The sequence below is a fragment of the Cyprinus carpio genome, chromosome A13, assembly GCF_018340385.1.
Source record: "Cyprinus carpio isolate SPL01 chromosome A13, ASM1834038v1, whole genome shotgun sequence".
Taxonomy (NCBI): domain Eukaryota; kingdom Metazoa; phylum Chordata; class Actinopteri; order Cypriniformes; family Cyprinidae; genus Cyprinus; species Cyprinus carpio.
Genome location: NC_056584.1, coordinates 6,209,297 through 6,353,475, shown reverse-complemented (window position 1 = coordinate 6,353,475; position 144,179 = coordinate 6,209,297). Strand labels below are relative to the sequence as shown.

The 144,179-nt window shown below is 37.5% G+C and overlaps 1 protein-coding gene across 7 annotated transcripts; it reads left to right on the top strand.

Moving 5' to 3' along the window:
- The first annotated feature begins 47,940 nt into the window (after window positions 1-47,940).
- On the top strand, window positions 47,941-142,749 carry LOC109100471 (protein quaking-like). 7 transcript variants are annotated; one of them, XM_042768481.1, is made up of 8 exons: window positions 47,941-48,639; window positions 74,464-74,606; window positions 93,063-93,179; window positions 105,930-106,073; window positions 130,629-130,716; window positions 131,223-131,498; window positions 131,740-131,971; window positions 135,202-137,557. In XM_042768481.1, exons 1-7 carry the CDS (start codon window positions 48,498-48,500, stop codon window positions 131,928-131,930), a joined length of 1,101 nt encoding a protein of 366 aa, XP_042624415.1. In that variant the 5' UTR covers window positions 47,941-48,497; the 3' UTR covers window positions 131,931-131,971; window positions 135,202-137,557. The 7 variants fall into 7 exon arrangements, with proteins under 7 accessions (XP_042624415.1, XP_042624418.1, XP_042624414.1 ...); XM_042768484.1 differs by lacking the exons at window positions 131,740-131,971; window positions 135,202-137,557 and adding exons at window positions 137,995-138,072; window positions 142,257-142,749 and having other exon boundaries at window positions 47,942-48,639; window positions 131,199-131,498; XM_042768480.1 differs by having other exon boundaries at window positions 47,942-48,639; window positions 131,199-131,498.
- The last annotated feature ends 1,430 nt before the right edge of the window (window positions 142,750-144,179 follow it).

The window sequence follows — 144,179 nt, the reverse complement described above, 5'->3', positions numbered from 1 at the left end:
AGACGTACCTGGCAATAATTCTATGGCACAGTCATAGGGACGATGCGGAGGGAGAGAAGCAGCCCGAGACTTACTGAACACTTCCTTCAGGTCCTGATACTCCGTAGGCACGTTTGACAAATCCACTGCTTTCTCCTGAAACGCAGAAACAGAAACAGACGATCAGGCAGACACAAGACAGGACTCATGACATTCACTACTCCATTCCACCACTGATCCTTGCTGCCAGTCAATCCTTGGGTTGTGCTTGATGAGCCAGGGGTGCCCTAAAACAACGGGTGCGAGGGGAGAGTCCAGGATGTAGAATGACGTGATCTCCGTGTGGTTGCCAGATACGATGTGTGTAATGGGTCCAGTGGTGAATGAAACGTTAGGTAATGCTTGTCCCTTAAGGGCGTGAACAGCAATGGTGCGGGTGAGAGGTAACAGGGGAACGTGGATCTTGTGTGCAAACGTATAGTCCATAAAGTTACCTTCAGCCCCGGAGTCCACGAGTGCCCGACAGAGGTGAGTGTTGGCTTACCACCTTAGCCTTACCGGGAGGAGTGTTGATGTTGATGAGGTCTTCTCAGCGGAGATCCCACCCGACAGTAGCCCCAGATTTACTGCCGGGCTCGCCCTTTTACCGGGCAGTCGTACGAGAAATGGCCTGCAGTCCCACAGTACAGGCAAAGGCCCTGGGACCTCCGACTCTCCTTCTCCTCCTGGGAAAGCCGAGCTCGCCTGACCTGCATGGGCTCGGGATCGTAGACGGGGCTTACCGCATTCGCGCCGCTTGATCGCCTGGTCTCTGCTGCTCCAGAGAATTGAGTGGGTACCTTCAGTCGTTCGATTCGCGAAGAGTCGGGAATCCACGCGAAGTGCCAGTTCAATCAAACCATTGAGTGTAGTAGGTAAATCCAGCGCGTAGATTTTTCTCAGGACGCGGTCAGCCAGCCCATGCAGGAACATATCCCACTGCGCTTCCTCGTTCCACTGACACTCGGCCGCCAAAGTCCGGAACTCGATAGAGTAATCTGATACCGATCTTCCGCCTTGTTTGAGGTCCGCGAGGGTCCGTGCCGCTTCTCTTCCCGCGACCGCGCGGTCAAACACTCTTCTCATCTCGGCGGCGAGTGTCTGAAACGAGGCACAGCATGGATCTTGGTTTTCCCACACCACCGTTCCCCACAGCGCTGCCCTCCCAGTCAGTAGCGTGAGCGCAAATGCCACCTTACTCTGTTCCGTGGCAAAAGTCCTGGGCTGCAGAGAGAAGTGCATAGAACAACGTGTCAGGAATGCTCTGCAATAGTTCGGCTCACCATTGTATGATTCAGGAACCGACTGGGAGACGCTCGGTGGTGGTACGGGGGGAACGGCCGGTGTGGGCAGCGCAGTGGGAGCTCGTAGATGTTGCATTTGCTGGGTGAGCTCGGACACCTGCACCACAAGAGCTTGAATAGCCCGACCCGACTCCGTCATGTTCCTCTCCTGTGCATCCATCCGTGAAATGCTTGACCTGATGAATTCCTCCAAAGCCGAAGAGGATCCGCTTGCTGCTTCCATCATTTGGTCAGATCGTTCTGTCATGACACGAGAGGCGGAAGCAATGATGCAAGTGTTCTTTATTTAGGGAAACAAACACAACGTAGTAATGGAGCTCGGGTGGGCTGGTGATGCAGGGACTAGGTGGTCAGCGTGCTGGTGAAGACAGGTGATGGTGGATTTCCAGACAAGACGAACGTCACAGGACACCGAACAGGAACTAGACTCAGGAACAGAACTGGAACGGATCACGACGACACAACCTGTGGACATCCAAACAACGATCTGACAAAGAGATGAGAGTGCGGTGAGTCCTTATAGTCTGAGTGAATTGGCAACAGCTGGTGCAGTGAATGAGATCAGCTGGCAGCTGATCAGCCGAATGAGCAGACACGCCCACTCACACACTCATTCACGCACAGAGCAACAATACACGGGACACGAAGAAACCAGTGAATTCATGAACCGTGACAGTTTTTTTATGGAATGTTATTTATTATAACTTATTTATCTTTTTTTTTTTTTTTTTTTTCAATCAAAAATATTAACCTCTTAACTATCACCCATCCCCTCTGTGGGACGCCTAAGTTTACTTCACTTTTTTGACAATTAAATCCTAATCTCATCATGACAGACTATATATCATTGGAAAGGTCTAAGACTCCTAAATAGATATTTTTTTATATGTCATAATTTATGACAAGAGTGCACCTCAAAAATCTACATCATAATAACAGGAGTTTTGACCTTTGTTAAAAAAATGTTGTCTTCATTGCCATTTTCTCTATCACACTTTAGAAATTACAAGTATATATCAATTGAAAACTTAAAATCTCAAAATTCATCCTTTGAAAACCATTTTAAAATCAGACAAATTCAGAGTTTACAGGAGACAGATGTGAGAGACCCAGAATCTCCTGAGCTTAGGAAGAGCAACCACTGAACATTTTTTCTTCTGGGCTCAGGCGTTGCATTAAAACACTCACACAGCAGTGTAAACCAGTAAAAAGATGTTAAAATCTGTTGAAACGTCATCACAGTCTGTGCCCAGACAGCAAGCAGTTTCGGCCCAGATCCGGCCCACATCTGGCCCGCATGGATTTCACACGGGCCAGATGTGGGCCGGATCCAGGCCGAAACTGCTTGCTGTCTGGGTGAAGACTTCATTTGATGGGGATTTTTCAGTGATTCTTTCTACAGGTTATTTTCATTGTTATACCAGTAGGTGGCATTAGTGACTTTAGGGGTGAATCATTTGATTCGTTAATCGTTAACTGAAATGATCAACAACAACACTGATTCACTCAGGATCAAAACACTTCTGTTGTGTTTGCTTTGACTGTTTGAAATAATTTTCATTGGAGGTTCAGCTAGCAATAGTGTGTCTAAAATGTAAGTTACTTAAATAATTATGTATTGATCTGTATAAACACTAATCACAATCGTACTATGACCTTGATTACAGCGTTATTGCTATTTCGACCAACAGCACGATTGCAAGTATGATACTGAGAATGAAAAGACAGTGAAGTGATATGAGAGACATGAAAGTAGCACACTACGTAAAAAGTTTGTTTTGAACAATGACCAGTTAGTGCAATTATACAAATATAACAGAACACCACAACAGATGAGCTCCAGAAGTAAAAACTCAATAGGGAAAGAGATTTTTAACAAATGGATAAACTTTTAAAGACAGAGCTGTTGTGAATGCCGAGGTTGTTGATCAATTGTATATGCTTTTTTTGAACCCATATGTTCACATTAATTTAACCTTTAACGAGAAATGAATAGGAAAAGTAGTTCTGGAACAAGCACTGTCGAAAATGTGGGCGGGCACTAATGCACTCTACTGACCATTCCAAATCCAGAGAGTGCTGTAATATATAAGCTTATTGCTTTATTTTTTCAGATAGTTTGACTGAATACAGAATGCTTATCGAGGTGCTGATAGTATCCCGGTCAACATCCTCCAAACCCTCCTCTGCCCTAAATCTCTTCCCTTCTTCATTCCCTTTCTCCACCTACCTCATATATCTCTATGACAGCGCTTTATGACTGTCCTGAATGAGGTAACTTTTTTCCTGAGCTCATTCTATCTCAGAGATGCTGTCAGCGGTGACACGCTTTAACTGTAATGTCCGTGGAGGCCCATAGCAGGCACGCACCATCCATTCATCCCTATTTACCCTGTCTGTCCGCGTCTTCTCGTTTTCTCATTCACGTCCAAGCTGCAGCCGGAGAGGAAGAGTTTATGCATGTTTCCCTGTGCTCAGATTCCTCACAGATTGGTGTTGATCGATCGCTGAGTCCTCAAACTGGCACGACCAACTCACTCTGACAGCCACTTGCACCGAGATCAGAATTCCAGTCCTATTAATAGCCACTGACAGGAGCAGGATGGAGTTGCTGCTATCTGAATCACCATTTTTGTTGTTGGTTCGTTTTTATGCAATTCTTTTGTTTTGAATATGCATGACAAGCTTCACAGCTCAGTATAGTTTCAATGTAGAAACATAAGTACAACTTTTTTTTTCATACACAAAAATAAGCATTATCGACAGAAGGCCTGACAACTGAAGTGATGAATCAGATGCACATTGAAAATGTGCAAATATGGAAATTGTAAGTGCTGGATTTGATGATTACAGTTGCTACTGAGAAATGGGACAATGATCGTTGAATATCGGTTTGTTGAATTCATTTAATTGAAATTGCTTTCTGATCCCTCTCGTCTGAACACCCCTGTGTTTTTGGTGTATTTGAAAAATGAGCTTTACATGAAAAGTAATGGCTAAGCAATTACAGAAATTTTATTTATTATGCTGTTCAATTTGTTGTCTTGTTTAGCATTATGTAATCCATTTAAACAACTTGGTACCAGAAGTAACATATAAAATTGTTCATGCTTAAATAATTAAAATTTTAAATGCTACCAGTAAATCAATATTGTACTTTCCATTTTCTATAAAAATGTAGTGTATGTGTGGTAGAACCACATTTTGCATACAAACTACTGTACATATGAATACTCATGAGATCACCTTGTATCTGCTGGTGTCAATGTTGGACACTGTTTGTCTTATGTCACAAAATGGAGTGATTTACAAAGCATTTGATGTAATATTTTGTATTACTTTCTGTTTTTATTTTTGTTCTGTCAATTATTTTATCATCAAATTTTTTGGAGGAGACATTGTGTCCCTAGCCACTTCGAACAAAACACCCTAGCCATTGAGGCATGCTCACTGTATGGTGTCAAGGCTGTAGAAATTGCTAGATTGTTTGGTGTATCAGAGATGATGTTTTGATGCCAAGGGATGGTCGGTAATGATGTGGAACTCTGAGCTCCAACATTTTTTAAAAGCCTCGATATAGTGTTCATGCCATGGAATAGATTTTTATAAATAAAGATATTACGAAAAAATATCAAACCACTACAGCACTACAGTTACTGTACGTCCCTCTTCCTTTCTAAAGCTCCACTCATGACTGACATTTGTATTTGATTCATCTTGAGTCATTGGTTTGAGTTATCTTTTTTATTTATTTTTTTTATCACTACGGAGGCCTACTTTTGCCTAGTTGAATTTTTGACCTGCAATGTTTTTACTTCAGCCCATTTCGACAGAAAAATCAACACGGAAAGTGACCAACCGCAGTTCAGTTTGTTTTCACGTGCCGTTTGAAGGCCAGATGTGACCCCTTTGAAGGCCAAGTCCGCTGGTGGCATGCTTTCATGACCCCTCACATCTGTGTGTTTAGTACAGTGGGAAAGTATTGTGTGACATTCTATGGCCTTCATTTAATTGAGTTGAGTTGAACTGCGATATTTGTGAGGTGCTGCACACACTGTGCTCTGGCAAGATAACAAGTGATGTGGTCCCTTAGAAGAGGTTCTGAGAAAGTTACAAAATATCAAAAACATGGTTATTTTTCTGGATCAGTGATTGTTATATTTACTATGACCAGCACATACGGTAAATATACCCTTTGTAGTTGCTTATTAATGCAAACATGTTGCAAAAATAATGTGGTGGTTTTGAATGATTACCATATTCTTATACTGAGGTATTTTAATAGGTGCTCCAAAGTTCTTTGGAAATTATCATTATATAGAGTTGTTTAGGTTGTAATTAGATAGCATATAGAAAACCCATGGCAAATTATCCTTCCACACTGACCTAGAAACTGACTTCATGTCCACACAACTGTATTACTGTACTATTAAATTAATACTATGGTACTTTTTTACATTGGCCATATTTATACTTACTAGATTGCTGCAGGATAACCTTTTTGTTTGTTTGAAAGTTTGCAACCTAATATGTTATACAGCAGGCAGAAGTGGTTTAAAAATAAAGCATAAATGAATTCCGACTGATAAAAACTGATAAAAAAAGATTCAGACACAGTCAGAAACAGTCAGACACTTTGTGTCTTTGATTAATATTGATGATGTCAGAAGATTTGCTGCACAACAAGGAACAACAACAGTCCGTCTCAATAGAATAGTCTCAGTGCATGGATGAATGTCACACCTGAGGTATTCAGGCACTCATGACAAGATGTGAAAGCTCCTCTCAGCCTTGTTTAAATGTCTACTGACCTCCACTCAAATTGATGTACATCTTAGAATCTTTCATCAAACCAGCAGTATTTTCCTCGGGAGGAGCAGAAATTCCCTCTCTTTCCCCATTCAATTGGTTTGTCATATCCTGGCCTTATGTTCTTGACTGAAAAGCCTTTCATTGTCTGGAATTCTAAGGGTTGTTCAGATTATAATTACCCAACACTTCAGCCGAGTCAAATGAAGAGGGTGAGGGAGGTTAATGGGGTCTTATCAGTAATATGATCTCTAAATCTCAAACCCAGATTGCTACAAAAGCAGGCTGTACTCATCACTTACAGGTTTGGATGGTTTCAGCTATCATAGAAAATGAATTGTAAAGACTTTAGACTTAAATATGGTCGCTCCACTAATTCACCGTCTCAGGAGGTTCTGTCTTTGGTTCTGAGTTTTTCACTCATGGCATGGTTTGCTTGTAGCTTGCATTGGTCCTGATTTACCTAACATTTGTTTGTTTAAAAAAGGTGCATTCTTAAAAGCACAGTCAACACATGCTGATCATCTAGCATTATCAAAAAATTAACATTACATTAGTGCAAAATAGTATGTCTTTTCATTACGTTAGTGCAAATGGATTGAATAGAACTTGGAAAGTGATTTCTTCTCAAACCTTAAAAGTGGTTTCAGAAATGGTAAACAAGTGAGCAGTGTAATATGACTGCAAAGTGGTTAATAATCTGATATGAGCTGTGTACCATACTGCTATTGTGCAAGAATGGATAATGGATTGTCCTGCTATTTCGATCTTTTCAGCATTGATATTTGACTTTAAGTTGTCTCATTTTCCAGAGTTTTCTTTTTCGCACATCTAGATACAACAGCAGTAATAATAATAATAATAATAGCCTCAGCGCACCGCGGAGGAAACATGTAACTAGGGGGTCTGCCCACTGACTGGTCACTGAGAGGGGCATGGTAGGCCGCAATGGCCGCCACGTAGACCTTCAGAGTGGAGTGGGTCAACCCTTTGGAGAATCGGGCCTTCAGGAACTCCAGCACTGTACTAACCGTGCAGCTAACTGGGTCAAGCTGGTGGTCTCCGCACCAAGCAGTGGAAAGTTTCCACTTCAAGGCATACAGTTTCCACATTGAGGGAGCTTTTGATTGGAAGATGGTCTCAACAACCTCAGTTAAGAGACCGGAAGCTATGAGCTGTGCCCCCTCAGGTGCCACACCCAGCACTTCCATAGTTCCGGGTGGGGGTGAAACATCGCACCCTCTGCCTGTGAGAGGAGATCCCTCCTGACAGGAATCTCCCATGGAGAGCTGTCAAGGAGAAAAATCAGGTCCGAGAACCATACTCGGCCTGGCCAGAACTGGGATACAAGCAGCAGACGGACTCCATCATCTGAGTCGTAAACAGGTCCACCTGAGCCTGGCCAAAAACTCTCCATATCCGCTTCACCACCTCAGGGTGAAGTCTCGATTCCGTGGGCCTCGGAACTGCACTCAGCGAGAGGAGTTTGCCCTGGGACCAATCAAGGATCTGGTGGGGCTGCCTGTAAAGGGGGTGTCAACGTAATGTAATGTAATAGACCACCACTGTGTTGTCGGTGCGCACCAACACATGGTGATTTCTTAGGTCCAGGAGGAAGTGTTTCAGAGCTCGAAACATGGCCAGCATCTCCAGGCAGTTGATGTGCCATGTGAGATGGTGACTACTCCACAGACTGGGGGCAGGTTGGCCACTCATGACCGCACCCCAGCCAGTGAGGGATGCATCCATCGCTAGCGTTACATGGCGACAAGGATCTCCCAGCAGCGGGCCCTGATACAAGAACCAAGGTTTCCTCCACATGTCCAAGGCATGTGGGCATCGCCGCATGACCTTGATCATGCCAAGCGAGTTTACCCTCAGGGAGAACCCCTTGGTCTTGAGCCACCACTGTAGGGGTCTCATGTACAGCAGGCCAAAAGGGATCACGTTGGATGCAGCTGCCATCAGACCCAGCAGTCTCTGAAACTGCTTGACAGTGAGTGACCAGCCTTCTCTCACTATGGCGTTATTTTTTAGTCAAAAGTTATGAGCGTGTAAGACATGCTCACAAGCACATTATGTTATTTCACACGCGCAAAAATGAACCTTCAGCTGGCATGATAAAAGTACTCGCCCACAAATTCAACAACCGAGAGGTGTACATGTAGCTGCGAGCGAGCGCCTGGCATACATCTTGCAGCCGACAAGAAAACATTTGTTTATTAATAAATAATTAAAATGTCTTCCTGCTCGTGGAGTGCTGTTTTGCTCACACAGTGGATTTCTGCTCGCTCAGCTGATTTCTGCTCCCTCGAGTCTACATGACTTTTGACAATTTGGGGGCGGAAACCAAGGAGGGCACTGACCCTCTTATGATTGGTCACTTTCACACAGGGACATCCTTGTACCTTGATTGACAGCTCTCATTACAGGAAGCATGGAGTTGGGTTAAGTTACCACCGAAGAAGAGTGGGAATGAATTAGAATGAGTTTTCTAATATACATAAAATGTCTCTGCACGTATAAAATGCTGCGCAGATCAGTTAAATCAATTTCCATCGATGTATATATTTGCGAACGATGAAGCCTACGTTTTGTTAAGTAGGTGTCACCGCCATTCCGTCCACTGTGTGTTTTGCGTGAATTATATTTGAGGCTAATCTGCTTCCATAACTGTGCAGTGTTTACTGAATGACTGAACTCCGTCAGATACTTTGACTCCGTGCTTCCTGTAATGAGAGCTGTCAATCAAGGTACAAGGATGTTCCTGTGTAAAAGTGACCAATCATAAGAGGGTCAGTGCCCTCCTTGGTTTCCGCCCCCAAATTGTCAAAAGTCATGTAGACTCGAGGGAGCAGAAATCAGCCGAGCGAGCAGAAATCCACTGCGCGAGCAAAACAGCACTCCGCGAGCAGGATTCCACTGTACAAGCAGAGTTAACATATGAGAGTATGCCAGGCGCTCGCTCGCAGCTACATGTACACCTCTCGGTTGTTGAATTTGTGCGCGAGTACTTTTATCATGCCAGCTAAAGGTTCATTTTTGCGTGTGTGAAATAACATAATGTGCTCGTGAGCATGTCTTACACGCTCATAACTTTTGACTAAAAAATAACGCCATATCTCACTCTCGCAACTGCAGTGAAGATCGACTCGATCCGAGCAGGGGACAACCGTGTCTGCATCGTGGTCAAATGCCACACCACGCCTAGATAAGTGGTGCTCTGTACTGAAGAAAGCACACTTTTCTTAACCCCAGCTCTCTCATGTGGGTGAGAATGACATCTCTATGTCCAACCACCATCTGCTCTGAATGAGCTAAAATCAAACAATCGTCGATATAGTTCAGTATGCGGATGCCCGGGTGTCGCAGCGGAGCTAGAGCTGCATCCACACACTTTGTGAAAATGCGGGGTGAGAGTGCAAGGCGGAAGGGAAAAACCCAATATCGGTATGCTTTGCCCCCAAAAGCAAACCTCAGGAACTTCCTGTGAGTTGGAAGTATGGATACATGGAAGTATGAGTCTATTAGATCAATCGTGAAAAAACAGTCCTTGGACCTGATCTGAGACAAGACCTGTTTGAGTGTGAGCATCCTGAACTTCAGTTGCATGACTGAGCGGTTCAACTGACACAGATATAAAATGGGACACAATCCTCCATCCTTTTTTTGAACTATGAAGTACCGGCTGTAGAACCTGGACTCTCTTTTGTGAGGAGGGACCACCTCGATGGCCTTCTTCCTGTTCCATAACCAGAGCCTGCTCGGAGCCCACCAGTGTGGGAATAACCCCGTTGAAACGAGGCGGTGGAGAATCGAACTGGATTCTGTAGCCTCTCTTACAGTGTGCAGGACCCACTGAGACACATTTGGCAGTAGTTTCCACACTGCCAAATAGTCTACTAAGGGAATCAGTCTCTCGAGACGGTGTAACGGTGGACTGGCAGGGGACGGCCAAACCAGCTGCTTTAAAGACCTCCGCGGAGGTGGCGAGCCTCTTAGCACTGCTATGTTTCCAGGCGGTGACTGAGAGTGGCGCTCAGGGTAGGCAGACCGATCTCCTGAGGGCACTGAGGCGAGACTGACACCATGTAATGCGGTGTAACACACTCTACCCCAGAGGGGCCTGCCCTCATAAGTCCTGGGCCAGTGGCATCAGGATTTCTTGGTCGAGGACCTCTTAGTCTTAAGTACGTTCCGCAGATCCGGCTTAGACTCTGAGGCCCCAGACCCCTGACCCATGAGGCTACGCTCTTTTTTTGTGCATCCCTGTATGAGGAGCTGGTACTCAGAGGGGGCTGCTCCCACCCGGCAGCCCCCAGAGCTAGAGAGGGGCAAGGAAGGAACCGCTGGAATGTCGCCACCTGTTTACGAGCCTCCGGGTACCTGTCGACGACAGAATTGACGGCATCGGCAAACAGGCCAGAAGGTGCAAGTGGGGCATCCATGAGGCAGACCCTGTCCTTCTCTTTCATATCTGACAGGGTCAGCCACAAATGCCTCTCTGCCGCCACCATCACTACCATAGACCTGCCGATGGCACAGGCAGTCCTCTTTGGTGGTGCGGAGAGACAAATCAGCGGTCCTCCTGAGCTCAGTAATATCCTCAGATTTTACCTGCTCACTCTCATCTAGCTCTTTTTAAGCAAGTCGGCTTGGTATGCCTGTAACACCACCATGGTGTACAGATACGCACCAGCCTGACCTGCTGCCGAGTACACCTTGCCCACCAGCGCTGATGTGGTACACAGTGGCTTGGAGGGCAATGCTGGAGCCTTTAAAGATGATGCAACGCCGGGAGACAGATAGCTTGCGAGCGTCTGTTCTTCCCGGGACATCATCTTATAACCGCGCTCGCTCATCCCCACCACATTGCCATAGTAATCAGAAGTGGGGATGAAGAGGTGGGCCAAGAAAGGTCTTCCCCATGACCTCGACACCTCGGTGTAGAGGTTAGGGAAAAAAGGAAGGCTCCTACACAGAGGTGGCGGCTTAGTATGCAGAAAACGCTCGACTATTTTATTCTTCTGCGGTTCAGCCTTTTTCTCAGTGGGTCCTTTTGACATGATTTCTGTGACAAACAACACTAAATAAGACCCACAAACAGATATCAGACTGACAGCGCTGGCTGAATAACAGAAAGTGGATGCTGGTTTCACCGCACGTGCTTTTAAGCTTCCTGGTCGCTACGTCATCCCGCCCATGACGTCTCGCCCATCCATTGGACGTGATTCAGAGCCGGTCATGCTGAAGGCATTCCCAAAGTGTTGTCCGACGTAGCTCGAGTTCCTGAAGAGGAACATACAAACAAATAATAAAAAAATAATAATAATTTACGGACCAAATTACATATACTGTAAATCAGTAGAATGAAATCCTTCCAATTGATCAATCTGAACATAGATTTTACATGAATGTTTAATAAAGTAATCGGGTTAAAGTGCATGTTTAAATATCATAAGCTTCAAATTGGATTGAATCTTTTTACATGCGCACACTGCACAGATAAACAGAGTTTCCAGCTGTTTTCATGAACTAACCATCCTCCTTTTCTTTGTTTTAAAAAGCAGACTTAATATTTATCTATTTTGGGTCCTAATTAGGAGACGACGAGCACATGAAGCTTTGTGCATTTATGCTTATATTAATCAAGCAGCAAAAACACCCAATTCCTGTGCCCAAAACAAGACGTCTGCAGATGAGAATCCGGAGCAAGCACTTGTGGGACAACGTTGTCCTGCACCACTTCACAGACAATGAGTGGAAAAATAATTTTAGACTGACACAACAATCATTTATTATATTAAACAAAAATAACATTAGCTCGTTTGGTGCATCGTACTGTACATCATTACACCATTTCTATGTCAATGCACATGCGCCAAACTTTTCAGTTTTGGTTTTCTATCTGATCAAGTGTGTGTAATTTCGAATGGCTTAGAAAAGGTTCATCCCACTCATGTAGCATTTCTAATCAGACTGGACTTTTAAACTGATTGTAATCAGACTACAATGCTCCATGTAAATACACCTTATGTTCAAGAGCAGGGACAGTGTCAATACAAAGAAAAGGTTTCATTTTCATTGTGTTATTTGTTGACCAAATAGCAGTTATTATTTTGATTTCTTGTTGGCTTTAAGATGGTCAGTTTGTTCATTAAAAGAGGACTGAGTAGGGCTACAGCACTTAGCTATAATCACTGTAGCAAAAATATTTTAGAACATAACTGTGTATAGTGATGTTTTTGTTTCTTCGGTATTCAAAGGAAAGTTTTTAACCATTGGTTTGGCTTCTTTACTTGGCAGCTCTATACTTGTTCAAATGAGACTCTATAGAGAAGGGAGCCTGGCTTTTGCTTGACCTCCATATGAGATATCAGCAGTGTCCAAAACCTCTAATCTCCTCTGACATCCCTTTCAGAGAGAGATACAGCTTAATAACCACCCAGGCTAAAATTATAAAGCCTCCTTTATGTTCCCTTGAATTTCTTTATCTTGAGAAAGAATCTGAGAGGGAGGACGCTGGAGTGAGATTGTGCTGTGCTTGTACTTTTGCATGACAATGTCCACTCATTGATCCTAGCGTGTCCTGACATTCATGTCCAGCAAGAAGTGAGTCAAGCTGAATGACTGAAGTGCCAGTTAAAAGGTCAGAGGTCACTTTCACTCTCTCCAGACTTCATTTATGATGGGAGATTATGTGCTGGTTAGTAACATGTTCTCCTGTCTGTGAGTCTCTTGTGTCAGCTGTCCACCCCTCAGACTGTCCCTTTCTGACAAGCTCTTTAAGGAATCTGCTAGCAGGAATTCTGCTGGAAATCATGATTCAGAGGAATAATACTTCCACGGACAATCCAGTGTTGACCTGGTAACCAGTAGCAACCATGTCAGTGAGGCAATTCATTTTCACTTCAAGGAATAGTTAACTTTGTCATTTTGCATTTTTTTCTTTCTTCTATGAAAATAAAAGATTTCAGTATGCGTCTTCCATAAAGCTATGCTATGACTTCAAAAGACTTGGAATATAGTGCATGAGTAGTTTGAGCAACTTATGACACTTTTGTGGTTTGTTTTTGTAGTAAAATCACAATTCACTTTTGTTGTAAGTAAAAGAGCAGCTCTGAGGCATTGTGCCTCATTTCGCTTTTAGTAAAAATAAGATGAATTCCTTAATTCTGTCATCTTCATCACTGTCCATCATTATGGTTATCAAACTAGTTCCTGCTCATTAAAAACGTGCCATAAATCATAGGAATCACTCAGATCACTCAATCTTCTGGTGTAATGTCAATTCCCTAGTGATGTGTGCCAGACTTCTCCAATCATTTCACCCACATAAACTCCACATATTTCTTACAATCAACTACAAGCTCACAATCAGATCTGCCTCTATCCAATCAACAATCAAAAACCATGTCCCCACCTGACATTGTATTTGTTTTCAGTCATCTGTTTCATTGGCTACATGTACATTGCGACTTTAAACTTCTTGTTTACTTCCAAATCCAAGTATTTTAGAACTAACATTATTGATAATCAAATGTTTGAATCTGCACTTGTTTCACTGAGTGTTAGTGGTTCAACGGTATATTATATACAGTATAAAGAGAAATATTATTGATTCAGAGCTTATGTTGTACAACAAAGTGCAAGCCCGATCTCGGATGCTAAGCAAAATTTGGCTTGGTTAGTACTTGGACAGGAGACCTGGGGAATACCACATGCTGTAAGCTTAAGGCCATCAGTCCAGGGTGTTTCCCTTCCTTTGGACCGAGATGACTGGATAGGATCCAGCATCCCTACAACCCTACATAGGACAAATGATTTGGAGAATAGATGTATGGTTTCATTAAGACAATTGCACAAGATTCGGTGTGAAAAATTGTACATTTAGCCAGACTCATACAAGCATGCATTTGCAAAATTAATCAGCACATACTGAGTATTACATATTTGCATGAGTGTGTAATATTTAAGGCTCAAGCCCACATGGAATCTGGGCACACAAAACTCGGTATAAACCTCTGGTGATTTACTTGCCTATTGTTTCACCCTTGCTTTCTCATTTGTTAAATATTTGGGCTAACTTGATTCTGATCATGGCTTAACAAACTTTACCATGTACTTAGTTTTATCCCTGTCAAATAATTAATCACTATAAATAAAATATTAAAAATATCAGCTGATTCTGTTTGGAAATACTTAGTTTTATCCTGGTGTTTGATTGGCTTGTTTACCTATGTAGTGTTGGTGAATACAGCCTGGTGGGGTGAACCCTCGTCCTTTAAAATCCAGAATAGAGTATCATCATTACGTAAGAAGCACCACAGACCTGTCATTTATCTGCCCTGTAGGGGGTTAATTACATATCTGCACTCTTCTGAGTAAGCAAAGTCAAAAGTCACATGCATATACAATATGCACATCTAAAAACAACATTTTGCATCGGCAGCAAAATGAAAGGAGAATGCGGATGCAAAATGCTTAAAACAGCTCAGTTGAGGGATTGTTTTTATTTTTTAATTTTTTTTTTTTTTTACAAAAACCACTATAGCTGTTTATGCTATCTCAATAAAAAAAAAAAAAAATGTTGCAGAGTGCTATAATCAAAACACCCACCAGCTCCACGAGTACGGAATAATGCAGGCAGGTCTTCTGAGACACTTATTCAAACCAATCTCCAAAGTTATCCAACAAAACAAAGCCATTAGTGCTAATTAAAACCATTCAAAAGTATGGCTCTACCCTTTCCAATTAACAGAGAAAAGAGGCAAAGTCACTCTTTTGAGACTGAGCTAATTCTACTTGAGTGCTTAAACTTTAGCTCTGGTAAGCCACCACTTGGAAAAGTGGCCGTCATGATAAAGTTATTCACTGGAGGAGAGGCAACGACGGGAAGGCCCTTCATTAAGCAGCACAGGGCTAAAGAGGCCCGTTAGCGGCTAACGATCAGAGGGGAGGGGGCAGGGCTCATCAACTAAATGAGAGAGCTGTGAGTGACCCACGGTTTAAAGATGTGGCCCTGATCTGCCCTTGAACCCTGAACTCAAACTATAGAAATGCTCTGATTTTCACGTATGTCAGAGGAAATCTGCTTCAGCTAGTGACACTAATCTCTTTCACAATCTAGCCTAACAATCAAGATGTGTCAAAAACCTCTGTGTCTTCTAATGATGGAACTTTCAAAACGAAGAAACACAAAGGCCACACTGATTGTTTCAAAAGCATGCAGTTATATCAGCTCAGTGTAAAGTATCTTAAAACTTTATATCATATTCTGTTCATCCTAGATTTATATCACTTACAAAGTGTAAATCATGTGCACTACAGCAGGTTAGCACTGGAGATTAAAACGCAAAGCACCTAATAAACATTTAATTTAAATGAGAGAGAAGCATGATAACGTTTCTACGCATCAGAGGAAAGCAATTAGACTTGCAGTGGTTGCTCCTACAATGTCAATCAGAACGTGTCTGCCTGAACCAATAATCTACATTAGAGTAATGCAATGTTGTTCCCCAATTGTGATTCCTATGTATACACATTTACTTGACTATATAGTCAAATAAAAAGTCTATATATGAAATAAAATTGCTCTAGATAAACACATTTAGCCACAAAATGACGGTGGACCCCGCATTGGTTTTGAATAGTTTCATTTTTACTAAAAATAATAATTTGCTTATGAAAATTCTATTAAGCAATGTTCCTATTTTAATAGTTAAGTTAATGAAAGTTAATTGATTTTCTGAGGTAATCAACAGCACACCACATATGCTGACAGTAGACCTAATCTGAACTCTAAACATTTCTGAATTATGAAGCAAACTTCTTTTCAAGTATGCTGAAGTATACTAATGTATACTTTAATAATGCAATATAATATATAGTATAATATAATCATGGTAACACAACACAATTTTGCTCATAACCTGAATCTAAAGTATTCTCAAGGTGCCAGAAAAGAAAGGAGATAAGGTTTGAAAATTATAGCTAGTGTATAGAGTTTAGCTGTAAATAAGATATGAAATATTAAGTTATTTAAGTATTTGTAAGAAAAATCTTGCTTGCAGTATTGCACTTGCAGTTAGGAAATCTATGGGGCACAGGATTTACCAGAAAAACGTCACATAGAGAAAACTTCAACAACAATAATTATTACTGTAATACATATTCAGACAAGGGATAATTTAACACTTTTTTATGCTCATATAATGTAACTATACAGCAAGAACAATCAGAGCTAAGGCTACGTCCACAGGAAGCCAGAGCTTTCCCTATCCGATCTTTTTTTTTCCTCGTCTCAAGAAATATCTGCGTCCCCACGAAACCACAAAACTGACACAAAACGATGTAGTATACATGCCAGAACAGCATGTAGCGCTGTAATTCTACCACAGAGATACACTAAAAACGGAGAAGAAGACTTGGACTATGCGCATAAACCTTGCGCGCGGTACACAAACGAACATGGAACAATACATTTATTAATCTGTGTTAATGTTAGTTAATAAAGGGACAATCATTCAGTGTTTGTTCATGTTTTTGTTGCTGTTACGTGACGTAGCGGTGTCTGACTAGGGGCAAGATGTGGGCTGATGACGTCATCGTTTCAGAAAATATATGGATTCGCTGTCCACATGAAAACGCAAGGGCGTCGTTTTCAAATTTATACACTCTGGAACCCGATTTCAAAAAAATATCGGTTTCACTCTCCCAAAATGCCAGACCCGTGTGGACAAAACACCAATAGGATACAAAATGTATGCATATACAGCGAAACGTGTCTCCGTGTGGACGGGGCCTAAGTAATTAACAATCTAAGCTCCATATTTCAGTTTTTTATCCCTCTAAAGTACTTTGCCCCATAGACCTCCATTACTGTAAATGTTTTCTTGGTTGATCATCGGTTTAGGATTGGCTGGCTTTGCTGATGCGCGCTCAACCATCAGAAGAGATAAAGCTATTGAGTTGTTTGAAGTGCTCAACTGTCCTCAGTTCTGTTCCCTCTATGGTAACTATAGGTAGAGGGGCTCTGGAGCCAGGAGTAGGCTGGAATAAGACCTCGGTTTTGCTAAGACTGATGGTGAGTCCAAAGAGATGTGCGGCTTCTACAAATCTATCAACTATGACTTGGAGATCAGACTCTGAGTGCACCATCATCACCAAAAAGTGCATAGCCTTTAACATCCCTCTCTGCCTGTTTTTAATTCTCAAATAGAGTGTTTCTGAGCTGTGAAAACAAGTATATAATCCTATTTAATTTCCATGCATCACCAGATATTAACGACATTAGATGTGGAACTTTAATCATCTCAGTAATAAAAATCTGATGAGTTTGTTTGGTTAATTTAGAGCAAAACTGCTCATTTGAGGAGGACATCAAAATGCTGATGATACATTTTTATGAGCTAGTTTCTAAGTGTCTATTCTGGGGTCACAGCTACAGTAAGTTTGGTGAGCATACGGATAAGAACAACCAAGGCTCACTGAAAATACGTGCATGTGGGAACATTTCTGCCACACCAATATGTAGCTTATTGCATGTTTCACACAATTTCAAAGTGAAATGTCCAGTGAGTGGTGCTAAAACACGTGTTCAATATGTACTGTGGCCATGTTTTTATTACGTTGGTACAGGCAAATATCACAGCTTTTGTATCATGTTGCTTCAGGCATGTATTTTGCAGTTGTTCAGAATTCAAATGTACGGTGAGTATTGCCAAAAGTTAATGCTCTATATCATGTTGGAAAATAACATACCCTCTACACCATTCCCAACCCTAAACATAACCGATAATCTTAACGAATGCAAAAGTGATATAAAAACATGCGGGTTTGAGCTGTTTTGTTTAACCATAGTTTCATGTGATACGTACCAGAGCACTTCACCTCACAAGTGCAATGTCATATCGCTTGAGCTACCTAGCAAAACTACTGAATTAGAAAACCCATACATATGAATATGGATATGTAATGCTTACTTTCAAAAGTGTCAGTTTTCAAATCTTGCAGCATGTTAAAATTATTTTGAAATCATAATATAATATTATGCGAAAGTTAAGTTTTCTTAATCCAAATGCTGGCTCTGTAAACTTTGTGTGGAAAGGAATAAAAGTTGTTGGAGGTTTACTGTCTCTAGTGTTCATTTCAACTTGAAACCTCAGTGATTCGTATGTATAGGTATGATTTTTGAGTTCTGCATAAATGTAGGTAGAGGCGCGAGTTTCCAGTGAGTCTGGGAAGGATAAGAATCAATCTCAAACATTCAGGAACATTTGAGGACTGTCAAGTCGAATTTGACAGGTTTATGTGTGGTGTGGCAATGTTATAGACAAATATTGCATGAAAGAAACAGCCTTTGTAAAGTTTTGCTAAATCAGGTCTACAAAAAATATGACATTTGTCAATGCAATCAATAAGTAGATTTCTTCTTGTGCAGCTTTTCATAGATCATATCGTGGTGGCGTTCTGCCCTCTTGCGCCTTCACCCTTTTCTATTAACAGCCATCTGTTCCCCATTACCGTTTGTGACAAGGGCGCTGGGACCTTGTGGGACTCACTACTGAAATCCATGTGTAAACCGCACGTTGAAGATGAGGTGCGATATTCACAGCTGGTAAATATAGACCACACGCAAACATACGACCACACACCTGTAATTATAGCAGCGCTCATGCATGTGAATATTCTTAGCGTGTTAATCAACCTTTATGCCATCTACTGCCATCACCAAACTTATGCATATCACATATATGATCAAGTAAATAAGATTCCACCAGGTTCTGCAATGACCTTGATCCACAGCTGAAAGCCCAGAATTATCCACGTGCGGCAAATGTGTGGGAAAATGGTTAGCCACCTGAAATATTAGCTTGCAGATGGTTTTATAAATACGATGTGCTAATGAAGACATAAGTGGTGAGTTTATATATTCTCCTTTCTTCTTAACTTCCTCAGTTTGTGGACAAAAACATCATTATTCTTCTGTAATCCACACTTGTTGGAATAATTATTCTGTCACTTCTTTTGTTTTTGTGCAACACAATGTGACACAATGTTTCTTTCATTCATCTTGCATGCAAACTCATGTTTATCTGTTTTGTGTGAGTGATGTAGATTAAATGAGAGTCAATATTCACAAGACCAAATGAATCAAATGTTTCAAAGACTGTTTTAGATTTAGCTTTGCATGTATCTGTCCCTTGAGTCTGTCCGCTCCTCATTAGTAAAAACCGAACAGGAAACCGAACAGGGGCTATTAAATCTTCATTACATGGTTCTAGATGCCATTTGAATAGCCATAACTAAAACTGATTTGATTTGTGTATTTTTTCTGCTGAAATACTTTCTTTTAATACAGTTTATACAATAACCATAACGACATGTAGAACATTTTAGATCTTTCACTTCTTGAAAATACATACAAATCTATATAGCGTGTCCTTCAAATGGACCACCTGGAAAAAGGAAGCAAGGAAGGCCAAAAACAACCTGGAGGAGGTCTGTAGAATCTGAGCTGAAAGAACTACACCTCTCATGGGATGAAGTACAACATGCTGCCAATGATAAAATGAGATGGAAGCAGATTGTCTCGGCCTCATGTTCCGTAGGGAACTAGGAGACATAAAGAAGAAGAAGATTACTCCACCACTTTTATGACGACATCATTAATGACAGATTGACTGGTGTACAACAAAGTTACTATGGTTTTGGGAAACAGATGTGACTATCTAGTCTGTTTTCCCAATGATGCAGTATACTACAGCGGTTAAGCAGCAAGTTATGTTGCTGTTTGAGAAACATAATCTTGACACTTTTCAATTGCAATATTTCAACCATCCCAACAATGCTTGTTAGGTGATACCTCAACAATATCCAATACAATAGAACACACCACTCCACTACTCTTGTCTCTAGCTATTGCCAAGAAAACAATTCTCATTCTCTGGAAAAATAAAACCCAAATCTCTGTTGCACAATGGACTCCACTTTTAAAAGAACACATAACCAATGAAAAATAAACCACTATAGCTTTGAACGCGACTCAACCGATCAGAATCAAGGACCAGAACTATCCGTTTTATAATGAACCTTAAAAATATATATATATATATAAATAAATAAATAAATACACACTTCACAGTATTTTAAAGGTGCAGTATGTAATATTGACAGCTAGAGGTTGAAATGGGTACTACAGTCCCCTCCTTCTCAGACTTGACGATCACATGGGGACAAGCAACAGGCATGAGCGCAATTGACAATGGAAAGCAATGAGCCTTACACTGTAAGTTGATTGTTGATTTATTCGTGTTTTAATGTGCTTCTGTCCATGGAGCTTTTTAGATGGATGCCAAGGCTTTTTAGGTCGGGTAGAATCTGCAAATGTCTTTCACCAACTGGAAACGTGAAGTGTCAAAAGACTATTGGGTAAATTAGCAGTGAGCTAAATCACATAGACCACAACAAAGTAAAAAAAAAAAAATTCATACATCACTATTAAATAAGTTCTTACAGTTCATTCTTGGATCAATTAAAGTAATAATGTGATATTATTTAAAATGCTAACTACTTGAAATTGCTCTTTAAATTGTTCTTGTTTTGTGACTTTTAGTCCATGTCTGTCAACACTGAGGTCATATACTTCTCTATATGCTATGCTTACAATTGACATATGTGACCTTTAGCAGATATACACATTTAAAATTTATAGTGTTTCTCCTCTGGGAAAAAATGGACCACAAATGACTGGTAAAAAAATACTCATGACTCATTTTGCATGCAGGGGTATATACAAATTTTTCAAATAAAATGCTGTCTGGAATGAAAATGCCTCTTCACCTTAATACCTCCCGCAACAAGCTAACAATAGCAAGCAGCAAACCTGAGTTTGCCAAGCTGTGATGTAAGGCTACTGGTTATTAAAAAAAGGGATAAAAGTACACAACCTTTGAAATGTCCCAGCCCACAGTTCTGTCTCAATAGAAAATGCCAAAACTGAAAATAAAATTGTGTTCTCCGACACGGCACCTTTGAAGCAAAATATCATTTGAGACAAAAATCTGATTTGCTTTACTGGTGAGAATTGTCTACCTCTGCTCCTGCCAGGCATTTATGAGGTGTTGACCTGCTTTTCTGTGAAGTCTGTAAGACTTATGTTCAATCAACAGAGCGGGACATTGACTAAACAGAAAAAGATTCTTCATATGTGGAACATAGCACAGGGAGACTGCACAAGCCCTTTGTAGGTGTTTGCTTGAGGACAGTTAACGGGGAAATATAATCTCGTAGAGATCAGGCATAGCCTCAGTCCTGTGGGACGGCACTGGAGGGTGATGATGACAGGTGACACAGCACGCTACACCTGGGTGACAGTGGATGACAACTTCTATTCTTAGCAGGCAGTCGCTGACTGCATACAAGTGTTACTGACTACATTATTTTGTCACTATGTGCGGAGATTGAGGTTTGATTTGTTACCTGTTGTTTAGGACTCGTGTGTGTGTGTGTGTGTGTGTGTGTGTGTGTGTGTGTCTGCCTACATACTCTTGCATGTTTGTTTGTGTGCGTTTATGCTTATGTGAATGTGTGGATAATGAGTTTTCAGAAATAGATTGTCTTTTGGGAGGAGCCACCTGTTTGAAGTGAAATTTGAAAGAAAAGCTGCCTTGAACTCTATGATCAGTATTGTCTAGCACAGTCAGGGTTTTCCCAGGAGTATGTTACTGTGGGAGGTTTTCATCTGCACATTTCTTCTCATTTTGCAAATCTCTGAGGTGTACTAGTCTAGGAACAGACGAGATGTGAATTGCACTATATCTTAAGGGCTCTTCAAGATATGGTTTCAAAAATTCTGACCTAAAACATACTCTACACAAGTACATTAATGTTAATGTTAGTAGCTATGTGAACTTAATTTCATGTGCTGTAATGTTCCACAAAGAGTCAAAAACAATTATAACAGGACGTTATATCGGATGATAGTGTAAAGCTGAATACACATCTGGTTTAATGGCATGCATAACTCTGTCACCTCTTTTTTCCCAGACCTAATAATTCATTAAAAGAATAGCATTTCTTTAGCAAAAAAAAAAAAAAAAACTCATATGCATGTTTGTTTGTTTGTTTTTAGTTGGTTGGTTGGTTGGTTCAATGGTTGGAATAAATATAAATAAGCACTTAAGTAAAATATATTTAATACAATAAATAAATTACAAAAATATATATTTCATAAATATTTTATATATAACATTGCTTGTAAAAATATGATTCGTTATATATTTATATAAAATTCTAAAAAACACAACTTTTTACATATAAATTTAATATTATTATTATTATTATTATTATTAAATGATAACAATGATAAAGATGTGCACTAAGGTGTGAAGAAAATATGGTATTACTTGGCTACATCAGATTAAATTTTAAGCCATTAATTTAAAACTTATCTTGAAAAAGTTCTTAAAAAAAAAACCTTCATGATTTGCCACATTGTGTTTTAAACTTGATTGATTGATTGATTGATTGATTGATTGATTGATTGATTGATTGATTGATTGATTGATTGATTGATTTGTGTGTGTTCAGATGTGTGCAGCACATTTTATGGAGGACGGATGAGGACTGTTTCCTGAACCAGTAGCCTACAATGCGTCTGTGACACAAAAGCTGTTTCTATAAAGTTGGGCAATTAAACTTTTCAAGGACAGTCTGGCGCTTCTGACTCACAGCCTGTAAGTACATTTTTTATATTTAAATAATTTGCCAATGATTATTCAAACACGAGTTCTGAGCAGTGTAAAGTAAGCATTCTGTTTGTTGTTTCTCAGATCTCAAATACAGACATGGTTTTATGTTTACGCAGCGCGATACACAACGCAACATGTAAAAACACAGTATAAGTCATTATAATCAGTAATTATGTCCCCACTGGATGCAACAAATGCCTCGGTTGTAATGGGTTTTATTGTTTTTTTCTCGTCTAGTGATGTCCAGATCGCGAATGAATCTGTCTATTTAACCGAATCTTCGATTCACCAGTTCACCAAATCAAACTGAATCGTTTGAAACGGTTTGCGTCTCCAGTATGCACTAATCCACAAATTACTTAAATTGTTCGGTTTATAAACTTGCCTGACACTCCCTCTGATGTGAAATAAACCAATATCCTGAGTTATTCAGTTACTCCTAACAGTACATTGACTGAAATGCTAAAAGAGAACCGATGATGAGATGTGCATGAGCAGAGCAGCTGAACGATCCCTGCGTCTTAATGTTCATACTATCCATCCTAAATAGTATGTGAGGTTAGAATAAGTGTGTCCCAAAGCATAGTATGTTGAAAACCGTATGGAAAAAGTCTCCGGATGGTCTACTATTTCAGGCTGATTTTTGAAATGTGGATCTTTGCACACTCTAATGGCTAAAATTGGCCACAATACACTGAGCTTTTACGAAGGATTCGGTCCAGAACTACAAACACAATAAAAATGCATTAGAAAAAACTACAAACATGGCGGATGTGCGCGATCGACGGTTAGGTAGTGAGATTTACAACAAGGGTTTGAGTTACTAATAATCAACATTTAACCTGGTAAAAAATATTTATTTATTGTTATCTGTGTTATATTTCATCTGTAACTGCAATGTGAACTTTTATAAACATCCATTTGGTCATTAACTTTTAAATGCATCATTATGCAGAATATGAGCAGAGTTCTCCGCATGAAAGACCCGGAACTGGCAGATCAACGAGCTACTTCTTTTCTCTCCAGTACAGTAGGAAGTTAAATTAAATGAAATGTGGAGGATGTTAACTGTGACAAGATGACTGACAGGCCAGTTTACAGTGACAGTGTAATAGGTGTGAAAGAGTGGTCCTTTAAAGACGCAATTGTATGACATTATAGTGTGTACCAAAGCTTGCCTACTCTTTTACTACTCTTCTACTACACACTCAAAAGTGTGTACTTTTTCTTCACCAAAAGAGTAGATACTTTGAGAATGTATAAGTAGCCACATTGAGACACAAGGATGAGTCTCGTCCTGCTGGGACACATGGCATCAGAGTATGTTATGGGGCATAACATTTCTGTCACACGCTTGAGGCTTTGTAAAAAATCAACGCATTTCAGAAAGGCGGGGCATAGAGGAGACACAATAATGTACATTATATGGAAAATAATGTGTTTTTGAACCTTAAACCACATAAACACATTGCATTACACCAAATACACAACATATTGTTCTTTTTAACAACGTCATATGACCCCTTTAATCAGAAAGCTGTTGTTCGGTAAATGGTTGTCAGGCACCTCCATTAGCCATTGAGGAGCCTGACTGCCGTCAACACTGCAAATTGGCATGCTCCACTCCTACAATGAGGGGAAAACATCAAAACTGATTCTGAATCATTCATTTATCACCCTTTTGTAAATGAACATCCATACACTCATCTCTAGGTATTTAAATATCATCTCCATAGCGTGTCGCTGGGCTAGCATGTGGAATCGCTGTGCTAATTAGCTTTGACGGGCAGAGCCGGTAGTCTGTTCAGAACCAAACAATGCTCTGTTATTGGAAGCCATCCCTCGGAGTCTGTGTATATCTGCATCATAATAGCTCGCAGGTTTATGACAGTATAATTCCTACAGTGATTCAAAGCAAATGAATAAAGCTGAGTTGACTCATAGCAACGCCTATCTGAAATGGTTTACTTCTGAAAAGCTAAACATAAAATAACAACAAATTAAAAATCTTAATTAATAATTTTAATTCAAATTACTAATCTAAAATACAAAACCATAAATATGAAGTAATTATGACAGTTTTGTAAAAATTCAAATGCATCCATCATTCACTGACTGTTCAGATAGCAACTGTGTCAAGATGATCTTCATTGGTCAGTATTAGCCTATAAAAATTCCCATGGACTGGGGGTTACCCTTTTTTGGACATGCTAAGACTTCCTTGGTCAGCAAGGTTCACTAGAAAGACACCATTCTGGTAGTATATCACCAAACCAATGCTGACCAGCCTGAAACAGAATGGGAATTTGTGTTGGCAAGTCTGCGGTTTTTCCGTGGAATTGAACTACTTTTACACTGTTGCTGTGTTTTTTCTTAGTCCGTGGGTTAAAGCGATCTTTATTTTGGAGAAGTGAAAAATCATGTAAAAATGTGATTGGGCAAACCTGCGGTTAGTTTTGAATAGCAGTTTGGCTGGATTTTTTTTGCAGACCTAGAAAACCTATCAGTATGTCTACCCTAGGTTGTTTCACCAGGTGCATAGTGTAAATACAGATAACGCATATGAGTCACTTTTACAAGATCTAAGCTGGTCGTCAGAAAAAAAAAAAAACGCATATAGTCAACAGATTGGAATTGGTCATTGAGGACTGCAGTGTAAATGTGGCCAATAAGTCCCCAACAGGGCCATCAGTTTACTCGGGCTATTCACACCTGGCTCGCCTTGACAAGGGCGCACCTGCTCCAACTCTGCATTGACAGCATGCATCCATGGACAACAGGCCACAAATAGCCACTTCACTCCCAGCATTTCACCCACCCATGGATTCATGAGCCAAGTAAGGTCATCCAAAGTATCAGCCCAACAATGTCTCAACCTTGAGGAACAATAGCCCGTCAAGTGAGTGACATTATACATTTACTGTCTTGTGTGGAGTGGGTTTAAAAGACATGAATAACCATTTAACATGTTGTGAATTGTGTAGCAATAAAACACCTTTTTATAAAGCAAAAAGTGTTTGTCCTTGAAAGGAAAAAATCTTATTTTGTGTTAGTCTGGAGTCTTTTTATCACAGTCCTTGCTAACACATAAAGCCCTGTGTAAATCAGCAGAGACAGCCGTGTCAGGGAGGGTCAACATCAAAAAACAAGATTGCTAGTTCAAATCCTGGTTTAGCACCACCGTCCATCAGAGTAGCTCACTCAGAAGTGAAAATTCTGTCATCATTTACTCACTCATGGTGCTGAGATCATGTCATTTGCAATCCATTTTACTTCCATAGTCTGACGTATTTCTGAGTGAAACAGGATATTTAATAAAACAAATTTAATGATGTTATCCAACAGGAATTGGTTTGACCATAAAAGTAGGAGTTACATACCAGAATGAACAATGTACATACCAGAATGTTTTATTTAGTGATGGCTAAATAAAACAGTTAATCGAAAATATCCTCCCTGCTGAAATCACATATGAGTTTATGGTCACACTTTAGAATAGGGAGCACAAAACAAAAATTAACTAAAACATAAAATAATTAAAACTCAGAATGTGATGCAAACCTGCAATAATTAAAAAAGAGATTAAGTATTCCTCAAAATGAATAAAAACAGCAAAACTCAACACAGAATGTGATGCAAACCTGCAATAATTTAATGTTAAAAAACACAAATATCCTTTATGTATTTAATCCCATATTGTTAACCATTGTCTTTGTTGCTGACCTTCAATGATCCAATTCAACCATACTAATAAGCAAAAAATTACTCTAGATAAACATTTGTGCTTCTTTTTTTATTGCTGAAGTGTGTTGAACTTTCTTCTTTTGTGTTATATTGCACAGACGTGAATTTACTTTCTCTCCAGCCTGAGACTTATTAATTTAGCTTTTTGTGTGAAAGGGCTTTTACTTTTACCAAAAAAATAGAACTTTTTATATTAAAGGGGTCATATGATGCTGCTACAAAGAACATTATTTTGTGTATTTGGTGTAATGAAATGTGTTTATGTGGTTTAAGGTAAAAAAAAAAAAAAAAACTTATTTTCCACATACTGTACATTATTGTTTTTCCTCTATGCCCCGCCTTCTGAAACGATTTTCACAAGGCTCATCTCTCTGAAAAGCGAGGTGTGCTGTGATTGGCCAGCTATCCAGCACGTTGTGATTGGCCGAATGCCTCAAGCGTGTGACGGAAATGTTACGCCTCTTAACATATTGTGATGCCTTGTCCGGCCAAAGCGACGAGACATAAACATAAAACCCATTAAAACGTGATATAAACATGATTTCTAGTCATGTCTTCTTTTGGAAGGCCAAACAAAGTAGTTTCGCTTTCTCAACGAAACAGAGTCACACACCGCGGCCTTGAGTGAGCAGAGGCCGGAGACCTAGAGTGAGCCGCGGCCGGCTTGAGTGAGCAGAGGGGGGCGGCTTGAGGCGGATTCTACGAAGGAGTGTACCTTGTGCTTGCGGCAACCACATGTGACGACCCCGGGCTGGACTCCGCTTTGTCCACGGTGAAAGCCGATTTGGCGAGCCACAGTGCAAAGTTGATGTATTTCCTCAGCGACCAGCACGGATCAGCTCCAGGCATGATGAAGTGGATATCATCCTCTTTTGGAAGGCCAAACAAAGTAGTTTCGCTTTCACAATGAAATACACAGCGTCTATACGACACGGCGGTGGCGGCAACAACAATACTACAACTACAAGAATAAAAGGTACGCCTTCTTTCTTTGCGTGAACATCTGGACGGCATTATGCAGATCTTCCCACACAGTGACGTAGAGATGTGGGGGCATTTACAACTAGATGTTTCAGGGGGGTGTGAATGAGTCTTAAGTTTTATAAAGAATATCTTTGCAACTTCACAGATCTTCTTTATTCACCAAGAGCTTAAAACTCCAAAGAGAAAGGAAAATTTGAAATCGCATCATATGACCCCTTTAAAGCAAACAGGCAGGCCCTGAGCAGATTGAAAAAGTAACGCAAAGGTAACGTAATGCATTACTTTCCATAAAAAGTTACTAAGTAAAATAATTAGTTACTTTTTTAGGGAGTAAACAATATTATAATGCATTACTTTTAAAAGTAACTTTCCCCAACACTAATTAGATCAGGGGTTTTCAATCTGTTCCTGGATCCTCCACAATACTGCATATTTTGGATGTCATCCTTATTGGACAAATCCATCTTGGGTCATGCAGTAATGAATTCAGCTGGCTTAAATCACACTACATTTTGAGAAGGCAAAAATAGCGAAAATTGAGAATCCTAAATTTAACAATTACCTTACTAACTATTAATAAGCAGCAAATTAGGAGTTTATTGAGGCAAAAGTTGTAGTTAACAGCAATGATGGCAGAAGTTTCATGAACTTTTGAATGAACTATTGTGTTAGACTTCATCTTGCAGTAAAATGTATAACTGTACACAAAAGAACAACAGAAACTAAATCTGTTTTCAAACAGAAAATAAACCAAAGAGCTGAACATCTCCCAATAATCTCTAGCACTATTTGACATTCACTGAAACCCTGCTTGAGGTTTCAGTATTATCACTGCATAGTCCAGATTTCCAACTCTGACTCAAGATGTGCATTCCAGTTGGTCTCAAGCTCCCATTGCTGCATAGCTGCAGAGTTGACCCGTTCTCCTTTTGACATCCAGGCCCAGACCACAGCCCTCTCGGCAGCATGACAGCTATGTAATCACACCAGACCAATTACACAGAACAGAGCTTTTGCTGAAGCCCAGCCCCAGCATTCTCAGTCCTTTGGGCTCTATAGGCAGTATCAGTCTCTGCCAGAGCCTTTGAGCAGCTGCACTGTCCCACCCAGCCAGTGTCTTCCTCCTCCTTCAGCCAGAACATTCTGTGCAGATGTTGGTGTGGGATAAAGACACAACACATAAGCTCTATAAAGCAACTCTTTGCTTTAGGTCTGGTGTGAGTCCTTCACAGCTACACAACCTCAGCCTAATGATGGGAGGACATGCTCCTTGTTAGTGGGAAGAAAAGGTATTTGTTCAAAGTGCAGCCAGACAGACAAAATAGTCTGGTATTGCCCACTAGTGTGCTCACAGGCTATTAACATAATAATAACATGTCAGATAACATATTAAGTACCCTTAGTCAGTGTATTACGAACAGGAATAGACTGAACGAGTCCTAAAACCCAGAAATTAGATTTTTGCACATCTGTTCCATCGTTCTGAAGTCAATTCTGAATAGGTTTGTGTCTGAAATAGGGTCTGTGATTAAAACAAGATCAAGATTATGTCATTTAGTAATTTTTTATGCTTTTATGTGTCTTGACAAAGGCGGTTCTGTAAAAACAGGAAAACTCATCTACTCATTAGTTCGCTTTCACAGCCTTGTTGTGTTTACACTCGCAATTCTCGCAATGTTCTTGGATATTAAAGAAAGGTTAAAAGAGTTTGTGGTGTGGTGTCATTTTCTGCAATAATCCAAAAGCCAACAGACTATTAATGGCACCATTAATAATAAACAATAGCATATTTTTCATTTTAATTTAGAATTGAATAAATGTTAGAATAATTAAAATATATATATATATATTTATAAAAAAATTGGATGTCCTATATACATTCATACATATGAAAGTATTAAATATTTATTTCCACAAGTATGTTTTGTCATCATATTGTAAACCTAATCTGTATTAATGATGTTGCAGGACATTCCAAACACACATTTTCGTGTGAGGTGACTTTATATAGATACAGACTGCTAAGTGTGTAGGGAGGTATGCCTAATGACCCTGTAAATCTAAACGCAAATTAAATAATTGATGACTAAAAAAAAAATTATAATGAAAATAATTAGGTTATTATGGCTCAGCTAATGATCCACAAGACCTGTAAAATGATGCTTGATTAAACACAGCTGAAAGAAACTTCTGTTATTACACACACCCACCGGCCTACATTTCTTGCACTGTTTGTGTTTGGAAAAACTTCCAAGCATGATATAGATGGATGACCATCGTCTACTTAAAAAGAATTATGTCTTCTCTGAGTCATCTTTCCCCATGGCTAGAGATTGGAGACATAATGTTTTCCATTCCTCATGGTCCTGACTAACCTGACTAACCATCTTGCGAGATGGGATGGGCAGGGGGTGTGGTAGAGGGAATACCACATTACTGGGATTAGGATGGGAATGCAAGGAGGTTGGAAAAGAGCCAATTCTCTCTGCTCCGCTGCACTTGTGCAGTCGCTCCAACTCTTAAGTCTAAAAGTACAGCAATTGGGCAAAAGGACAACATGGGAAATTAACTTAAGCACACATAAATCAGTGATCACAACATATCTCAAATTGCTCAGATTTGCAAAGATTTCAAAGACTACATTCATACATTTATTTATTGATTTTCAGTGGGTATGGGGGTATATCTGTCATTCCACAGATTTCCAGCACGGTTTAAGTCTGGTCTCTGATGAGGCCATGCACGGACATTCACCTTTTTCTCCTTCAACCACTGTGTTCTCAGTTTTGCTGTGTGCTTTGGGTCATTGTCATGTTGGAAGGTAAACCTTCTTCCCACTGACAACTTTCTGACAGAGGACAGCAGATTTTCCTTAAGAATTTGACAGTATTTTGCCCCAAGTGCTTCAGTCCCTGCTGCAGAGAAACACCCCAATCACAGGATATCACCACCTCTATGCTTTACTGTAGAAATGCTGCTATTTAGATGGTGAGCTGTCTTGGATTTATGCCAGACATATTGTTTTGTGTTAAGGCCAAATAATTAAATTTTAGTCTGCATTAGAATCTTCAAGGCGTGTTTTGGCAAAGCTCAGTCTGACTGTATGTGCCCTTTCTTGAGGAGTGGCTTTTTTCTTGCAACCCTCCCATACAAGCCACATTTGTGGAGAATTTGTGATATTGTTGTCACATTTACACAATGACCACTCTTTGTCATAAATTCCTGCAGCTGCTTCAGAGCTGCTGTAGGCCTCTTGGTCGCCTCTCTGACCAGTTTCCAGTTTTTGACTCTTTCATTCAGTTTGGAGCGACATCATGATTCAGGGAGGGTCTGTGTTGTACCAAATACCATCCACTTCTTAATAATAGACTTCACTGTGCTTCTAGGCATCAATTAAGGCTTTGAAAAAATTTTGTATCCATCTCATGACTTGTGCCTGTCCACAACTTTATCCCGGAGATCTTTTGACAGAGCCTTGCCACCTATAGTTGATTGTTTGCTTCAGTTGCACTACCAAGGACTGAAATGCTCCAAGAAAGCTCTTTTCATGCTCAGCTAATCAAAATGACCACATCTGATCACAGTTGAAAGTCAAATAGCTTTGTGTGCCATTGAAAAGGTGATTAGGTGAAATATTCATTACAAATGTATTTATTTATTTATTTATTCATTCATTCATTCATTCATTCTGACATCTTTCACTTGGTTGTTATACGTTTCACTGAGTAAATACAGCTGGATAAAACAAAAACTGTCACTCTCTTCATTTCAGGCTTCAAAGCAACAAAATGTGATTATTTTAAAGAGGGGTGATTCTTTTCTGTACCCACTATCTGTCTGTCTATCTGTTAATCCCACCTCATAAGTTTAGGTGAATAATTGGAAATGTATATTGTAGGTTCTGCAACTGATTTTTCAGCATTATTTTTTTCACCTTTGAGCTTTTGCAGTTCACTTAAATTTGGTGACAAGTGAATTATTAAAAGTGCAATAAATCATGCAGTGTCTCTATTAAAATGAGGCAGTAGATACTGAACATATAAGAATTAGACAAGAAATAGAGACTTGTTAAGGAGATGTGTGCAATTACTTTTCTCTGTGTTTCCCACAGACTTAAACTCTATGTGTGGCAGCACTTCCCCTGGGGGAAATATATATATATATATACATATATATATATATATATATATATATATATATATATATATATATATATATATATACTGGCTCACATTTACAACTCTGCTCTGTATGTTTGCTGTGTGGAAACATCAGTCAATTTTCGCATTGGTCTGATTTAGGGGTCTTCATGCTTATCCTGGAGGGCCGGTGTCCTGCAGAGTTTAATTCCAACCATAATCAAACACACCTGAACCAGCTAATTAAGGTGTTACTAGGCAATAGGCATCTTAGAAACTTCCAGGCAGGTGCGTTGAGGCAACTTGAAGCTAAACTCTGAAGGCCCTTAAGGACAGAGTTTGGAGACCCCTGAACAAAAAAAGCAGATGGGCCGAATGCAAATGCAAATTCATTCTCTGGCATTAGTAGGTGCTTTTGGATTTGCAGAAATGGCAGTTTCCCTGGTACATCAATGTATGGGAAACATTGTATCTATCTCAGTATTCTGAAATCTCATTTGCATGCATTTTTTTATTAGTCTTTAGGAATTTTAGGACCCGATACTTAAACTACAAGGTCTCCTGAACTATTAATGAGCAACATCTAACCATTTTCTCTTTAAGTAAGCAACTTAGTTTCGATAATCCACTTTAGATATTCTACTAACTTTGCCAGTAGGCTACATGTCAACTCTCATTAATTAATTTGCAACTACATGTCAACTAACTCATTAGGATATGAGTAAATGGTTAGGTTAGGTTTGGAGTTATGGTAAGTACAATAAGTTGACATGTACTTAAAGTTACTTAGATTCAGTAGAATGTATGTTGTGGACCATCAAAATAAAGTGTTAGCAGTAGGGCTGTCAAATGATTAATCACGATTAATCACATCCAAAATAAAAGTTTTGTTTACATAATATATGTATGTGTACAGGGTATATTTATTATGTATATATAAATACACACACATAAATTATATATTTAGAAAAATATTTACATGTATATACATTTATATATTTATATTCTTATATTTTATATTATATATAAATATATTTAATATATAAACATAACATATTCTTCTTAAATATATACATGCATGTGTGTGTATTTATATATAATCACATTAATCATTTGACAGCCCTAGTTAGCAGATATTCAGCAGTTAGTCTACTGATTCTCTAATGACTGCTAGTTGACATGTACTTGCAAAGTAGTCAGCAGCATGTCAAAAGTGGACTATTGAAATAAAATATTAGCCTTATTTTCAATGCAAAACAAATAATGAAAAATGGTGGGATATGTTAATAATTTCTATTAGAAATTTCTATTACAATTTCCTTGCAGGTAACTTCATTATGAAGCCACATTCTGGTTGCCCTTATATGTCCACCAATACCTTGCGGCATAATTGTCACTTATATATTGTGCATTTAAGACATCAAGAAGAATTATGGCTGTTTACTTGGTTTCACATATAAAGCCCTGAGGCAGTTTTGGCACATTATTTCATAAATGCTTCAGGTTAGTCCAGTAGTAGCTCCTCTCTTATGCAGCCAAGGCATTCGGCAGACACATAGTATTGTCTGCTTTACTAACAGCGGACGTTCACTCTGAAAGACATGAATAGAGAGTCTGCTGCAGAGTAAACAGAGAGGGACGGCTTCATCCCTCTGTTCTCAAATCTGGCCCAGTACTGTTGGCATACAGGAGGAGCAGGTCAGGAATCAGTGTGGCAGATCTAAGGATGGGAAAAGCATATAGACAAGCTTTATCACTACTATTGCTCATAGTTAGGGATACAGATTTGAATAAAAATTACTACATTAAAATAATAATAATAATAATAAAATAAAAAAGTTTGTCAAGACAAAATTATGTTAGCTCGCAAAAGCCTGGTCAAGAGATTGAAGTAGTTTGAAAAGCCTGAAGGTTGAAGTTTTTAAATTTGAAACAGTTGTAAAACAAGCTGAGCGCAAGTGGGAAAAGTATAAACTGCAGGTGTCATATGGTAATATGGTAAGTGCAAATACTTCTCTGATCTGATTACAAAAAATCAGCATAAACCTTATGTCCTTTTTTTTTTTTTTTTTTAACCATTTAAATAAAAAAATGAAAATATTGTGATGATAGTTACAAAAACTGAAAATAAAAACAAAACAACATAAATCCCAGGCCTGGTCCTCTCTCCTCCTTCACTGTCGTTACTCCTCCTTTTATCCTTCTGGAGCTCCTCTGTGGGACTCAAGATGGTGAGTGGAGCAGGTGTTGCTTATTATCAATTACTCCACTGGCCTCACTCCGTTCCCACAGCTATCAGCCCCGCCCCACTTGTCACAATGAAGTTTTTCAATCAGGTTTTAAAGCTTTACATAGCACTGAATCTGCCCTGCTAAGAGTCTGAAATAATATAATTCTCACAACAGATTCAGGGAAACCCATGGCTCTTGTCCTCTTAGACCTAAGCACTGCATTTATCGACCACAATGTTCTTCTGTCACGCTTGGAGTCTTGTGTATAGATTAATAAAGAAAAATTAATAAATTTTGGATACAAAGTTTAATAAATATTATAACAAATGTATTGCTCATTTTTGATGTTAGTGCATTAATGTTAACTAAAGGTTTATTGTAAAGAATTACCTTAGTCTGAGACAACGGGGCTTCGCAGATCTGTTTAGCGATCTGCTAATATGATCCTTCAAACAAGCTCAGCTCAGAACCCTGATAGCACACATACATCACAGAGATGTCTATTTGATGTCTGCATTTACATCTGCAAGATGTATTTTTTAGAATGTTTGCTCATCTCCAATACATCTATAGGACATTTCCTATCAGATGTCAAATAGACATTTAAAAGGTAATTGTACACAGCAGATGCTTTCCAGATGAAGTGATCTTTAACAGACACCTTGCAACAGACACATTGTGCTATCTGGGAAGTTTATAATTTATAAATCAATCACCTGTAGGTGGTCTGGTTTCATTTGTAGACTGTCTGGATACATTGCTGAGTTTCAGTTGGTATATCCAATTGACTGATTGATATTTGTTTCAGTATTTTCAAATTCAACTCCACAAATGCATGCATTTCTCCTTACGTCGTAATATTATATTATATATTGTAGTATATATAATATATATTATATATTAACATAATATTGTGGGTAGGACTAACAGAAACTGATGAATCATCATTTTGACAAACGTATGCACCTATAGGAAGAGAGAAAATTAAGAAACTCCTTGTAATTGACCATGAAAACTCACATTTAATATTTTATTAAAGTAAACATATCATAATACAAAACTGAATAAGACAGCAATTTAATACATTTCTATGGCAATACTGTATTGAGCTATATTTTAAATCCTTCTGACATCTTTTTCACATCCACTCACTGATGTTCTTTCAACAAAAAAGCATGCAAATCTAACTAACGCAAAAAACTTGACGTACATTTGACATCCACACACTGATGTCCAGTTGATATTGAGAGAAAAACATCAAAATGGCATCAAACATTGACGTTAAAAATGCAAATCAAACTGACGTCAAAAACTTCTGACATCTTTTTCACATCCACTCACTGATGTTCTTTCGACCACCAAAATAACAACAAAAAAGCAATGCAGTGAAATAAACGTTTTAGTCAGCAAACTTGAAATCAATATTACAAAAGTAAATTCAAAAAGAAATGCACCTTCTGATTGTGAACAAAGATCAATATAGTCCAGTCCATATCACAATCTGAATTTGATTAGTTGTGCAGCTCTACTTCCTGATTGCTTAATTTAAAATTGGCCAAATTCTGTCACATTCCGCATTATTCAGTGAATTGTGGTTTAATGCCTGGATTCCGTGGTTCCTTCATATTTTCATTGAAACACATGTTCTTGTAAGTGTTAAAGGGGTCATTGGATGCCCATTTTACAAAAGTTGATATGATTCTTTAGGGTCTTAATGAAAAGTCTGTAATATAGTTTGGTTAAAATTTCTCAGTGGTAGTGTAAAAAAAACACCTTTTTTTACCCTGTTAAAAACAGCTTTTTTCAGTGCAAGCTGTTTTGTAGCATTTTCCTTTAAATGATAATGAGCTCTGCTAACCCCGCCCCTCTCTTCCGAGCCACTATCAGAGAGACGTTAACTCATTGTGAAACTTGCTAATTAGCACATTATTAGGAAAGGCGACTTGCAAAGATTCATTAAAAAACCTTATACTCACTTTTCCTGCAGGTGAAGCTGGCCCACGAATGATTTGCGTGAACATAGACGCATTTATGTAGTTCGGGGCACATTCTCTTTAAAAACAAACGTAATCCACTGCATCTTCAGCGGCTCAGATGATGATTGCTAAGTTCATTATTGCATCCAACAACAAAACACCTCAATCGCTTAGGAGACATTCTTGTTTACATCTTTTCCGCCGTGGAAACAATGGCGGACTGATCAAAGCTTACTCAGGGTGGGTCTAAGGTAAGACGCCAGTCCAGTCTATGTATATGTATATCTGTCAATCAAACTATTGTGGGAGGGGCCTGTCTGTCTGATTTTTGGCTCAATATGACAAAGGGGTAAAGACTTTAGTAGATTAATAAAATAAATAAATAAAAAACACTGGGTGGATTTTTATCATTATAGGGTGGTTGTGTACACACACTGCCAACACACATTTCAGTTCAAACAACTTGTAAAAGTGCATGTAGCATCCGATGTCCACTTTAAAAGTTACCCAAGATAACCTTTTTTACATTTCATGAGATGTCAACACATGTAACCACCTGAGCTGGACACAAGGTCATGGTTAGTTTTAGAATCCCCCGTCACTACTAGCATAGCGCCATCTACAGGTGCGCCATGCTAGGTCTACGATTATTAAAAAAAAAGTGTAAAAGTGTTTTATTTATTTATTTATTTTTTATGTTTGCTAGGGTGTTGCAGAGCCGGACAGTAACGGAATACATTTACTTGAGTACAGTACTTAAGTACAATTTTGAGGGATCTGTACTTTACTCGAGTATGATTTTTGGGGAGTACTCATGACTTTACTCAAGTACATTTGAGAGGCAAATATTGTACTCTTTACTCTGCTACATTTCTATCCATAACCGTAAGTACCCGTTACTTCTTCGGCCCCGTCCACACGGAGACGGAGCTTACACCAATCCGATCTTTTTTTTCCTCGTCTCAAGAAATATCCGCGTCCGTACGAAGCCCCAAGTACATGCCAGACCAGTATGTGGCGCTGGTATTCTGCCACAGAGATACACTAAAAACGGAGAAGAACACTTGGACTATGCCCATAAACCTTGCACGTGGTACACAAACGAACATGGAACAATTCATTTATTAATCTGTGTTAATGTTAGTTAATAAAAAGACAATCGTTAAGTGTTTGTTCATGTTTTTGTTGCTATTACATGACGTAGCGGTGTCTGATTAGGGCGAGACGTGGGCTGATGACTTCATTTCAGAAAATATACGGATTCGCCGTCCAGACGAAAACGCAAAGGCGGAGTTTTCAAATGTATCCACTCTGGGACCCGGTTTCAAAAAACATCGGCTTCACTCTTCCAAAACGCCGGATTCCGTGTGGACAAAACGCCTAAACGATAAAAGATTTGTGCGACGGAAAAAAAGAAAAATCTTGGAAATTTGTTGTTTCCCTCTCAAACGTGATTGGATTGTGTAGGTGCCAATGATTGGGACACAGCCTATCAACAATCACATTCAGCTATCCGCCAAAGACTTCATTACATCTGATTGAATTGAAGTACAGCACACACACACACACACACACACACACACACACACACACAGAGAGTTGTCACACATAGATTGTGTGTGTGAGAATGGTGTTATTCAGCTGAAAGTATTTTCTCCTGCCTTTGCCTGTATGTCTGTGAGAGGAAGGGGCTTAAAGGGTTAGTTCACCCAAAAATGAAAATTATGTCTTTAATAACTCACCCTCATGTCGTTCCAAACCCGTAAGACCTCCGTTCATCTTCGGAACACAGTTTAAGATATTTTAGATTTAGTCCTAGAGCTTTCTGTGCCTCCATTGAGAATGTATGTATGGTATACTGTCCACGTCCAGAAAGTTAATAAAAACATCTTCAAAGTAGACCGTGTGACAACAGAGGGTCCGTTAGAATTTATTGAAGCCTCGAAAATACATTTTGGTCCAAAAATAGCAAAAACTATCACTTTATTCAGCATTGTCTTCTCTTCCGGGTCTGTTGTGAGCGCGTTCACAGCACTGCAGTGTAGTGATATCCGGTTCACGAACGAATCACTCGATGTAACCGGATCTTCTTGAACCAGTTCACCAAATCGAACTGAATCATTTGAAACGGTTCGCGTCTACAATAAGCATTTATCCACAAATGACTTAAGCTGTTAACTTTTTTAATGTGGCTGACACTCCCTCTGAGTCAAAATAAACCAATATCCCGGAGTAATTCATTTACTCAAACAGTACACTGACTGAACCGAGCCAGATAACGAACGAAACATTGACTCGTTCTCGAGTCAAGAACCGGTTCAAGAACCGCCTTTATGTTAAATAAATGAAGTACTTTACCTCATGTATTTAACATGAAGGTGTTTCCATGTACTTCAAGTACATGAAATTTCTTGTTACATGTTCTACATGCACCACATTTTTTTTCCTTTTATGTAATATAAAATTTGTTATAATAAAGATAAAGAAAAAAGAAATATGAATAAGTCTCATTATTATCACAATAATTCTTCTTAATAATTATGTATTATGTATTTACTTATGTGTATTTAACTTGCCTCTGACCAGCCCCAAACCCAACCCCCATCTGTCCCGCCCCCGTGCTCACAACAGACCCAGGAGAGAAGACAATGCTGAATAAAGTTGTAGTTTTTGCTATTTTTGGACCAAAATGTTTTTTCAATGCTTCAAAAAATTCTAACGGACCCTCTGATGTCACATGGACTACTTTGATAATGTTTTTATTACCTTTCTGGACATGGACAGTATACCGTACATACATTTTCAATGGAGGATCAGAAAGCTCTCGGACTAAATCTAAAATATCTTAAACTGTGTTCCGAAGTCAAGTCAAGTCATCTTTATTTATATAGCGCTTTAAACAAAACAGATTGCGTCAAAGCAACTGAACAACCATAATTAGGAAAACAGTGTCAATAATGCAAAATGACAGTTAAAGGCAGTTCATCACTGAATTCAGTGATGTCATCATGCAGCTCAGTTCAGTTTAAATAGTATCTGTGCAATAATTTGCAATCAAGTCAACGATATCGCTGTAAATGAAGTGAACGGAGGTCTCACGGGTTTGGAACGACATGAGGGTGAGTCATTAATGACATAATTTTCATTTTTGGGTGAACTAACCCTTTAATACTGTCACTCAAATTAGCCGAATTTAATTTTTCCTTCTTTGTACACTGACCTAAACACAGCTGATTAGCTGATTTTCTTTAATAATTATTATTTTCTCTTCTATGCTGCGTGTATAACACGGTCAGGTTCAGAAGTGTGTCAGAACATTGCTATATTGCCTTCTTTGCTGATTTAGGTTTATTGATTTGATTGATGAAAAAACAGAGAGAAACTCACATGTACACACAATTCTTAGCTGAATTTTCTTTTCTGATATTACACATTAATGTAAGCTGAGCATTTGCTTTGATGTTCTTGAGTATGCGGTGTGTTTAACACAGTCAGGTTCAAATGTGGTTGCAAAAATTCCATTAAAACTCTAGAAGAGGTTTGTCAGTGCGTTGCCATTGTGCGCAAGTGAGAAATGTTAAATAAAGCAACATGGTAAAAAGATGAAAATGACTTGATTTTACTTAAAATTTTTCATAACTCTATGTAGGACGTTTCTGTACATAAATGTAAGCACTGTGGCAGCAGTAATGCAATATTTAGAAAATGTACTCTTGATACTCAAGTACTTTTAAAAACAAGTACTTCAGTACTTTTACTTAAGTAGACATCTGACTGTAGTACTTTTACTTGTACTTGAGTAAAATTTAGCAGGGGGTATCTGTACTTTTACTCAAGTAATGAAGCTGTGTACTCTGTCCGCCTCTGGGGTGTTGTGGGTTGCCTAGATATTCTATTATGTGGGATGTCCTATGCTAGTTGCTTTGCTGGATGGATGAATGGATGGATGGTTGTCATATGTAAAAAGAAAGCTGACATATGTCAGAAAATATAACAAACTGATATATATATATATATATATATATATATATATATATATATATATATATATATATATATATATATATATATATATTCATTGGACTGCCTTTAGCTTTGATTAAAAAAAAAGTCACACACTCTAATATTTCATTGGACTGCCTTTAGCTTTGATTATAGCACGCATTCGCCGTGGCATCATTTTGATAAGCTTCTGCAATGTCACAACATTTAATCCCGTCCAGAGTTGCATTACATTTTTGTCAGGATCTTGTATTGATGATGGGAGAGTCAGACCACTGCGCAGTCTTCTCCAGCACATCCCAAAGATTCTCATTGGGGTAAAGGTCTGACTCTGGACTCTTTGGTGGCCAGTTCATGTGTGAAAATGATGTTGCATGCTCACTGAACCACTCTTTCACAATCTGAGCCCGATGAATCCTGGCATTGTCATCTTGGAATATGCCCATGCCATCAGGAAAGAAAAAAATTATTGATGGAATAACATGGTCATTCAGCAAATTTTGAGCATTTGGATGTGCACTGAAATGTACAATATTGGGGCAAAGTTAAATTACAATCTTGTCCTAGACACTAAAATATAATAAATAACTTTAATAAAAAAATAAAAAAAAATTAAAAACTTTTATTATAGTGGCTTCTAAAGGCTTGGAATATAACACTAAAATAGAATGTATTACTTTTATGATCAGATTTATACACTGTTTAAATAATTTTTTTAAGTTGTAAATAAAACAAAGATTATTGGAAAGTGTTTTACAGGGAAATGCTATTTCAGTATGTCTACTTCAAAATTTGATGTTTAATTCAATGTGTAACTTGCCATTTCTTTATAATTATTTGTGAAATTTACTAACAGTTTCTCAGTGAAAATTGTTTCAAAATAAATAATGACCGAATGTACTTGAGTACAAAATGAATGACAAAATGGAATCTTTTAAAAGTTGAATACAGCGACAGAAATACACAGAAATCAAACACAGAAATGACACTCTAAGAAATTAGGTAAATATGTTTAAATATCATAACATTTATTTAATCAGTCTCATTGATGAAATACAATAAATCAACTAACTGATTCTATGAATTCAATATTCTATAAAGCTAAATGGTTTGTAAATATTTGTTATTTTCTAAAATTATATATACATATAATGTTTATGTTTTAGATGCTGTCAGTGTGTTCATTTCAGTGTCTACGTAAAAGTATCAAAAATTTGCCACACTTTATACATACAAATATCTACGATTATCAATGAAACCGTAGTTTATCTAAAGGGGCTTCTTGATACCTCTGAACTTTATATATCTGAAAATGTTCTCCCTCTCCGCACATCCAGCACAGAGCACACTGGCACCATGCCTACGGTTGAATGACTTTGGGGTCATCAGTGGTGTGGCAGATTCCTCTCTGTTGTGGTACAGGGGAGGAGCCATTATTATCTGTGTGTGGCTGTTTGAGAGAGGCCAGTGTGGTGATGTCTCCGAGCTGGAAGTACACTAATTGTCTTTGTGTCCTGGTCCTCTGCTTGCTGGTCCCGGCAGGTTACAATAGAGCACAGTGTTCCCAGCAGAAGACAATTGATGTCTGTCTGCACTGGATTCGCAGAGTCACTGTCCACTCTGGCTGAGCATATTTACACCATTACTCACACATATGGATCTGCCCAGACAAGAACACACTCCGAGAAATCGCACACTTTGTTGGTGATGCTGGTAAAACTGGAATGACACAAAAATAAGAACAACCCTCTGTTCATGTGTGTCACATTTTGTACAACACTGAACCACTTTGGAAAACAACAAGTCAAGGGGGTATTACTAGGAGTAGAGTACCTTTTTTTTCTCATATATTATATTTTAAGAAAACTGCTTCTGTTAATCATGTTTTGTGAATATGATCCCTTGAGGGTTGCTGGTTTACTGGCACAGTTTAAAAGATCCCACCCTAAAGACTTTATTCTGGTCAGATATGGGGTATTTCCATCTGTTTAATCATCTACCAGGAAAAAAAAAGAAAAAAAAAATCATGCATAATCGTTTACTGAAAATGCCATATAAAATATAAAAGCAACACAAACATGGCAAATTTACAAAGAGCTACTGAAGCCCACAGAATATATTACATTGTGTTTGATTATAAATGATGATAAATAAACCAATAACTATAGACATCAATAATCATGAATATATTAGGGCAGAAGAAATTGGGTTGTGTGTGATAAGGCCTAGGAAGAAGAAAGTGTTATTGTAATGTAAATCACATTCAAACTGGGATACTGGCAGCCTATAATAGCATCATATTGATGCCATTAGATTATCTCATCATTCATATTCTGTCATGGGAAGAGCCCGGGCAAGTCCTCTCTTAGTGGAGGGAAAACAGTTTAGCTCTTCGTGTTTAAAGACTGAGCTTTTGCATGTGGGAAACATTACTCATATATGGCAAATCAAATCTGATGTCACTGATAAAGTGAAATACACAGAGTCATTTTTGTTCACTTCCTTAGTTCTATTTATATCATCAATTCGAGCTGCTTCATATTTAATTTTATAGCAAAATATTTAGGCATATTTGCCTAAATAAGGACTAAAGATGCTAAAAAAGGACTAGATTGTTGCTGAATTTTAGTAAATATGGATATTTTGATCAACACAACTGGGTTCATTCTGGAAAAGGGTTTAAATCAAACAAACAAACAAAATAGCATTGAGCCTCAAAGGATGCAGTATAAAATCAAGCAGGAATAGACTCGTGAGGTGAAAGAGATATGCCTGGCAACTCATTTTACATGAAGGCGCTATCTCCCAGAAATCCCCTGTTGACTCAATAAATTGTCCATGTTGTAGACAATAGTGAAAGAGCTGAGTTGGAATGATTATGTTGTACGCTCAGATGGGGTTTTGTGAGCTTTTAATCTGTTCTGACAAGTAGGAGCACTAAAATTCACTTTTGGATACTTAACACTGATTTATAGGAAAAGTTCACCCAGTTTTCAAATGAAAATTGTCAGAATTTATTCACCCTCATGTCATTCCAAAATTGTATGACTTACTTACTTCTGTAGAATACAAAAGCTGAAATTTTGAAGAATGTCCTGTTAGCTCTTTTCCATAAGAGTGCAGATAGTGGGTTAACTATTTATGGCAACTATTTTCACATTTCTGGTATTTGTCTTTAATGTGATTTAAGTTATAAAAGATGGGTACACCAGAAAAAGCACTATAAATGTATCATAACTGTGGTCCATATGACATGTGGACTTTATTCCAAATATATTCCAAATTACTTGTTAGCTGTGGGTGAAAATCAGATCAAAACAGTTGATTTGTAAATAAATCGTTCAGACCTTTTTAGTGAAATGGATCAGAGAAAAGATGGGACCACCCCCCCAAATAAAAAAGGTTTTGTTCACAAATTGGGGATTTGCTATTTCTCTAATGAATTCTCATGAATGCACAAAAGAAAGCTAGGCAGGATTTCAAGATAATCTGTGAATAATGGTTTATATCTGTCTGTGTCTGTCACACAAAGCTATCATGTGACATCAGAAGCATGTAATCCAAGGTCTCTCAGACTGCTTTTAAGATACATTCATCATGCTCTTGAATACATTTTAAAGCTTAAAGGTCTGGTCTCCACTGCATGCAAAATAGCGACCAGTGCATTCTTTAGCAAATCTCTTTTTGTGTTCCACAGAAGAAGAAAAAAAATATCAGGTTTGACATGAGGGTAAGAAAATAATGACAAAATTTTCATTTTGGGCAAATTAAATAATTTAAAGTGCCTAATACAAGGTTTTTTTTTTTTTTTTTTTTTTCCCCTGCCATAATCTCTGTGTCTCATAGTATTTGCGGTCTTTAAAATGCAGTCACATTTATTGTTGCTCTGCAAAATTTAGCAGGCAAAATCCAATCATTTCAATAGAAATTCACATGATATTTCATGTTTCGCCCTCATTCGAAGTTTCATATTCTCTGTGCAGATTTTTCTTGCGTTCTATTTGGTTACGCAAATTCACCTCATTGGCCAGCAGAAGGCAGATAGGTTTTAAAGTGACTTTTGTGTATGCAGTGCTTACAAAAGGTTTATTGTTGATGATAAACCTTTTTTACTCACAAAAATTTTCCTAAATTTTGCTAATTGACCGTGCATTAACTCTGAACTCCTAAATGAACATTGTACTTAAGCCAATTTCCAATGAAGCTTTTAGATACACATCCTAAAGTTGCACTCTCTCTAGATTTCACACTAATCTAATATGAAAATTAATTTAACAAAAAAAGGCCACATACAGTACAGTACATGTATTATGTATACATGTGCTTGTAAGCTTTAATTCAATGATAAAACAAAATAGCAGCACTTTTTTTCTTCAAAATTGAGTTCTGCGATCTCTATTCTCAGATCTCTATGTTAGTTAGTTAGTTAGTTATTTTTGCTTTATCCTCTCCTCTTCATAGTTTGCCGTTCAGTAACACTAAAAATCTTTTACTATTCAGCCTCCTTTATCATTCTGTCTCAATCTCTCTGATTTGAATATTGTTTTATCCGGTGAGTCAAAGCTTTCTGTTAATTACTTCTCTATTCATTTAACCATGTGGGTCTGTCCGAGAGGAATTGTCTGACTCCTGCATTAAATGGCCCACATTCCGATCCTCTGATGCTGAAACTAACGTGAGTTCCCCCTTTATCTCTGCAGCGCGTCAAATTAGCACACAGCGGATTCATGTTACAAAAGACTTGGCCAACAAAAAAAAAACAACAACAACAACAACAACCTAAAAAATAAAAATAATAAATAAATAAATAAAAACTTGGAGACAACCTGATCGGGCTTTTTGTGGGATTTTTGTGGCTATAGGTGGCACAGTCTCTCACCCTGAGGGATCTGCTCATGGATGTTTAGTGTACACTGAGCCACATGGCTGCCATGGGAACTAATGACCGATTTATTTGGTGGAGCATGATCAAATTTAGTAATGTGTTCGATAAGACATTTTGCACTGGAAATGAGCCTTGGAGCTCAGTTATGGAAATCATTATTGATGTTTCATGGTTGTTTCAGTAATGCATTCAATCATTCATGACTGAATTAAATTTAATGCACTCTGGCTTCACAAAACTATAATTGCACAGATTCTTCACATTTAGAGGACACATCAGCACATTGATTTCTTAAATATTTTCTATAAGTTAATCCAAGCAATATTATATTTAAATAAGCTTCTGCTGCTCCTATTACTGTAACAGTTTTCAGCTCTCTGGAGGGCTGTTATGCTTATTTTCAGTATGTAAAATGTGTATGTACATTTTTATAGACACAGTAATGTACAATATCAACATATTGACAGTGGAACTGAGTTCAGTGCTCTAACACAATTCCATAGCAGAGCTCCTATTTGACAGTAAATCGTGAATAAACATTTATGTATGGTATAAGTCAAATGCATTTCATTTAGTTGCTGTCTGTGTGTCATGTTAGGTTAAAAAAAATTATAAAAAAAAATTGTTAGCCTGAATGCACTGTAAGTCACGTCTGCTAAATGCATAAATGTAAATGTAATTGCAAATGTGTGTGTGTGTGTGTGTGTGTGTGTGTGTGTGTGTGTGTGTGTGTGTGTGTGTGTGTGTGTGTGTGTGTGTGTGTGTGTGTGTGTGTGTGCGCGTGTACTTTTGAATACTAATGACATCATTTTGGCTAGTTACTCTTCATACATATGTTCAAAAACATGCAAAAAGTATAGATGAGGTGTAACCACAGTGAAGACTCCTCTTTTCCTTGACAGTGTCTGGATTCTTCAGTTTACAGGCTGTTTTTATGTTTGGCTCAAACCCACATACTGGTCACATGCACTTACAGAGAAGGGGGTTTATGAGGGGATCTGGGATACCTGAAGGAAAGCGAACAAGTGAAAAAGCGATCGAGCTAGAAAGAGGGAGCCGGAGTGAGATGAAAGGCGAGGGTTTGAAAGCGACCAAACAGAGACAAGCTTGCCCGGTTTCAGGGTGCATGTGTGAAGGAATGCATTCATTAACATAATTCCTCTGCTCTCAAACAAGGCTTCCATCATTTGGAGCGCAAGCGAGGGAGCAGAGAGCTGCGGGGTGGTGGGGCAGTTCTTGCTGAAGAAGGGGTGAGGGGTAAATACACCCCTTTTTCTCTGTAGTTAGGAGGGCAAAGCGCCCTAACACAGGCCTCTGCGTCCAAGGCGATCTGCATGTGAAAGCCCCGGGCATCACAAAAGGATGAAAAGGTGCTGGGCAGGACCTGGACAATCCCTTCCTCTTCTGGTGGGTCGTTTGTTTCCATGCTGTCAGATACTGGGCCGCCAGCCCTCTCTACCCTCATCTCCTCAGCCCTCTGGTGTGTTGTTCCACATTGCCCTTCGTTTTGTTTTCCGGCTGTTTCTCATACGAGCTTCTTATTTTTTTCAGTCACGTGAACTGGAGTGATGGACCAATGTAACTTCAAACAATTGCTTCGATGGCTGCATCTAAAAGCCAAACAGCACCATGCATGAGAACTGCTTTGCATAACAAAAGAAGTGACAAAACCATTAGGCCAATTAGAGTATTTATATAAACATAGTAATGAAGGGATTTAAACAGTCATAAATTATGCTTACTGTGTGGGAAAATAACTTCAGTTCTTTCTGAAATTGCACATGTTTGCTATTTCAAAGTGAGGTACTAGGGCATAGCGTTCATTTTCCAAAATCAAATGCATTGCATTAAATGAATGCTAGGAATGAAAATGTAGCACATCAAACTTGAAATCTCTGTAGCTCTCTAAGCTATCCTGCTCCAATAGGGACAAAAAGAATGTTAATTATGTAAATTAAAAAGCTCTCTAATCCAAAGGGAGGAGCTGTTCCCATAGCGTTAGCTTTAGTCAAGTATTGGTACATATTGACAAAGCATTAGCCTCCATCCGCATTGTGTAATGATTTCTTTTTTTTTTCTGCAGAGGAAGTCCTCCTATTGAGATAAATGCCTTGTTTTCTTCTTTACCACTGTGGTACGTTCAGATGTGTTTAGTCAGTCGCACTTCTTCTACTTCACTATTCCCATCCAGCTTGCCCAAAGAGAACAAATGAGTCTTTTAACATTAGACTCATGTGACCAATCCACACTCAGGTTCACAAACACCTCAAGACAATAAGGACAGAGCTTTCATTCTCAATAAAACAAGCAGTATTACTAAATGGTAAATGTAAGAGGTAGAACCTAAAGAATGGCTTAAAACTAAAGAAAGAAAGATTTAACTTAATTTTGCTTTGGTGAAAAATTTTAACCTTTTTTTAATGAAAACTTACCCTCATAATGTTTTAAACTAGCTTTTCTTTTTTCTTGTTTTTTTTTTTTTTTTATGAAATCCTAAAGGAGATATTTGGTAGACTGTCTGAGCTGCTCTTTATGACAAACAATAAATAAATAAATAAATAAATAAAAGGGTGACAAAACTAATACTTGACTCTGTTCCTCATACTAACCTAACTGCATGGCTTTATGATAGTATACAGTAGCACATGTGCACATATTTATTTATTTATTTATTTATTTATTTATGCCAGAGCAGCTTAAAATTTGCCCAACATCTAGTTTTGTGTTTAAATGAAAACAAACCATCTCCTCAGAACCACATGACGGAGTATATGAAAACACTGATAACACAGAAATTGTGATAACTGGTTAGTGTAGAGGACAAGCGTTTTGGAGAATGGATAGACATTCACGTTCACCTAAGGGGCGAAAAATGGCATCTCTGTGCAATATTTCATTTGAATACATTCATCACAATACGCCAGATGCATATCTTACAGACATGCTTCAGAAACGAGTCGCATTTAAAATGAGCTAATTGTTTTTCAAACGTACAGTCTCTCTCTCTCTCTCTCTCTCTCTCTCTCTCTCTCTCTCTCTCTCTCTCTCTCTCTCTCGCTCTCTCTCTCCTCCCACAGTATGATTTCTGCTGCTGGGACTCAGTGTGATCATGTAACGGGCTCGCGAGCGCAAGAAGAGCTGGTCGGTAACGGAGAACTGAATGCCAATTGCGCGTGAGAGACGGGAGGGACAGACGCTTCTAGTGCTGCACGCATACACAGACAGACAAGACACAGGAAGCTCTGGGGAACTCGGGGAAAGGGTGCATTTTCACCGCCTCAAGAGGAAGTTAAGGACAAATCTCTCGCTAAAATAAATCTTAAAAGGGGCAGCGGGCACGCGGGAGTCGCCTCTACGACTAACTTGTGGGATTTATCGGGAATTGTTCCTGACAGGAGACCTGGCTTGCCTCACCATACGTTTAGATTTCATTTCGTTTATTTAATTTCAGTTCATCAGCTGCACTTAACTACTGTCATCTCCCGAATTGCCTATTGCAGCAGAGGATTGCGCGAAAAGACAGAGACAGCCGCCTTTTCCGCAGGCACTTGCCTTCTTCACTTGCGTTTTTGTACTCTATTTATTATTTATATTCAAGCCTTTATTTATTTTGGCACTGTTCTGGGGCGTTGGTGGTGATTTCTGTGGAATATGGTGGGGGAAATGGAAACGAAAGAGAAGCCGAAGCCGACCCCAGATTATCTGATGCAGCTCATGAACGATAAGAAACTGATGAGCAGTCTGCCCAACTTCTGCGGGATCTTCAACCACCTCGAACGGCTTCTCGACGAAGGTAATGTTTATGGAATAACATGCGTCCATTAGAATGGCACGAATGGCGCTGGAAACGCGCGCGGCAAAAACTGTTAACAGTAACACTTTATGACTTCAGCTGCTTTTTTGCTATCAGACCGTCATCCTCGTTTTGCCAAACACGCGACTTATGCAGCCTTTTAGTTCTGGTTTTATAACTGCTCAAGTTTAAGCTCGCACTCGGTAGTTGCCACTTTCTCCTTTGCAAGGGGATACCTGTGGCTTGCAAAATTATTTTTACAGTGGTTCTGTTGGTTATTAATAAATACCTCCTTATAAAAACATATGTTTTTGATATGTTCATGTGAATAAGACAGTAATGCAATAGGTTAATTTTACAATTTCACCTTAATATTTGAGAAACAGTTGTTTAGGAGACTTTCTCTGAGACAAATAATAATAATAATAATAATAATAAAACTCGTAAGTAGCCTATATGAATTCTCACTCTAAATTAACCAGATTACACAAATAGATATGGAGAGATTTACATCGATAGTAGACGCATAACTGATATAGCCCATACCATCGGCCTAAAAGAGAAAGTTGACCATCACTCACGAGTGAAGAGTTGTGTAAATTATCTTGGACTGCTAATGTCTAACAGAATGTAGTGAGCGAGCCTACACAAGCAAGAGAAACTTACTGTCACACCTACAGTTCCTCTTCTGGACCGCTGCTATTTAAATAGTTAAATTACCAAAATAACCCAACAAAATGGCCCAGTATGTGTAAGCCAGTAGTTAATTATATATATATATATATATATATATATATATATATATATATATATATATATATATAAAAAAAAACCCAAAGTGTTTGTGTAAAACAGCACACACAAACCGTTTTTTCCTGCTGTATCTAAGCATAATGTCAATTTTCAAGTAGACTTGTTTGTCAGATTCGTCTTTTAGTTACTATGTGCATCATGTCATGGTTTAATTGTGGTCCAAGAGCAGTCGAGCACTCAGTACTTATTTGTGGTTAAGGGTGAGAATTACATGTACTGTGGCACCAGGGGGCTCCTGACTAATACTTTATAGAAACCTCTTGTAACCATCTCCTGCTGTCAACTTTATAAGTTGTTAATAAGGTTTATATATTGTGCAAACTGTGCTCTTTTTCTCGTTAAGACTGTTTTATAGATGTTTTATAGAAAGCATTGGGTCTTTATTGCAACCTAAATTACGGTAGTTAGTTGTTAAAAGGATGATTAAAAAAAGAATCATCATACCACCCTCAATCTGAATGATCCATTTCATTATATAACTCCACGCATAACCACCCCCATGAGTTCCTTTTATCCCTGCATGCAGAGGCCGTTCTGTCACTGTAGACTGATTTTCATTGTTCTTTTGTTTTTTTTATATTCTTTCCTATTTAACACATGCATTTTCATTTCTTTTGATTTACAGAATTTCCATGCCAATTGAAAATCTGATAAAAAATAAAAAAAACTATTGTCAAACCAAGCACACGTAATTTCAGATCATGATGTGCTTGTAATAATTTAGAATCTCTTGAGCAAACTAAATTACATTTATAAAACTCCATCATTACACACATTACTCTACATTACCAACTCATTACTCATCATTACTTTCAGAGTTCAGTATGAGGGAGGGGGAGTCATTATATTTTTGACATCTTTGAGCGCTGCCATCCTCCCTTGCGCAAGTTAGGAAGGTTTGTAGGTATATAATCGCTGACACACACAGTCCCAAATAACTGCTTTCCGCCGGTGAATCATCTGCGCCCAGCATGCCATTTCTGTGTGGATGCAGTCCTTTGGCATCTGCAGTTAAATATTGTATTCATCTGCAAATCACAAGGGAATAACATAAGCCTAATAACTCCGCTGTGATGTCATTTTAAAATGTCAGCTTCATTTTTAGACGTCTAATAAAATAAATTCTCATTTGTCAGTTTAGACACTAAAATAAATACATCAAAAAGTGCCTTTTACATGCTATCCTGTTAAACTTTTCGGACATCATCATACGCCCCTCGGGTGGGCCTGCGGCCTGGCTTTACACTCTGTGCTATGTGAATTGCAGCAGTTTCACAGTCGCTTTCTTGTTTATTTCTTGTCACTCACATTTACGGCCTTTCCCTCTGGTTGAAACTAGCTTTCCTCTCCTGATAAAGCTGGTGATGTTTGCTTGTAACATTAGCCATGTAATCAGAACGATGCGGCTGATCTTACCTGCCAACATGAAGAATATTCTGCATTTTTACTTGTGAAGTATGACTCACATCATGAGTTTTCACAGCTTTTTATACAGAGAGTTGGTAAGAATCTGGCGTAGAGATGTGTCATGCTGTTTAATGCAATCCTTTTGAGTAATATGCCAGTTAAGAGTCGTTTCCTCAACCACACATTATGGGTTTGTCACAGTCTAGCTGGTGCAAATCTGAATTAATAATGCTGTCAAGGGAGCACACATTCCATCAGACTGAGACAGCGAGTTAGTCTTGTGCTCGTGAGAGTGAACTGAGCAGTCAGTTTCACTTCCACAACTGAACCATTGCAGAACTGAGCCCTGACCTCCGCTAAACAGGACACACTGCTCAGATCTGCATGTTGGGAGGGTGTGCAAATGCGTGCATGCATGCCTCTGATCATATGCCTTTTAGAAAACTAATTGCAATGGGGGTCATGATCTTTGGTGATTATGAGATCAGAAAACGTGTTTCTCTGGATCCGTGGAGAAACAAACATTCTGTTGCCGTACTACAGTATTGCAACTCACAGACTGCATGCTTCAACATATATTCCTTTGTAATCTCAGAAGCTTTGTCGCTACAGTGGAACCATCATCAAAGCAACGCTAAATCATCGGCTTTTGTCGAGCTCAGCTCTATTTTGTCCTAGAACAATGAGGAGAACATAAATTATGGTCTACTGCTCATGCTGGACCTCTACATTGATCATACATGAAACTCTTTTCTGCACGGCTCTTTGAGAATGAAAATAGAGAAATGAATTGAAAGTGTTGAAAATCTGTGGCATCATCGATAATCAAGGCAAGCGATAGCTCAGAAGTGCTCAGTAGCTGTGTGAGATCGCATGTGTGATATTCCCTGTGGGGTGTTTTAATATCCAACAAATCTGGCTCTGTTTGGATGAGAGTGTGTGAATGTGTGCGTTTGTGTCGGCTTGCATCCATCTCATAATGTGCATTCATTTTAAACTCTCGTTTGTAATATCACATAATCGGATGCAACCAGTAGCTTGGGAGCACTTTGGATTTTAGGCAATTGCTGTCATTATTACTATGAGAGTGCTGTTCATTTTTGTAAATTACTTTAGATTACTGTAATCTATTGGAAATACAAATCTAGACAAACTCTTATATTCGCTCATAAATTACTATAATATCATTATCATTTTCTTCTCTCTCTCTCTCTCATTTGGGGTGGTGCTCGTTTAGCAGTTATAGAGCTGGACTGGTAATATTACAGTATCTGTTTCCAAAGGTCATAAGTTCATATTTAATCAGAGACACTGTATTCTGATGGAGTGTCTGGGATCGTTATCGTGCCCTAGAGCACTTCACTTAACCCTGGGTTGCTCCAGGGGGATTGTCCTTGTAGCTGGTACTGTTAGATACTTTGGATGAGAAAGCTGTTTGAATGGCAGATAACATTTTAAAACTAGGGCTGTTAATCTGTTAAATTGTTTAGTTGAATTTATTACATCATTTTAATTAATCAAATTAAGTGCTAATCCCATAAAAAAATAAATATTTGCTGAGAAAATCCACCAATTTAATTAAACTTAAATTGCTTTAGTTATAGGAAAATCCCTTAAAATATAGAATTGCATGGAAGTCAGGGGGCATGATTAATTGTATAAAAATAAAAAAAGTTTAAAAATATCAGCCATCTACCACCACAATTTCACTTCTGTTTTTTTATTTTATTTTTATTTTATTAAATAAAATTTTTTTTTAAATGAAGTAACCCAAGAAGGATTTCAAGCTTGTGCTGAAGCCAAATATGTACTTGTATGTAAAACATAAATGTAAATTCAGCAATATATTTCTAGTCAGTGTATAGTTTAATGATTGGGATAATTATTAAATCCATATTCAACATATATTCCCAGTGTATATTCTCATATTTCCAATAAGTTTTCTATGATTTGCCATGAAAAACACAGGTTTTTCTGTGAAGATTATAGAAAAAAAAGACAAAAATATGACATTTCCAATGGGCCCACATTTCCACAGTTCTCAGATATGACATTTCCAATGGGCCCACATTTCCACAGTTCTCAGAAGAGAAAGTCATCATAGTTGGGTAAACTTTTATTGTGGTAAACAGAAAATACAACAGATATGTTTGTAGCATTCCCATTTGCTCCAATAGCAAAACAAAAACAATAGCTTCCATGGGAAGAGAGAAAGATGTCAAATTTACCATCACTCCCTCAGCCATATTGGAAACACTCACGCAGCAGCGTTAACTAGATTTCTGAAATGTAATACCTACTATAGGTTATACAACCCAGAATATAGTGTTCTAAATGTGCATTTATTTAAATAAATGTTTCTCTCCGCTCTGAAGGGTGCTGTGGCCTTTAGATATGAGACGTGTGACCGGCCCTGACATGTCACCTGTGAGCGATGCATTTGTGTGAAGCAGACGTGATGCTCATAGGCTGATGCACAGACCAAGCGTAAACCCCTTCCCCTGTTACTGCAGATGAATGCTCTCAATGGGCAACAGAAGCAGTCAGCCATGCTAGGCCATGCACTCGGCGCTGTAATAAAGGTGATGAATTTAATCAGGGGAGCAGCCGCTGCCATCAGTACAAGGCCCATAAGGCAAAGTTGTGCTGCTGACATCCATAGAGAATGGAGTTAGTTACTGTTTGAATAGAGACGGTAATAGAAACAGAGATGTATGTGGGCCCGTAAGGCATGGTAATGCTCAGTGGTCATTCATGGTTTGTACACCAAATTGTTCTTTTATGGTGTCGTAAAAGGTTTCTAAATAACTTACTGCTGCAATTTAGTGACTGTAAGTACATACTATTTAGTAGGCACTCAAGTGCCATGTTCAAACATTCTGAATTAAATTCAAGATATTCTTAGTTGGATGTCGAGCCTTAGACGGCATGGCAATGGACCACCCACAGACACTGACAGTCTGATGCATATTCCCCACAAAAATGGCAAGAGCTGGCTGAAATCTGATTGGCTGGCGCTGTGCAACTTCCAGGAGTCTTGGTGCACCAGTCTGCCTGGAAACAAAGTCCTCTTTACAAGGTATAGAGTGCTTTTCAAAAATAACTAATTACCTGATTTGCCCAAAAAAATCCAGTGGCATCAAATTTTTAAAAGCTATTCCATGTTTTGTTGGAGGCTCTTAGTAGCATATACTAGATGTTCACAAACAAAACTCTACTATACAGCTATACATCTTCTTACACTGTCTTTCGAAAGTTTGGGATCTGTAGGATTTTTTTTTTTTTTCTTTGAAAAATATAATACTTTTATTTAGCAAGGGTGTGTTAAATTGATCATAAGATTTTGATTTAAAATAAATGTTGTTCTTTTGGACTTTCTATTCATCAAATGATGAATAGAAAATGTATCAGAGTTTCCCTAAAAAATATTAAGCAGCATAACTGTTTTCAACATTGCTAATAAAAAGAAAAAATACTTTGTTGTCAATAAGTTAACTAGACGGTTCCAATCTTCCCACTTGTCAGGAATTTGTTTAGTCTGTTAAACAAAACTCAGAAACCTCATTGACAAAAACAAGATCCTACCACACTTGTAGTTAACCTACATAACAGCTCGCTTATCACTACTCAAACAGGACAAACACACTAAGAGTGGTCATTAATCTTTGACACAAATTCATATAAGAATCTGGTGTGCTGATAATCACACTCTGAGGACCCGTTTTAATGACTTTGCCTTCTAAAACTTCAATAAAACGCGGTTTACTTTCAGGAAAAGCCCTTTTCATGAAAGCTCCTTAAAGATCCCATGAGGACTGGAGAAGCACATGCTCCACTGACAATTAGTCTAAGTGGCCACATTGATCACCTAATTGGAGCAATTAATTAATCCTGAGGAGTTTTACTGGGGTCAAAGTCAATTTACCCAGAATTAACTTCTTTAGGACTCTGTCTTTAGTTGTAAAGTAGTTGTCCTTTCAGGGACACTTTACAATCTCTCTCACTTTGTGGCATTAGAGGAGTAGGAAATGAGGTGTGTACTCATTAGCAGCTAGAGATAGATTCAGGTGACTTACAACACGAGAAGCATCTCAGTGCAACTCAGGGATAGTAAATTCAATGTATTTCATAATGTTAGCTTAAAAATAGCATTTAGTGAATCTAAATATGCAATATTTTATTATTATTATTCTATCATTTACTCTCATTGTGTTCCAAATGTTTATGTGTTTTTGTGTGGAACAACAAAAAAAGAGAAATTTTGAAAAATCTTCATGCAGCTCTTTTCCATACAATGACATCTCATAGTTACCTCCTTCTTCTCCAGTGAGCTGTTAACTTAAGACCCACGGTGACTAAATAACTGAGTCAGTCAGCCATTCACAAATCTCACTGAAGGATTCGTTCACAAATTGGACTGATCTCAGGAGCCAGATTCTCAAAAATCTCAACTTTTATTAAGCATAAAATGATGCACACTGTGAGATGTGTTAGTTTTAAGAGTTTAACCATCATTATTGAATGTACAGTATATAATGTTGTTTTTAAAAACTACAACAAAATAATAATAAAATCATATTAAACAACATTCCTTTTAGGACTTAAGAAAAGGATAATAACCAAAACTAAATAATGTTGTTGTTGTTTTTAAGAACTACAACGAAATAATTTTATATTCAACGTTCAGTCTTTTCTGTAAGACAAAGTTTATTTATATATTTATTTACATATGTATAAAATATGAAAATACTGAAGAATTTTCTTAATAATAAAATACATTTTAGTACTGAAAGGTATCAGTATAAAAAACTGACTCAGTGTTTGTTTGCTATGTGTTTTACGGTTGTTAGAGTATTGCATTGTTAGTTCAGCAACATGTTAGACAATTGTTGAGTCTCCTGTGTGGTTTATTATTGTTCTGTTTGCATGGTACACTGCATATAGAGCATTCTATTCCAGTCATTTATGAAGTCCAGTTTCAGTTTGGATTCTATTTTAATCCTTTCAATGTCACTTTGATGGCCTCTGCATCTACATTGTGACTGTTTACTTTTTGGATTACTAGTTTATGAGTTTGCAGTAGGTTGTAGGCAGATTCCTGTGGTGAGTTTTACTTCATCTTATGTTCTGAGACCCGTTGTGTGCCAGCTATACTAAGTATAGTTTAAGTTTAGCTCTTTGCCTTGATGTACACTGGGATATTTTGAGATGCTTTGAAAGCAAAAGGTAATTGTGCATTCAACAGATGTAACTGATACATAAGGATGGCATCACAGCATACACTCAATAAAGGTGCTTCACGATGCCATAGAAGAACCTTTTTAGTCTAAATGGTTCCATTAAGAACCTTTAACATGTTTCACAAAAGGCTCTTTGTGGTGAAAGAAGGCTTTTCAGAATATAAAAAGGTAAGAAAGAGATGGTTCTTTTAAGAACCTTTGACTGAATGGTTCTCTGTGGAAACAAAAATGGTTATTCTATGGCATCGCTGTGAAGAACCTTTTAATCACCTTTATTTTTAAGAGTGCAGGTCATGCTATTTCAGGTAAGCATGGCTTCCTTCATTCATCATCATTTCCTGTCACAAGATGACTTTGAAGGGTCATTAGAGCAGAAACGAAGAACACACACAGAGCGACTGTCATCAGACAGTACTTGATGTACCAGAGCACAGGGGTCACGGGGTCATCGTGTCGCAAAGTCATGTGCCCCAGTTCTCCTCGCTCAAGAGCAGCGCCAGTTCATCTCAAGGAGAAATCAATCACATGACAACCCCCTTCCATTTCTGCTTCTATCAGTTACTCTATATATCATTGCGGATTATTATGGCCGGCTTCCTGTGATGCCGTCATTATTAGTGAATACATCAACGTTGAGCTTTATAATGCATTCACATCCCTCATTTTAAAAGCACTTTGTGTAATTGAAACTGTTTCTCACAGACTGCTGACTAAGTTTCCAGTCCGCCACGGGCTTGCCGGGAGACTGGGTGAGAGGAGAGTGTGAAAAGAATCTACCTACACGGACAGAGATGTATTGATTTCAGAATAAGAGGGTGAATGAAAAGGCAACATCTGAGCTCGTTTATGTCAATAGATTTTGGTCTCCTGTCGTTCCTTATCCTTGCCTGTTGCCTCTGAGAGCGAAATCCTATAACCTGAAATAATTCATATTCAGGCGAGATGGTACCTGAGTTCTAATGTGTTAATCAATTTGCTGGTTATTTAACTTTTATCTGCATTTAAATGCAGTGTTTATCACTATTAAGGGTTGCTGTGTATATGGACCATCTATAGGCACCAGCAAGTACATTAAAGAATGCAGGCACGTAGTGTTTCTTTACAAAGTGACATGGCCTGATATGCATAGTACAGGTGCATCTCAATAAATTAGAATGTTGTGGAAAAGTTGGGAAGACTGCTGATCTGTTGTCCAGAAGACAATCATTGACACCCTTCACAAGGAGGGTAAGCCACAAACATTCATTGCCAAAGAAGCTGGCTGTTCCCAGAGTGCTGTATCCAAGCATGTTAACAGAAAGTTGAGTGGAAGGAAAAAGTGTGGAAGAAAAAGATGCACAACCAACAGAGAGAACCACAGCCTTATGAGGATTGTCAAGCAAAATCGATTCGAGAATTTAAGTGAACTTCACAAGGAATGGACTGAGGCTGGGGTCAAGGCATCAAGAACCACCACACACATATGTGTACAGTTGTACACTTCAGTCTGTGTGCATTGAATTTATTTAATACACAAGTTTCACAATTTGAGCTGAATTACTGAAATGAACTTTTCCAAAACATTCTAATTTATTGAGATGCACCTGTATGTATTTATATATATATATATATATATATATATATATATATATATATATATATATATATATGATACAGACAAATGATACAGTCAAAATAAAACACAATTAAACAAAAACTTTAAAACAATATATATATACAGTGTATATATATAATATATATACAGTGTATATATATATATTAATAAAACTAATAATAGTATTTCAGTAATAGTATGCCTTTTGGTTTAATATTGTATGATGTAGATAATCATGATTAATAATTCTCGAGTAATGACAGTACTAAAAACTTAAGTTTTTCTTTTGTGTTTTTAAAAAGTTTTGCATACAGATGCAACAGATCAGGGAAAAGATATACAGGTGCATCTCAGTAAATTAGAATGTCTTGGAAAAGTTCATTTATTTCAGTAATTCAGCTCAAATTCTGAAACTTGTGTATTAAATAAATTCAGTGCACACAGACTGAAGTAGTTTAAGTCTTTGGTTCTTTTAATTGTGATGATTTTGGCTCACATTTAACAAAAACCCACCAATTCACTCATCTCAAGAAATTAGAATAATTCATAAGACCAATAAAAAAAAATTAAAAAACATTTTTAGTTAATTGTTGGCCTTCTGGAAAGTATGTTCAATTAATGTACATGTACTCAATACTTGGTAGGGGCTCCTTTTGCTTTAATTACTGCCTCAATTTGGTGTGGCATGGAGGTAATCATTTTGTGGCACTGCTGAGGTGGTATTGAAGCCCAGGTTTCTTTGACAGTGGCCTTCAGCTCATCTGCATTTTTTGGTCTCTTGTTTCTCATTTTCCTCTTGACAATACCCCATAGATTCTTTACGGGGTTCAGGTCTGGCGAGTTTGCTGGCCAGTCAGTACTGTCTTCAGCAGTACTGAGGTTATCTGGTAAAAGTATCCATGTCAGTATGTTGGTCTTGCTCGAACCTCTATTGTTCTTGTCATTGGGCTATTTTTACAGTCTGCTCCAGATTCGAAGTTAACGCTTGGTCAGATTTGGGGATTGTTGCTGCTCGGCTAGCAAAAGGTGATTGATGTGTTTACCTTTCGTCAGCAGCACAAAGTTCAAGGTACGGGAGAGATATTTAATAGAATGTAGCCTCTTCTGAATGATTTTCAAATGTTCTGGGCTAGGGCCCAAGCAGATGCCTTATAAAGGACACGGAGGGACCATCTAAAGTGCCATCCATTAGACTCTTCTGTTTAATATAGATAAAGAGCAATTCAGGCCATCTGAGAAATGATCGATTCCCTTAGCTACTTAGCATGATTTATCTCATACCCTTTGCACACCAAATGTGCATTTTAATTCTTTGTTATAGGCTAATGGCTCTCGCAGGTTTTTATTATAATGTCAGTACGCAGCCAAAAATTTTCCTGTTAATAGCATCGTCACACTAAAGCCATAACCGCCCTTGATTTGTTAGATCTGGGCTTGCTCGTGTACACTGTAGATTTACAATTTCAAAGTAATGCGTTTTGTCATACTTCTGTATGACTTTAATTGTGTTTCACACTAAAAACTCAGTATGGATCTGACTTTTAGTAAAGGGTAAGATGCTGATGCTAAAAAGTCATGTTTTCAGCATAAATGTGACCTTCAGTTCCTAAAGCATGTGATGTGTGTGGCTGTTCATTCTCTTAAATTAACCTATTAACTCCTTACTGTCTCGTCATGTGACAGCGCAACACAATTAGGTGACAGCCAATCAGAGAGGCCAGAGCAGAGAGGAGATTTGCATTCTGTGCTTCACTTCATTTGCTAACTGAAATATGAACAACGCTGAGACTGTGTGTACCTGTCATCTGATGTCCCTGTGCTGTATGGAGTACCTTGTCTGTCTCTGAAAAGACAGCCACAGTCACCAGCCTTGTTCTCATCTCAGTGCCTGAGTGTTTTGAGTTCTTCACACAAATTGAATGTCTCAGTTGCACAGAATGATTCTGTGTTTTTTGACAACTAGACTCACACTTCCTTAGTTTTTCACAGTCCTTTTAAGTAATCAATATTAATTCAGTGATGTCTTGATTAAGTTTTAATGGACCAATTTTCTCTAATCCTTGTTTAGAGAGTTTAGTTCATTTTTAGAGGAGTTTTAATACTTTATAACAAGGTTGAGTTATGTAATGGAGTTTTTAAGTGTTATCAAATGGCTGAGTTGTGTAGTTGAGTTTTGATTAATTGTTGATGGGTTGAGTTAGTTGTGTAGTGGGGTTTTGGGGGGTTATTGAAGGGTTAATTTAGTTGTGTAGTGGAGTTTTGAGGGGTTATTGAAGGGTTGAGTTAGTTGTGTTGTGGAGTTTTGAGGGGTTATTGAAGGGTTGACTTAGTTGTGTAGTGGAGTTTTTGATTCATTGTTGATGGGTTGAGTTAGTGGTGTAGTGGAGTTTTGATGGGTTATTGAAGGGTTGAGTTAGTGGTGTAGTGGAGTTTTGAGGGTTTATTGAAGGGTTGAGTTAGTGGTGTAGTGGAGTTTTGAGGGGTTATTGAAGGGTTGAGTTAGTTGTTGTAGTTGAGTTTTGATTCATTGTTGATGGGTTGAGTTAGTGGTGTAGTGGAGTTTTGAGGGGTTATTGAAGGGTTTAGTTAGTTGTGTAGTGGGGTTTTGAGGGGTTATTGAAGGGTTTTCAGTTAGTTGTGTAGTGGAGTTTTGAGAGTTTATTGAAGGGTTGAGTTAGTGGTGTAGTGGGGTTTTGATTCATTGTTGATGGGTTGAGTTAATTGTGTAGTGGAGTTTTGAGGGGTTATTGAAGGGTTGAGTAAGTTGTGTATTGGGGTTTTGAGGGGTTATTGAAGGGTTGAGTTAGTTGTGTTGTGGGGTTTTGAGGGGTTATTGAAGGGTTGAGTTAGTGGTGTAGTGGAGTTTTGAGGGGCTATCGAAGGGTTGAGTTAGTTGTGTAGCAGAGTTTTGAGGGGCTATCGAAGGGTTCAGTTAGTTGTGTAGTGGAGTTTTGAGAGGTTATTGAAGGGTTGAGTTAGTTGTGTTGTGGAGTTTTGAGGGGTTATTGAAGGGTTGAGTTAGTTGTGTAGTGGAGTTTTGAGGGGTTATTGAAGGGTTGAGTTAGTGGTGTAGTGGGGTTTTGATTCATTGTTGATGAGTTGAGTTAGTTGTGTAGTTTTGAGGGGTTATTGAAGGGTTGAGTTAGTTGTTGTAGTTGAGTTTTGATTCATTGTTGATGGGTTGATTTAATTGTGTAGTAGTGGAGTTTTGAGGGGCTATCGAAGGGTTGAGTTAGTTGTGTAGCAGAGTTTTGAGGGGCTATTGAAGGGTTCAGTTAGTTGTGTAGTGGGGTTTTGAGGGGTTATTGAAGGGTTGAGTTAGTTGTGTAGTGGAGTTTTGAGGGTTTATTGAAGGGTTGAGTTAGTGGTGTAGTGGAGTTTTGAGGGGTTATTGAAGGGTTGACTTAGTTGTGTATTGGGGTTTTGATTTATTGTTGATGGGTTGAGTTAGTTGTGTATTTGAGTTTTGAGGGATTATTGAAGGGTTGAGTTAGTGGTGTAGTGGAGTTTTGAGGGGTTATTGAAGGGTTGAGTTAGTTGTGTATTGGGGTTTTGATTTATTGTTGATGGGTTGAGTTAGTTGTGTATTTGAGTTGATGAGGGGATTATTGAAGGGTTGAGTTAGTTGTTGTAGTTGAGTTTTGATTCATTGTTGATGGGTTGAGTTAGTGGTGTAGTGGAGTTTTGAGGGGCTATCGAAGGGTTGAGTTAGTTGTGTGTGTGGGGTTTTGAGGGGTTATTGAAGGGTTGAGTTAATTGTGTAGTGGAGTTTTGAGGGGTTATTGAAGGGTTTGAGTTAGTTGTGTTTGTGGAGTTTTGATTTATTGTTGATGGGTTGAGTTAGTTGTGTAGCAGAGTTTTGAGGGGCTATCGAAGGGTTCAGTTAGTTGTGTTGTGGGGTTTTGAGGGGTTATTGAAGGGTTGAGTTAGTGGTGTAGTGGAGTTTTGAGGGGTTATTGAAGGGTTGAGTTAGTTGTGTATTGGGGTTTTGATTTATTGTTGATGGGTTGAGTTAGTTGTGTATTTGAGTTTTGAGGGATTATTGAAGGGTTGAGTTACTTGTGTAGTGGAGTTTTGAGGGCTTATTGAAGGGTTGACTTAGTTGTGTAGTGGAGTTTTGAGGGGTTTTTGAAGGGTTGAGTAAGTTGTGTATTGGGGTTTTGAGGGGTTATTGAAGGGTTGAGTTAGTTGTGTATTTGAGTTTTGAGGGTTTATTGAAGGGTTGAGTTAGTTGTGTAGTGGAGTTTTGATTTATTGTTGATGGGTTGAGTTAGTTGTGTAGCAGAGTTTTGAGGGGCTATCGAAGGGTTCAGTTAGTTGTGTAGTGGAGTTTTGAGAGGTTATTGAAGGGTTGAGTTAGTTGTGTTGTGGAGTTGATGATTTATTGTTGATGGGTTGAGTTAGTTGTGTAGCAGAGTTTTTGAGGGGCTATCGAAGGGTTCAGTTAGTTGTGTAGTGGAGTTTTGAGAGGTTATTGAAGGGTTGAGTTAATTGTGTATTGGAGTTTTGAGGGGTTATTGAAGGGTTTGAGTTAGTTGTGTATTGGGGTTTTGATTTATTGTTGATGGGTTGAGTTAGTTGTGTATTTGAGTTTTGAGAGATTATTGAAGGGTTGAGTTAGTTGTGTTGTGGAGTTTTGAGGGGTTATTGAAGGGTTGACTTAGTTGTGTAGTGGAGTTTTGAGGGGTTTTTGAAGGGTTGAGTAAGTTGTGTATTGGGGTTTTGAGGGGTTATTGAAGGGTTGAGTTAGTTGTGTATTTGAGTGTTGTGGAGTTTTGAGGGGTTATTGAAGGGTTGAGATTGGGGTTTTTGATTTATTGTTGATGGGTTGAGTTAGTTGTGTATTTGAGTTTTGAGGGTTTATTGAAGGGTTGAGTTAGTTGTGTTGTGGAGTTTTGAGGGGTTATTGAAGGGTTGAGTTAGTTGTGTATTGGGGTTTTGATTTATTGTTGATGGGTTGAGTTAGTTGTGTATTTGAGTTTTGAGGGATTATTGAAGGGTTGAGTTCGTTGTGTAGTGGGGTTTTGAGGCATTGTTGATTGGTTGAGTTTGTTGTGTACAGGAGTTTGAGTCATTTTTGAAGGGCTGAGTTCATTTTGTTTTGAGTCATTAAAGGGTTACTCTACCCCAAAAGTAAAATTTTGTCATTAATCATTTGTCAAAGTCTAGAAAAGTATGACAGACATTGTTCAATCTGATGTTATGAAGCGACGAGAATACTTTTTGTATGCAAAGAAAACAAAAATATTTGACTTTATTCAACAATTTGCCTCCTCTGTGTCTCTCCACACTGATGGCAGATGGACTATTCTGATTATGTCTTTCATACTCTTCTGGACCTTGACAGTGCAATTTACTTGGAAGTCAATGGGACAGTCACAAGCCTCCCAGTTTTCATCCAAAATATCTTAAATTGTCTTCCGAAGAAGAACGAAGCTTGGAAAAAAGATTAATGAAAAAAATTTCATGTAATGGAGATCTAATGAAAAAATTTTCATTTCGGGGTGGAGCATCCCTTTAACAAAGAGTGGTCTTATATGTATAGTTATGTTCTGAGGTGTTAACTCTGTAGTGGAGTTCTGAGACAGAGTTTTCAGTTGTTATTTACGGGTTAAGTTGTCTAGTAAAGCTTTGTGGCTTTGTTGAAGGTTTGAGTTAGTTATTTACTAGGTCTTTTTGGAATTTTGAGGCCCTATGGAAGGGTTGTGATAGTTGTGTGGTACATTTATATTATGCATTTGGCAGATGCTTTTATCCAAAGTGACTGGCATTGCATTGAAGATGTAGATTTTATCATGCATTTCCTGGGAATCGAACTCATGACCTTAACATTGCTAGAGTTTGTGGTGTTATTGAAATTTTGAGTTAGATGTGTAGTAGAATTTGAGATATTTTTAAAGCGCTGAGAACTGTTGAAGGGCTCAGTTTGTGTAGTAGAGTAGTGGGGTGTAGAAAGGCTGAGATCGTTATTTCAAAAAGTTTTGATGTGTTGTTGAGCAGCTGAGTTAGTTGTGCAGAGGGCTTTGGAGGGATAATTTAAAGGCTTGGTTAGTTGTACAGCATGAATTTTGCTGCAAGTTATTAGGATTTGGTAGTTCTGAGAAAGAGCCTGGAGGCATGTGACGTGTGTTTGTGTGACAGAGTAGCCAATATATTGGCCTTCGTATGGAGCCCAGCAGAATCTCCATCCTTCTGCATATTAGCTTAGTAGCACTCACCGCTAAGAACCATCATTTTCTCTGTGTCAGCACCTCCTGAGGCAGCACACACATACACACAAATACTCTCTCCTTTATAAATGTGCCTAAACAGCACACACACACATACACACCGGAGTTGCCCCGAGGCCTTGGGCTGCCTTTTCTGGGTAAAGGGATAAACCCCTTCCCCACTACGTTTATTTAAATGGCACCAGTGGCATTCTGAAAAGGAAGGTGCTGCCTTGCACTTTTAAATAGGGCAGAAATCATTACATACAACAAAGCAAGTAGACAGATCTAGGTTTTTTAACACACAAGGGCATTTACACAAGGGACAAAAGCACAGAAATATATGAACATGTAAATTCATTATAGATTATCCACTCACTGCGAAGTCCTGGAACAGGATGCTGGATTTTAGTAGGTTTGAGTCTTTCTTGTTGTGTAGTTCAGTTTATCTTAATATACCGAATAATATATTAAACTCAATATTTAAAAATTGAAATCATATTAGTTTTATTTTATCACAATATCTTAAGTGATCATGGAATTAAATTTAAATAATGAAGTTTTTTACTTTGATTTGAGAAGATGTTTTCATGTGATTGGATGCTAAAATCTGAATGGAAATCTATTTATTTTATGCATGATTTTTTGTCTATCTATCTGTCTAAAATGTGTTGGTTTTCTAGCTTTTCTTGTGAATGCTGTTTTATAGTGTGTAAAACAAGCCATCTTTTATTGTATAGTTTAATATTATATATAATGTATACTATATAATAAACTTTTTTTATATATTTTATAAAAAAATAATAAGTAGTAATTATTTTTGTAATAAATAAAATATATTTTGTATACAAAATTATTGTCTGATCTTATACACGGCATATCTCTGAATGTCTGGTTTATCTTTTTTATAGTAATACTTCCTTAAACCAACACACAATCATATTCTTTAAAAGTTGCAGAGCTCAGAAGGTACCGCTTAACAGAAATGACCCGTTTGTATTTGCATGGGAAGTAGCACATGTGTGTCTTCCCAATGAGTGTGTTCTCTGTACAGGAGAGCCAGTGTGTGTTCAGACGCTCTGATGCAATGGTTTCTGCTCCTTCCACAGCACACTGAGCTAATTGAAGTGGGTCTGTGCCAGAGCCGGTGATGCACAGACCGCATCCACCTCCTTCCTTTTCATGGCTGGGCTTTGCGCCACTGAAGCATCCCCTGCTTGTACCATTGCATTCTGGGGGACTTTTTCCCTCCAGGCACAGGTGGCCGCTGTCGTTGTCCATTGATGCGGTAGTGCGGGAGGACACAATGTGTTGCGTCAGTGCATTGAGTGCATTTCCAGTCTCACACAAACTTAACAACCAAAAATCTGATTGTTGGGGTGGAGAGGAAGCCCACAACCTTCCTCCTGACATCCAGCATGCTGGTTAACCTTGACTGGCAACAATCTGTATTTGCCAGAATGTGCTGTTGCATGGGACTGAGTTAGCAGTTCTCCAACTGATAACTTGCTGACTCACTCTTTATTTACACCATCATGATAAGACTCTTGGAAAGATACTCGGAAGTTCTTTCTTATTGAAAATTCAGACGCCAGTGGTTAACCCAGACTCATTAAAAAAACATAACTCTGGCTATAATTCTGGAAAACCTGAAAAATGCTGCTCCGGGTATAGTTTGCTTATTTATAGTTACTTATCTGGTGACATGTCCACAAGAGGTGCTATAAGCAATGCTGCTTTTTTCCTCTGGAGAGGCAGGTTTATTAAACAGCCCAGTGTCTTTAAAAAAATAATAATAATAAAAAAAAAATTGGAAACACCAGTGATTTGTATGTTTAGGTTCCTTTTTGGAGTTTTTCAAAAATGTAGCCAGATTCACATATTCTGTTTATATGATGTCATACTTCCTCCTCCCCTCACTCAGGCCTTCTAATTGGCTGTGGTCGCAGGTACTAAGAAACCAGCATGCAAGTTGGTTGTATTCAACCTCTTTCAGTTGCTAGCATGTCACTCGTGTCTTATCTTAGCCATCCAGCTTAGCCGTCTCATTCTCTGGAGGAATCCGGAAGATTCTGTTCAACTTGTCTTGCTGTTTGCATCTCATCCACACCAGCGAGCATGTGCTCTCTTTTCACCCGAGCGCTGGTGTGTATGTGTGTGTGTGTGAGTGCGGAAGCAGCAGGTTTTTTTGGAGGGCTGGGCAGTATTATCATTCCGAAGAGAGCGCAGGCCCAGATGGCATCTCAGTTTGAGAGCGCGCCCCCTTTTTCCCTCCTCACTGCCACCTTCGCTCGCGATGCAGTCGCCTCTGACAGAGCCACGTAATTACAAACACAGAAGGATGTCATCTACCCTGGCTCTCTCTGTCTTTCAGGATGTTCTCATCACTCTGTCTTTTCATTCTCTCCTTTCTTTTTGCTCTGGAAAGTGTGTCAGTAAAAGCCTGCTTTGCTCATGTCTGTTGCTGGGTCAGGTGTAGCTTTTATTCTCTGTGTCTTCTCTGTAATATCACTATCTTTCTGTGCTGTCATGCCGCTCACTTCTTTGTTGTTACTTGATACCCACAGCCACCTCTAAGACCACCTTCAACAATAGCCAATTACTCTTACTGCTGAGTGTGAGTAGAATATCACTTGTTTCTCTTTGTATTTGTGTCATTCGCTGCTCCAGAGACTTAATGGAGCTCTCATTTACGCTTAATTTTAAGGTAAAGTGTGTAATTTCTATGTCACTAGCATCACAAAATTGAAAAATAATGACCAACAGGTTTCCTGAAGAGTCCCTCATCTGGCATTAGCCAAACAAAACAGATAGCTCTTCCTAAAAATTGCACAAATAAGACTTTGGTTAGAGTTTAGTGTTTTTATATTAATATAATATATATATATTATATTAAGTTTAACATTTTATTAAATTTACTGTATGTGCATAAAAGTGCAGAGCTATAACAAAATGTAAATATCATAACATAATTTGATTAGAAATGTTTGAGCAAAATGTGATTTCAGAATTTCTGTATTTTAACATCAGAGTACAGTGTAGTTTTAAAATAATTTAAATACATTTTAATATGTATTTTTTTATTTCATTTTTTGTTTTCATTTTATTTTATTTTAATTTTCATGTTTTGCTTTTGTCATTATTATTATAATAATAATAATTATTATTAATATTTTCAATACTTTTAGTTTTATTTAACAATAACAACAGTGTTTATCTGTTTGTCTGACTAATTGTAAACAGAGATGGTGTTCAGGAAATCTATATGAAAACAGTTTCAGAATATACATATTTTTATGTAACGTTAACTGTGCACAAATTACACACTTCACTTTTATGCAAAAGGCATTTGCTCACGAAGTAACTTGATTTTGAGCTTATGTTTGTGCAGATATGTCCCTCTTCTAATGTCTCTTCTGTTTCTCTCTCTCTTTCCATTCACCACATGCGTCTCTCCATGCAGCGAGAGTCTGTGATGTCGTACTGTATCCATCTGTTCAGATGAAGGCCTTGCCACAGGCACTGCCACCTATAGCGCTTTGTGATGTCACCACGCGGCTATCATTTGAGCTGAAACTGTCATCTAGTCGGACCCCGTAATTTACCAGCTCTTTGATTAATATTAAGAAAGCCCGGTGTCAGCGGTGATGTTGATGAGGCCAGCGGAGGCACGCGGTTGCAGCTGCTGGTGTTTGCGGTGTGAAATTCTCTGATTGAGCGGAGCTGTGATTACGATTAGAGATGGCTGCCGAGATAGACTTGAGCGGTTGTTGAGGGTCATTCGGTGAATGTGATTGTGGGAGATCTGGTAGGCAGATTGTGTTGTACTGACAGAAAGAATGGATTGTGTGTATTGACTAGGCATCACTGGGATGAATATAAGTGTCCTTTCCTTTCTACAGTCTTAAATAGGGAAACAAGAACAATTTTGCAGGGCTTTTGAAAAGATTCACATGACCTGACATCATCATATGTTTTAAATTAGTTTTGAATCCTGCAGGGCCCCCTCAACTGTATAAAAATTAAGGTTAGGTGTTTATTGATATGTACTTCCCAATTCGATTAAGTTCTGATTCATGAGAATTTTGATTATATTCCATTCTTATTATTTTTACAGTAAAGTACAGTGATGTTGTGAAATATATTTACAATTTAACATAACTGTTTTCTATTTTAATGTATATTAAAATGTATTTTTTTTTTCCTGTGATGCCAACACTGAATTTTCAGCATCATTGCTCCAGTCTTCAGTGTCACATGATCCTTCAGAAATCATTGTATTCTGTTTACAAGGATGTTTTAATGAACAGAAAAAGTTCAAAAGAACAGTATTTATTTAAAATAGAACTATTGTGCAACGTTATCAGTCTCTTTACTGTCAGTTTTGGTCAATTTAATGCATGCTTGCTGAATAAAAGTATTTATTTCTTTAAATAAAATTATATATTCATTCATCAGAAGTGGGTATCCAAAAACTTTACTCAGGTAAAAGTAAAAGTACTTATAGAAATAAATACTCAATAAGTAATAATTTTTATAGTTACTTGAGTAAGAGTAAAAAAGTAGACTGTGATATGTAAAAGAATATATAAAATATATATAAAAAGTACTTTTTTTCATTAGAAATGTATTCAAGTTTAAGTACCCACCTTTTGTTTCCAAAAATGTAACAGAGGAAATCTACTTTGTTACTATTTACCTTTGGTGAAGATATGATGGATTCAGTATAAGTTCAGTCAATGAAAGATTTGATCTCAAAATAATAATTTGTTATTTAATTAGTCTACACTGGTTTTGTTCTTAATTGGTCACACTGTATGTTATTGCATGCAGCCTACAAGGATAACTTAGTAGAAAGACGTTCATTATTTATTTCACATTGTTTCATCATTATTCAATTCAGAAAGCAAATACAACTTTTTTACCACGTGGTTGTAAATTCAGCGGTCTAGGAAAAAAATAAATAAATAAATAAATATACATATATTAGAATTTTAATATATGCCATCAGCTTTGGCTCAGCTGTTTTACATTCGTCGACCAGCTAGGTTTGCAGGTAAATAGCATGACTAAGACCTGAATCAACCAGCACTAACTAGCATAAACTAACCTAAAGCAGCTTGCAAATCTACGCTGGTTTGAGCTGGTCTCTTCAGCTGTTTTCTGTAATTAAGTTCCATGCATACTCCACATCTGTGTTGGAGGAAGGCGGAGGGAATCTATCACACCATGGGCCGTTTGTGTAGGTCTGTGCACAGAATGTGTGCCAGAATGTGTATCAGTATGTGCGCAGGTGGCTGTTGCGTGCTTAGTAGTGCGGTAAGTCCAGCCCTGGAGGCCGGCACAGGAAAATGATTGAATTCTGAGGGCAAGAAAGCTGACAAATCACTAAAAAACACTGTAATAACGCTGTCCATAAATCACCACTGACAGTTTAATCATCCTCTGGTCTGGGGCCTGATCTGACCACCGGACATCCCTCCCTAATCAGCCAATGAAGAAAACAACCCTGAGCACATCATGCATTCTCCTCTGCTTGTGCCTTCAGATGCTCTGAATTTGGATGGGAGCATCTATAAACGTCTCCTCATGGTCCAACATGATCGGACGGTATAATTAAATCATTCAGCGTGCTCTTGCGGGCATCGCCTGGGCTTTGAGCTTGTTTGGTAAATGAGTTTGACTGGTCTGTAACAAAATATTTTCCTGTGTGCATTTCCATGGTGTTTACAGCTGTTAGCGGTATGACAGCTGACGGCTCAGAGTAACTCAGCCTTTGAAAGCTGGAGAAGAATGGAGCTTAATTCACAGTTGTTAGAGCCAGCGGAGGATGTGCGTTTTCTGCTCCAGAGAGGAAGAGGCTAATTCTCGGCATCTCTGCTGTGGTATACAGACTGAGTGGCAGGGACTTAACGGCCTCGGGGTAAATTTGTGATGTGCTAATGTGGGAATCTGTATGGGCTGGCTGGTGTTTATCATTATCATTACAGGATACTTGTTGCCAAGGCCAATTTGTCATTGAAATCACAATCAGAGCCTTGCCTACACATACAGTATAATGTGTATGCATGTGTGTTTTATTTAATTTGCGATACTCTCCAGTGTTACAGATAATGCATTACAATGACTGTATGCAACAATAGAAATGAGTCAAATGGTTTCTGCAAACAGAACAGTCTGACAGCAAACAGAAAACTAGTCTTCTCACTTCCAGAGTAGATAGCATTGCTGATCACAATGGGAGCAATATGTAGTCCAGTGCTTAGTGCTTTAATGCAGACTTTAAATCATGTTCGGTCACAGATGTGTCTTTATCAGTGATTCTATAAAAAACCTTCAAATGCTTATCAGTCAGATTTATAAAGTATTCCTGTTTTTAAGGCTTGTTTTTTAGTTGTTATGTAATGTGAAGCAGATGTTTCTGCGCTGAGACAGATATTTATTTGTTATGAATAATCTTTTGATTTGCATCAATCAGGCTGCAAATTAAAATAGGCAATCATCAAATGAAAATAAGTACATTTTATTTGTAAAGTATTTAATTCATTGGATATACAGACTTTTATTTACACAAAAGCACCTGAGATACTTGTAAAGTGTAGTATTATTTTTTCTTTGTATCTAATTAATTTGCTGATTAATTTTACTCGCTTAACTCACTAGTTTTTTTATTTTATTTTGGTAACACTTCAATATAATACGGTTCCGTTGTTAATGAATGAAACACAAGAACAAATGAGTAACAAAATATTAACATTCTAGTATCTACTATAAACAAAAAACTGTTCCTAGCAAGAATATAGCGCTGACTTCAGTTCCCCGGATGAGCCTGTGTTATTAGTTTTTACCAGCTGTTATGGGGGAATACCATACCTCGGAATGTCGCGACTGATTAATTTAGAATTAAGTATCCCACAGAGCCATATAACAATACACCAAAACCCCACAAATTACATAACACATCACAGATCAAAAGGCGTAGGCTTAGCACATTTGAACACTACCTCTAGTGTCTATATTATCTATGCCAGCACGCTTCAACATCAGCTCTAGTGTTCAGATGCTGTAGCCATCACTCTTGTGTACCCAACCTTAGAGGAAACTCTCTTCAATGCCACTATCTTTCTTGGCGGTGGCCTTCAATGTCAATGCGAAAAGCTTAAATCACTTTTGATAACAACATTGCTATAAAGCCCGGGGCCTCTACCTCACTTATAGCCATCAACAGGGCTCTTTTAAGAAGCGATTTATTGATATGAGCACAGACCACCATTAAATAGACGTTTAGCTGAAATGTCTGTCCAAGGCAACCTCGGTCCACAGGCTATTATAATGGAAAGCTGTATGAATATTTTGTAGATTGCTTAGGCAACATTAAATCAAAGTTGTTGTTTTTTTGTAGCTTTCAGTCCACGTGTATTAGCTTTGAGGTCATGTAATATATTCTTAGCCTTCTGTATCATATTTGATATGCAAATTTCTATGGCAACTAAAATACTCAATTTTGGTTTATACTTTTTAGCAAGTAAAAGGGGTTTTTAGTATAATTGTAAAAATGTTCACCTTCAGGTCATGTTTTCATGCTTTTGTAAATGTAAGGATACATTTTATATTGTTAGTAGTATTTCAAGATGAACATGTAAATGTAAGAATAAATGTTATATTGTTAGTAGTATTTCAAGATGAACATGTACTGGACTGAAGCGACTCAGGTTTACTTGATTATGCATACATCACTTCGTAGAAAAATCATGTTAAAATGGGAGTATCCAATGCTATGCATTTTTGTTCATTTCTCAGTCATCATTGTATTGCATTGCATTATATGTTTTGCCCCAGAATAAAAACTACAGAGGTTTGATAATAAAACTAAACATTTTAATATCATCTAACTAGGAGATATAGATTGATTGCTGATATTTATATGCATTTAAAGTAGTCTGCTATGCTGTTATGAAAATCTCATTAAATTACATTACAAGCTGTCAGAATGCAACTTTTTGGGCATATAAATATCAGCAACTGCTCAACATTTCATATTTTTGCTCAGTTTGGGCGTCTGAATAAAATCAAGGTGCTTTTTCCTCATCGAGTTTGAGCTCCATATTCTCCTTTATCTTACTATATGAGCCATAAAAGGCCACATTTTATTTTTATCTGAGGGTTCAGTAAACTATTCCATAGTTCAGACTATTATTTCATTTGTCAGGTTTTAAAGGGTTAGAAGTTGGTGAAATTAATGTTTTTCTAGATATATGCATGTAAAATGTAAAACCTGCATGTTTTCTTAATGAGGACCCAAATGCACATCTGCTGTATCACGTGAGCTTTTTTCTAATTGCTCAAATTAGGTGTAATTACAGTTTCAAGACAAATTCCCCATGACCTCACAAGAAGTGTCAAATTTACAACATACTGCATTTGAGAAAGGACACAATTGTGTGTGTTCTGTGTGTCCTTCTTGTTGTGAGTGTGCGGTGAGTCCATGCAAGTGTGCGATCTCCATTGTAATTACAAACCGACCTCTTCAATTTGCCTCTGAGAACTGCACCAGCCGATTCTTCATCCAGTAATAGAATTACACAACAGTGGCAGCAGCTTGGGAATGGGATATTTAATGTCTTATATGAAATATTAACAGACTTTGTTTTAATTGTCTTTTCCACCATATTTTAGCCCTCACTTCCTCTCTAACTCACTGCCTCTCTCTCTCTCTTGTTCCTCGTCTTAGTCTTTTCCTCAGAAATAATAGAGGAAGGTTTCAGAAAAGGACAGTTATTACTCACTTTATTAAGTGACAGATCACATGTAATAACAGTGATTACCTCTTCTCCATCTTCCCTCGTTCTCCTGCAGTGGACCTCAACAGGACAGGATTTCAGTGTGTATTGAACATCAGGAGTTCAGTGTGTATTGTTTTATCTTAAAATAGTTTCTGTTATCGCAGTTTAATTTGCAGAGATGATTGTAAATAAACCATTTGTACAGCAGGTTGAAGTCTGTGGTCTGTCACCAGAATTTCTTTATGATTAATCAACAATAGCATAAAGAGCTATTTACTTTTTTGACTTTAGAAATACTCTTCTGCTTCTGCGGCTCTATGGCACGTTGGAAAAAGAGCAAAGCTGGTTGCTTCTGAGAGGCAGTTCTCACCAGGGCCTCCAGGCAAAATGGATATATATGTCTCCTGAGGTTATTCAGAAGGTAGTCATATCCTCTTAGAAAGATCTTTTGTGGTTTTACAGCTGTTCAGAGACAAAGAAGCTCTCTTAGGCCATGTCTTGTCACTTTCGTTTTCTCTGTTCTTGCAGAGGTGTTCTTTGCTTGTCTTGTTCAAATGTACTAACTGTCCAGCATCCAACATCCATCTGATGTCAGCCTGGAGTCTGGAGTCTCTTTATACTACGGTTCTTATGTGGGTGTTCCAAAGCTAAAATCTGATTTAAAGCTGTGCGATTTAGCCAAATATTGGCAAATATTATTTTGACAAATATTGTGTTTTGAATTGTAATAAAACTGTTTAATCTTTTATACTGCTACTGTTTAAATATGATGGTTAAAGTAGCCGTTTTCATGTTCAACAGTGTGGTGAAAGCGACAAGCATGTCAGTTGTCTCCACATTAAGTCATGTTCTGCTTATGCTCTGCTTCTCATAGAAACAGTTACTCTTTTAAAGTGTTCACACTTGAGGTCTCTTTAAAAGAACCAAAGAACCAACACATTATGCTGTTGAATGCTGTTTCTTTAACACACGAATGCTGTTGTTTTTAAACTTTCTAAACTGCATCAAGAAGCCCCTAAGAAAACACAGACAAAAATAAAAGAAAAAAATCCATATATCCAAAACACCAAACTATAAATAATTTCTTATGCTTTATTTTAAACCAGATCACGAGTAATGATGCTAAAATTCAGCTTTGCATCACAGGAATAAATACAATTTTAAACTGTATCAAAATATATAAATATAAAAGTTATTACATTACATATTATAATAATATTTCATAATATTACAGTTTTTACTGCATTTTTGATGCATTTGGTTAAAAGGGCCTTTTATGAGACATTTTTTTTGTTTCAATATTGGTTTTGTGTAATACTGCAACTTGTAGCTGCCAAAAACATTTGGAATGTGAAAATATTGTGAACCTGAATTGCTTTGCATTCACAATGCACTTTGTAAAAAAAAAAAAAAAAACTTCTCTGAGACTGCTGAAAACACTGAATCATGAGGCCCACATTGAGTGTATTTAATGATTAATAATCACACAATTGTTTCAATTATGTAATTGCGCAACCCTAAACTGTTTGATTACCATATTGTCAGACAACAAAACTGTTAATCTAGGATCATGCTCTACGCTGTAACATACTGAATGGTTCATTAGGTTTAAGAGCAGTGTTTAAGGAGCATTTGCGCTCTTCTACTGCCATATTAAAGTGCTTATAATCCATTGGTAAAGGAAATGTAGCATATAGCCTGTCACTATAGTTAAAATCCTGTTCTTGCCTAGTCTGTATCCTGACTGATGTTGGTGCATGTGTTTCTCTTTATTTCAGAGATCAGCAGGGTACGAAAGGACATGTACAATGACACTTTAAACGGCAGCACGGAGAAGAGAAGCTCCGAGCTCCCGGACGCCGTCGGCCCCATCGTTCAGCTCCAAGAGAAACTCTATGTGCCTGTTAAAGAATATCCTGACGTGAGTCTCAAGCCTAAAACCCGTTTACACTGCACATTCACTTTGAGTTCCATCACAATGTTTTAAATATTTACAGCCATTTTTGCGAGTGCATGTGGGTTTGTTTGTTTCATTCAATTAAAAATTCAATTAGAAATGATTAAAAATGCATTCCAAGAAACTTACCGTCACTCGATCTAGTCTCGGGCAAGGTCAGTTAAAAATGATTTGAGGTAAATGTCTGCATACACACACAAGCTCTTTACTGAAGCTCAATGAGTGGATGGAATAGTAAATAACTGTGTGCAGCTGCTCAGTATGGCCTTATTTAATTACAGAGACATACAAGTCAATCTAATCTAGTTTTCTTGCATTAGGACATGGGCCCACGTCCAGTATATTGATTTCATTAAGACATACTGAAGAAGTGAGGTTGCACAAAGTGTTTGAGTCCATTTAATTTATTGTGTTATTAAGCTGATGGTTCGTGGTCGACTGTTGCTATGCGTCTGAGAAGTATAAATTCACTGTACGTCTGAGCAGTTTTTTTTTTCTTGAACTGTCACCAACAAGATTACATTTTTCATTTCAAACATAATTTATTATTAAGGAACAGTTCACCCAAAAGTTAAAATTCAGTCATTTACTCACCTTCATGTCATTCCAAACTTGTATGACTTTTCCTCGTCCCATTAAAAAATATCCTTGCCTGTTTCCTTATAATGAAAGAGAACAGAGACAAATTTGGCATCTTTATGCATCATGACAGGTTTCATTTTTAGGTTGCATGTGTCAAACATGACATTATGCATCTAATTCTGCTATTTGATTTGAGCAAACAGAGGGGAAGCTTTTTCATATTAATAATGTCTTAAATTTAGTCTGTTTTTCACATGAAGCTGTTGTATAGATTCAGAAGACTATAGTGTACAAATCGTAAAAACTGAATTCATGGTGCTTTTTGGTCATTTAGGAGCTTGACAGCTCCAGTGCCCATTTGCTTTCATTAAACAGAAGATAGCCCTTTTGTGAAAAAGAAGTGTGATTAGTTATACTGAGTCTGTACTTCAAATCTTAAAAGAATATTTTTAAAACTATACTTGTAGATAATATATGATTGAACAAAATTTTATTTTTTAAATGAACTATTGCATTAAATACAGCAGTCCCCCCTGCATACAGTATATTTTTCTGAAAGTGGTACCCTACCCCCTGTCGCTCTCTTTGAGTCACATCTCAAAGTAGCAGGGATGACATTGAATTCTCCCTTGCTTTTCCAGTTTGTGTTGAGTCAGAGCCGCTCAGCCGCATCACCAACAACCTGGTCGGTGGTTAACAAATCATTCAAGCAGTTGCCGTCAGGTCCTGCTTGCCTAAGGCATCCAACTCTGGGGAAACAGTCGAGTTCAGAGCTGATTGATCCCAATTAACTTATTCCATCCCAGCTTGATTCCTGCATAGCCAGCACTAATTGAGTCTCTCCAGCAGGGGCGTAAATACTGTTTGGGATTAGTTACTTCATTTTGCTGAAGTTTTCTGGTTTGAGGGGCTGTTTATGCGGCCATATTTCCCACGGGAGAGAGCCGCGCTGTTTAACAACGCTGATGCAGTGGTGCTTGCATGCTTTTTGACTAATTCTTGCTTCAACCTATAGCGTTGCTAACGTGGCTTGTTTGATACATAAAATGCACACAAGAGAGTGGATAAGAGGATATATTTGAAAGTCATCGAAAGTCATGCTTAGCATTAATAATATTCATATTTTATTGTTTCTTGTGCATAATACTGGAACTTTATAAAAAGCTCATTCCATTTTATACTCCAGTTTTCAAGTGTATGACGTTTTCTGTCTGCAGTTGTTGAAGCATTGTGGGTAATTTAGCTCCTGCTCTTAAAAGTCTGAGAGTTAGCCAGCACTGCAGTAAAGGCTATTGTGTGTGTGTGTGAGTGTGTGTGAAGGTTCTGGCCGCCCTTGCTGGTCTGAAGGACACCCAGGATCATTATTAGTGAGTTTGGGTTCATTAGGAGGTAGAGGATGAGCAATAAAAGAGATGCCCTCAGTGTCAATGGAGTCCTCTATATCCACAGAGACTAGAACTCATCTTATCCACTTTTTTTCCTGAACACGGAAGTCTCGCCGGACCGGAATGATGCTTTACATTTCCGGTCGCTGGTGTTTCTAATCAAATTAACGTATTTTCTGATCTGATAATATAACGTTAAACCTATGGAAATGGTTTTAAAAAGCACATGGCACCACAATGACTGTCTTTTTGCAGTAACTCAGCTGTCATTATTTAATGAGTGGGACGATGACATTAAGTTAGCTGACATGAAGCTGATTGATAAGTTAGACAAGGTTAGCTGCATTGAAAATGGATGAGGGCACATATGCAGCTCCCAATCGGGCGAAGTTTGCAAGATTTCGTCTACAAAATGATAAGAGCACACATTATTTTATTATTTCACATACAGCATTTTAACTTAAGTGCTGCAAGTGCTGTCATCGTTTATGCAAGTCATACAGTGCCGGGTGGACTGATTTGCTGGTATGCAAAACAAGTACTTTACAGGAATTCCTTAAGCATATTGCTGCTGTGGCAGCCAACAACAGCACAGCTTAACCCTGCGCACATTTTTAGATTTATTTATACTGAAAAAGTTTCAGTTTAATTAATTTGGTCAATCTTTTTTACCCCAGTTAAACATGGATTTCTATGGAGACCGGAACACAAGAGCACACAAATGGAAGTTAGAATCCATCATGGCGGCGCTCATCCGTTACTCAGGAAAAAAGTGGAAAATATTTTTAAAAAAGACAGATAAAATAGCCTATTTTAAATTATCTGAACAGGATTTCTGTTGTTGTTGATGATGTAAAGTGTAATTTCTGCACCTATTGTGTCACTAAACAAAATTGGAAAAACAAAAAAAAGTAGTTGAAAAGGTTCTTTATCAGCATCGATCGTTCCATGAAGAACGTTTAAAATTCATGGAACATTTACACTAGAAAATAAGAAATTAATACTTTAGTAATACTAAGGATTTATTAAATTGATCAAAATGAAAAGTATAGTCATTTGTATTGTTTAGATTAAAACATTTAGATTTCTATTTCAAATAATTTTTTTATTGAACTATTCATTTATTAAAGAAACTGGAAAAAGTCATGGTTTCCACAAAAATATTAACTGTTTACAACATTGATTATGAAACTTCATGTTTTTTAAGCATCACATCAGCATATTAGAATGATTTCTGAAGGATCATGTGACACTGAAGACTGGAGAGATGATGCTGAAAATTCAGCTTTACATCACAGGAATAAATTACATGTTTAAATGTATTATAAGAGAGCACAGTTGTTTTAAATTTATACAATATAATAAAAATTTTACTCTTTTTACTGATCAAATAAATGCAAGAGACTTCTTTCAAAAACATCTTACTGACCGCAAACCTTTGAATGCTAGTGTATAAATTAAGTATCATCACAAAACTAAAAAAAAATAAAGGCATTATTTTTAGCTTATTACCAAAAATGCACCATTATTTAAACAGAAATCCGTTCTGCTCTCATTTCATGAATGAGGCCCAATATGCGCACAAGCATCCACACCATCCGCCCCAGCAGGATTAAAAATCTCTAATTATCTTGTCGCAGGCGGTCGCTGATATTTCAGGTCAGGGGCAGGATGACATGATAGATTTATAGATGAGGTATAGTATGAAGGGAAGAGCGTGAAAGAAAGAGTGAAGAAGATAAGCAGCCTGGGATGTGCAGCGGTGATGTATGTGAGGCTATGATGAGGTCGGGGAATCGGGGCAGAGGAACAGCGGCCTGCCCCGCCTGATAAAAGAGAGCGAATGGCCCCACACCCCAAGTGCCCCACACACACTCGTCTCCTAGACAGGCATGCAGCGGCACAGAAATTAATTTGCTCCTTCAAACTCGTGCTGTGTCGCCTCTCTCCCGGCAGCACGCACCCGTTCCGATTTGCTGAACAATGTTATTAGGCTGGGAAAGACAGCCGTCCTAGAAGAGCGCTGCTGCTTGAGATGATTGTTGCCTTTCATTCGGAGGTACAAATCTACAGTTATTTTTGTGTGTGTGTGTGTGTGTGTGTGTGTGTGTGTGTGTGTGTGTGTGTGTGTGGGAGAGAGAAAGAGAGAGAGAGAGAGAGAGAGAAGATAATGTTAGGGAAAAAACACCGGTCCATGGAGGAAGAGCACTATAAATACTCTGCTATGGGTCTTGGTGGGGACAAAGCTTTTAATTGTTGAGCATAAAGCGAATGAGCGAGCGAGTGAGTGAATCACTGCTGTCATCTATCATTTCTCCCAGTGTGTCCTTTTCTGGGTCAAACTCGTCTACAGTCAGGATGAGCAACTATCAAAGATTATTAATCATTATCAATATGAGCGGCAAGATTGATTCCTCTTCCTTTAGCAAGTGTGTACAGTGGATTACTTTTAATCAACTGTTTTTTTGTTTTTGTTTTTGATGATGATGATTTTTAGTGGATTTATGAGGTCAGTGCTCCTAATATTCACACAGGTGTCCAGTAACCACAGGTGCAGAGAATCACAACCACAAAATGTCACAATACTTTACACAATACTTGATGCAGCATCTCTCTGGTAGATGCAGCACTGCATTCATCTCTCATTCTCCTTGTTGTCCGATCTGTGGCATAAGCAGTGGTTCTCCCTTGCCTTTATAGATAAGTGTATATGGTTAAGTTGTGGATGGTTTATGTCCTTCTTGTGTGGACATGGCTATCGGCACGTTGCACTTGAGGCTTGCATTCTTTTTAAAAAGACCGTGAGTCACCTCAGCTGCTTCTCATCCTGGTCCTTCTACTTCTGGGTACGAAGGCACGATGATGTGCACTGAAGGAGAGCAAGGAGATGTTACGGGAGACGTTTTGCCAGATGAATTCCTGCGGACATCTCGTTCCTCCAACCGCACGTGTTCTCCAGTAGAGTTTCTGAGTGAGCTTGAGAGCCCGCCTAAGCGTGGTTCAATCACTCATTCGTGGCTTGCGATGAGGATGAGTTGTCTGTCGCAGCGTCGAAGGGTTGGTCTGACCAATCAGAAGTTGATGCGTTGGTCTGAGCCTGACGCTGATATGGCAGCCATGCTTACCTGGGCAGCAGAGAGTATGAAGCTGGAGTGGATTCTTCCACCCTGTCCTGAGCGCTCTTGATTAAGTGATTGGTTCTTGGAGACTGAGTGCAACACTCAGCCGCACTTTGCCCCAGTTCCTTTCTTCCTGGAAGTGCACGAGGAAATCGTGGAAGGCACCTTTCTGCCATAACACGATACACTGGTTCCTCCACTCTCACCACCCTTGACAGCGGTCCAATGAGGGTATACATGGAGGTCCCCCAGGTGGAGAGAGCGATTGTGGTGCATTTTGCATGCAAAATGCCTGCCACCTGGAGGGGCCATCCGGGTCTCCCATTCAGAGCATATAAGTTAACTCCTGTCGTGTGATGAGAGCTTATACTGCTCCTGGACAAGCTGTGTCCGCTCAGCATACCGTGGCTGTCCTGCGGGTGTTCAGGCCAAGGTCTGTACAAGGGTGGTCCCAACTGGAGCATGCAGGAACTCAGGAACTCGCAGGCTCTGTGGAGGGCGATGTCCACATTAGTGGTCCAGGAGTACCACCCGTGGCTCCACATGACAGTTAGATTATATATTGGTGGGGAAGCACGATCTGGTTATCAGATTCCTAGGAGGATTCCTGAGGTTGAATCCTCAAAGGCCACTCCTCATTTCCTCTTGGGATCTCTCAGTGGTCCTGTAGGCCTTACAGAGAGATCTGTTTGAGCCCCTTCAGTCAGTTGGACTATGAAGAAGGCCTTCCTGACTGTGCTCACTTTTATCAAGAGTTTAGGGGATCTCCAAGCCCTCTCTGTTTATGAATCATGCCTAGAATTTGGGCCGGCAGACTCTCATGTTGTCCTGAGATCCCAGCCTGGATATGTGCCCAAGATTCCAACCACTCCTTTTAGAGATAAGGTGGTAACCTTGCAAGCTATCCTCCCACAGGAGGGGGACCTTGACCTGTCTCTGTTGTGTCAGGTGTGAGCCCTATGGATCTATTTGGAATGCACTCAGAGTTTCAGACTGTCCGAACAACTCGGAGTTCAGCAAAAGTGAAACGCTGTCTCCAAACAAAGGATCTCCCACGGAATTGTGGATGCAATCCTTATCACCATGCCCCCTGGGAGTGAGGGGCACACTCAACCAGGGGCATTTCTGCTTCGTCAGCTTTAGCAAATGGAGCCTCATTAGTGGACATTTGTAGAGATGCAGGTTTGGTTACACCTAATACATTTGCCATATTCTACAATTTGCAAATGAAAGCAGTTTTATGTAGAGTTTTGAGCCCTAGCTCTTAAACTCATATGGCTGGTATGGTGTAGAGCTTGTATTTAGTGCTTTCCCCTCTTTGAGGTGGTAATGTGCGATTATTAAGTCCAGTTCAGTTCCTTCTTATGAACCCTTCCATCACTCAAGCACTCCCTTACATAGCTGAGTTTAGAGTAGGAACTGCGGCTCTGGCGGCTCTACGAGTTAGTATCCCTCAAGTTCCCCTAGACAGACGATTAGTGATCCATATGTTGTGGCTCCCAATAGCATACACTATATCCCCAATACACAAATTCTCTTCTCACAATATAATACAAACTTTACCCAACACACACCATTAGTCTGTCGCTTTATTCTGTGCTTGGTAGTTGCCCCCACAGAAATCTTCCCTATGTAGTACTCCCTTTTAGTGAGACCATAGGACATTTCTCCACATGATACCTCCGCTTCCAGATAGGATGTGGTCTCTGTAGTGTTCTTTCCTCACTTAGGGAAACAAACGCTTCCCCAATGTTACAACCAGGAATTCTTAACCGTCATTTTTCTTGTTTTTCTCAGGCTTGTCAACATCTGCGCCCCCATGGACTAGTAATGCTTGGCGGCTCTTCCGGGATGTTGGAGAGTGAGGTTACAAGGAGGAGAGGTGCATTTGGTCGTGGCATGCTAGGCTTGTCAACATCTGCGCCCCCATGGACTAGTAATGCAGTTCAGCAGCTGTGGCATTTAGTATAGTGACCCCTAGTGTCGGAACTTCAACAAAAACGTTGAAATGACCGACTGCAAGGGAACATCTCAGTTACGTATGGTAACCCTCGTTTCCTGATAGAGGGAATGGAGATGTTGTGTCCCTTATGCCACAACTCTGAACTGCTTCTAATTGGGTTGAGATGCTTCTTGACTCCTCAGAACAAAACGAGTGAGCAAATGCCATGCTGGCCTATTTATACCCAGATATCCAGGGCATGGCCAGCTATGCAAATTTTGCTCACCAATTTAATTTGTCTTTTCTCAATGATATCAGAGGTATCTGGGTTCTGATATGTTAACTGACGTAACACGTAACTGAGACCATACTGTATGTAACATCATACGTAACGAAACTTTTTTATTTTAATATTTTGTAATATGTAATTTATTCCTGTGATGCAAAGTTGAATTTACAGCATCATTACTCTAGTCTTCTATGTCACATGATCCTTCAGTAATTGTTTTAATATACTGATTTGTTGATTTCCAATTATTATAAATGTTGAAAACAGTTTTGCTAATTTATATTTTTTTGTAGATTTTTCAGGATCTTTAAAAAATAGAAAGTTCAAAAAAAGAGTATTCATTTAAAATAGAATTTTTTAAAAACATTATAGATGTCCTTACTGCAAATTTTCATCAGTTAATTGCATCCTTGCTGAATAAAAGTATTAATTACTAAAAAAATAAATAAATAAAAAACTTTTAAATGTTAGTGTATATTTTTCTAAAACGAAATGCCATTAAGTTTGATATTTACATACATTTAACGTTAAACTTTAAATAATAACTTACTGTAGGTGTCCAGTATTTTTTGGAGTCATTAAATATGCACATGGTGTTTGAATGAGTGTCTGTTGTCTATAAATATATCAAAAATATATTTAAAAATATATCATTCCAATATAAAAAATATATTAATATTAATAAATATGAAGAGGAGTTTGGATTGAAAGTGTATTCCAGATGAAAATGTTATTGCTCAGAGTATACTTTTTCAGACATGTTTTAAAAATCTTTTAAATGTAAATTAAAAGCACAAATAAGAAACCTGTGGACATACAGTATAGCGCTATAAAATCAATGTTAATCTTTTAGCTCAGATAAAGAAGACAAATCTAATTGGAACTGTTTGTTCATTTTAATGTCAAATTTTTTTTCTAATCTAATTTATGAAATCTTGTTTGATTATGAAGTGTAGTTTGAAACATTAAGATCTCATCTGTAACTCTAGAGAGCACGTGTGAAATTACTGCGGTCGTTTTGTGGATTTGAGATATTTTTCTTCATTTGCTGTTCAATAATCTTAATGAGTGTCTAGGGGAACAACTGAGAGAAGTGATGTCATTGGTGATATTTCTTCCTCTTATGGCTAAAATCCCAAGATATTGTCTATGAATTACTTTCATGACATTTTTTGAAGTCTGTCTGCTTCTACATGTCCTCTAAGTGTTTAACAATACATTATAGTTTTCCTTTCCTCAACCAGTGCTGTACCATACTGAGACGCTGCTATTTCAGGAAGACTGTTGTGTTCAGACAGTGAGAGTGATATATGTAGCTGCATATATACGGATCTAAAGGGTGGTGTGTTCAGCACATGAGTGTATTCGTGATTTGTCCTGTCATGCAGGAGATCTGGCCGCCTGCTCTTCCTCTCTCCAGGTGTTATTGTTTTAATTAAATGGGTCTGATGGGATGGACCCATAACTCAGAACTGAATGGGGGCTTAATAAAAGCAAAACTACTGGACGTTAACTGGGATATTGGCTGCCGTACCAGCAGCAGCTGGTGTTGATTAATATGACTTTATCTCCATGTGAATATGAGTGTGTGTGTGTGTGTGTGTGTGTGTGTGTGTGTGTGTGTGTGTGTGTGTGTGTGTGTGTGTGTGTGTGACTGACCTTACTATGCAGTGTTGTAGTTTTGTGAATTACAGAAGTACAATGCTTTAATGATTATAGGGTTTTAATACAGGGTTTCCATGGTCATGGAAAATCTAGAAATATCAAGGTTGTGTTATCTGAGACTGGGAAATGTATAAAGTCTTAAGAATTATGGAAGGGCCTTGAAAATTTCTTCTAGATTCTGATCCTTAAAATTCACTTTCATTGGTACAACCTAATGTTGTCATAATGATTCAGTTTTAACTTTGATGAAGCCAGTTAGTTTACCACACAAGGTACATTTTTAGGTAATCTGACAAAGCATATTTTTATACTGCATAGTAAATATCCATTTTTCTATTTACACTGATGTTCAAAAGTTTGGGGTTGGGAAGATTTTTATTTTTATGAATTTTTTTTTTTTTTTACGTTTTTGAAAGAAGTCTCTTATGCTTACCAAGGATACAGTAAAACAGTAATGTTGTGAAATATTATTACAATTTAATTATTACTGTTTTCTATTTGCATATATTAATGTTATTTATTCCTATGAAAATCTGAATTTTCCCCATTTTGACCCCATTCAAAAGTTCTAATATGCTGATTTGCTCCTCAAGAAACATGTCTTATTATTATCAATATATTTTGGCAAATATCAGATCAAACTGAATCTCTATCCTAGTAAATATATAAACCCTAGTGTGTATTTGTTCTGATTCGGGGTGCCTGATGAAAGTGGGCAGTGAGGTTCTGATATGAACTCAATAAGGCCAAACGTTTCCTGGAATAAGGTTATAGATTCCAGCACCTACATAACCCTTTAAATCAGGCTAAGATCTTTTCTGCGGTCCTCCACATAAAAACACTACCATACACACTCACGGCTCTGCCCATGGTGAGGTGAGGCCCAGTGGTTTGTGTGTGAGTCTTCTCATTACTCTGGTGATAATAAACAATAACACGCACACAGGGGAGTGGTGCAGCGGCATTCCGGATCACCTCGCAGCTAATGAAGGTTAATTAGGGTTCATTAGGATATGATGAGTGCTCGCAACACCACCACATCCCTTTGCTTTACCCCTGCCAGGCACCTTGGTTACTTCCTCTCCAGCTGTCACTCCTGATGGCTGTAGGGCCGCCGTGGACACCTGAACATCAGCCCATATCAGTGAGAGTCCAGACAGACACCACTGCAATTACAATGTGTCATTAGTATATTAAGATCTAGTGTGATATACTGTGTCAGTGTTTCCCAACCAACCACAAATATATTCCATACTCATTCCAACTCATATTATATACTACATATAATTTAGTATTATCATTATTAATTATTATCTGGACACTATAATGATGATTCTTTTTTAAACAATTAACAAAACCTACAGTATCATATTTGATATGCAAAAATTTCTAAGGCCTCTAAATTATCAATATAATCATAACTTTGCTGAAAAACTTGTTGTAAACAAGCCACTGCTTCTATGTTGTTAATATTAGTTCAATATATGATATAAGATGAAGATTTTTAAGATTTTACTTGATTATCTTTACTTTAAGTATCAACTATGATACATCAGGCTTTTGAGGAATGTTTATTTCTTCATCTCTCGATCATCATTGTATTGCATTACTTTATATTTGGCACCGCAAAAAAACCTACAGAGATTTGACCATAAAACTTTGCGTTTAAATATCATCTTACAAAGACATATTAGCTCCACAACTGTTTCTGTTCTTCTTATTTTACTCCTTATTTAGTTTGGGCCTCTGAATAAAACTGAGGTGTTTCTTCTCCTTAGTTTTGAGCTCCATATTCTCACTATACCATGATACAGTATATGAGCCAAAAAAATCTGATGTATCAAATATGATACTTTACAGGGTTAATACTGTGGGAGAAAAACAGTCTCATCAAGTTGCTTTAATGAGACACCTTAACTTGTCTTTCTCATGTTTTGACAGTTCTGGGGCAATCATAGAAACTTTTCAAAGAAAGACCTAACGGCAAATTTATTTATAAATGAAACCCAGGTGGAGCATTTAAGAAATGTACAATAATTTACAGAGACAATCATCAGAGGACTGCTTCCACAAAAACACCTGTTACACAGTATGTAAGATTATTAGTCTATAAAGCATAGGAAAGGTTTCCATATTATTTCATCACTGCAAGGTTGGGTTGCATACTTGCATCATAAATTGGAACATAAAGTCCACACTAGTTTCCTAGTAACTGAGTTAGTTTGTAAATTATCAGGATTTCCTGTAGCTCAAACAGCTGAACGTATACTAACAATGCCAAAGTCATAGGTTAGATTCTCAGGAAAAGCAAGAACCGATAAAATACCTTGAATGCAGTGTAAATTACTCATTGTGTATGTCTAAATAACAGGTAAAATGTGAGTCTATTGATTAAAATTCTGCTGTTTTAGTCCAATAATTACTTAGGGTCAGAGGTGTCCAGAAATATTTATCTTGTATGTAGAGTTACATTTTAATGATACAGGGGAAAAATACTTTATATTGGGTTAAGTTGTAGCTTAGTGTCCCATTACATCAGAATGAGGCTAAGTTGTACATCTATGTTGTACTGTAACTTGTCTTTTAACTGTTTTATAAGTGTTTTGTGACAGGTAATGAGAAGAAAATAGGATTAACTGTTATAGAGATACATTTGTGGTCAAAGGTTTACTTTGCAGTATCTGGAAAATGTTAATTATTTTGCCAAAATAAGAGAGATCATACAAAATGCATGTAATTTTTATTTAGTTCTGACCTGAATAAGACATTTCACATAAAACATGTTCACATATATAATATCAGGGTAAATTGAAATTTGTTTGTCTTGTGGGAAACATGTAAGTATCTTCTGCAGCTTCTGAAGGGCAGAACTAAAAAATAAATAAATAAATAAACCTTTTTAGGCAAAATAAGAAAAATGTACACATCATTCTGTTCTAAATACTAATAATATTTAATTACTTTTGCTTTATATATTTGCAAAAAGTAAACTCTTTCTAAGATACACATACTCCTGGTTAGGAGTCACTGATATATATTTTGTAATATTTCATAATCAATAAATCCCAGAAGACAGAAAAATCAGGAAAGCTATTTATTTTATTTCTTTCTATTTTAAGTCTCTTTTTAGAGAGTCTCTCTTTCTTTTACTTAAGTCTCTTTCTTAGGTTTCTTTCCCAACCCTCTTTCATAACTTTAAAGAAAAGCTATCGTGTGGTTTCAGAAGAACAGGCAAATAGCCCAGTAGTCATATGAGCGACCTGAATGATACATGGTGCTTTTCCATCCTTTTTTAAAGCTTGAATGCTTCCTTCACTGTAATTACATGGAAAAGGACTACTAGCTTTTGTGTTCTGCAGAAGAAGAAAAAAGCCATATTGATTTGTAATGGCATTCGGGTGAGAAGATGATGACAGTATTTTCATACCCATACAGAATTCCTTTAATGCTGGTAGCAGGTATATTGCATACAATGCCATGTCTAAGTAATTTGGACTCTTCTTCCATAAACCCTGGAGGACATAAACTGAACACACAATAACAGAGTGAAATTAGACAACCACAAGGGAAGGGAATCGGCTAGTCAATACCACTCATGGATCATCAGCATAGGAAGTGGTGATAAAACATTTGAGATCAAGTGTTGTAGATATGGAGGCATACACGCGGTTAGACGTCTCTCTTCCTCTCTACGAGTCCCCCACCTCTCGGAGGCTAGATGCACCCTCCTTCCCCTCCTCTTGTCCTACACAATAATGAAAACAAAAGACATCCTGCAGCAGGGAATCAGAGCGCAGTGCTATTAGAAGCCATGCAATAATTAATTTGCCTATTACCAGAGCCGACTCGTTTATCTTCATAAGATAATGCCATCACTCCCAGTCTCTGGCAGACTTGCACGCGCGCTGTCTTAAACGGCCCTAATTACGTCCCCGCTGCCTATTTTATTGTAGTTGATGGAAAACACACTTAATCTCCACTGTGCAGAATGAGTAAATAGGCCCCGGCCTTGAACAGCAGATATTAGAGATTCCATTAAAGCCCAGTGCTTTTTTATGTGCCTTTTGTTTTGGGTGCCGAAGCACTAAAGAGCTGAGGTAAGGTGTACACCGATGAGGCAGATATGTCAAGCTGTCTTTAGCCATTGCTTTTTCACACACTTCCAGATAAAGGGAATTTTTAGTGTGGAAAAGGCCCGGTGATATGATTATGGCTACCAGTCGTGTTTAAATTTATAAATGGCTTGAAGCAATCAGTCAGTTTAGAAATGGTGTGGATTGTAGTCTGCTGTAGTGGTTTGGGCTGTGACTGAACCTAGAGGAGGTTTTTATTGCTCTGACATTGCTCTTTCTCTAGAGACCTAAATCTAGAGACCTAGAACCTATTGTGCAATGAAGATGTTCCATGGATGTTGAAGGTTCTTCATGAAACCATCAATGCCATAAAAAGAACTTTGAGTGTACAATAATATTTTAAATATAAAGTCTCCAAAAGGGGGTTTTCACAGTGAAACCACAGAACACTCTTAAAAATAAAGGTTCTTTATTGGCATGGTTCCATGAAGGACTTGTAACATCCATAAAACCTTTACAATGGACAAAAGGTACTTTATAGTGGAAAAAGGTTCTTTAGATTAATAAAATGTTGGTTCTTTTAAGAACTTTTCACTGAAAGGTTCTTTGAGGAATCAAAAAAGTTCTGCAATTGCATCACTGTGAGAAAAAAAAAAAATTAAACCTTTATTTCTAAGAGGGAAGAACCATTTTGGGTTCCTCAAAGGACCTTTCAGTGAACGGTTCTTAAAGGAGCCGTGGATATATCCAGAGGATGAAAATTTAATTCGTCTTTTCTTCTTGTCACTCTCTACAAGAACACACCGAGACACTCACACAGCCCTCTTCACACACACTTGCATGCAGACATTCATCAAAGCATCAAAGGAGCTTTGTGAGACACGCAGCAGGAGCAGGCCCACACAAAAGGCGCAGGTACAAGAGAGCGAGATTGTGTGCCTTTGATAGGAGAGCTTCAGGTGACAGCCGGTGAGTTGAGAGGTGGGGAAGTGTTGCATGCATTCAGGTTGGTCGAGACACTGCTGTCACTTATGCTTTTGGTGTGCGGTGTGCTTGAGAAGATGTAGAGTCTGTGTGTGGCTGCTTCACTTCCCGTTTTTTTGTCTTTTTTGGGAGACAGACTAATGGGATATACTGTACAACAGCAATGTTTGTGAAATGGGAGTTTAAGGTTTCAGAATCAAATGTTTGTATTCTCAAAACATCTAACAGTCAACATGAAATCCCAATTGACCCCATTTACTTTCTTAAGAAATGTCCCTGATCTTGAAAATGTACTTTTTTGCCCCTGACAACCTTTCTTTTTTTCTTTTTTTCTTTCTTTGAAAATAACATTAAAATCAACGTGCTTTTCACCCTCTTCACTCTCAATCCTGTCAAATCCAGTTTAACAAGTTTCAAGTACATCTTAGTTTATTACATTATTTCTCAATGAATATAGAGCACAAAAAAAGGGTTCCAGGCAAAATCCCATTCATCTTCTCGAACTGATAACATTTAATCATTTAGCAGACGCTTATACTGTTGTTGTTCTCTCGTTGGTCTGAACGCTTCTATTGTTCTCATTTGTAAGTCGCTTTGGATAAAAGCGTCTGCTAAATGATTAAATGTTAAATGATAACATATAAACCTGAAACATGTATAATTGATTTTTACATTTTATATTTTTAAAAATGTAAATTGCAGAATTCCAAGAACATTTTGTAGATTCTGCAAGGTGTATTTAATCTTATGAATGCAACAGTACCATTTAAAAATATATATAATGTTATTAAATGAACTCTCTTATGCTCACAAGGGTTGCATTTATTTGATACAAAAATTATTATATATTGTGAAATGTAAAACTTTTGAAAATACATTTCTATTTGAATATATTCTTCTGATAGAATGCTGAATTTTCAGCATCATTACTCCAGTCTTCAGTGACACATGATCCTTCAGACATCATTCTAATATGCTGATTTGCTGCTCAAGAAATATTTTTAATTATTATCAGTGTAGAAAACAGTTGAGCTGCTTTATATATATATATATATATATATATATATATATATATATATATATATATATATATATAATCTTACCCAAAACTTTAGAATGGTAGTGTGTCATGGTTTTGAGAAAAAAAATTTCATGGTTGCTGAAAATTCAGCTTTGCCATCACAGGAATAAATTACACATACAGCATCCTTGCTAAATAAAAATATACATTTCTGATTTAATTATGTAATTGGCAGTGCTTTCTGGAGTCACTTTTGTAGTTTTTTTTTTTTTTTTTTTTTTTTTTTTTTTGCAATTTATAAAAACATTAAATATTCTCAGAACCAAGATATTAAATACCACTGAAAAAGTGGGTGGATATTATTGCATTCCAATATATGTCATTATGTCAACAATTACATGTGATGCTAATACTGTTTAATGTCATCTTTATGAATAGCTTCAAAATTAGATGATATATTGACTTTGATGTTTATCCACTAATGAAGCCATTGAATTCATTATTAAATGTTTAAAAGATTAGAGATTTTGGATAAGTTTTATGAGATTTTATAGTTTCATATGCAGTCCAAGCTCAAATCACTAAATGTGAAGGACACTGCAGCAGATTTTTCCCATCAGGGGATACTCGCCAGCATCTCTGAAGCCCAACAGCTGAGTAAAGTCCGTCCGTATGTGTCTGTGTTCAAGAGCTCTCACCAGGCTCCAGCGTCACATAATCCAGACGGAGAGTGGAGGTCATCCGACCGTCTGTGAGACGCTACGGAGAGCTGTGTGTGTAATCCCGGCAGATGTGTGAATACAGCAGGGAGACCGCGGATGTATAATTTGCGCCTGCTGCTTTCGGAGTGAAGCCGTTCCTTCTGGAGTCTCTTGCACTGATTACTCATTCTCAAGGGCACCTTGGAAACCTTTCCCAGCATCTCAGGTTGCCAGAAACAATCCGTTTCTTTTAATATAAAAAAAAAAAAATTAAACTTGATGGTCAAGTTGCTGTGTTAGCAAGTTTAAGGCTTACCCCACTTTTTTCCAAAAAAATTAAAAATGTCATTACCATTACACACCAAATTCCACACAATCACACATATTCAAAACCACCTACTGTAGATGATTGTTCAAGATCAGATCTTTATTTCAGGACACTAGAACATTTGATAATTGAAAAGGTTTTACTTTTTAAGAGTAGGAAGCAGCTGCATATAGAGACTGTCAGTACTGTATCGATGTATTTCACTCATATATGAAAACATAAGCATACAGGGGAAATGACAGCTTTTTGTCATTTAATCTTGACCGTGTGTTCTTAGACATTAGACACTTTAATAAAAAATATATATATATTTATTTGCATGTAAAAAGTGTTCAAATGTATATTATAATAGGTTTATTAATAACCAAAAAAAAGGTAAACACACACAACTTTTATTTGAAGGGTAAATACACACACATACAAATGTAATGCACGCTCTTGTGCTTTGTGCCTCCAAGTAAAATTTAATTGCTTTTTTTTCATTCATATCTGCAAGGCTCTTGGACAGGGATGAAGAGTGCCAGAATAAAAAAAATAAATAAAAAAATGCACAAACACATACTCAGTGACGGTGTTTTACCAGTAGTCGATTATGCATGGAGTCAGTCATGTGAAAAGAGCGTAACATCGGAATACCAAACACATTGATAAAGCAGGCCCCGAAGGCTTATTGATTAGAGCAGGAGGCCTGTAGTGTAAAATGGGATTTAACAGAACGCAAGGCTGCATGCCTCCAAAACAAACCGCTGCTGCACATCACTCTGACTGTATTAGAATGGAGTTCCCTAAAGGAGAGAAAGAGAGGCAACATGTAAATTTCCTAAAAAATAAATAAAGATAAAAATAGTGATTACATGACTGTACAGTTTCATGCAATGCACAAAATGATGAAGTATGCAGAAATAATTCTGGGTTGTGTTCTGGGGTTACTGAGTTGATATTATAGCTATAACACAATGTTATTATAACTGTAACACAAACTCACTCACTTTTGCAAGGCAGTTCTCCCGCACCACAGGCTACAGACTAGGCCAGAGCCTTTGACCGACAGCCGTGTGGTCATTGCTGATACCTGATCGATTAGGTGAACAATTGGTGGCTCTTATCTTGTCAGTGAAGGCCTAGAGGAGGCACGGGCATATGGGAGGCTATCAGCTGTTGCTCTCTGCACATTGTCTGAGTCCCGGCTGATGAGCTCCACGATAACACTTAGGCAGCCTGCTCAAATAGAGTACCTCCCAGGGAATTTCATTCACACAATTCTGCTGAATTCCATCAACTAACTCACATGTCCGTGATCACTTTTGAACTTAGATTAGATGATATATTAATAATAACTATTATTTTTAGTCTAGGCATATTTAGTTATGGGTTTAGTGCCTCTGTAGACACAGTATTAGCCTGTAGCCATATCTGTATTCACGGTCTCAGTAGTGAGAGATGATTAAAGTGTAATAATAAAGTGATTTTTGATGAAGCACTTAATTAAGCTTGCTATATATATCACTTTTCACAAACCCAAGGACAATGCATACACATTTCAATAACCCAGAGTAAACAGATGCTTTTTCAGTTGTGTTCTGAAGGTGGTTGAGATACAGTTTCACTGAGATGCTGGGGGAGGCATTTCCAGTATGTACTGTAGGGGTCGAGAAACTGAAAGACCATCCAGAAAGCAACATTCAAGAAACGTTCACTCTCCGAAAAAAAGGAACAAAAGCTGTCACTGGGGCGGAACCTTTTCAAAACCTAATTTACTCCTAAAGGGTGCATATTAGTACCTTAAAAGTATATATTTTTACCTAAAGTATACATATTAGTACCTAAATGGTACATTTCAGTAACTTCTGAAAAGTTACTGCCCCAGTGACAGCTTTTGTACCTTTTTCAGAGTGTTATTAAACTGTCTCCAGAAGGCCTAAGAGTAGAAAGCATGAGAATGAGGATGATTCAGATCAACTAAATATTGTGGTGCAAGACTAAGAAGGGCTTAAAAATAGTAATTATATAATTATTGTACTGAGTGCGATAAGCAACCAGGAGCCAGTGTAGGAGTTATATGTGAGTGTTTGTGTGTTAGGAATTAAGAATTGCATTATTAATAACTTCAAATTTAAGAATATTATTAATGCCCCCTGCATAATAATGTTTCATAATAACCTGAAACTTTACAAACTACATTAGGAATTCAAAAGTAACATGAAATGTGAGTTTTATTGTATTGTTGATGCAAACTGTGACTTGTCAAATGGTGAAGTGTACTGTATGTCTTATACTGCTTCATCCGGACGCAGATGCAGTGAGTGAGATGTGTGTGTTTGTGTGTTGCAGTTTAATTTTGTGGGCCGGATCTTGGGCCCGCGGGGGCTCACAGCCAAACAGCTGGAGGCAGAGACAGGATGTAAGATCATGGTGAGAGGGAAAGGCTCCATGAGGGACAAAAAGAAGGTAAGATCTACAAACACACACACATGTACAAACATTCCCTAACACATACTTACACACTTATAATAAACACACATGTTCATAAAGACAGAGAGTGTCATTTTTTGTGACATTTTATAATAAGAATATAGTAATAAAGCACTTATATGGGTGAATTCAGAAAAATGTCCCAGTTATCCTGAAGTAACCCCAAATTCATTAACAAACTATTGTAGTTATATATAGTTAAATCAAAACTGTTGTCTCTATATTGATAATGCCTTAATATATACAAATAACGAGTTCTTCAGTAGTAAAGTCGCTGTTTATGGTTATTAGAAGAAATATTAAATAGTCACCTTAGATTAGGTCATGAGAAAAACTAAATTGCCATTATTTGATTAAGTGTTTCTAACCTACCTTTACTTGACATTCATTTGATTAATTCACAGTGTTTTACACTTATTACACTTATTTTTATTATTATTACAAGCTACAGTTTATAAACTATGAATAAACTATTAAGTAATATTTTGCAAATTGTAGGTTAGTGCTTTTTTATTGTGTATAAAGCACCACAATAAAGTAACTTTTTTTGTTTTTGCCACAAATGCCATTTGTGAATGAATTGAAAATATTTTCAAGCATAAAATATTTCTCATGTGCCATGAAACATTTATAATTAACATATTATATTATATTATATTATATTATATTATATTATATTATATTATATTATATTATATTATATTATATTATATTATATTATATTATATTATATAGTGTCCATATTGCAGCTGTTTACCTGATTTATTTCATATTACAGAATCACAGTCTTTATTTCTCATTGCAAACAATAACATGATTTTGTTCCTTTCGTGGCATGGAATATTATATATATAAATGACATTTTCCACTGAGGAAAATAAAGAAGATGATTCATGATATTATGTTAGCAGATTGTCTGAATGTTGTGTATTTTTTATTTATCTGACTTCTCTTATGTTTGCGATGGTCAGGCTATCATTCTTACAGTTCAAACCATAACACTGCAGTTCCAGAACACCATGCCAATTGGTCAGTGTCAATTTTGGACCCTGGAGACACACATAACACATCATGAGCAATCACATGAACACAAGAACAATCATGACAAACTCACAATCACACCAGATGGAGGAATTTGATTGGATGATTTTGTGCACAGTCTTCACACATCAATATGCTTAAACATATTGCTCATTTTTAACATGCACTCAAAATTCACTCAGTCAGCAACTGTGGCTCGATGTTTGTCCGGATGACAGACGCACTGGCGCTGGCGATCAGACAGAGTTTACATGCGTACGGTTTGTTCAAGTGTAAACTAGCCCAGTCCAGCGCTCACTGCCCAACTGAGATCCTTTGCAGGGGAATAACAAGCCCTCCCCTCGCTCCTGAGAGCTGTGGGCAGGTGTTCAAACATTGTCCTTGGCCTCAGATGAGTGGGGGCTGGATCCTGTGGCCCTGCCAGGGCTCCTCTCCCAGTCGAACCCCAGTCAATGTACGGCACGCTGGGCCAACGACGCCGGGGCAGTGGGGGGTCACAGGACGGTCTGGAAGCATGGGGTCATATTCACTGTCCATCATTAACACTTGAGCAAACACACATGTTCACATGAACGCAAACATGCAGATTATTATCACTGGGATTATTGGCATTTTGGGAGCAAAGCACAGTACGCCTGCACTATAACACAGATGTGCACGATCACACGCACTAGCTCACATATGTATCTGATCTGGAAGCGCATTTGTGTTTCCATTAGTTGGGCAGGACCCATATTTGGACAAGTGCTGGAAGCGGATAGTTATCCGAGCCCATCCCGGGTGACCACGAAGAGGGTCCAGAGGAAAATAAAACAAGTGCTCTGTGAAAAGTACTGTTGTCATTTCCAACGTTTCACACACATCTGGATCGGCTCTGCATCCTGTCAGAGCGCAGCTGGTCGTCCACGTATCGGATCTCAGCTGTGTGCGCGTGCGTGCACTGCCGATGGGCCCTTTCTGATAGTACGACCCGTTCTGCATTGAGGGGGTCAATTGAAGCTCTTGTGCAAACATTCACATGTGTGTTTAAAGGTTCTGCTGTCTTTGCTCTGCAAGTCTCAAGCTGCTTTGGTAGATAGTGGAAAATCTCATGCCTGTGTCCTTTGTTTCTCATGATCTCTTCACCTCCTACCTTGCATCTGTCATTCACACACACACACTAAAGGTTAGATATCTAAAGGGGGACATGCCGTGGACATCTGATGTAACACTGTACATTAAGGTCCTATATGTTAACGATGCTTAATGAAGTCACTTACAAAAAATATAAATGAACAGTACTTTTGGTTAATGTTGATTTCAACACACATAACCATTCAAAAATCTGGAGTCAGTAAGATTTTTTGAAATAAATGAATACTTTTATTCAGCAAGTATGCTTTAAATGATCAAAAGGGACAGTAAAGACATTTGTAATGTTACAAAATATTACAAAAGATTTCAAAGAATGCTGTTCTTTTGAACTTTCTATTCATCAAAGAATCTAGAATTTATAATAATAATATTAATACATGTTTTTTAGCAGCAAATCAGCATATTAAAATCATAAATAAAATAACATTCAAAAATAAACAAATAAAAAAATGATGATGAAAATTCAGCTTTGCATCACAGGAATAAATTGCATTTTTTTTATAAATGTAATAATAATATAATATATAAATAATATATATAATATATATTATATTATAATATAATATATAAATAATATAATAATATAGACTGTAATAATATTTTACAACACTTATTACTGTATTTTTGATTAAATAAATACAGCCATGTTGAGCATAAGATACTTAATTAAAAACATTTAAAAATATATATTTTTTTAAATCTTACTGACCTCAAACTTTTGATTGGTACTGTATACTACAAATTTCAGGTTGTAAAAATTAACATTGGTTAAATTGTTGTTGTAAAATATTGTTGTTCTTTGTTAGACCTTATTATAAAGTGTATAGATATGAATAATTATATAAGTGTATATAAAGAATAATTTAAATGACTACAGACTGACCCAGTGTGTGTGTGTGTGTGTGTGTGTGTGTGTGTGTGTGTGTGTGTGTGTGTGTGTGTGTGTGTGTGTGTGTGTGTTTGAAACATGACACAAAGGACAAGGATGTTTGCCCAAGACAGGAATAATCTAATCAATTACATATACCAATAAGTAGGTCCGGATGGAATCTGCATTCTCCCCAGAAGCTCTGCAGAACACGTCATTCATGAAAATCTGCAGATCCCTTAAGTGTTAAACTTCAGTGTGTGATATGTCTCACTATTTTTGTTACAGATGTGACACCTCAAATAATGCAGCTGGTTAAGGAGAGGAGTTTCTAAAGGCAAAAGAATCTCTGAGAGCAAAAGAATCTCTTGAATTACTCTGTTGAGATTCAAAAGTCATTAATTCTAAGTAAACACTTCTATCCAAGCAACATATTAATTGCAAGTATTTCATTAAATTATAGTTCATGTTTTATGCCCATTCCTTTCGAAGGGCTCTTAAAAGCTTGAACAATTCTGTTTCATGTCAAAGCTCGGTTTCTAGTGAAGGCTTTGCGACTTTTTGCATTCTTCTGACATTTTTGTCATTGAATATCTTTCTCCGGTACAGCAAAGCTGTTTCAACAGCAATTGCACAGGCAGTTCATGTCTATTAGTGTCATTATTATTGGCGAGGAGGCTATTTTCTCTCTGACTGCTCCTGTAGTTCATGCACTCACACTTGTTGTTGCAACAGCAGCTTTCAACAGCTTAATCTCATGAGATACCATGAGCTTTTTCCACTGTTAAAACATTGTCGATGGCCTTTAACTATAATTTAGTTAGTCTTTCTCTGTCTCACCTTCACCTTAAGCACAACTTTGATGTAAAGAAAAGAGACAAGTGGCAACAAGAGTGCTGAAATTTCTACCATCACTCAGGGCAAGTGTTTCACTGCTGTTAGCATCTATCCAGCACTTATTTACTGATGTACTGTATCCATATTGAACATTCAGCACTGTCCTACGGTAAAGCAGATGTGTAAACACACACACACACACACACACATATTCATCGTTTCCAGATGAGAGTTACTGGTTACAAAGTGTTTCATAGCAGTTCCTTGTTCATTTTTAAAACATATTTGTCTGTACAGAACAAGACTAAATGTAAAGATTTTGAGGTCCTTTTAAAAATCCAAAGCTATAGATATTCTCTCTTTATATTTTGATTATGGCTAGTTTTGGTTATGGATAAGCCTAATGTAGGATAAGCCTAAAGTATATTGACAAGCGTATCCTCACATTGTTTTCATGCATATTTTTAAGATATAAAAATTCTACTAAATAATTTACGTTACTAAATGAATGATTTAAAATTCCACAAAATAGTATTTTCTGTAAATAAATAAAAAAAACACACTTAAAAAGTATATCAGTCATTTTAACATCACAACATTAAATTGAACAAAGATTATATTTAACAATATTATTATTTATTTTATTTATGAAAAATTGATATAAATTTTTCATTTTATGGCCAATAAATGATAAATAAATGATATACAGTTTTGCAAAATAGTATTTTGTGTAAATAAAAAAAATAGACATTACAAACTAAAATTAATCACAATAAATTAAACAAAATAAAAATGACAACACAACTTTGATGTCATAAATGTGATGCAAAAAGGGAATTTTATTTTTTAATTAACTTTGATGACAACACAACTTTGATGTCATAAATGTGATGCAAAAAGGGAAAATAAACATTAACAATAAAATATCCAATACAAAAAAAATAAAATCAAATCCCAATCAAAATCAATACATATAAAAATAAAAAAAAGGCAAAGCCATGGCATTCAAAGAAAAAGTAGCGTGCACTAAATAAATTGTAGATCAGCCCAGGGCACTTAGGGACTCTTGACGCTGATATACAAAGTTAATATGGAGCGTTGTTGTCTTGCTGATGTAGTTGCCGTCATCTTTGTTCTGGGCCTGTCAGAGAGACTCAGCTGCAGTGCTGGGCCCACTGGCAATTACTGTTATTAGAGCTGTCACAATCACTTCGGATTCATCCTCTAACAGCATCACTAAACAGACCCACGCGTGTGTGACAGTATTCTATTTCTAAGTCTCCTTCTCACATTTTGCATACATATTAAAGTGATTGTTCATGCATAACTATGGTAGTAGTTTAAACACATTATCACTATGTAAATATCATTGTTATATTCAGTGCTTTGAGTTACCAGTGGATTTATGTCTAATTTAAAGGGCTCATATTATAAGCAATCACATTCTTGATCTGTTGTGACAAAAGAGTTCATTGCACTATGAAAACAACTTTCAGAACTCAAAACATTTTTTAAGGTTCCTGATCATTTTAGTCTGATCATTTCAATTTGAATGGCATATTTTCAAATGTACAGAATTCACTCTCAGATAAAAAGGTACAAAAGTTGTCACTGGGGCAGTACCTTTTCAAAAAGTACACTTTTGTATATTTTAGGTACTAATATGTACCTTTAAGGTACCAATATGGATCCTTTAGGCACAAAGGTGGACCTCTTGAAAAGGTAATTATATATATATATATATATATATATATATATATATATATATATATATATATATATATATATATATATATAATACAGGGTGAATTCTTATAAACTGGGACACTTGTATAAGTGTTAAAGTTACTGTGATTTTTTTTGTGAGATTACATTTAAATATATCACATTCATTATCTGGTATCAAATAAACTAGCTTACATATGCGTTGCATTACATCTACAGGTTATACAGTATACTCTGCAGTATACTGATCAATAACAGTTACATACTTGTGTAAATCATACTGCAGTGAAAAATACTTTGACACATTGCTTTTGTCCCTACTTCCATATCCATCATCAGTCAAACATGTCAGACATGTGATAACATACAAAGATAACCCAGGCTTTATGAGAAATTAGGATTCACAGATAAACAGAACACTGGCGTGAAAATACAATTGTTAACTAAAATGTTGGTTTATGTTTTTCTGGAAGAAAATCTGATGAAATATCTCTAACAAATGATGTGAACCTTTTTTCCTTTGTTCTTTAAAATCCTCTAACAAGATGCTTTGATGTAACTTCGCCTTTACACATCCACCAAATCGTCTGGATTTGAGGACAAAGCCCCCTGTCGTTCTCCTAAATCTTTCCAGAGAGAGACAGAGCCAGACTGGTGTTTGGTATTCTGCTGCTTCATGGAGTTTTTCATAAGATTTGAAATGTATACATTGTACACACAAGATAATGAATTTAGATGCTTCTGTCCTGCAGTAATAATCCTTGGAGTCAGTCATCAACATTGACCTGAATCATTACATCATCAAAACCTGAACCTGCTCTGACTATGTTTACATGCACATTAAATATCAGAATTTGTTCATATTGTTGTTACATTAACGTTAAGTGTTAACTTGATTTACATAATCCAAATATGCAAATATTCTGGTTTCCAAAAATCTGAATAAGAGCTGTCATAAATCTGAATTCTTTGGGCCCTATCATACACCTGGGCGCAATGTGGCTCAAGGCACGTCCCAAGTGTTTTTGCTAGTTTCTGCCAGACGCAGTTCTCATTTTCCTGTCCTGCACCATGTTGTGTAAATAGCAAATGCATTTGTGCCCATTTGTGCGCCCATGGACGTGCTGGTCTAAAAAAGAGGTGTGTTCAGGCGCATTGTTTCTGTAGCTCAAGTGGTAGAGCATTGCGTTAACAAGCGCAAGGTTGGGGGTTCGATCCCCAGAAACACATGATAGGTAAAAATTGATAGCCTGAATGCACTGTAAGTCGCTTTGGATAAAAGTGTCTGCTAAATGCATAAATTTAATTGTTGGCATGTTGCTATTTTGAGGAACTGAAAATAGACTGCGCCATGGACCAACTCAAACCTGGTCTAAAGTCTGGCGCAATATCTTTGTTATTTAAAGAGCACGTTAGTAATATGCACCTATAGACACGTGCAAAACGCATGAACACTTATTACACACACACGGACGCGCAGCAGCACACAAACATTTTTAAAAATTTAAAATTACATTTTTTTTTCCTTTATTTATCCAGGTAAACTGTTTGAGAACCACTTCTCATTTACAAACATGACCTGGCCAAGAGGCTACAGGAATAAATAGGAACATACTGTACAACTGTACATAGTCAAACACAACACATAAAACAAGCAATTAAATTAAAAAAGATAGACAACAAAGAAAAAAGAGAAAAAGAAAAACAGTAAAATGCTTAAGTATGTGTATATAAATATGATTCATGATTGTCAGCAGGAACAAGAGTCAACTATATAATTTTGAAGGTTCTGCTTAAAGGTGGAGATTGGTATCAGAGATCTAAGTTTCAGGGTATTTTGTAGTATGTTCCAGTCATATACTGCTGCAAAGCGCAAGGCATTACGTCCAAAAGTAGTAGAAGTAGGAGGGGTACTAAATTTAATCAAATTACTTGATCTTGTGTAATAGGTGTTATGAACGGCATGAAGAAGAGATGACAGATAGAGAGGTGTCTTGCCCAGGATTGTCTTGTATATGAAGAGAAACCAATGTCATGTAACATTCTGCCATGTAAATAGCGAACCCGCCATGGCGCGAGTGCAACTGGCTTTTAAAGGGGATGGGAGATGAGACTCTGATTGGTTTATTGTATGTTACGCCCAAAAAACACCCATTACTCATTAAGAGAATAGGGACAGCCCGTTTAGGCCATGCGCCAGGGCGCGACGACCATTTTGGTAATTGTATTGGCTGCTTTTTTACTACTTATAAAGCACATATTAATGCATTATTCTGCATTACCGTATTTTAGATCCCTTAATCCACCCCATACCTAAACTCAACAACTACCTCACTTACTACTAATAAGCAGCAAATTTTGTGTTTTGAAAACAGAATGAGAAAAAAAATATTGATTTCCTGCCCCATCTGCAATTGGTCAGACTCACACCATTGGTTGAGCCACCAGTACAGTATGCTAGACAAAGCAAAGCAATGTTATGATGAGTCACAGTGTTACACTTTTTATGGAAATCAAATTGAAAATGGTTTATTTATAGCTGTCTCTACGCATTAAGCTGGAATACGAGGATGTTTAACATTTTGTTTTAGCATTAAAATAACATATTTCCACCTTTAAAGAAAACAACAGACAGCTGAAAGCACTGCAAGAGTCTTATGACCTACATTTTACAGTTCATTGCATTTTTGTGTGCTGTTGTCAAAGACATGAATGAGAATTAATGAGTTGATTAAATTACTGTGAATTACTGTGATGTAAATCATTGTACTACTAAAACTGAATTTGAAATAAGTCACAAGAGCAAGCAAACAGATGGAAAGAGCATCGACTGTACACCTATATGTTTGGCATTATATGTTCTTTCCAGCTGTTTGCTTGCTCTTGTGACTAATGCATGTTGCTTCATGCATGCTGATTGTGCTTGTTTGATATGTTTGTTTGTAATGATCACATGCATACTTGAATATTCCAAAACTGCTTTTTTGGAATAAAGATAGAGTCATTTATACTGTTATTTGGTGGAATTCCGTTGGTAAAATCCAGTCATCGGATTTCAGTTCAGTGGGATTCCACACTATTGGGATTGTAATAGAAGATTGAAAGATTTCCCATGGAGATTTTGTATTGGGGTTTTTGAAGTGTCACACAAATTCACCACTTTGTCCAACAAAAAGCTGCTTGGTTTAAAAGTGACTTCTGTTTGAGCTGTGCTTCATACATTGCCGTTAAATTTACATCAAAATAAAACTCAACATAAAACCCAAAAAAAAAAAAAAAAAAAAAAACAAAAAAAAAATTATTGATGCCTGTTGCTATTTACTGCCATTATATGAACAGTCTAAAAAAATAATTAAATAAAACATTAGAACAAAACATCCCAGAACAACACAAAGGTGAGTAAATGATGACTTAATTTTCATTTTTGGCTCAACTATCCCTTTAAAGGCGGAACCACACTGTAAAAAATGACCGTGAAATTTACAGAAAAACTATGTAAAATCCATACAGAAAAGTATTGTAAACCCCAAAACATATTTTTTTTGTTTAATTCACAGTGGAATTTTGTAAACTATTAAACATAATATTTTGTTATATTTACAATAACAATATGTGATTGTAATCAAAATTATTTGTTAAAATTACAAATTATTGGTATCAAAAACAGAGAAATACTGTAATACTCATAACAAAACAATTTTGTTAATTTGACATGCAAATATTGTAAAAACTAAAGTTTTAGTCTGTTGTTTTTAAAAACACAAATAAAGTATGTATGTCACTTTACAAGTTTATGCTGTAGACTAATTTTAGCATGATTGATGAAACGATGCAAATTGAGGTAATACATTTTTTTCCACAAAAAAATAAAAATAATTGTGAACCTGAGAGGTTGCCCATCTATATATATAAAAATATGGCTACAATTATAATAATATTGTTTTTATAATTTAGGCTATTTGTTTGTAGCATATTGTACACTGTAAAAATAAGTGTCATTTTTAACTGTACAATTTTGTAAAAACGCTACAAAAAAAAAAAGTAGTTAATAGGTTAACAGTAAGTTCCTGTACTATATACAGGGAAAAACTGTAAAAGATCTAACCAGACATTTCATGTAATTTTACAGTAAAATGCTGTTAATTTTACAGTTTTTAGAAATAAAAAAAGAACAAATCAATGTATAATTTACAGTCAAAAACTGTAAACTGATATTCCCAGAATTCCCTGTGTGACGCTCCACATTTGAAAGTATTTTGTTAAAATAATCATGTTTTTTAATAGTTTTTTGTTATCAGTTGTACATTTGGGCTTTATGTTACATCTTCTGCTGTTTAATGAAAGTTTATTGAATTGTTTAAGTATCGTGTGTCACCATGATGGTGTTTTGTGTTTGCATGAATGACTTTGTGCACCTTCTATATATTAATATAAACTTCTGCTTGTGGCGAAGCTACTTGTGATGAACTTCGATTCTTCATGTGGCTTTCTCTTTTACCACCTGCATTATTATGGTGGTTGTCAGTATGTTAAAGGTACAAAACAGATTTTAATAGCAGTGTGCGTTGTTGAATTTACTGGTTTACATTCAAATTTTCTTGTTTGTAAATAACAGTTTTATACTGTAAAATTTACAGTTTTTGGCCGTAATTGTGTTTACAGCTTTTTCTGTATTTTTTACAAAAGTATTCTGGCAACCACAGCTGCCAAAATTATTTTGTAAAAACTAGCTCTCATGCTTAATAAACAAAAATATAGACCATAATCTGAAAATGATGTGTATGTAAACATGGTCAGTGTGGTGAAATATATTGGTTAGCATGTTGAAGAACAAGCTCTTGTCTCATTACCCTCCCCTCTGCGTGTGCCTAAGTCCTCTCCTAGCAAAGTTGTGATATTAGTTCCCAGAGCTTTCCAACGTGGAGTCGGCGCTCCTTCAGAGCAGCATTATTGCCTCGGTAAGGATTACAAAAGAGCAGGACAATAGATTTATGGACATTGATTGCGCTACTGCTCGTCTACCACATGGGCAGCTCAGAGACAGTGCACGAGGGGAAAGAGGTGTAAACAAAGGCCTAGTGGAGGGCCTCACAGTTGGACATATTTCCTGGGTTGACCGTTGAAGGCGCGTCACCTTGACTACCAGCCTGTCACCGGCCGCCCTGCAGGGCCGCAGAAGGAACAGCCGCGTCCTGAAGCGAGACAACCTGCCTGGACCGTGGGAAAAACAAGTGTCTTAGCTGTATATTGCCCTCAGAGAGACTGACACATACACGCATATACACACCACCTCTACTCTGGTCCCTCCTGGCTGTCTCTGGACGGCTTTTTTTTAGTCTTATTGACAACGTGGCTGTGGTTGGGTTGCTGCGCTGTGACAGTCAGCCTCAGAAGATCAATTTTTAGCACTTGTCACAACCAAGGAAAGCAAAGTAAATCAGTCAAGCGAAACCAAAGGGGCGAACACAGAGAAAAAGGAAGTGACCTCATAACACCCGGGCACCACCATCCTGAATGATAAATTATATTGAGTGTGTTTGGCTATACACAACGCTGTTTCCACCCTTCCTCGCTTCACACTGAAAGGGGCAACAATGGAACCTTAATGAAAATCAGCAGGCAGAACACCGACACTGATTGCCATCAATTTCTCATTTGCAGTCACGAGGAGAAAAAAAACGAGCAGTGTTTGCATATCTGATTAATGCATAAATCAGATCTTGATTTTTCATTTGGAAATCCTTCAGGAAGACGAGAAAAACAGCAAAACAAGCCAAACGCCGACAAACAAAAGCGGTGGTGTAGGCGAAGTATAACAAGCCCCTTCAACTTGATGTGCTCTGGGTTTCTATCAATTAAGCTGTTTGCCCTCAGCAATCTTCAGAGCTTTATAATCCAAAGTTTTCATGGTTTCCTGTTATATAATTTAATTTTTAAAGCCCCTGTATTTTTAAAGCCCCACTCCACTAGCTGCACCAAACAGAACTGCAAAAATAACTTGATTTTAATATTTTCTGAGGAAAATGTGAGTGGTTTTTGCCTGTGCAAATTTGCCACCACAATGCTTTGGTGTTTCCAAAGCATTATTATGCAGTTGCTGGGGTGTTCGTTTTCTTGGTGATCTCATACTGGCCCTACTAATGTTTCCAAACAGGTTTCACACACTTCTGTTGCTCCCCGTCTGCCATTGGTCTGACAGAACAGATAGCCACGCCCTAAACTCACTCCATTGGTTGAGCTGCTGTTGCTGTGTGCTTGTGGTCTAGATTCTTGAACAAACAGAGCAATGTTTTAAAAGCGCCTCATGACGTTTACATTTTTCAACATGGGAATGGCTTACTTATAGGTGACTATACAGTATATTAATCTGGGTCAAAAGGTGTTGGTTTTTTTTTTGGTTGGTTTTTTTTTTTTTTTATAAGTGCTGCTGAGCTCTGACTCACTTCAGCAGTGATCTAGTTTTGATTTGTTGCTCATGCTATTGTTGCTTCTCTCTGCTAGCTATAAAGCTTTTGTCACTGCCTGTCTTGAGACTGTATGAATTTTACGAGGTCTCTTTTATAGAGCTGTGTCTTACAGTATGACATATACATGGCATCCTGACTTCTGCTTTAGTAGCACACAGCACATCAAAGTAACCGCTTCTCCATTTTATTTTTACTTTCACATCCTCTCTGTTGTAGTCTGTGTTTTTATTAGATTTGGAGTTGCACTTGGGTGTTATAAAAGTATCAAACACCACAGAAAGAGTGGGAGCTAAGACAATTCCCAACATCTTGCTTGAACCTCATATCAAACACATCATATCATATTTCTGGTGAACTCTGTTAAAACATGTACATTGTAGCCAAAAGTTCAAGGTTTGTGTCCCAAACTATGCACTATACTATGCACTACTAGCTATTGTATGAATTTTATTTTAAGGTTATTTTGTCATCCAACATCGGAGTCCCTCCTGCTCTGGTACATAAGGAAAGCTGCGACAGCTGAGTGCATGATGTGTCTATTATTTAGACCCTTTCTTTGCTTTTTTTTTATAGACATCCTTGATTGTAGCAGTTAACATTTTGTATAGCAGTAGTGCATCTAAAACATTTCTCTCTCATTCTCTCTCTGTGCAGGAGGAACAAAACCGAGGCAAACCCAACTGGGAGCATCTGAATGAAGACCTTCATGTGCTCATCACTGTGGAGGACGCCCAGAACCGGGCTGAGATTAAGCTCAAGCGTGCAGTGGAGGAGGTTAACAAGCTACTCGTGCCTGCGGTGAGTGCCACTGCTCTCCTGCTAACACACTTCCTTTCTCGTCATTCTAGTTGCAAAATTCTCTTGAATATAATGCATCATGCTTATTTAGGCTTTCTGACGTTATATGTGTCAAAATGACAGGAGATGGGCTTTTGTATTTAACAGGACGGATTGTTATGACATCATGCAAAAAGTATCCAGATTTCTGGGTCCATCAGACAAGCAGTTTTTTGTGACTAAGCATTATATAGAACATTAATCTTTGTTGTTTTTAATTATTATAAAGTGATTCCTATCGTTTACAGTAAAGAAACTGACATATATTCTTTACAAAAAAAAAAATGTTTCAACTTGATACAGTATTTGTAGTATTTGGTTTTGTTATACCACATGTACCACAACTGCTTAAACAGACATGTCTCCAAATATGGAGAAAATTGTCCAAAGTTACTTAAACATTTGCTTAATTTTCATTGACATATGATTTCATAAAGATGCAGTATGTGCCACAGTGAAAGAGATACTGGATCTCGTTAAATTATGTGTTCTTATATTAGTAATAGTATTAGTAACATTTGTGTATTAGTAATGTTACTTTATTAGTAAGTCACAGCACATTAGAACATGTGTATCTATGATTGCATGCGGCCCTTAAAACATTTTCCTCTTTCGTTTCCTTTCCTTTTGGTGTCACTTGATGAGTGAGAAGTGAAACATTCTCCAAACACTCTCCTGACAAATAAGAAGTGCTGTGCAGGTCCGGTGTGGTTGAGTAATCAGTCACTCGAAACATTCTCTAAGCTAACCGTTGCATCATTGTCATTTAACTCTGTATGAAAGGGTTGGAAGAACAGGGTCAAGTCAGCACTTGGTCGTAAAATAAAAAGTATTTTAAATGCTAGAAATGTCAGTGAGGCAGTTGGAATATACAAGAATACAGTGTAGCTAGTTTCACTATGTTTAGCTAAGCACCGTTTTAAGGCATCATAGATGTACTTTCAACCAAAAGCTGTTCCAAACAGTATGCAGCTAAAGTTTGAAAGTCAAGAGAAATTTTGAACTTCTGTTTAGTGCTTAAAAGGAGTGTTGGTCTAATTGAACTGTACTGCTTTTGTTATTATTAATCTACTTTTAAAGGCTTGCCAACTTCAGAAAAGACAAATAAGGGACAATTGTGATTCTTTATAGGAAAATAAGGGACAGAAAAAGGGATGCTCAAAATATTTGTACCAGTGTTTCATTTCCGTGTCTGCAGTTAAGTATTTGTATAAACATTTCTCAGAAATAATCACATTTGTTTTGGTTATCCTATTTATACAATAAAGTTTTTTTTTTTTTTTAATAAAGCATTTTTTTATATATAAAGTTAAAATGAACTAAAAAATTTTGCAACTAAAATTTTATTGAAACCATCTGGCCAATGAATGAATTAAAATCCATATTTTTCAATTAAATAGAACTTAGAGAGTGTGGGCTGCCCAATATTGAGATCCAAGTTTGAGAATATGCTAGAAGAGTCTTTTTTTCTTTCTTTTTTTTATTTGACAACCTTAACTTACAATAGTGAAAGACATTTTCCCTCAGGTAGAATGCATGTTTTCTTGCCTAGCTGGATATTGTGCCCATAATCAATAATCATGATGTTTGCATTCGCTAAAACTGATTTGCCGATATAAAAATGCTGTTGGTGAAGGGCCTTGCCGTTAGAGCGAATAGTTCAAGGTAACTTGAATGGTTACCTTTGCAAATAAAACAATGATTTGTTCAAAATGAATGATTAATTATCCATTGAGACTTTGTTATTCATATGGTCTGGTGGTCATATGGCATATGCCTGTAAATACGGGACAAACTGCGTTCTGTATAGCTTTCATACGGAACGCTTCTTTGATACCTTAAATACGGGACGATTCTGTATTATACGGAATGGTTAGCAACACTAAGGCCTGTTTACACTAGTGCGTTTTTATTTTAAAACATCGTTTTAGAATTAAAATGATCCGCGTTTACACTGGCATTTCAGAAACGATCTGCGTATACACTACATAACTGGGCATGTGCGTAATAAGCATGATGGTGAGGAAAAACAAGGACGTCCTTGTGTGGACAGATGATGAGGTGGAATTGTTACTTAACCCTCTGGAGTCTAAGACAAATTTTACACACCAAAAAAATTCTTAAAGTTACTAATGAAGACAAAGTGGCCATGGCGACTGAAAATGTTGATTGAGAGTCATGCCAAAACAAATACAGCGACACACTCGACAGATTTCATCCATGTTACTGTTCATGATATGGTTACACGGTCGTCAAGGATACGCAAAGATCACGTGGGAAGCCACGGCATTATTTTTGAAAGTCTCCGTTTTGCTCCGTTTACACTGAAACGCAACCCCAGAGTTTTTGAACTAACACGGGGTCAGCAGCGTTTTCAAAAGTCTCCATTTTCGAATGTGGAAAATGCCGGAGTAATGTAAACGATAGGCGTAACCGTAGCAAAAGTTATGCGTTTTAAAACGAAAACACACTAGTGTAAACGGGTCTAAGTCTACTGAATCATTAGCTTATGATCATGGAAATATGCTAATGACAATGGAATCCATGTTTTTATGCGTGTTACGTTAGTATTTGTGTGAATGAACATAAAGTAAATAGAACATTGCATGTCAATCACTTATGAACCGTTCCACTATGGTTTGGATGCTGTCTTAGAATGTATTGAGCACTCTGGAATGTTTTGTTTAATGTACCTGAGATGGATAGACAATAATACACTTCAAATGTTGAGCTTATAGATTCCAGAGGCAACAATCTGTTGTTCTCTAACACTAGTGTTTTAGGATTTGTGAGGTAACATGACCTTAAAAGTTAAGTCATGTGATGAGTGCATTGAGGTCACGGCCTTTAGTTTAAACAGTACGAACTGTTGTAGACTGATTCCAAAGCTCTGAGAGTCTACTAATGACTACTGCATGACCAGTGAGTCCTACCTCAATGATTTCATTACCCTTGGGGCATTCATGAAGTGCTGAGGATTTAGATGCACACTGCTTACTCTTTGTTGCAACGTTGCAAAATGTACCATGGTGACCATAGTCCTGATAAGATACTGTATTAACCAGTGGAGCACTTCTCCACAAACCATAAACTGGGCCTTGCATGCATGAAAGTTTACAGCAGGGATGAAAACAGGGATGTTATTTTGGTCAGTCTAGCCTAAGGTTTCCTTTGCTGCGCTGGCTTCCTGTGTACATATGTGTATGCCACATTACAAAAGCATGTATAAATGCTGCTTATGATGTGGCAATCGTTGTATTTTGGTCAGAACTGCAGCATAGTGCAATGTTTCTCAAACCTGGTAGTGGAGTAACCCAAAAAGTACACATTTTGGATATCTCTATTATCTGAGATAGTCATTTAATGTCTTGGTATCTTTATTAATGAGCTGATGAGTAGATTCAAGTAGATACTTCAGGACCTGGGTTGAGAACCAGTGGTACAGTGGGCTAGTATATGGGCTAATGACATACAACAAGGGTGGCCAACTTTGGTCCTGGAAAACCACAGTTTTGCTCCAACCTTGATAAAATCTCACTTACCTGTAGCTTTTTAGTAACCCTTAGACCTTGATTGGCAACCCTGCTCCTGGAGAGCTACCTTCCTGCAGACTTCATGCAGGACTGTGGCTCTCCAGGACCAAAGTTGGCCACCTCTAACATACAAAAACAAAACTTCACCTCAAATACAACAGACTTGCCAACCCTGCTCCTGGAGAGCTACCTTCCTGCAGACTTCAGCTCCAACACACCTGCCTGTATATTTGAGTAGGTTTGGAGCTGAATGCTGGGTCATGTCCTGATCCCATTCCACTTTTTGCTAAATCAACTGTTCTATCTCTCTTAACTCCAGACAAAAGCTCATAAGGGCATCACCTTGCATCCATGCATTTTCTTCATGTCACTCACTGCAAGGCTCAGAGAAATGTCTGCTAAATATATTATTTTGAAAAGTGGATATCTGGAGCGGAAAATGTCACTCACTGCAAGGCTCAGAGACCTTGCATCCATGCATTTTCTTCATGTCACTCACTGCAAGGCTCAGAGAAATGTCTGCTAGAAAGACAAGCAAGGTGTGGGAGCTATTTGCCAGTTTAAAGGGTAAAACATGAATGAAAGGGAACTGATTTTGTTCAGAAAAGTTTTGTTGACTTTTTTAATGTTATCTCTGTATAATGCCTTATACGTTAGTGTTTATAAGCACAACACTGCTTTATTTACACAGCAACCATTGCAACTGCTGTATTTCTACTTGTCCAAAAGCACCAACTGAGAATGAATTTGCATTTTCATTAAGCTTGACTATTTCATATGTATTGGGTATACACACAAATAGTTTTGACGGTCTTCTGAGGGTTTCTTACTTTTAGACTAGTGGACTAGTCAGTTACAAAATTTTAATTTAAATGGTGGTGAAATTAGTCATACTGTACATCCCTAGTTAGCACCAAAGTGGTTTACTGGATAGGAGTTTTTATATTATGTCATTTTTTTTTTTTTTGGATGTTTATAAAATGTTACTACTGACAGTATGAGTTGAATACTTTCATGTCAGGTTACAGGAAGAACAGTGTATTATGTGGCCACCGGAGGAAAGATTATATGTTATTGCTTCAGTTGCCAACTGCCAACACCTTCAATAAGCTCTGTGAGACAGTTACACCTCCCCAATCAGTGGACCTACACTTTTGGTCTCAGAGTGGACATAGTCTACAGCTACTACTGCAACAACAGCATAACATTTAACCTGATCCTTCATCTAAGAGCAATTCCCTTGTAGCTAACTCCCAGACAGCCCACAGAGAGGCCGCCCCTCGCTTATCAATCCCAGCCCTGCTGCTACTTGGTATGATGTCCGACAGTGCCCTCCCACATCCCAAAGTAAAATCCATTAACACCTCTGTGTTTGCCTACAGGGACTTTTCTCTGTCAAATAGATGGAGGGAAGGATTTTTTTTCTTTTCTGTTTGCACTAAGATAACAGCCACTAGTGTTCTGCTCCAACTTCTGTAAAGATCTTTATAATTCCTGCTGAAATTTGCATACTGATTGATCGCAACTTGTGGCATTTGAGCTGCATGCTCTGCTTCTCCAAATGTGGGTGGGGCTAGCAGCGAACCATTGGTGTTTGTGGAAAATGTCGTTTTTCAAAATAATACTGTATATATCAGTCCATTCCCATGGTGAACTGAGTTGCATTATAACGCAGGTATCAGGGGGTCACCTGCTGGATTTCCAGTCTACCTTCTGGGGAAAGCTAGCAACCAAGGCACTTTATAGCAGTACACCAGGAGTTGTCAACTTGGCGTCTCAGAGTCATCTATTTTAAATCATCATCATTATCTACATCACCACCGTTGCTCTCATCATCATAATCAGCAGCACTGGCAGTAGTGGCAGCAGTTGGTGTGGTGCACGCAGGAAGCAGGATACTACTAACACAGTCAAAAGCAATTATCGTCAATGGCTTTGTGACAAATATATAAAAGCCTTCGCTTCACAATTGCATCTGATTGTGCTAACTAAGGCAAGGTCTCACCAGACTCCCCTGAGCTCCTGTCTCTCAAATGCTGGAAGGAAAGCTCGTTTACATATTACGAGTGGCAACATGCTGATCTTTTCAATGAAAGTGAATGGCGACTAGGGGCTGCTGAGTTGAAAAAAAAACATAAATGTACTATAGTCCATATGATTTGAATAACGTGAACATGAATGTGGAAAAGAATATTATCAGAGGAAATTTCACATAAATACTTCAGAGGACTTAGAAGATGCATGGATGCCGTTTTGTTTTGTTTTGTTTTGTTTTGTTTTGTTTTGTTTTGTTTTGTTTTGTTTTGTTTTTTGTTTTGTTTTGTTTTGTTTTGTTTTGTTTTGTTTTGTTTTTTGTTTTGTTTTGTTTTGTTTTGTTTTGTTTTGTTTGTTTTTTGGAGCTTGACAGCCCTTGTTCACCTTTCACTTTCAATGTATTGAAAAGGGCACAGTCAACATTCTGCTAAACTTACACTGTTATGTGCTTTTTGCAGAATTATGCGTCAGAGCTGTGAAATAGTGGACTGTGCATATGCTCTGGTCATCTCAAAGCTGTCAGCTCATGGGGACCCTGATTTGATTCTGACTTGGTTCAAATCCCTATCCTATTCCCCCCATCTCACTTCTACTTTCATGTCTTTAAAAAAGGCAAAATAAATAAATAAATAAACAAAATAAAATAAAGTATAAAAAGCTTGGAATGACATGAGAGTAAGAAAATGACCTTTTTAATTTTAGGTGAACTATTATTTAATGTTGTCTTAAACCATGGAAGTTCTGTGTTATCCTAACGCTCTGAAATGTGAAAGGATCATTTGAAAGTTGTCTGAAGTGATAGATTCACACTTTGCATGTTGTGGTAGCCCAGGAGGATATGAGCTCATAACCAAAGCATTGAGCATTTTTTCCCAAGGTCCTGGGGAGTAACATTGAGATAACCATTGATTATGATTGTGACTTTGAACAGAGAACTTAACATTGTATTGCTTGGCTTGGACCGGACTGTCTATTTGATCAGTTGCAAATGGCCAGGACATACTTACTTTTATATCCAGGAAGGAAGTCCTATGTATCTGCATGAGAGGGGGACAATCTTTAATGGTAGCATGTGCAAATTGCATGTTCCTAAAAACATGTTGTACTCAAACTAAAGCTCTTAACCTCCTACATGACAAAGATGATGCATATTCCTGGAAAAGCAGGCGTCCCGTGTCACTCCGCTGTGAGTATTTTCAACTATGCTAAGCTGAACTATGACACAACTTCAGCACCAAATTACATGCACACCCCAGAGAAAGCTAATTTCAGAAAGCATTTTAAGGCCTTTATTTAGAACATAAGCTGGTAGGCAGCATCTAAACCTGTGGTGAGGTGAAGCGCTTACCGCTATCTGTTAGCTCTCAGCGTTCTCTAACTCTGTTTCCCTCACCCTTTGTTAGCGGTAGCTAGGCATAAATGGTCATTGCTGAAGGGACTACTTTAATTAAAGTCCTGTCTGTCAGCCGCCCCTCCATGGCTCCCAGCCTGAAGTCATGACAGATAGAGGCAGCTCTAATTGTCAGGGCCGGAGATAAAGTGAAATTTGAAATTGGGTGTGGAGGCACTACTACCACACAATGCATATACACACACACCTCCCCTTTCTGTCCAGCTGTGCCAGCAGTGGAGTTGATGAAGAGGGGATGTTAAGTAAACATTAAGGGCTACACTTCTTTCTTGGGATAAAATAGTTCCAGATCATCCCTGAAGTCCAGTGTTTGTGGTCTCTGAGCTTTTATTGGTGGGGGATTTTTGTGTGATTCATGGTGGCTGCTAACAGAAGCATCACTATTAGTGTTGCTCATTTTTTAGAGGTGTCCAATCCAGCTCCTGGATGGACATCCTCATCCTGAGTTTAGCACCTACCTGGAAGCTTCTAGTAATCCTGCAGACCTTGATTAGCTGCTACAGTTGTGTTTAATTTGAGTTCAAATCTACAGGAAGGAGCCCACCAGGAGCAGGACTGGACACCCCTGGTTAAGAGTAACAGATTTGAGCAAATCCCTGTCCCTAACTTCATAACCCAATGTAACCCAAACTACGAATATAAATTATAAATTATATTTCTTTTCTTAGATACATTGGGTGGAAGAATCATGTAGACTTACACTTAAGGAAGAACCCAAACTATATCTGGGGAACAGAATATAATAGTGGCTTCAAGGCAGACTTGGCCAGCAAGCAACCACCTAGAAACCAACCAGAACACCTGAGCAACTACCTAGAACTCTGGAAAGCAGCCACAACTCCCTTGCATAATGTTTTTCTTGTTATCTGAAAATGAAAAAGTAGATTTTTTTAGCTTTTTCCTTGATTTCTTTTTACCTCACACATATCCACATGCCAATGTTTTGAGACTCTCAAACTCTTCTTGCTTAATTCACCCGCTGGTGCACGTGCTCACGACAGGATTTTTAGCCCCGCAGATTGCAAGCGACTGCTGGGAGAAGCGTTTATGAGGCAAAGTCTAGGCGGGGTATGCACAAGATGTGTTTGGGGTTCCTGTGACGTGCTCAGCGAGTGTTAGTCACACATAACTGAATCTCTGCCTGCAAGATTGCACATGGACACACTCACATCTTTGTAAGAATGCTTGAGTGGATGTAGAAGCCAAGGTGCATTATGGGTGAGCAGAGCCAATGTTGCTGTTTGTGATGCCTTTTTTTTAGAAAGGCAGGAGAATGAAGGGCCCAGTGGTTTGTGGGAGGTTCCATCTGTTCCCTTCATGGCACAATAGGCTCCCTCTTGCATGACATGTTTTTCTGCCTCTCGCTGTTTCTCAGAGTGCTCAGCACTGGCAAAAGAGAGAGAGGCTGAATAGAGCCCATGTCTCTCATTGCAGAAATGTGTGTGTTTGATGCCGGTGAATCTCTAAATAAGACATGTTGTGCTCATTTGTGTGCACGCACATTCGGATCTCAAGAAATGACTGCCCATTTTTGCATACCTTTGTCCTTTTCTCCAGGTGCACATGCTGACTCCTTTTGTCCAAAGGTCTCCTTTCCATCAATAATGTGACTTTGTATATGTCGACGGGTGTAACTCTGTGTGTGGCTACGGTGTATGTGTGAACGGCAGGGCTGCTCTGTGGTCACATGATTGAGTAGTCATCCATGTCTTTGAGGCTGAGGGAGCATCAAAAGGCTCTTTGTTTACAACTGGAGTGTGGAAATCCTGAGCGGGCTCTTTGGCCCTAAAGGGTTGGATAATGCTCCCAGTGGGGCCCATTCCCCTTCCCCTCCACTGAGAAAGTCCAGCATCTTTTCTCTCCCTCTCATTCTGTTCTGTTATCTCTCTGTGTGTCCCTCCCTCAGTCTCTCATGATGTTATTGAGTAACACTTTGTTTTGGAGCTAGTGTTGGTACAGTTCGGTTGCACAGGGAATAAAGGCTAGTTGGGGTTCACAGGGCAGAGAGTGCATTACCGTGGCAACTGTTTGAGAGGGCCCGTCCTCAAAGGAGAGCACCGGGTCATGTGACTGTACTACAGAGGGGCTTCAATCATCCGCCCACCGCCTCCTACTTTCAGATTTTCAGCTACTTTAAAGAACAAGCTCACTCATTCATAGGACCAGATGCAATCTACAGACTTTTTCGCATTCCTTGCATTGATTTTGGAGGAAGTATGTGGAATTCTACTGAATGGATTTAAATGTGTTTAATTGTGGTTTACACTAACACAACCAATGCCATGAGTTTCAACAGGGGTTCTGTTCTTGAAGTGTATGAACCTGTTTTGTGAGACCAGTAGCCCTGATATTACACATTTCACCTTTACTAAATGAACAGAGGGACAGATATTTTATGAATGACAGACATCTCTGTTAATTCTGCAGCAAATTTTCTTCAGCATTCTGAGGGCCCACATTCTGTGTGGGCCTACATATTTATGCTCACGTCACCTTGTTCTACTCTATGCTACCTCTCTCTATCCCTTTTCAGGAATGACAGGGTAATCCCTGAGTAAATAGAGGGATAGTGTAAAGATGCAGACTCCTTGGCCGTTCAGAAATCTGTCCAGCTTCTCTGCTCCGTAAAGCTCCAATAGAACAGCTGCCTTCCCTGGGCACCACAGAAACAAAATGTCATGAACGAAATAAAAGCTCCCGTTCCAAGCATGTACCTTCTGTCAGTAAACACCACTTTCCCCAATGCTGCACTTAGTCTTTAATGCACTGCTTGACTTTGCCAATGTTGGGTGGCCTTTTCTTCCAAGAAAACGCCAAGATCACTTGTGTGTTGTCATCTCTGGAACCTTTTCTTTTTAGTCTCTGACTTCCCTGCACTGCTGCAAGGGTAAAGAATGAATATGATACACTGTGGTTGCTGATTGTGAAAGGGTATGAGAAAGATTGGCCTTTATAATTATTTGGGTTGATTCTTGGAATTACCTTCAGGCCTGTGCCAAAAGAGAGTAAAGGCAATATGATTCAAATTAAGACAAACTGAAGACTTTGAATATGATGTGTAACGTGTTTGAGATATATTAAGGCTAGTGAGAGGTCTACATAACATTATTATGAAAAGAACCCTTCCTTTTTGTTTTATTACTCAATCCTGTTCCTGTAGATCTGCCTGCCTGCTGAGTTCAGATCGAACCCTGATCAAACACATGCACCTGTCAGTTTTACAATTTTAATTATCAAGTGCTTCTGAGGTTCTTAATGAGCTGCTTCAGTTGTGTTTGATCAGGAAGGTAGATCTCTAGGAACAGGATTGGGCACCCCTGTTTTAACCCTCTGGGGTCTAAGGGTATTTTTGGGGCCTGGAGAAGTTTTGTCATGCCCTGACATTTGTGCTTTTTTCAGTTTCTTATAAATATCTAAATGGCTAAAGTCTAATCTCACTGTAATCAGCACAAACTAGGCTATAATAATATGTGAGCAGCATGTATGTACATGATTGTGTTTTTGAGAAAAAAAATGTTATGCGTGGTTAGTGAAAAACTAAAAATGTTAAATCACTTGAAAAGGCAATAAAAGGCAATAAAACACATACAGAAAATTGGTTCCCAGGAATTTTGAGAACTGGAGCTTGTAGCTTAGAATTTTTTTTTTCTAAATGATGTGAAAATCATCTTGTTTACTCACTTACAGAAAACAATATATTGATTTAAATTTTCTAAGACACTTTTTGTTAGTAAAAGTCATATGCGAGTAGGCGTCAACTATCATGAATTCACACCTGAGAAGACAAAGGCCTGCATAATGAGCTGCATAATGAGCCATTCAGTCAGCTGTGTCACTGAGAGGGATGAGTTACAAGAAAGAATGTGAGGACAAAATAAATGTATTTAATTTTATGTTTGTAGTTTATTTAGAATATATTTAATTATCCCACAACATAATTTAATACTCACTTGTGAGTGCAGTTAAACAGTTTATTAGGAAAAAATCAAAGCTGACTTTCAAACTGAATTTTTTGCATCATTACTCCAGTCACACAATCCTTCAGAAATCCTTTTAACAATCTTATTTTCTACAAAAAAAACATTTATTGTTATTATTATCATCATCATTATTATTATTATTATTATTATTATTATTATTATTATTAATGTTGAAAAGAGCTGAGATATATTTTTTTTTAGGTTTTTTAGGGGGGATAAATTGAAAGAACAGCAATGATTGTTACATTTGTTACAGTTACATTTATTGTTACATTTATATTATTTACATCAAGCTTTTGAATGGTATAGTAGTGTATATTGTTATTGAAACTTCATAATATTTCACTTGATTATACATTTAGTCAGGAATTATAGTTTGGAAAAAGTCTTTGGAAAAAGTCTAACTAGTAAAATGTTTACACGTTATGTGAAAAACTAGTACAAGTATATAAATAAATAAAAAGAGACTTACTCATGTTTATGAACTCTGCTGAATAAAGTGCTTCATTCTTTTTTCTGAAGAAATCCAAATCTCAAATCCTCAACCACATCACATCTTTTTGGGGTGAATTATGTCTTATTCCTCTCATCGCGAAGCAAACAGTAAAATAATAAAAAACTTGAAGAACAGTCTCGCTGCGTTGTCTACTGTTGTGTGGGCGTACTCAAGCCGCGCGCTTCAGTGAAACATTTGAATCTCAAAAGCGCGCTCGGCGCGGGGGTCGTGGTCGCATTAGAAGATAATGAAGGGAGACGTGAAAAACGGACATCGCGTTGTTTTCATATGGATTACTTTATCACAGAATATTTGTTTTCAGCAGCACTTGTTTAGTTTAAAAGTAGACATGTCAGGCTTTCTATAGATATCTCTCTCATGTCTCTTCGTTGAGTATTCACGGAGTTACAGTTCATTTTAATGACGCATTTGTATCTGAAGATCAGCGCAGACAAAGGCTGCAGACAGCACTCCTTGTTTGTTATCTTTATTTTATAAGTGCACAAAGTTTTGTTGTTATTATGTCTGTATACAAAAAAAAGTAGACCCTTTACAGATTCGATTGATGTATTGCACTTATCTGTACGATCAAAACTGAAAGTGTAATTTAAGTTCTTTTCGGGGTTATCACCAGAAAACACCAAAAATAACAAACAAGATTACACTTTAAATTTACAACTAACCCTCTGGGGTCGACAAACGTGGATACGCGTTTTGTAGCATCTTCTCCTGATAACACAGAAAATAACACAGAAAATTACACTTTCAGTTTTGATCGTACAGATAAGAGCAATACATCAATTGAATCTGTAAAGGGTCTACTTTTATTTGTATACACATAATAACAACAAAACTTTGTGCATTTCTAAAATAAATGAAACAAACAGGTTGCGCTGTCTGCCGCCTTGGTCTGTGGTGATCTTCATTTAGAAACGCATCATTAAAATGTACTGTCACTCAGCAAATACTCAACCAAGAGACATGAGAGATATATCTATAGAAAGCTTGACTTGTCTACTTTTAAACTGAAACAAATATTCTGTGATAAAGTAATCCATATGAAACCAACATTTTATTTTTCGCTTTGCGCTGAATAAGACATAATTCACCTCAGTAAAGACTCACTGTGACAAATAAGACAGAATTCACCTCAAGAAGCTTTGGATTACCTTTAGATTATTGATGCAGTTGCTTGATCCAGAAGAGATCATAAACATGAGCAAGTTTTTTTTTATTAACCTACTTGTATTAGTTTTCACATAACTCTTACATGTTACTAGTTAGACTTTTTCCAAACTATAATTCCTGACTAAATGTACATTATAAAGTTTCATTCACAGCATCTAAATGTCTCACGATGCCAGGAATTTTTTTTTTTTTTGTTTGTTTGTTTTGTTTTGTTTTTTTAATGTTCAATAACATAAACAGCAATACGATATAAAAAATATGAGTTAAAATGTTACTAGCCTAATGTCAGTTAGAATGATTAGACAAAACTTTACTGTGATAGGCTATTCTCTGTTCACAAATATAGCCATATATGTTTATAACTATATATATTGTATAGGCCTTCATACAAAGCATGCTTGTGTTTATGAATGTAAGCTTCTGTTCATGAACAGTAAGATGTTTCATGTTTTTATAAAGAATTGAACTTCTGCTCACCAAGCCTGCATTTATTTGATCTAAAATACATAAAGTTGCATTTGCTTAAGCAGTAATATTGTGAAATATTTTTACTTTTTCAAATAATTGCTTTCTATTTGAATATATTTTAAAATTGAATTTATCCCGGTGATCAAAGCTAATTTTCAGCATCATTACTCCAGTCTTACTCCAAGTGTAACAATATACACTATACCATTCAAAAGCTTGGAGTCAGTATATATAGAAATTAAAACTTTTATTTAGCACACACGTGATGATAAATACAGTAATCATGTTAAAAACTATTCTGTTCTTTCAATTCATAAAAAAAATACCTGAAAAAATTCTTCTCAGCTCTTTTCAACATTAATAATAATAATAATAAATGTTTATTTTTTTTTTTATTTTTTTTAGTAGCAAATCAGAATATTAGAATGATTTCTGAAGGATTGTGTTACTGGAGTAATGATGCTAAAAATTCAGCTTTGAAAGTCAGTTTTGATTGTTCATAATAAACTGTTTAACTGCACTCGCAAGTGAATGTCAAGTCATTTTGTGGGATAATAAAATACATTCTAAATAAACTACAAACATAAAAATATATACATTAACTCTTCTCTCTCAGTCACACATCTGACTTAAAGGCTCATTATGCAGCTCATTATGCGGGCCTTTGTCTTCTCAGGTGTGAATCACACTAATATTGATGGTCAATCATGCCTACTCGCATATGCCCTTTGTAAACAAAAAGTGTCTTAGAAAATTTAAATCAATCTATTGTTTTCTGTGAGCGAGTAAACAAGATGATTTTCACATCATTATGAAGCAAAAATTCTAGGCTACAAAGTCCATGTTTGACAGTCTTGTGAACAAATGTTCTGTATGTGTTTTATGACCTTACATCAGTGACTTCAAAATTGTACTTTTTCAATAACCACTCATAAACATTGTTTTCTCAAAAACACAATCATGTACATACATGCTATTTACTCATTATTGTAGCCCGGTTTGTACTGAATACAGTGTTTTCAGACTTTAGCCATGTATATGTTGATAAGCAACTGAAAAAAGCACAAAGGTCAGGGCATGTCAACACTTCTCCAGGCCCCCAAAACCCCCTTAGACTCCAGAGGATTAATATAGTTTTAGTTGACTCTTCTCTAGGGATTCATAAGAGATCTCAACGATTTCATTTTATAGCTCTACACCAAAAGTATGTCAACAAATGCCTCATTTGTGTCTTTTTTCATTTCTCCTAAGGAATTTTATAGCTCTACACCAAAAGTATGTCAACAAATGCCTCATTTGTGTCTTTTTTCATTTCTCCTAAGGAATGAGACTGGGGTATAAGCTGGAGACTTTTAACAATTGCTCTCAATCTCATTGCTTTCCGGCAGAATATTAAAGGCGTCTCATTTGTGATTTTTCTTTCCCATGTATTGTCACTCCATGTGCCTTCTCAAGTGGTTGAGGTTGGTTCATTACTCCGGTAGTATACCAGATCATTAGCTGGTGGTTCTGTTTTGGGCTGAACAATGCTCTTCATTCAGACGAGAAGATAGTCCCTCTCATGCCGATGTTTAGAATTCGCATGCAGCCTGAAGATGAATAATACAGGAAGGCATGCATTTTTAAAGGGCAAAATTACTCAAATCTGTTTTTCAGACAGTCTGGGACAGACGCGGATGCTCTGTGGGAGCTGGAGGATGAGAAAATTCTGTGTGATGTTGAGGAGCACTTTCCTTCGCTCTCTCTTTCTCACACTATTTTTAATTCCCCCGTCATGTTTTTGACTTTGTGACCAGCCTTTTTGTTGCAGTCCTCATTTTTTGCATGTTGTGAGAGATCAAAGCTTCCTTTTATATGAACGGAGATAATAGGACTTTATTGTAATGGAGAGATGGCTAGTTGCAGGGTTACCGGGTAAGAATGTGTGTTCTGTAGAAGGAAAAAAAGTGTGTGTATACTTTTGCTAAACAATCAAAGTTTCACAACGATAAAGTGAATCTTGGTGGGCTCTCTCTCTCTCTCTTTCTCAGTTTCTGTGTGCTGTCTCCTCAGTTCAAAGCCAGTTTGATGTATGAGACTTCCTCTTCCTAATTGCACCTCTTTAATTCCAATGAGGAGGATGGCTAAGCTCTGACAGCTAATCACTGACATGGCCCGCTTTACTCTGCAGTTGGGTGTACTTGTCTGGAAACTTCATGTCTGTTTCTGTTTAGACACACGTGCATGCATGTGCACTTGCATTGTTTGTGCTAGAATCTCAGAGTCTCTTGCTGTGCTAAACTGGCAGACGCAACAGCTGGCAGAACACCGTAACGTTTCAGGCATCTGTTCTAATGTACTCAGGTAATATCAGGCTTGCCATTAAGCCTACGTAAATGGTTTGTTTTCTCTGATAACTGTCAATAAAAAGATTTCAATATGATCTAAAATATTCCTCATCAGATTTTTCCAAGACCAAATTATCTCAGCCATGCCACTTATGTTAATGTAATATGAAATCTAAATTGACCCTATTTATTTCCTTTATGAAAATACCTGGACCAAATCATTGGAATATGTACTTTCTAATGTAAACATCTGTCTTATATATTTTATCAACGCAACTCAAAACAAATCGGTCTTATTTTTCAACCCCTCCAACCATCTGTCCCCACTGTGGTATTATGCATCCGCTTTTCACAATCCAAATGATTTCTGATAAATTGAATGTCCTTTTTTCCCTGGAAATACATCAGATTAAGTAAAATTTTGTAGCAAATATATTTCATGTTGACTTTAAAGGGATTATCACCCAAAAATTAAAATTCTGTCATCATTTGCTCACCCTCAGTTTGTTCCAAACCTGTGTGCATTTCTTTCTTCTGTTGAACACAAAAGAAGATACCTACAATAATCAAAGTAACCAACTTAAAGGAAAAAAAAAATACTATGGAAGTCGATGGCTACCGTCAACTGTTCGGTTGGCCAAAAAGGGCAATGTTCTGTACCTTTGTAGCATTTTTCTATCCTGTAGTCTGCTTTTGTTTTTTAAGCTGTTGGACATTTAGATATACTGTATATGTTTTGTGAACAGGGACTCATTAATGCACTTATAGTTGAGACATCAATAATATGATTGTTTCTGAACAACTTATTTTCACAGCTTAATTTCTTGTATTAAAGGAAAATCCTGTTCTCCTAGATAATCTCCTTTAAATGTAACTTTGTCTTTCAGTGTTCTTCACAGTCCAGTAAATGCCAAAAATGCTTAGCTTGATTAAATGTGTTCATGTTTGTTTTTCCAAGCAAGACAGACTGATTAAAATGACAAATTATGAATACTAGTTTTAAATATTAGGGTTATTATTACACTTGATTGAGAAGTGTATTACATTACCTGTCGTCTCGTACATATATAACACTTTCAAATCATTCAGACAGGACTGAAGTGAATTAATATACTGCTGTGCGTAAACCCTGTTGTTTAATACTCCTAATACATCTTGTCTGTTTAGTGTGTTACTGTTGTTTATGGGCCACAGAACAGATGATGATTTTATTCGACAGAGCCTGCATTTGTATGCGCACAGACACAGGCACATACGCAGAGTTTTGGCACCAGGGACACTTGCACTACTTCCTTCTCTCAAAGCCAATTAACATGAAACCTCATGTGCAGGAAACTGTCTAAGACTGGTAAGCTTCACGTTCTCCCACAGGTTTGAGGCTGAATTGAAGCCTCTCCAAACGCACAATGTACATACCCAAGTCTATCTCTCTCAATCTCTCTCTCTCGGGCCATTGTGACTCTGAGTGTTTTCCCTTACATCCAGGAAAGGCTACTTCCCTGCCTCTTACTGAAATAAACTGTCTTCTAATTTTAACCTGTGGGTGTTCAGACAATGAATAGAGCTCATGATCTTTGCACACATTTATGTGTTTAAATTTACCCTGCAGTTTTAGTGGAGGCTGCAAATGTCAATTAAGCATAACTGATGTATTCACAGTCTGATTTGGCCCTAAAAAGACTACCATAGTATTACCATTTATATATATATATATATATATATATATATATATATATATATATATATATATATATGTACTATGGTAGAACCGTATTTTTTATTCTGAGAAAAATAACTTTGGTAATACCTTGGCTATACTTTAATGTATAGCATATTCCGATTCATATACAATGGTGTTTACATGGTTCTTATGGAAATACCATGGTAAATGTCCCAAAAAAAATTTAATATCATAATGGCAGTACATAATAACATAGTATCTTTTTTTTTAGAGATATACCATGGTAAATCTGGGGGTATATATAAATATAGTAACCATTCAGTACCATAGTTCCTCCACAGTACTTTTTTGTCCAAGGGAATGGACAGTTTCATGTGCTCCTGTCTGTTTGTGTCAATACATGATGTTCTTAATTAATTTTCTTCTCAATTAACAAGTGCTCATTATATTACGCAAAGCCAATTACAAGAGGTACGGCAAGTAGGCTCAACATAAATATTGGATTAAGCTGTAATTATTCTCATAAAGTAGTTTTAATCTACACAATGCCTGTGTCTGTGTGTGTGTGTGTGTGTGTGTGTGTGTGTGTGTGTGTGTGTGTGTGTGTGTGTGTGTGTGTGTGTGTGTGTGTGTGTGTGTGTGTGTGTAAGCATGTGAAAAAAATCAGTAAATACTTATTAAATAAAAATAAGGACGGCCTTTATGGGAGGATTCATCATATGTGCAGCTGTCAACTATCCTGACCAGCCCATCACCGCAATATTGATTCAACCAATAGCATGAGATTGGGGCGGGGCTATCTGTTTAATCGACCAATGGAAGGCAGGGGGAGTGTTCACAAATCTGTCAGCTTATTTAGTGTGGACGTGTCGATGTAGGTTTAAACTACAAGATCAGAGAAAAACTTATTTCAGAAACTCATGACTTGTTTTCTTGTGCTGTTGGTTTGTTGATTTGCATGTAAACTCTTAAAAAATTGCAGATTTTTCATAGTTGTCAAGTACATGTAACACACTTTTTTAAAAGTTTATCTCTGGAATGAGACTCTGAGGAAGAGAGCCTGTAAGTGTAGTGCTGTGGGACAGGGTGAGATAAATCAGCGGGTTCCGGTGCAACGTGGAGAGACAGGAAGGCCTGTCGCGGCTGGAAGCCAAGCGTCCGTGCTTGTGTGTTGTAAGGGGACAGCTGTGTGCGCCGCGAGTGGGACGCGTTATTGGAGCGCCAGCATCCAGTTTCCACAGTTGCCAGGTCTTCCCGTCCTCCTTCAGCCAATTATATCACTCCTCTGTCCTTCAGTCTTCCCGTTTGACCAATGATGGTCTGAACCACATTTGACAGGTTCAGTTTATGCCCTTGCCCTTGAGAAATTGCTACTAATAAGATAAAGTGTGTAACAGAATAAAGCACTTGAAAGTATAAAATTGGATCATATTTTGTGTTGTTGTTAGAAAGAAAGCAATCACTTTAAGTGGCTTGAGAGAGAGCAGGAAGTTAAATGCGTGTCCACAGTGCAGATGACAGTAGCAACAAAAAAGAGAAAATGACATCTAAAAGAAAAGAAAGTAAAAGGCTAAAGGACCTGCAGACAAGAGCTCCTCTCAACTCAGCACACACACACACAACAAATCCATCGATCTCTGTTCAGAAAAATAGCTACAGAAAGAAACACATGTGGAGGAAGAGGGTGAATAAAAAATAGTGAGATAAAAACCATATTTCAAAGCCATAGATGAATATCTTGACAACATGTTAAGGTGTCAAATGTGAATGCAAAGACTCTTTTTAGGAGGTAGGAAGCAATATAAATCATAGGCAGTATTGCACAAATGCTTCATGGTGAGGTCAGTCCCAGAATGCATTTTTTAAATAAATTAATAATTTTATTCAAGGATGCATTAAATTGATCAAAAGTGACAGTAGAGACATGAATTGTTATATATTAAAAAAAAAAAAGGGAAAAAAATGGGGGGGGGGGGGGGGGGGGGGGGTCCTCTTTTAATATAGGCTACCAAATCAGCATATAAGTTTCCACAAGATTTAAAGCATTTTCAACATTGATAAACATAAGAAATGTTTATTAAGCACCAAATCAGCATGTAAGAATGATTTCTAAGTGACTTTCTTCCCTTTGAATTAATTAATTTATTCATTTACTATTACTACTAGTAGTATTTTCTTCCTTTTGATGCTTTATAGCATTTAAAGAAGAAAGGAAAAGAAAAGAAAGGAAAAATATTATGTCTTTATAAAAAAATATTTATTTGTTAATTAAATTAATTGAATAGAAAGACAATAAAGTATAAAATGATTGAAGACTGGAGTAATGATGCTGAAAATTCAGCTTTGCATCACAGAAATAAATTAAGTTTTAAAATATAATAAAATAAAAAAAAAATGTTATTTTAACATATAATACTTCACAATATTACTGTAATAATATTTACTGTATTTTTGACCAAATAAATACAGCCTTGGTGAGCATAAGAGAATATTTTTATCAAAATTATTTTAAAATCACATCAACCTATTTATATGGTTATTAGAGTATCCCATTTATAATTTATTCAGTATTTGTGAGTGTACTGTTATTTATATGGTTATTAGAGTATCACATTGTTAACTTGGGAACAAACTTTCTGGGAGCGCTCCAAATCAGTCACTTATGAGGATCCATTTCAGACTGCCAGGGGTTTGCACAGTGACAAAGCAACCAACAGTTGTTCATTTTTAATGAGAGATCGGGATTTCCAGCAAGATGAGCAACAGCGACCGTTGGCAGTGCAACAAAGTTAAAGTTCAGTTCAACTTCATGCAAATGAACTGCAAAACAGTTAATATAGTGATACAGTTGAGTAGCAACTAAGAGCACAGACACTCAATGACCTCCAGTGGTGTAACTGCTGTCAATGTGACCGGAGGCAGCTACCCATGTAGTCTGTAGAAAGCAGGGCAGCTCACTAGGTTTGGAACGGAGCTGGGGAGAGCGAGGGGAGGAGATGAAGGGGCAGAACTGACAGGCCGTGATGAAAAGTTGTAGGCTGGCAGGCATTGTGTTCTAAAGGTCATTGTGATCCCAGTCTGAATAGCTCTGGAGTGACTTCTCTTTATGCAAGCGGACTTTAAAAGCATATTAAACTGCCTGACCTGAGCGCACACACACACACTCATACAGTCAGTATAATTTTTTTAAATAAATAAATACTTTAATTAAGCAAAGATACACTAAATAAAAAAAAAAAAACAGAAGAATAGAGAAAAAAAAAAACATTGAGCAGCACAACTTTTTTCAGCACTGATAATATTAAGAGAGAGAGATTTTAAAAAGGTAATTGCGAAATGTTTATATAAATAAATAGATATAGATAGATAGATAGATAGATAGATAGATAGATAGATAGATAGATAATTGTGAAATTATCTCAAAACTATGGCCTTTTTTCTTGCAATTGCGAGTTTATATATTACAGTTATGACTTATCTATTAAAAATTGTGTTTAAAATTGAGTTTATATCCCACAATTCTAAGTTTATAGTTCTAAAAAAATAATAACAAAAAAAAAAAAAAACACAAAAAAAAATCTGGGTTTTTCTAGATATAAACTCAGAATTGTGAGCAAGAACTGTGAGATATAAACTCAGAAATGCTAAAATCTTGAAAAGACAAAAAGTCACAATTAACCTTTTGATCTTTCTGTACTGGCTTTCATAACAAGCTATTTTAAGTTATAATAATGTTTCAATATTACAGTTTTTTGTTGTTGTTGTTTTTTCTGTATTTTTCTGTATTATCAAATTAAAGGTTCTTTTAAAAACATGTAAAAATCTTTCTGACCCCAAACATTTGAACAGTAACGTAGGTGTAAAAGATTTTGATCAGATCTCTCAAATCACATTCGTAAGCAGTCAAGCTCATATGACATCACCCTGCACAAAATCACTGTGTCAAAACAAAGGTTTAAAATTTACCAGCTACATACAGGAGACTTCTAGAAAAATGAATGGGAGAAATCGCAACGCTCAGTAGCAAAATCAGAACCCAGTGGCCAAATGGTGAGAATTTGATTTAGCACACAGACACCCCAGCACCAACACTACATCACACTGTCCAGAGACATGCACATACCTCTTCTGGCATTTGCTTGGAGCGTCCGCACACAGATACCCGCGCATTAACACGGCAGCTCTGGTTCAGAGAGAGGCCCTTTGTTCTGTCAGTGTGCAGCGCGTTTGCATGATGTGAGCAGGAAGGCCCCCAGCAACACTGTCATAGAAGGAGAGCGAGAGATGAAGGCAGATACATGTGGGGAGGAAGAGGCCAGGAAAATGCAGAGTGTCATAGAAACGATGTGGCTTGGAGCAGAAAGACAGAAAGACTATCAGATGTGCTGTAATACATTCCCAGCAAGTGTGAAAAACTGAGTGATGTCATCAATACTGAAGCCTGCAAAGCTGGAAAACATTTGTAGGTCAAAAACTGCTGGGCAGCCAAAGCATGACAGATTAAAAAATTCACAATAAATGCAGCTTACTGTATATCTGCTACTGAACAGGACTAGGTTATGTGGGTAATGATACGGACTGGTTTTTAAATTACTGTTTGGGAAAGTTAGCATCCCTACAGATCGCAGCCTGAACCTTCACAGAGCGCTTTGATGACATCACAGCACCTCTCACTGGCACATACCTGACACTGCAATACACTCTATTTCTGCAGAGTGCAGTATGTATACCATGTACAGTACACAGATTTTCTGTATGCATAAACTATTGCAGTACTGTATTTGCCAGATGATGCCGAATGAAATACTGAATCCCACAGTGCAATTTGGTTGACTCAGCCTTCCATTTCCAATGTGATGAAAGTACCAGAAGTAAAATCAGCCACTTTTTAAAGAATAGTTCGACCAAAAAGGACGATTATGTCATAATTTACTCATCGTCAAGTTGACCTAAACCTGTATGAATTTCATTCTTCTGTTGAACACAAAAGAAGATATTTTGAAGAATGTATGTAACCAAAGAGTTTCTCGTCCCCATTAACTTCCATAGTATTTGGAATCTATAGAAGTCAATGGGGACCAGCAACTCTTTGGTTATATCATTTTCTACAGCATTCTTTCTATGTTCGAACCAATAGTTTTAACACAAAATTGACTTAAACCTTTTTAAATTATTCAGCTGTCCTGCAGAATCAAACAGTCTTTATAACCATTAAATACTCTCTTTTATCCATGAGACCAAGCTCGCTTCACCCTCCTGAAGCTTTCAAAACAAGAGATACAGCCTCCTGCCGTCCCATCATCTGTCATCGCTAATAAAGCATGTCTGCTCACCAGGACGAAATACTGTAGATCAAAACAACACAGTAGAAATAACATATATATTTCACAACTTTAGAACTTCATAACATAACTTTCATAAGTTCTTCTATGTAGGCCATCTCCGAAAGAGTTTTTCCCCTCATAAAGTTTCTCACCTCTCATTCTCAGGTTCTCATAAGTGAATGTGCAGCGCTTGCCTCTCAAGGACAGAGCACATAAGGCTGATTAAATAAAGACGGAGAGTGATTTATAACAGCCGTCCTGCTCTATTCATCAGCAGGCTCTTGACTTAATAAAGTATTGATATTTAGATACTCAGGGAACGGGCAGCATTTCAGTGGTGACGGAAGGGCGCAGGGGCGCAGCGTTTTCTTAACCGGGTACAGTTGGTCAATTATAGTCAAGTTACCTTTTTGAAAAATCAGTTAGCTAAACAGATAACATCAAATAATATGCAGGGAATTCTGGAAATTCAGTGATGAGTGGGAAAAACTGAAAAAGCTATATTATTTTGAAAACCGCTGATCTGCTGTCACACTACTAGACGATGTACAATAGTTAATTTTCACTATTTGTAATTAGTTTGAAACATAAACTGTGCATGGTTTGTTAATTCATTTGCTAATTATGCAAGCTCGATTTCACACATTTATGCTTCAAAAAGTGTCTGAATGCAATTCATAATGCAACACATGTATGCATTCTTAGTGCTTATATCAGGAGTTATCTTCTACGATTAGTTTTCTCTTTCGGTTGTCTTTTGTCATGGGCAGAGCAGTAGTTTGAAGAAAATCTCGCTGAGGACAGTTATTTAAATGGTCGACATGTTTGTAGCTTGCTACCAGAATAATAACTGCACAGACATTTAAAGGAAACTCTATCACCCCCTTGAGTGCTGAGGTTTATTACAGCCACAGTAGAGAAAGAAAACACATTAAGTTTGTACAACAGACCCCGCGCTTGAAATGCACAGGCCAAGCATTTATCTTGCCATACTTTTATAGAGTATGTTTCTGGCCTTAGTCCCCAGTGCCGAGAATGAGATCAACTTTTGTGAGACTTTGTATGAGAGATTTTGTTAGATTTGAACAGGGAAGACAAGCAGTGAGCTACAGTGTGAATAATAGAATTGGCATGTTTTAGCATACTTTTGAAAACAAAAATACTTATTATGAAAATAATATACTTTAAAAGAATATAATTAAGGGTGAACAATGTCATTGCTTAATTACATATTAATTGCAATTAAATGAAAATTGGTGATAGTTAACATTTATATTTATGCAAATTTAAAGTGCTTTTTTGACCCACTTAAGTAGGACTTAACTACAACTTTAATGAGTAATTTCATAATTACTTCTATTGTGTTCGAAATATGGTTTAAGTGTACTACTGAATGTACTGACAAGCAGTTATGGTAAACTAAAATACATTTTAATGTCATTTGTATTGAAAATGGTCAGACATATACTTCAAATATATTTGCAGTTAAAGATTGGTGATGATAAAGTTGCAGTTTAGCACATTTTTTTGTACAAGGTTTGTTAATATTTTATTAATATTATAGTATCTGCAAGTACAGTTTTTAAATATGCTTTTAAGATTTGAAAGTACACTACAAGTGCACATTCAGTACAATTAAGCACACTTTTTTCACAAGAGAATGGTATCTATTTAATCTATTAGTGCTTCTACTGGGCATTAGTGCAGGTCTCGATGATTAGTTTTCTTTTTGTCTATTATCAGAGCAGATCACTTAACGTTATTTAAACTGTCAACATGTTTATAGCTAGCTACCTTTGCACAGTTGCTTTAATGGCACATACATTTGAAGGAAACTCTATCACCCCCTTGAGTACTGAGGTTTATTACTGCCACAGCAGAGAAAAAACACACATTAAATATGTACAACTGAACCCTATGCTTGAAATGCACAGGCCAAACTTATGTGCTTGACAAGGTATGAGAGGTTTTGTTGAAGAAAAATGCTAACAGCTGCAGTGTGACCAGTAGCAGTAGAGTGTTTTGTTTGTGTGCATCTGTTTTGATGTGCTTATGTGTTTCTTTATACTGACAGGCTGAAGGCGAGGACAGTCTGAAGAAGATGCAACTGATGGAACTGGCCATTCTTAACGGCACCTACAGAGACGCCAATATCAAATCACGTAAGCCGCCAGTGCCTCCTCCTCTCAAGCAAACAGAGACCATATTGTTGGAGGCCTTTGTAACCGCAGCTCTCAGTAATCCTCTCTCAAGTAACCCTGATAAATGTTCTGAGAAGTGTCTCAGTTTTGTGAGACAGAATTAGTGCATACGTCCAAAGAGCAGCTAATGAGCTGATAAAATAGAGAACATGCACCGCTATCTGTGAAAACAATGTTTTCTTAATTTATTGGATGTTGTGACATCCTCCTCTTCGCTTTGCTTCAGTAAATAATACTGTGATATTGGGAGTGTGATATTGTTACCAAGCTGTATGTTTGAACATGCTGGCCCCTCCCCTGCATTGTTTACTAATGAATAGCTAAATAGTCATGCCCTCTCACCATTCCTCTCACCACAACTGCACTAACTGTTTTTGTCTTTTTTGCCCCTACCCCACCCGCCTTCATCTACCCCTACCCTCGCATTTTTCCGCTCACCACAGCTGCCCTTGCATTCTCTCTTGCAGCGAGCGCCCAGGCGCCACGGATCATCACCGGCCCAGCACCTGTCCTGCCTCCCACCGCCTTACGCACACCCACGCCCGCAGGGCCCACCATCATGCCCCTCATCCGCCAGATCCAGACCGTCATGCCCAATGGCTCGGCCCACCCAGCAGCTGCCACCCTAGTGCAGCCCGGTCCAGAGTCGGGCCTGATTTACGCGACGCCCTATGAGTACCCCTACACACTGGCCCCTGCCACCTCCATTCTGGAGTATCCAATCGACTCCAGCGGGGTTTTAGGTAAGCATAGCTACACTTGTCTCACTACACAGAACCCCCAGAGCCCCCTTCGGCATGGGACGATGACTCCCATGTTTGTAATGGTCGTACACTAGGGTTGGGCGGTATGATGATTTATACCATGTGACATTTTGTAAATAAATCTGCTTTACCTTAATTACATGTGCTATGAGGAAATATGGGGTAAAATACAAAACTTTAAACTTAAGTTGCACTATTTGAAGCAAGTTTGATTGTTTAGGGTTGCCGATCAACATCTCAACTTATCTCAACTCATCTCAACATCTCAACGAAACTCATGCATGGTCAGACTTTGGGGTCAGAAGTAGGGTTGTGCCAATAGACGATGCCATCGTCCATCACCGATGGCTGACAGGCATGACGATGTTGAGCCGGCATCGTGATTCCGAACCCTGGTTTGACTGGCGTTAAGCACGTCATGTTTTCTAAAAACCCTGTCTTAAGATGGAGTGGTCAGTTACATTCATTCTTTCTTGCACTCTCATTAAACATTTTACATTTGAGGGTTTCAAAATCTTAAAAAATAGTTCACCAAAAAAAGAAAATTAGCTGAAATTTTACACACCCTCAGGCCATCCAAGTGGAAGATGAGTTTGATTCTTCATCAGAATCAGATTTGGAGAAATGTAGCATTGCATCACTTGCTCACCAGTGGATCCTCTGCATCTAATGGGTGCCGTCAGAATGAGAGTCCAAACAGCTGATAAAAACATCACAATAATCCACAAGTAATCCACACCACTCCAGTCCAACAATTAACATGTTTTTATCAGCTGTTTGGATTCTCATTCTGATGGCACCCATTCACTGCAGAAGATCCACTGGTGAGCAAGTGATGTAATGCTATATGTCTCCAAATCTGATTCTGATGAAGAAAAAAACTCATCTTCATCTTGGATGGTCTGAAATTCATCAAATAAATCATCAAAACTGGGTGAAAACAAAAAAAAAAAAAATCTAAACAAAAAAAGTAAAAAAATTCAATAAAAATCTCTAGAAATGCTAAATATTCTGATCTTATTCTTAGATAAGAAATTCTTAAGTTAAAAAATAAGAAGAAATAGCAGTTAAGACAAATTTCATCCCCAATGATATGTGAATCCAGCCCCTGATTTTTTTGTTTACATACCATATAAAAAGAGAAAGTACTGTATATTATGATATATATTGCTTTACCATTCTATGAAATGTCTCATGCTGTAATGAATGATTTGGGTCATACCGTCCACCCCTACCCTATGCCATTCCTCTTAAATAGCCCCCAACATACAAAACCTGCTCTCCTCTACCAACAAAAAGCCTAAGGTTTCCCCCACTAGGGCCACCAGCATCACCAGCCTCTGCTGTCACAGAAGCAAGTAAAAGGCAATAATATAAAAGAGCAAACAACAATATATCAAGTCTTTTCCACTTAATCCATTTAGCATCCTAAAAAGTCCTCCCTCATCACAAAAAAGAAAAAATCCTTTTAAGAAATGATTTGGCTTTTAAGTGCTCTACTGGCTTTATATGAATAATGAGAGCACTCGCTCTCAAAAGCCCTGTCCTCTCCACTCCACACAAGCTGTATGGCTTCATTAAAGTACTTGAGAAAAGCCGATTATGAATATCATGTTACCAACAGCATTCTGCCAGTTTAACACTAGCTTCTCCCAAAGGCACAATGTTAAGTTGAGCAGCAACAAATAGCCCATCCCAATGCCAAGAGCAGCGTGTCCAATTAGAGCAGATGAAGTAGGGTTTAGCTACTGTCCAATAAGCATGTTTACTGAGCTCGTCTCAAGCAGGATAGACTGTACCAGGCTTGTCTGTGGGTGGATGTTTCTGGGGTGGAGGGAAGGTCACTACAGCATGTTCACACATACAGTGGTTTGCAACAACTAAAAGTCAGTTATTTACAGTGACAGTTGGTGATTTCCAGTAATGTGATTGACAGCAACTAATGTGGGCGTGTCCAGCGATACGGCAAAGTTGAGAAAAGTTCATCTCATCTTACAGGCACTACATGGAGACATAAATGTTATCAATTCCCTAGTGAAAAATAAATACACTACAATGTATGTGAAATACATTAATTTCATGCTAAGTATACTACAAACACATTTACATAATTATGTACTTAATAAAAATACCCTGCAAATGTACTTTTGGTATACTAAACTTTTACTTAAAGTCTGCTAAAGTGGAACAACTAATTTTGTACTTATTGCACTTTAATTGTGTGGAAGTAGTGCTGAAGTCTAACTAAAGAAATACTTAAGTATATTTGATTGTGCTAAAGTGGAAGTACTGTATACTTTATGTACACTTTAAATATCTTGCATTTAAAGACTGATATTATTCAAAGGTCATACAATCCTCATCAATAGTGACATTAAAACACATTTTAGGCTTCTTAATAAGAAATATGCATTGTGCACAAGTATTACTCCAAACAAAGTTTAATTATTTTTTATCAGTAAGTCTTGAGTGATATATCAGTAAATATGTTAATAGATTTGAACTAGATTTGAATAGATTTGAACTATACTTAGTATGAACTTTTTACTTTTTACTAAGGTTTGGACAATTGGACACATCTTTTTATTTGTTAATATTTTTCCATATTTTAAAACAACAGTAAGTCATCAAAACTATGAAATAACATAAATGCAGGTATGCAGGTAAACCAAAAAAAAAAAAAAAAAAACTTGACTAAAAAACTAAATGTATTTGATATTAATTTTATTAGATTTCTCCCGGGATAAACATTACTAAAGGATACTGGACTGCTTTTCCTTCACTATCTGGTTAAATGTATGTAAGAAAAAAACATATAAAATATATATATATTAAAAATACAATTAAATAAAAAAAAAATGTAATATATATATTAAAAATACAATTAAATAAAAAAATATGTGTTTACAAAACTACTTTCAGGCATTTCAGTATAAGCCTTTATAAAATAATCAAAATGTTTGTCAGAATATAAATTTAGTCAGTTATATGTGTATAGAGACATTGGTGCATGAAAAAAAAAAACATCTAAGAAAATGACAACATTAAAAATAAGTTTGATTTATTTATTCATAATCATTCATCATTTATCAACATTTATGACGTATTATGCACTGCTCAAATTTATATTGAAAAACTTTTTCTCCAGAATGTTTTTTAGTGTGCAAGAAAACCTTGTCAAATTATAAGGACAACTTTTGTGATTAACTTTTCAAAAGCCATGAACACCCCAACAGAACCATTAAGAACTAACCAGTTACTAATATTACGTTTACATTTGAACTACATTTAAAAATTGTGTGTGCCAGACTTTTTATGAATAATCTGGGGCCGGATTCACAAAACCTTTTTAGATTAGAAGTTAAGAAAGTTCTAAGAAGAAAACGACAGGCTTTGGTGTTGTCTGATTGTATGCTAATTCTTGCAAAGACTCAATGAAAAACCGGCTTTTGGTGCTGATTACCATAATAATCATAATAACCGTGCACATTATTTTTTTCTCATTTGGTTAATTAAGGCAGAACCATTCAAATTAAAACAGTAGTAAAGCAGAGCCACTGGCAACCTCCAGTGATATAACGGCTGTATGTGTGAACGTCCCATAAGAGATAGGATGTTTTGGGAGGTGGGAGAGCTAAGGGGAGGTTTTCACCCTGTCTTCTCTCTTGTGTGACCTATACAGCATCCTCAAAGGCCGAAGAGCTGCCCCTCTACCTGGGCTTTCAGACCTGTCACATTCCCATCACAGTCCAGCGTGGAGAGCCAACCGGTCGGCCTCCCTTTTAAACTGCCCCTTCTCTCCCCCCCGCCCCCTCTGACAAGCCCCTCCCTCACACCGCAGACACGCCCCCTGCCCCACCTCCCTCTTATCGGACTGGCTGGACCCCCCGGCCTCTGTCTGTTTCTTTAAATGATGGTTTTTGTTTTTCTGTTTTTTTGGTTTTGTACTTTTGTTTTGATCTGTAATGTGATGTTTTAGTTTTTTATGTGTACAATGATGAGGGAGACAAAGCACTGAGCCCCAAACTGCTGCACAAGCCTTTCTGGATGACCCCCATCCCTCAGTCTGAGCGGGTCGCATCAGGGTGAGGGGCATCAGGAGGGGCAACATGAGGATGGTGAGGGGACAGTGGGGCTCAAATAGGGGCTGCTTAAATTGGGAAGGAAACTGTTTGAGATGGGGCAACTGTTGAAAGCCAGGCTGTTCATCGAGCACTTTTAGGGCAGTTGATTGCACTATGGTGGGGCAGTTTGGCTTAAAATCTAAAATGACAGTCACAATATATAATTAAACAGTATACTGATGTTTTTTTTTTTTTTTCTGTAGCGTTATCAAAGCCTTTTAATAACATGTTTAGGGCATAGTTTACCCCATAACGGAAAGAAAATACAAGAAACATGTTTGGCATAAAGAAAATTAAGATATTCTGCATTGTCATATTGTAGCAACACATTTTCCTAATATACTCTTATCTCTGTAAGGCTTTTTTCAAACCGCATGCATTAGTTGATCTGCAGCATAAATGCAAAAATAGCCTTTGACAATAAAATAGTGTGAAAAAAAATAAATAAAGTGATTTCTTAAGTTTCTAAATTGGGTATTTTCTTTAATAACAGATTATAAACTATTACAGATTTGATTAGCATATGCATTCAAATGACAATTCCTATACATGCAACCCAAAGTGTTGATATGAAGTGCATAAAGCATCTGAATTCAGTCATATTTACTGAAGCCCTACAGATGTAAAAATCTCTTTCTCACTGCTGTTATGCAAAGAAATAAGCTATTATAATAGTATTTCAACTCTACAGTATTCATACGTCATTGTACAGTAGTATTAATTAGACTCCAGTATTACAGCTCTAGTAAATGTATTTAGAATTAAAAAAAGATGAGAATTATTAAAAAAGAAAAAAAGAAAAATCAAAACACCCAGATGTAATGATAATATTGGAAATGATGCCTAATTGTTTTATGGCACTTTGCAAAATATCTTCATACAAAAAAAAACTGTATTTTATTATATAATATTACATTTCTCTTTTTTTTCATTTTTGTTTGAAATATGATTTAGACATACACTACAATTCTAAAGTTTGGAGTCAATAATATTTTTTAAAAATACATTTGTATTTTTATTTAGCAATGGGATGCATTAAATTGGATCAAAAGTAGCAGCAAAGGCATTTATATTGTTACAAAATTTCTATTTCTATTTTTTTCTATTTCTATTTCAAATAAATGCTGTTCTCTATTCATCAAAGTATGCTGAAAATGAAAAGATTAAGCAGCGCAACTGTTTTCAATGTTAATAATAATAAGATAATAAGAAAGGTTTCTTGAGAAGCAAATCAGCATATTAGAATGATTTCTGAAGGATCATGTGACACTGAAAATTGGACCAATGATGCTGACAATTCAGTATATCATCACAAGAATAAATTCAAATATTTAAAAGTAATATTTTACAATATTAGTGTTTTTATTGTATTTTTGATCAAATAAATATAGTGAACATAGGCAACTTCTTTCAAAAACGTTAAAAAAATCGTACTGACTCCAAATTTTTTGAAATAGTTTATGAACTCATTTTAGTGGGATTGTCCCAGTGCCATCGCCTCATGAACTGTCCTAAAACCTGCTCCGTCTGACTGTGGTGTGTGTTGTTACCCCAAGGACCGCCAGTCCTGCCACTAATTTTCCCTTCCTTCATTCTTTAGGTGTGGCTTTCCCCACGAAAGGCTAAATGTGTTTCCCAGGATCCTCACTGAGCCCCTCATCTGATCTGAGTGTTAACATTCACATGCTTTCGTTTCACAGCTGCCTTGTTGGTTTTGAGTGATGTTTATTCAGAAGCATGAATCTGGTCTAGCAGTCAGTCAGACACACTCCTGTTCGTTTACACTGGCTATTCCCAGAGCCCATAGAGGCTGTACTTGTAATGCCATACGTATACTCCCACATATTTCCCCTGGACTGTGCCTCTGACTGCTATGCTTCGATGTGGAATAAAAAAAAAAAAAAAAAAAAAAAACGATTGTTCTGCTTTACTAATCACTTAATTAATTGCGTGCATTTCTATTTTCCTTTTTTTTGTACTCCAGCAGATGTGCCTAAATGTTGTTCTCTCCCAGAGAGTGACTTTATCAGTATTATATTTAAAGACACTGTCGCTCCAGCGCAAGATTACGTGACTAGTAAAGCTTCCCCTTTAGAGTGTGCACTCCCGTCTGTCATACTGTGTGCAAGCTACGCAAAAACCCACGGATCTACTGAGGATGAATGAAACTATGTTTGAATTTTGTACAAACACATGAGATATTTACATATGGGGGAAAAAAAAGTATTATTTGTGCCTTAACTTGTATAATTTGAATGCTTTGCATTTGTCAAACACATTCTGATTTGATTTATCTGATGCAGACTGTGAGGTTTGACTGATCTGTTTTCTGGTGATGTTATTGCAATCAGCAGGTGCAGTGACAGCTAAAGTTCGAAGGCATGAAATGCGCGTCCATCCTTACCAAAGGGTAGTGACCGCAGACAGAGGTTGGTTTAGTTCATGTGCTTCTATTCATTACCAGTAGCAACTCACTGTTGGTCCTGATCTGTTGTGAAGCATGTGCAGTTTGAGCATGTTAAAAGACGTGCCATCCTCAGCTTAAATTCAGTACACTGTGCGTTTGTTTTAAACCCTTTAGTTCACACACACACACACACACACACACACACACACGGGGTCTTTCCTGCACAGGTGGAGTGGTTGACTTCATTCCATTATTTTGATGACCTTATGATTTCAGCATGATGTTGATGACAAATAATGGAGCTATTCATGTGAACCTGGGCTTTATTCACCCCATTACGCTCAACAGTTTTTTCTAGCTATGCAAACACTAAATAGGGTTTTTATATATTGACTCTTGAAGCATTTTGGAGCCATTTGAATAGACGGAGATCGCATCATGAATGTGTCCCTTACAAATGAGTTGAAGTGATTGTTTATAATTACACGTAGCCTAATGTGGATATGCAAATACAAATCATAGTGATAATGCATGTTAAAATCCACATTCTCTAGCATTAGGTTATAGGCTTTTCAAAACAGAAAAAATGCCATTAGGAGATCTTTAAAGCTGAAGTGTGTGATTTTGTCAATGTTAAAATATATGCAGTCACAATTATTAGTAAGCCATTTGTAGGTTGATTCCCTTGAAATGTGTAAACACTAAGATAGAGCCAAAAACTTTGACTTTGAGCACAGCAATATTAGTACGTAATATTGGGACAGTCTAAAAACAAGCATTATTTTATGCACTTCTGTTAGAGACACTAGTGGTGTAGAAATTACACACTTCGGCTTTAAAGAAAGGAACAATGAACTTTACTAAATCTGTGTCACTAGCAACAAGTGTAATACATATTTGGAACATGTATACAGGTACAGCAGGATTAATTTGACCAGTTAAATTTCCTAATATAATTATATGAGAAGAAAGAATGGTCTGATGAATGGGAAAGTCTGAGGCCACTAGTGAAAATGCTTTTTATTCAATAATAAAAATAAAAAAGAACTATGTATTCAGAGTAACAATTTGAATATAGAGTATATATATATAAGTTGATTTGACAAATTAACATACATTTACTAATGTCTCAATGTTTGGTTTGTCAGCAATGCTCAAGCTCAATATATATATAAGTTGATTTGACAAATTGACATACATTTACTAATGTCTTAATATTTGGTTTGTCAGCAATGCTCAAGCTTATCGAACTCCACAAGTCTGTGTAAAACCTAATGAGCAGAAGTGCATCTTAAACCAAAATTATTTCCAGGTTTAAATTAGATTATGAATTTGACAACACCACATGTTTAAAACGATTACAATAATCATAAATGATTACTTTAATGAGTATACAATGGGTAATGATTTGACAAAGCAAGTCTTTATCTCAGTATTGCCACAGACTCTAATATTTCCCTGATCACATGCATCTAATTAAATAAAAATTCAGTTGGTGCAGGTTAGACATTGTGTGTGTGTGTGTGTGTGTGTGTGTGTGTGTGTGTGTGTGTGTGTGTGTGTGTGTGTGTGTACATGGTTACTATTACATATGTTCGCTTAAGATGGCAAAATGACCACAGATATCAAACAGATCATATACTGAGATTGCTTCCTCTCTTTTAATGTTTTGTTTTTAATATCCTTTTTGTGCTATGTTTTTATATAACTGAACTACTGCTTTGAAGAAAATCTACTTTTGAGAACCCATTTGCACAGAGCTTCCAGATTACCAATCTGTGCATTTATACTGGACCACACGAATCACTTTTTAATTTCAGCTGTTTACTTATTTTATTATTTTTATTATTATTTCAATATTTGCCTCATTTGATAAAGAGATTCTGTGTGGCACAAGCCTTTTATTTTGCACTGAATACGTCAGAAACCTTCATCTCCTCTGCTCATGTTGAAAAAGTGAAACCTACATCAAACCTCAGACTATGAAACTGAAAAGAATCTGTCAAGTCTTACGGTTGACCACTGCCGAGTGGACGATAATGTCAGCGCCACTCTGTGGATGTGATCGTGTCAGAGTATAAATGCATTTAAGAAAAGAAAAAAACCTCCACTTGATACATTTTTTATGTTTTACTGTAAGCTTCTTTTTATTTTTTGTTGTTCGAAAAGAAAATAGTATTTACTTGTGGCTTTTAAAATATATATAAAAATATATATCTAAAAATATATAAAGCAGGAATGTATATGAATTGTCAAATTTTACTTTGTAGGCTATTTGTAGGAAAGAAAAATATGCATCATAGCAGCTTTATAGCACCATGTTAGAAAATTTCCTATATTTTTGGATCTGTGTTAGGGCTTTATATATGAATGACAGGACTTTTTCAATGTTTGTATGCAAAAGCATTTTATATTATGTGTCCTGTGATTTGTCAGTAGTCTGCAATGCTGAGGGTAATGGCTAAAAGTCCCACAGCTTGAATTTCCATGGCTATTATGCTAGAAAATACCTTGTAGTGTTGCTTTGTATCATTAAGGCCAAGATTTTTATGTTGTTGTAAATAGAACAAAAAAGAATTTCAAAAGGCAATAAAAAAGTTTATTGAGTAAAAAACCCACCAGCAGTTGTTCTGGCCCTAAATTATTTCTGACTAAACTTCTCAATGCCTCAGTTTACTAAAAAAAAAAAAAACTGATCTTCCATCGCCATCATAACTGGCGGCTTAATGCTGGAACCTCTTAAGAGCTCTAGTGCTTAATAGCAGTCAGGTAACGCTGTGTCCTTCACTGACTGTCCTCAGATCTCTCCTCTCATTTCATCAGCACTATGTGACTCACTCCCATTCATACACGTGCCACCGTCAGCATCTGCTTGCTGCAGCATATCGTGTTGGAATATGCAAAGATCATAAAGCAGAGATCACTAATTAGATTATGCAGTCCAGATCCAAACCCAACATTTGAATTGAACTGAATCTAGAGCAGAGCATGACATCATATCCTGTCATAGTGTGACCGGCCTTCAGTCTGTCCATTCACTTGACTGCTACTAACCATTAGACACATTTGCCACAGTTGTATTTTCTCAGTGTTTTCTCTCTTGATTTCTTCCTTTTTAACACGTGACCTGTCAGGATAGGCTGATCCTCACGCTGTGTGTAAAATCATGCTTTCACCTCATGATTTTTACTATATTACAAAGATGAAGATCAACAGTTCTTCCACGGCTCTCACATTCAGTCAACCCACAGCAAGAGTTATTATTAATGCTTGAAACATACTCTACGCAAGTCCGTCAACCGAAAGCTTCTGAATATACAAGCTTGATTCCGTTGCGAGATTATTACGAAATCTTCCCCTATGGCTACTTTAAAAAAAAGTTGCGATAAAACAACAGTTTGAAGAGAATCTTGCCGAAGTTTTTTTTTTTTTTCGAAAACTAATTGCAGAAATGATTGTTTTAAAAATGACTCCCCCTGTTTTCAGTTGGTCAAACAAACATAAGTCCCGTCCTCAAAAAGGTCAAGTCAAATTTATTTGTATAGCGCTTTTCACAATACACAGTGTTTCAAAGCAGCTTTAGGTTAAACTTTTTTTTGATAGTCCACTTTAGACATTCTACTAACTCTAAGTAACTTTGCAACTACATGTCAACTAACTCTCATTAGAGAATTTGTGGACTGTTAGGTTAGGGTTAGTAGAATAAGTTGGCGTACTTGCAAAGTTGCTTATAGTCAGTAGAACGTCTGTTGAGCGACCATCAGAATGAAGTGTTACAGTAGTAGATATTAAGCTGTCTACGAATACGCTAATGATTGCTAGTTGACATGTAGTTGCAGCGTTATTTATAGGTAGTTGAATGTCTAAAGTGGACTATTGAAATAAAGTGTTACCCATTGTGACGTTAATGTTTAGAATCTCTTAATATCAAGCACTATGCACTAACTTGCGTAAAGTATCTTCCTGCCTTTTCTCACTGTATTACCCAGTTTAACCAATTCAGCGCATCATTGCTGAGATTTAAAAGCTGTGCTGTGGGGCGACTCGGCTGAATCAAGAGCCTAATTGTGATCGGTTTATAAATACTTTTCAAATTGTCATCCTGCTTTCACTAGCTGAAACTAATCTCCTCTATCTTTTGTTTCTTTCCTCCTTTCTTTGTTTCCCTCCCCTTTTTCTGTTCGTTTGTCTCTCTAACCCACTCAGCCACCACTGGCAACTAACCCCTGACCTTCTGACCTCTTCACCCAATGATGACCTGCCCATTACCTGCCTGCAGATCACACCTCTGCCCTAAAACGAATGAATGAAAGACAAAAAAAAAAGAGTATCTAAGAGCTGTCACAGGCAGTGGATATACAGCTTCCCTAAACCTCGCTCGTTGGACACGTTGGACGTTCCTGCCGCTGTAGATCTGCACTCTTTGTAAGCAATAAGCAATAGTGATTTGTCCCACACCCTCTAAATCAAAGCCAGAGCTCCCAGTATGCTGTGCAAAAGCCTCCAGCTCAACAACGGCACTGTTGAGGAAACGGACTGCCCTTCATCGGACCCCAACCCGTTGCTCAAGTAATCCTGCAGTTACGGTAATGAGTCTGAGTGTAATGCATGACGGTGTGGATGATGCACCTCTTGCGTCATCGCAACCCGGTGAACTACGTCAGCGGCTCGTCAACATGTCACAGCGGGCTATTTGAGAAGCATTAAACATATAAGTTATAAGTCATAACTCAAAACACAAAAACAAAAAAAAAAAAAAAAAAAAAAAAAAGGTTATTTCCTTTCCGGAACAATCCGACACTTTTCAGTGAACAAGCCTCTCTGAGGATGTATAAGCCATGCTTGCCTATCTGCTGTACAAATGTATGTTATTTGTAGATAAATGTTAAAAGAGTGACAAAAGAAAACATGTACAGTAACAACACTTTTATTATCCTCCAGAGAACGTATATTTTTACAACTCGCTATTTTATATTGTCGAACATTGTGAGGAGAACAAGAAAAAAAAACTAAACAATAACAAACCCTTTATGAAGTGAAAACAATCCGGTTTTCTGTAATTGGATGTAGACGTGGATGACCAAAACAACCCTTTCGTTGAACCGATGGGGTTGATAGGGAAATAACATTCAAGTGCCTTATCATAGTTCATGTTCAATATGAATGTCATCATCAGTGGCGAATGAGCAGACCAAAAGCATCGTAAGTCTACGTAAACTATAGAGCCCATAAAGTTCTCTACAATCTACATAGGCTTATGATGGATTTGGGAAATGTTGTCCAGGTCAGTACACACAGCTTTCCCTTCAGGAACCACAGAAGTGATGTATCACCAGCTTATACCTGCCTTTCTAGTTTCGGCTGGAACCGCTCAACGCTCTATCACTGTATAACACAGCGATCAAATTCAAGGCCTTTCACACCGCATGAATACTGTCAAACCAACTCGGGAGTCAAAGTCTGTTTGTCACCTTCAGTCTTGACTCAACCTTCAGAATTGTGGGTATTTTGCTCACTGCACTTACATTAATTTTGCACTTTATGTTGACGTTTAGCACATTGTAATATCAGTATGGTAAGATATAGGATATATTCAATGCCAAAAAAGAAACTTTATTTTAATCAGTATTTTTGTCTTGTTTTAAATTACAAATATATAAATGTCCTTAATATGAATAAGAAGCAAAAGTATGTCAAATAAAGAGCTTTGAGAGAATATATACAATTAACACAACAGCTGGTCAAAAGTTTAAGTTTGTTTTAATGTTTCTGAAAGAAGTCTCTTCTGCTCTCCAAGACTGCATGTGTGTGATAAATACAATAAAACAGTAATATTGTGAAATACTGTAATTTAAAAGAACTATTGTTAGTTTTAATATATCTTAAAATGTATTCAAAATTTTTTTAGCATCGTTACTCCAGTCTTTAGTGTCACATGATCCTTCAGAAATCAGTCTAAAATGCTGATTTGCTGCTTTAAATATATATATAATATATCTTATATAGATATATATATATATATATATATATATATATATATATATATATATATTACAATGTTAATATTTGAAACACTACCATACCATTCAAAGGTTTGGGGTAAATAAGTTTTTAAAAAATACAAAAGGT

Excerpts from the sequence above, each read along its gene's own strand:
- LOC109100471 (XM_042768480.1), top strand. The coding sequence starts at position 48,498 with ATGGTGGGGGAAATGGAAACGAAAGAGAAGCCGAAGCCGACCCCAGAT. Across the intron at positions 74,607-93,062 it reads CTGTTAAAGAATATCCTGAC|TTTAATTTTGTGGGCCGGAT; the intron begins GTGAGTCTCAAG and ends TGTGTGTTGCAG. Across the intron at positions 106,074-130,628 it reads ACAAGCTACTCGTGCCTGCG|GCTGAAGGCGAGGACAGTCT; the intron begins GTGAGTGCCACT and ends TTATACTGACAG.